General features: G+C 34.2%; 2 protein-coding genes, 1 long non-coding RNA gene and 1 other non-coding gene across 5 annotated transcripts; 3 read left to right on the plus strand and 1 right to left on the minus strand.

Annotated features, from left to right (window-relative positions):
• The first annotated feature begins 8,137 nt into the window (after window positions 1-8,137).
• On the plus strand, window positions 8,138-9,330 carry LOC146734010 (uncharacterized). Of its 2 annotated transcripts, none has more exons than XR_014926571.1 (2): window positions 8,138-8,243; window positions 8,594-8,700. XR_014926571.1 is itself a non-coding variant. In XM_085490491.1 (2 exons), exons 1-2 carry the CDS (start codon window positions 8,379-8,381, stop codon window positions 8,867-8,869), a joined length of 306 nt encoding a protein of 101 aa, XP_085346617.1. In that variant the 5' UTR covers window positions 8,253-8,378; the 3' UTR covers window positions 8,870-9,330. The 2 variants fall into 2 exon arrangements, 1 of the variants encoding a protein (XP_085346617.1); XM_085490491.1 differs by lacking the exon at window positions 8,138-8,243 and adding an exon at window positions 8,253-8,408 and having other exon boundaries at window positions 8,594-9,330.
• A 7,247-nt stretch (window positions 9,331-16,577) lies between these two features.
• Window positions 16,578-17,178, minus strand: LOC144346252 (uncharacterized). Its single transcript, XR_013419489.1, has 2 exons — window positions 17,085-17,178; window positions 16,578-16,980 (listed from the first exon to the last, which is right to left on the minus strand). It is a non-coding gene; the product is annotated as an uncharacterized LOC144346252 (long non-coding RNA).
• Window positions 17,179-49,521: 32,343 nt separating this feature from the next.
• LOC144346250 (uncharacterized) lies at window positions 49,522-110,130 on the plus strand. The gene is made up of 13 exons (XM_085490490.1): window positions 49,522-49,698; window positions 66,207-66,357; window positions 74,617-74,823; window positions 75,870-76,059; window positions 76,481-77,073; window positions 90,110-90,311; window positions 92,098-92,216; window positions 94,486-94,692; window positions 98,677-98,860; window positions 99,978-100,149; window positions 101,509-101,649; window positions 102,428-102,638; window positions 105,040-110,130. Exons 2-13 carry the CDS (start codon window positions 66,231-66,233, stop codon window positions 105,372-105,374), a joined length of 2,688 nt encoding a protein of 895 aa, XP_085346616.1. The 5' UTR covers window positions 49,522-49,698; window positions 66,207-66,230; the 3' UTR covers window positions 105,375-110,130.
• Mir200 (microRNA mir-200) lies at window positions 50,630-50,730 on the plus strand. Its single transcript, NR_037525.1, has one exon. It is a non-coding gene; the product is annotated as a microRNA mir-200 (primary transcript).
• Window positions 110,131-113,951: the final 3,821 nt, after the last annotated feature.

The following is a 113,951-nucleotide window of genomic DNA, read 5'->3' on the forward strand; positions in this document are numbered from 1 at the left end:
TATTTTTATCATTTGCCTGATGGATGATCTCCTTGTCCTGATGGAGGTATTTATTAATAATAGTTTTCAGGATAAACAGATTGTCTGTTGTCCGACAGTCTTTCCTGAATCCAAATTGTTTATTAGAGAGGATATTATTTTTTTCTAGATATGAAACTAATCTTGTGTTTAAAATACTATTAAATAATTTACCTAAACAACTTGAAATTGCTATTCCCCTGTAATTAGAAGGATTCAATTTTGATCCAGATTTGTGCAAGGGTACAATAAGACTAGTATTCCAAGAATTGGGGAATTTGCCAGACATGAACACTATGTTAAAAAGTTTTTGTAGTGCGTCTGACAGGTAATAACCACCACATTTAAAAACCTCATTACTGATTTTGTCTTCTGCTGATGACTTATTATTTTTTAATTGGCTAATTGCTTTTTTAATTTCATTTTTTTGAATAGGACCATTCAAAGATTCTGTATTGACTGCGTCCACATTTTTCTCTAAAGTTTCTAGATGTGTTTTCATATTAGAGTGAACAGTGTTGTTTTTATTTAACAGTTTTTTAAAGTAAATTAACCAGTCCCCAGGTGAAATAGGTTCATTATCTGAATGTGTTATACTGTCATTGTTTAAATCATTCAGTATTTTCCAAAATTTAGATGTATCACTTTTTGATTTTTCAAGCTCATTCAGTTTTAACTGTTTTAGGGCATGTTTCTTTTTCCTGACTAAATATATGATTTACACCAGACCTGATTAGATGCGAGTGTAGTAATTATCCTATCAGTCACTATAAAAGCTCAGCCAAATTCAAGTTTAGTGTGTATTTCTGTGTTAAACTTTCTAGTTTACTATTAATTTTAGGCAACAATGCTTTATTTCACTCATTTAGACAACAAGTCTTTTCGTTATAAATATAATTAATTGTGATTCTTTTTCCCTTTTACAATTATGTCTGAAACAACCACTTTTGTTGACCAAATTTGTAACAAAAGCAGGTTTTCAATAAGACATACATTTATTTACAATTTTGAACTAAGCAACATGTGAGTTTATTGGTTAGTTTTTTCTATAATATTCACGTTATGAAGGCTCCCATTAAAGAAATTAGTCCTACTAAAAACTGTATTCAAGCCTTAGGGTTTGTATGTGTGTTTATCGTGTGCATTGTGAGAGTACAGTTGGTGTGATAAGAGATTTCGTCATTCTTATTACCTAGAACAACACATGTAAACACATGGTGGTCAACATACCCACTCAACAATGTGAAAAGAAACTTACACAAGCCAAGTAAAACAACAACATCATTTAACATATTCAAGTGAAATTAAATCATTACACTGACAACAGTGTGATACGGAGTCAAGTAGTCTTAAACATTACCACATACAGAAGACAAACAATCCCGATGTCGAAAATGTTGTGGTAGGGAAAATACATCGGTCGGGAAAGATGATATCACGAAGAGACGTTCGATTGATGGTTGAAAGAACTCTGGTTTATTCTAGAAATGGTCACGCATTATATAGCGCACATGAAAGGTGCCGCCAAAACAACACATTGCGCTGACCAGGTGTCAGGGATTAATTAAATCAATTAATAGAATTACAATAATTAAGATCAAACATAAACATAGTATATAAAGTAAGTATGAACGTAAACATAAACATACAGAGTGACGCTGTCCGCCCGACGGGAAAAATAAACAAAAACAGTTTCCCACAAATGTAAGATAGATTCTACGAAGTGATCAACACATGATAACACATACATGAAATATATCATTTCAATGCCAGCGTTGTAATACGTGTTGTTCGTTTCATCTTCAACAAAACATGTTATCGCATTAAGAATATAAACCACGTTTTACTGAGTTGAGTTATCTGAAACGGCATTCAGGGTGTTGACAGAACATTTGACAACCATAAATGCAGACATCATGAGTATCTATCCGGGGTATCTATACAACTGAGTTGACAGACCAGGTTTCAAGAGCCAAATGAAGATGTGAACAGGTGGGGGGGGGGGATACATTCGTGGTCGTACAAGAGGATATACGAACCTGGACGCATGATTACAACATCCCCGCAACTTGAACTGTTCTTAGTTGACCCACGCATCCAGTTTATTTCTGCGATTACAAATACAAATCATTCATTGTTTACAATTTACGAACTGAAATGGGTGTAAATAATTGATTTTGATCTTTTGCGTATCTTTATATGCATTCTCGAGTGTTGGTCTCTGGAAGTATTTCCCTATCGCTTTGGGTTCTTGTGCCAAGTGAACATAATGATGTCCCCTTGTGCTGTCAGTGAATGTGACATCACTAAATTAGAATTACGTACTTATTTTCCACTTGGGATAGTATCATTAGGTTAGGTTCCCATTTTCCGACATAACACCATCCGGGTCCATATTTAGGGAACCATCCAGAGTTTGAACAAGGTAGTTTCTTGAAACAACTGCAGTTCGTTCAAGGTAGGTTATAGAGCCACCCGAATTATCTTCTTTTTGTAGAATTAACCTGCACATCGCCAATGATGATTGTGAGGGCAATTTACTCCTCCATTTTAAAATAGTTTGTTTGCCAATAACCAGGAATCGAACGGAAGTTCAATGACAAACAAAACTACTGCTCATAAGATCGAAATTTACCAACTTCTCTATCGTTTCCTGTACCAGTCCAACTGGAAAACTGCAATATCAGAATTTCACCATCATGAAACGTGTTTCTACAACTAGTCAATCTTTCTGTTTTCAACTTCAAAAAATGGGACATGTATATGGCACCAGCTCACTCAACTCACCTGTCCGTTCACAAAACTAGGCAATGGTATATCTCGTATTTCATTGTTTATCTTCTGTCGTTTATGTAAAGTAACATAAACTCTAAATTGACACAATAAACTGTGTGATGTCATGTTCATTTAAATTTGAATAGGGTCGCACGAGGATGTGGTTGTCTGGCGACAAGTATATGTCACTAGTATGAACTGTCGTTTCCCCTCTTGTCCCATGATCGTTGCAGACATGGCATGAGGTTTGGATAAAGTGGCTTGCGTGACATGACAGCTCCGCACAAATTTAGTATAAAGCTATTTCATAAGTTACTATAGTATTTTTCAATTCTGCTCTGTTCATCATTGCAATAACAAATATAGGTATTACAGTTTCAATGTTCTACAAACGATAAAAATGAGGGACACAGCACTTTTTATACTTAAAAACCGACCTTCCACCAGGTAAGGGATGACGTCAAAAGATCGATGTAGGATAAAAAAATTAATTCCTTTAGTCCCCCCCCCCACTGAAACTTAATTGATAAATATTGATCATGGCGTCAGATTACAGTCACCATTAAATACAAATTGACAATCGGACAATAGTATGGCATAGCAGTTGGTTGTCGGGTGGGTGTTAACAGACTTTACAAATGCACCAATAACAAAGAAAAATTAAAGCTGCAAGCAGCGTCACAGGGGCCCAAGTTAGGATTCGTCTTCCTGACTGCAACAGTGTTTGAGATATAACGATTATGCATATTAATGCCATAAATAATGAGGTCAAATGATACACATGATACACAATTGGTCAGTTTGAATAATTAGTACCATGAAGTTGAAATGCAGTTGGTTCCATATATTTATTTGAATTATAAAGGTTATGAATATTAATGAATTCACATGACTAAATATGGTCATCTGTTATTTTAATCAAATCTCTTGTTCAATGTTGTCATAATAACACAGGATTCATCCTCCTAACTGCAACAGTATTTGAGATATGACAGTTATGCATATTAATGAGATCACATGACCATATATGATCAATTGTTATTTTAATCAAATCTCTTGTTCAACGTTGTCATAATAACACAGGATTCATCATCCTAACTACAACAGTGCTTGAGTTATAACAGTTATGCATATTAATGAGGTTAGAAGCCCCCACCCCATGGGTGCCCAGCCACGTGGCCTAGCAGTGTGCTATTGGGGCAAAATGATGTATCTGATGACACAAATGCACTTCTAGACGACTAGACCCTCAGAAAGTGGTCAAACAGCCACTTCCCGTTTTATTTCAATCCAATATGGCTGCCAAACTAATTGGCCAATCAAAATTCTGAAAGCATGTTGCACCAGTTCACATTAGAGACTATCAGTATAGAACATTTTCAGACTATTCGGTTCAGCGGTTTTCTTAAACGGCTTGACGAGCTTTATTTGTACCATTCTTTTAAGAAGTACATTTAATTTACAAAGGGAGGTAGTACAATGAAATTGTCATTACACATTGTATGCATGTTCTCATGTAGTAAATGTCACCATTATCTTTTTTTCTTTTTTAAAACAAATCCAAATTGCATCTGCATAAGTTTTTTTTTAAAAAGTCGTTCAAGAGGAAATAATGGAGGGGAATATGCGCAAACTACTTTTTTGGGTTCTGCGCATTCTCTAAGTCCATGCCCTGAAATTGACCTCATTTGACGCACATATTTACACTCGGACCAAACCATTTTCTCGTCTTGGATGTGTTTTTTTCATTTTCTGTTATTTTTGTCCATGATTGAATAGAAAAAAAAAACGAACGTATTTTTTTGATTTCATTAAAAAATAAAAACGTTTTTGTAGCATGGACACTTTTTGAGGTTAACCCACCACCCCCACCCCACCCCACCCCCAAACTAAAGCAAATAAGTTTTTTATCCGACATCGATCTTTTGATGTCGTCCCTAAACAAGCTGACTCGGGGATTTCATTTTGTTGAATCCTCACAATATAAGTCTTGTCAAGACTTAAAATTGGTAATCACATCGATAGTGACTTAAAACAACTTTGTATGCAACAAATCTATCTGCCCTTCAATAAGCTGAAAGATGTTATGATAAATTTTGCAAATGGGCAAAACATGATATGCCAGAAGTATCTTTATAGATATATATATAAGTATTTATACAAACAAATAAAATAATTGAAGCAAACAGTTTATAAAATATTATAAAACACTTCTTGTTTGATTATTTTTCTGCTCGTTAACTTCTAATCTTTTAGTAGAATGAATGGAATGTTTCACAGTTTTGTATCTGCATATCTTATTAAACAAATTTCGGAATTTGGGTTAATTTTAGGTATTTTTATATTTGTATTTATATTATGCCTTGTATTGAATATGTGACTCATTGAAGCATGAAAGCTATATCCGGTAATATATTACTTATGACGTCACGAACTAAAGGTTCCAGGTTTAATTGATATAGTTCGTAAATGGTGAAGATTTCCAAGTGATTGAACAACAGCTTGGATGGTGCAGCCTCTTCACTAAAAGTTATTATGCGTACAACTTAATTGTGCTCTGTATCAAATATATTTAATTTGAGTGTGTTGCGTACGTACTTCTACATACTTCTAACCCGTATATATGTGGCAAAATCAAAGAAGCGTACAGCATTTGTAAAATTCTTTGTGGGTTGTTTTTTCTTTCTAAAACCATATTGGTGTGTTAAAATATATTGTGCTTATTTATATATTCTAAAATTCGCTTATTATATTTAAATATATTCTAATTACTGAGTCTAGTCTATAATTTCCAAGCTCATCGGACTCTTTTTTAGATTGGAATAACACGCGCTGTTTTCTGGATAAACTGCAGTTGAAAAGTGTAAATTGAAGGCATATATAGCCTATTTATTTAGTTTTTTTCGAATCTGTTATAAAGATAGGTAGCTTTAATTTCACCAGTGTCTGGCGATTTATTTGAATCTAGGTCGTGGGGTGCCGGGAATCTGATTTCTCAAAAGTATGAAAAGACGACGTTGCCCCCCCTCAATCAGAAAACAAAAAAGGCTGATCCCCCCCTTCACATCATCTGAAAATACAGTGATTCCCCAAAATTTTTGATTTAAGTTACTTCTATCTTCGTAGTGATTAGCTTTCGCAGTGAGTATAGGACTTTGTCACAGTAACTGGCCCGTTCATCAAAATTGAGAATTGATGTTTCATGTGTCATTAACAACTGGTGTTAATCTGGGAATACCATCCTTATGAGCAGTTAAATTGTCCTTATGTTTTGTGTACTTCATCTGGCAGGAGTTCCTGAATAAGACCCATGCTCTGATATTATCACCTACTTTTTTACCTAGACCAAGGAACATTTAAACATTTATAGAATAGGCTTTGCATTATGCATTCTTGTTATTACTGCTTTATCGTGACATGTTGGTGTTCCAGTTTTATTCACTCTTGTGTGGGAAATGGCAAGGTGACGACGAAGGTGGAAAAACATCTTTATGTTAATTAGTAGTTCACCACTAGTTTTTTGTTTGTTTGTTTTTTTGAATTTTGTGATGGCTACAGAAATTGCGACTAAATCGGTATCGGTAAGATTCCAGAGACGGCAGTGATGAACCCCAAAACGCAAATGAACACGTGAAGTACACGAAACTGTTTCAAATCATAGTACAAAACGCTCGTTTATCCTTGAGGAAAACTTGAATCACTCGCCTTTGAGGGTGTCATAATAAGCGAAGGTTAAAACCGTATTTATGTTATCAGAAATTGAAGACCTCGAACATACTTTTGCGCAAAGTATTTCTTTTTTTTTGATTGCTCAACGCATTTAGGTCTATGTTCTGTAAGTTCGAGTGCACATACCTAAGCGACCATCCCTCAGCATATGATTTAGCCCAGGCATTTTCTGTGTCAAAATCACGAACTATTCGTTTTTACTCAGTCTGGGAAGTCTGAATTACTAAACGAAATACAGGACAACTAAAATATCCAAGAACCAACACATATCAAAAATCCCAAGTAAATATTCATAGTATCATATATAATATACATAACATATAGTATAGTATATGTTTTATGTTTCACGTAACTCGAAGTTCGAAACTGTTAATTAACATTTGAGTTACTAAATTTGAACGTTAAACAAAGCAACAAATCTATGTTGCTTCTCGATCTTTGCTTAACTGTTAATTAAAGATCGAGTTACTAAGTGTGGACGTTAAACAACAGTAACAATTTATGTTGCCCATAACTCGAAGTTTGGTTAACTGTTATTTGAACATCGAGTTACAATTTGGGCGTGGTTTCGCAAAAGTTGGCATGGTTTCTACAATATTGGCGTGGCCACTTTTGTAACTCGATATCCGTAACTCGAATAATTCAGCATCTCATTTGGGTAGGGGCAAAACAAGCCGTGTTGCTTTCTCGCCCGCAACGGCCTTTATTGAATAAGGTCTATTGAGAAGTGTGGGTGTTGTAGACATCCTGGTTATATTGCCAGTAGTTAGGTGTGAAAATGTTAGGTCTACATCGACATCAAAGAATAGTGAATACAGTTTGATGTAATTTGGCACTTTATAAATATTTTCAATTTACACTTTTTTTTTTGAAACACAGAAAATGACGTTCGTTTTCAATTTAGTTAAAATTACAAAGCTGGCAGATAGTACGTAGGCTTATTTCGATTATGCATCTACGTACTTCAATTCAAAGACAGTGAGCTGAGTCGAAAACTTGACGATAAACTTCTGTGAAAAAAAATACTATAGTTAGATATTCGACGTTTCAAATATATAGCACGTTTATCAGTGCAAAACTACGCACAATTTCACTTACGAAACTCGCCGCTTGCCCACGACGACCCATTAATGAGCGCGCCCTCAATAACTTTACTGATCGTTATTTTTGTAATTGTTTATTGAGGGCGCATTCCTACTTCCACGCCTCTGTTTGTTTGTTTTTGTAACAGCTTTTCCAAGACGCTGGAGTTTACCTGAAGTTATCTTTCAAATATTATCTCATTTATAAAACAATCTACTTTTTACGACCCGCAACGTGAAAATGATAAAAAAAATGATCCAACGTATCAAATACAGCCATGATGATGTTGGGGTGTTACTTCATTGTTTCAAATTCTGATCTAACTATTTGGGTGTATGGTAGTACGATTTGTTCGTTTATATGCGTTTTACAATTCAGTTGGGCAGATAATTTTCACTCATCGGGAGGAAAGCGTCGTCGTTGCCATTGACAACGATCGGAACTCAGATGATCACCTGACTAAGGTCAGGGGGTAGACGCAAGCACGCGGATATTTAGCTTGAATATTTATAACATGGAGCCTGATTGGTTGGTGACGTACTTGATACATGATTATACCCAATCAAAATATGTGTTCCATTTTCAATGTTTTGAAATTCTCCTAGGCGTTCATTCAAAACAACGGCCAAACATTGCAGGTATTAAGATACTTATAATATTGAACAGTTTTACCGGCTCAGTTCTTTACTTCTAACTATCAGCTTTCAGTGAAGGGCTTTCTGAATGCATGCCATATTTACGGGGTCCGGTCTTTTCGTTTGGTGGTGTTAGCGATGGTGGAGTCATCGCGATCATGTTGGCAGGTACATCGTCCCCTGTGTACATTCCATTACTTCCACCATAAAGTGTGGTTTATTGAATGTCGGTTTTGCTGCCTAGGGCAGTAGCCTTGCGTAAGACCATTCATCCATATGTGTCCTGCTGACAATGTTGACCTAAGGTATATTTCCACACCTAAGACTAACTTCCTCGTTCTTTCTTTTTCAAGATGGCGGACGACATGTCGGCACTAAGCGAAAACAACCAAAACACTGACCACCCGGTCCCACAAGAGGTCAAGGCTAATGTCTTTGTAATCGACTTCAAGCCGAAGAAGGGAAAGAAAAACAAGAAAAAAGCAAAAGCTGCAAATTTGCAAGAAGCTTTCTTGAAGTTCAAGAGAGAGCGGCAGGCAAGTTTGAGTACTGTGGACCTATCTGAATGTTTTGTTTGTTGTCTGTCCCCCTCTATCCCCGGCCAGGTCTTCAGCCCACCACGGTTCTAGAAACCGTTAGCCCACCGAACGTTGGTGAAGTATTTATAGCATATACATTCATTCTTCCTGGTCTTGTTTAAATATTTTATACAATGACCTGACCGATCATGTTTTTTTTTATTCAAACCATTTCATCTATTATTTAGCAGGGGGCCCCACCTCCCACGTACTGTCTGTCCTTTGTGTCATAGTGTGTGATGTATTGTGTGCGGTTTGCAGTTTGGGCGTCTGTCCTTAGAGCAGGTTGGCTTGAAAGGGGCTAGTATTTTTCAGTGAATGGATATAAAGTGGACACACCCCGTGAGAGAATCCACAGCTGTCTATCTTGTTCAATGAAGTACAAATAACCGGGGAACGCCTTAAGCTTTACCAAAGCTTTACTTGACAAATAAGGGCATAGTGAAAGTGAATCCTGCCCGCATGCTTCATTAAGCCACACACAAAAAAAATCAACAATAGATGGAAAAGGAACACGTCAAAATGAAAATTAGCTTTGCATGACAGTGTTGCTAAGCATACTGCTGTCACGATGGAATAATGCTCATTAGACGCTGCAAACAAGAAATTCAATACTTTAGGTAATGGAAGGACCTTGTGTGCATGCGTCAGAATTAGCAAGCACTATTTAAACCTGTGTAACAATCTAACTTTGAAATACACAAAAGAGTATGATGTGGCTCAGTGTTTAATGTAAATTGAAATAGATGTGTTAGTAATGAAAAATGGTTGGGAGGTGGCAATATCATGGAACTTGTCATAATTGCGAAGGCAAACAAAGTGCGCTACCAATCATCTAATTGAAAGACACAATTTTCGTAATGAAAAACTGTAATACATTCTCGAAAATTGACTACGACGGAATTACATATTACTGCATATAGATTTCAAATTACAATTTCTGTCTTTTGTGTTTTCCTCTTTTAAGATAGGTGACTATAATTTATTATATAGGCATGTAATTTTAAAATACCAGCATTTATATTTCTCATCAAATATTTACATTTTCATTATTCATAAAATGTGCATGTGATATACTAGTTTGTGTATTGAAAATTGTATTAAAAGCGATAGCACTTGTATTACAGAAAAAGTATAAGTTCTTACATTTAATAAGCTGCTTTCACATTGCACATGCTAAACTGTTAGGATATGGTTTGTAGTCTGTAGTATTGTTTTGCCTCAGAGATTGTTCAACATGAAAGTGATACGTGTTGTCGAGAGAGAACATATGAATTACTAATATACTCTCACACTATTGATTCGATGGGTGGATTTCATTGGCTGGACCATTGTTGGCATAGAAGAATTCTTTATATAAAAATCTAAGGTGCCCTGAATATAAAATATATTAATAGGATTCCCTGTGGCACGATGTTACATACAGGTGGGAAACCAATCAAATTCTGAGAAATGATCTATTTTAGCAATTTTTGATTAAAAATGAATAAATAGAAAACACATTTGGGGGAAAAACCTTAAAAGTAAAAACAACATCATTTTATTTCACAGTGTACAAAGAAGCATTATTTTGGTGAAGGCTGATCAATACAGTTGCATGAAAGTGTTCTGAATTTTAAAATTGTTTTTATACAAAGGTAGAAATCTGCATCTGTAGAGTATCATTGAAAAACAAAGTGGGGTCGCAGACCTGTACTTTTAATCATTTCATGGTATTGGAAAATGTTGCTGTATAGGATTAATGGTAACCCATTAGAAATGTCGCTAACACGTACAACAGAAATTCTGGAAACTGAACCTATTACGAATAAAAATATAATATACTCAAACCTCGGACATGTTACTATATTTTGAATATTCAAGTCTTTCTCAATAAATACTTTACATGGTAGATTGTAATAGGCTGACTATCTCCTGTCTGGGTGAAACACCATATTCACAACCTATTTTCTTTACAAATTTATCAGTATATAATAATTATTACATATATATTTTTATTATCAACGTTTAAGCAGGAATATTATATGCAGGCTTGATCTCTGATTTCTCAGTGTACATAGCACAAAAACATTACATAATGAATAAAAAAAATAGTGATAATAGTTAATATCTGAATATATAATTATACATGCTTTGCAGGTTTCGAGTGTTATTTCTCAATCCTACATGCAACTGAATATTAGTTGATCTCATGATACATTGTAAGATGATGTACATTATACCCTCCCACCCCCCACCCGGTAATACTGACAACAAATGAAGTGAAACTTGCTTCCCATTTCTCTCCAATATACATAGCTGAACAACTTAGGAATGTTACTTGTCTGAAACTGAGTCAAAAGAATCCAGGTATTGTGATTGGTGTATCCAGGGTTTGCTGTGATTCATGGATACAGGATAGGTTGTGATTGGTGGATCCTGGGTGGATTGTAATTGGTTGATCCTGGGTGGATCGTGATTGGTGGATTCTGGGTGGGTTGTGATTGGTAATCCTGAGTTAGCATTGTATCCAGTGTAGTGAATGAACACCAAAAGGGAGCATACCATATCCTGGGTGAGTGTGCCGCAGACTCAAATTACATGATCTAAGCCACAAGATTTACCTGAGGATAAAGATGATGATGAAGATAAAGCAGATGTTGGTTTCCAGCTAGGTCTGGTTGTCCATGACATTTAGTTATCATGTTAGTGCAATTGGCTATGGCTATGTTCTTCCATCTTAAACATTGCCAGTATATTATTTTTCTGGCAACATGATGAGCTTGTATAGTTTTTACTTGCACTTGTCTGGCAAGGTAACAGTAAGATTCAATATCAGCAGAAAGCAAAGTTCTTGTGTCCAAATCAATATAATTGTGTGCTGTCTTTATATTGGATTTATGTATTGAGTTTGTATTAAGGTATTTCTTACACACAAGTTGTAGACTTTGAAATATATTTTCTCCACAGTTTCATCTTTAAACTCAATACTACATGTACATTGTTCAAACATCACAATATGCCATGATTAATGAGACTGAAACATAATGCTACTTATCTATTCTACATAGTATTTCCCATCATGCAGTGTTATTTGTAAATTTAAAAATACTCCTACATGCTATACTGGAACACAACAAGCCTGAAATGCCAAATATAAATTAGCCCAACTTATTACATACACAAAAGCTTATGACAGTTATTGAAATTTATCATTTGTAATCTATGTTTTTGTTCCTTATACTAATTCTCAGTCAGTTATATGTGATTCTAAAAAAATGTTCGGATTACCATTACTCCTTTATCTCAGTGAGTTTTTCTTTTAGCTTTAATTCCAAGTTTAATGACATTTAATGATTTTATATTTCTCTCATGAGCCACTGATGCGGATGATGCAGTGTATGGTAGTCGTTTCTTAATTGACATACCGGTAGTGTCACTATTGAATTAGGATTGGGAGTCAGTTGGAGAAAAATTCACAACTAGTTGTACAAACAAAGATGTATTGCGTCTTTGCATGCAGCAAATATGTGCATACAGAATAAAAAAAAAATATATGGATCATATTTACTCTTTCAGTAGTGCATGTGCTTATGTAAATTAGATAGATGTATCTATGGTCAAAATACATAATATTTTATCACTTTATCTCCTGTTGATGTTGTTTTTTACCCATTTATTTTGACTACCCGTAGTGGACACTCAGCAGGTGATGTGTGTTGTGAATGATTGAATATACAATAAATGCGGTTTATATGCGCTTCTATTGAAGATGCGCCTCTAATAGAAGAAATATGTTTTTTTATTAATTTTTATATCTTCTATTAATTCTTGAACTTTGTTTGCTCTGTATTCATTGCTTTTCTGTACAAATGTTTCATTTAATTACCTCAGCAGTGGACTGATCCCCAATCATAAGAAAAACACAAGTACACACTAGAATTTTTTTCAATTAGAGGGAAAAAATAAGTTCCTGATTGGTATTTAAATGAAATTACTTGTATTGAACGGCAAATTCTGTGTGTCAATTCTGAATATATAAGTATTAATGAAATTACTGCTTTTGTAGTACACTGAACGCGAAAACTGTGTGTCAATTCCTCTTTTATAGATATTTAAGGAGAAGTTTGAAGTCCCCTCCTTCTTGATTTCTAAAACATCTACTAATAGGATTTTTTTTTTTTTTGAGTAAATTGGACCACTGAAGTAATCTTCCATTCATTGTCAAGTGTGCGTCTTGAAACCCTATTGAGAAAATTGTATCTAGTGTGACAGAAAATTGCTATGTGCATGTATTGTTGACATTAACATTTTATGTTCTAATTGGGAAATGTTGTCCTTGCAGGGAAAAGGTCATTCAAATTAAATTTGATATTGAATTATTCTGTGTGGTAGAAATGACTCTTATTCGCTCACGGGGAATCAACTGCACAGTTATTAAAATGCTGTCGATAAAACTGCAAAAATTCCCAATTTAAAGAAATTCTGAGTTTCTCAAAATGAAATTTAAAAGCAGGCCCCCTCCAATTGTTTTTATTGACAGAAATATTTATTGCACAGCTGTGGTACCTCTCAGCAGATGCAATGTATATCTATTCTTATCACCAGAGGGCAGTCTTCTTACATGCTTGGCAGCCATATTTGCAGTACTGTAAAAAAAATTACTGGTCTGTGAATGGAACAATGCATTCTAACTTTGTATTCCCTGGGTGTTCATTTCGAACATTAGCTATCAGCGAAAATAAAACCTAGTCAATAATTTAGCCTGTTACAGTAGTTTTCAATATTTATAGATTGTCCAAATAGAGAGTAAATCATTTTCTCATATAGTGTATAGGTAGCTTTAGAAGGATGAATCTTCATGTATGTATATATATATGTATATGTACATGTATGTGTATCATTGATTGCCTAAGAAGGTGGCTGCAGGCTAATTATCCCTCTACTCTTTAATGGCTCATTAGTTACCTACTTTTCTAAATACTGTGTGCACAAATATATAATTTAGCTGCTTGTTTTATTAGTCTCTGTAGAACAAAGTCTGAAATGGGGACTTATGCTTTGGGTTCTATTCGTATGTCTGTCTGTCATCATTCCTCAGATGTACCTCAAGGGAAAGTAGGTACAAAAGCAAGCTATACTGAGATACACCAATTACATGTAGTGTAGGATGGATATGGCTAGCACAGTGTTGATGCGGATATTTTTTTTAATTTTAGACATTATTTTCTGTGACTGTCGATTTGAGGCATTTATCGGATGCAACTTTTTTGCTCAGCTCTTGATGTATCAGTTTGTTAAACTTTATTTTACTAAGGATGTTACAGCTTCATACTGTAGTTTTCTTCAATTTTTTCTTCTTTCCTTAATTTCGAAGTCAGGCTGATGGCGCTTACAATTGTTTGAGTGTTAATGTTGATGAGATATTCGGTAGAACAGTAATGTGGCAGCTGCCAATAGTTGATTGACATTTGGTAGCACTGCATCATGGAAGGTGTCAATAATCAATCTGCAATGTGTGGAAGGTGTTAACAACTTAGGGCAGTGTAAGGTTACGAATAGGTCAGTGTCTTAAATTTTAATAAAAGATCAACAGTGTGACTTCACCAAAATTAATAAGTGTAGGAATAATGAAATGGCTGGGATATGCCTGCTTATCTTTTTTGTGGCTGTCAGTCAGTGCCGTTTCTTTTTTCAATTATCTTTCATCACCCCTTGAGAGAACAATGTACTGTCTAACAACGTGACATATTTTATTAATATTTAATAAGCGTGAAATTATTCATTACATATGTGATATGGAATTAAAAAAAATGATGAATAGCTATCCACCTGTCTCTATATTGTGCTGATATGTAGCACTTTAAAGCCAGGCTTGTTCGGCTTCTCGGTACTGAGAATCAGAGAAGATTATATTCTTTATGCAATCTTGCATAATTATTTCACAATTTGCATAATTATTCCAAAATTTGCATAATTCAGTTTGGTATCTCATTTATTTAGGGGGGTCAGTGTATTTTCTTATTTCTACAACAACCAGATTAGAAAAGTAAACAATTTAACCCTTTGCACATCATTATGTTTCTCATCTACATTTTCTATAATCACTTTGTAAATTTTTGACAAAATAGACAAATAACATTGGTTACCTGTCTTAATCAGAAATTGTGAAGCAAAATATAGAGACTGTTGTCTTCAGAACGAGGCCTGGGGATGAAGGTAAAATTAAAGTGAAGAAATCATCACCTACACACTCTGGAATCTGGTCCTAAGCGACGATAACGCATGCTAAAAATGCAAAGGCTCATGGGTAGATGCTTATTTGTGAACAGCAAATGCAATGGCTGCCTGCCACATGCATGACGTCATTTCTACTTTGAGCACTTATTCATCTCGCCTACTTTTCCACAATCATGTCAGTGTACATGTATCAAGTTATAACAGATTAAAACAAAACTACCACCTACATTTAAAGCTCACCCTGAAAATGTTAAAAAAAATATGGAGGGTTATTTTTGTAAAAGGTAACTAAGTTTCTGTTCAAAGCTTGATCATTGAGATGATGTACAAGTATATCACATGCTTTGATATTTTTCTGTTTCATCCAAAACTAACATACAGGTAGTGATAAATTTGTGGTGGGAAATTGCATGTCAATGCGTGTACCTGACCAGACAAGTTAAGTAGATGGTATATTTACTATGTCCTAGAAATGATGGATTACATGTCAGATATAACATTCCTACCCTTGTAGTTGAAAAAGACCTTTTTACTTTTGTCAAGATGCACGTAGTCAGACAGTAGGTAAACACATTCTATGATTCTGTTAGTAGTACAATATCAAATTGTTCACCATATATATGTTTTCTTTGCCAAATAACTGCACACGTATGGCAAACACCAGATATATATATATCTTTGCTAGCATTTTCACTTTAACTGTTTTATCTAAAACCATTAACAGTGAAATGTTGTAATAGATACACAAAGTCTTGATTGGTGAAAAGAGCGTCATTCATTGAGTGTAATGCAGTATATGCCATTATAAAGGCTCTATCTCAGAAGTGGCTACCCAAGGACTTTCAAGTCATTTGCCAAATATTAAAGGACTTATTGACTTAGCTGTGTGTTTGTGATGGTTGACCACCTTTAGTGGTGACAAGATATGCTTTTATATTGAGTAATATTGTGTATTCATCATGAATGGTTCTCTGTACTCGAAACAAGGACCTAGCTCTGAATCCATGTATTCTCTACAACTGCTCACAGGCTGAGACTCTTTGAAATGAACAAACTGATTCTCGTTAGGTGAGAGTATAGTGGTGGGTGTCAGCTAGTTGTCTATTTTAACACATTTTGAATTAACAAGAGAACCATCGTATTTCTCAATTTACTAACCTGCCATACTATCTATTTATGGACACAATTTTGGATGTGTGCGAGGAAGTATTTTACTAACATTCTATTTATACTGGTTCTGTTCAGCGTGTCTGACTGTTTATACGTCTAGAAAACAATATTGAGGTGAAATTAGACGCTATTTCATTATTGATTTCAAAATGGCTACTTGTGTAAGATACAAAGGCATGATGATATCGTAAACCTGTTGTTACCATGGAAACAAGTACAGGTAATTTTGCTTTGTGTTTGACGTAACATGTTCAACAAGATATTTAAATCCTTATATCTGGTAGTTGCTCTTTTTTGTGTCTTAGTGAATGCCAGTAGGAAGAAGTTGTCTACCTTCATGTTGCTATAGAAACCAGAATATGATTGACTATTTTTCATAATGAAAGATTTTTATTCGTAATGCCTGTAGAGTTATAAAACCACATGCCTCTTATACGATGTTTTGAAGATACGAGGCGTCAGCATGTCATGCCATAACTGGCTTCTAACAGTTGTGTATGTCCCTGGTGACGTTGGTCGCTTTGCCTCACTGCTGATACTGTTATCAATGAGAATTCCAATAACGACATTGACGTTATGTAAGCCATGCAGATACGCTAACATTCCAACATATTTCCCATAATGCATCATTTTGATGATGATGATGCATGATTGTTCTCTTGCTAAAACCATGAATCACATCATGTGATGAGGACGAGTTAGCCCAATGAATGATTGCTTCATTTATAGTCTTGCTTGACGTCTGAGCAAGTCCTTTGATTCTTTATATTTGACTGTAAATAAGTAAAACTGCAAACAGTAAAACACAGTGACAATGGTAACAGTGCAGCTGTACAATATAGTCTCTGATGCTTTATAACACCCTCAAGTACATCACCTTAAAAGCAGAATTCCCTGTTCAAACCAGCACGTTAAAAACTCTTGAGTGTTGTTTTCACCCCATTCTTGAGTTTAATAATCAAATTTGACATCTGTTTAAAGTCGTACAACGTGTACAGAGATTATCAAGAGAATTGCTGATCAAATTGCATTCAAAGGATTGGCTCTAATGTCATATGATGCTTGGCAGCCAATGAGCAAAGAGTTAAAAGCAAAAATGTCACATGATGCTTTGCAGCCAATAAGCAAAGAGTTAAAGGCAAAAATGTCACATGTGACTTGACAACCAATAAAGCAAAATTTGATTTCAGTTTAATAATAATAATACTACTACTGTACTACTACTAATAATTATAATAATACATCATCATCGTCATCATAAATGAGACAGTCCATTCTAATGGATTTAGACTGGTACAGTATTCTGATAATTTTATTTGTAATGCCTATAAACAGCTGGTGCTTCAAGCAGTTACTCTGTATCCAAAAAATAAAATGCAGTAAAGCTTCCTACATTGTACATGTACATGAATGTTATGTCCATTTACAGATACACACATACATGTATCTATGGATTTTAAGCTGGCACAAATTCTGAACATTTTTCATATTTTGCAAACTTTACGTATGCTAAATGTACCTCTATCTTCAAACACAGCCTAAATCACGAATGCTTACGTTAAAACAAGCAACATGCTTGATACAAATTAGAGCTGATATAGTGAAGAAGTTGCACATGACTATCAAAACTGGTAGCCTAGTAGCTTTTTGAGGAGATTCCTTGAAAATTGTTTATCTTTCAGAGTTAGTAAATTGTCATCTGTGAATTGTAACTCTACATGAGTACCTCAAGGCTAGAGAATCTCCCACACCCACACGACTAGTAGTATTGGATTTTCATAAATCCTTTTTTTATGGAAATTAGTTGTTCAGAAATTGAAATTTGTCTAAACACATACATGAAATGACAGCATTTTGGTATTCAGTATGCATACTGTACCTACATTTGTATCTGTTATTATAAAAGAAATCAGACCTGTTGATAGACTCGCCTAATGACAGACCTTGAAAATTATTTTTTTGACACTGTCAGAGAAAAAATTGACAGCCGGTTCTCTGTTAGATTTAAAAATTAGGCTCACTGTATGGTGTAGTTTAGCGAAAAAAGGTTATATAATTGATACAGGGATTTTGTGAAGCGTTTGTGTCAATAAGAACGAATGAAATACGATGAGTGGAAGCAGATGCTTTGAATGTAAATTATTAGGCAAGAAACAGCTCTGATGGTGAAGCTCTCCAGTCAATTAAGTGATACATAACAAGCGGGCTAATCAAATTAAAGCTGTAGTTGGAGTTAGATAAATTTTTATTCAAATACATGTCGTATGAAGTTGATGAAAATTGCTCTCAATGTTGACGAAGACGATGAGAAAACGCTGGGGCTATTAACTGAACTGTCAATTTATGGATTCGGCGACAGCATCGTGACCTTTTCTTCCCGTTGTTATGTTGTGAGAAGCAAACTAAACAGCTCCCACAGACTTCCTTGGTGATGGAGCCAAGCAAGCTGATGAAGCATTGTTTCCTTAGCAACGGAGACAAGTGAGTTGATGCTGCATTAATACCAATGAAACATTTCATTATTTCATGATTAATATACTAAATGGTTATATTTGGCATTACATAAACTGTAATTCCACAGCACTATATAAGCCTATGATGCCATGTCTGCTATTACCGGTAATTTATTGTAATTATTACAACCTAAAAAAGAATTCTTTATCTTTATTTCTTTGATGTATGTAGATACTAATACATGTATAATATTTTTGGCAGAATTTCTCACACACAAAGCACAGTGTGCTGATTAATTTGCATAATCAATACTGATCCTTACACTGACTGAAAAGCAAACACTTGAACACGGATTTTAAATACTGAACACAAAATTATTGAGAAAAATGATTTTGAAGATTAATAATAAATTATATGCCTTGTTAGTAAGTTTAATTAGAATTAAATCATCTAAAAATTTTACTATTTAGAAATAATTTACCAGGTATCAATGTATTTTATATGACTGTTTATTTCGTGCTTCTTTAATTGGCTTAAGTTGTCCTAGTGTAATATATGAACTATAACCTGGCTCTGAAAAAATAACGTTTGAAAAATAGAATGAAATTTTATATCTTATTAATCTTAATATAAATCTTGATTTTTATTTCATAGGAGCAAAATTTATATTGAATTTTGGCAGGAAACAACTTGAATAATGTATTTGATGGTACTCAACCAGAATTGTCAGTGACTGCTTATCTAGCATAGGAAATCAAGCTTCGCTGCATCCCACTATACCGACCTTTTAAGTCTTGAATACTACTGCATCTTATAGGTAAAGATCACTGCAAATAATTCTGTCATCTATCAAAAAAATGTACAAAAGTGCACATACATTTTTTTTTTCCCATCCAAGAAGGGATTGAAGAGTGCTTGATCAATGTTTCGTTACTATGACTACACAGTAACAATTATCTCATTTTCTTTATTCGTTTTTCCATTTTTATCTGAAAGAAAAAAAAGAGATGAAGATGGTGTTTTTTTCATCACGTTTTGAATAAAGCCAATTCTGTATTTCAATGAATGCGATACCTGTCAGACGTTGTTATTATCTCTTGTAAACCTTCAAATTGACACCATCAGGTGCCAATCAAATGGTAACTATGGTGACCAATGAAAACATTCGCTGAATAAAAGCTTTCCATTTATTCCCAATGCGAAGCAGGTAGAAAGGCTGTTGCCATAGCAACATGTAAACAACCTCCCATTGACTGAAACTAGCGTGGGTTGGTAGCACGTCTGAGTATGAGCAGAAAAAAAAAGAACCTGTTCGCATTCAGTTTATTACAGTGTGTTATTCTCGGTTAAGGATTTGACTTCCAAGATTCACTAATGAGCAATTTCCGTTCGTGTTTCTGCAGTATGAGCAAATGGTGTTCCATTAGGCATCGCCATTGCTATCGGCAAGCATTGCAAACTCTATTCACTGTCTTTTCAATCAATATAACCAGTTGGGTTATGTTGAATCTTGTATTATTGATGATGTTAATTAAAATAAAACAATGCTACAGTATCTAAATGTTCCATTTATATTTCAGTTTATGTTTCTATAGAATATTAAATATACATATTTCAGGTAATATAGTACATGCAATGTGGGAAATAAATTAGTTACCTTATGCAGTTTCTTTCTAACTGCTCATATTATATCAATAATATTATATTTTGATCACGGCTGTCTAGAATTCTAGATTCATGTTTGCTGTATGTTTCAACCATGCCACGCCTAAAGGATGTGAGTAAACTATGCCAGAGACATGCATTTTAAGAGCAAATTGGTTCCATGTCAGGTTCTAGGCATGCCTTGAACATACAAGTTGTAGCCTGGCAGACACATAAATTTTAATGGCAGTTTGGGCTCTGCCTAAGGGTACCTTAACCTTAATTCCTGATCAAGCTAGTAAGATTAAGTTTCCTGGTAGATTTTTCCAACTTTCTACTAAGCACAATAAGAACTGCTTTCACAAACTCTAATCCATATTTTCGGATCAATAATATTTTAATCAACAAATTAAATTTTGATCAATAATTCCTGAACTTCTAATCAATTATTAATCCATGATTTTGTAATTAGTGTCGGATTGAAATATGTATACTTTGCGTGTATTTTTTAATGCAATCACAAAAATCTGTAATTTATGAAATATGGCACAAAATTGATGATTTCTGATCTGTTGTCATGGCAGCATAATGCTGACACCATTTTGTATGCACGTCTACAAATCATTTTGAGTTAGACATGATGTACAAGTAAAAGTAGGGAGATAAATGAGTAGAGCCATCTATGGGTGATCTGCTATGTGGTGAATAGTTTTCTGGTCCTTTATGGACCTCTTAAGTTTTTTAATTGATTAATAACAAAATGACATAATGAGAAACATTTATTCAAAATGTATGTTTCCATGGAAATGAGGATAATGCCATATGTCAAGTATTCAGTGGGTACCATAATGCATTGCAATCATGCAATTCTCTGCTTGGTAACAAGAAAATTAGTTTCTGTAATTCTTGTAATTACTAGTAGTTCTGTGATCAGTGTTAGACAATGAACTGCTTGATACACGGCTCATCATTCATGACACAAACACTCAAGTTACAGTTTAAAATATTTTATTGGCATAAGAGCGTAGATGTTGCATTAACTGGTGCCTTGCACATGTCAAACCCTATGCTGGTACTATTCTTGATCATCACTGCTTTCAAATCAAAATTCATTCTCTGCTGATTTGTTTTTTTCTTGTGATTGTTTAAACACAATGTTTGTTTTGATTATAAAGTCCTTGTGAACAAAACATGTCTTTATTGCCTTGTGCTGACATTGCAGTGTTTAAGCTTCCCGTCGTAATTGGATAAACCGCAAGAATATTGTGCAGGTGATAATCTCCACACCCGCAAGCTTATTGTTATGTTGGTCTTGTGAACAAAGAGAAATACAAAACCGTTTGTAGATAAGAACTATCTTTTGTAGACATTTCCTAATCCGTTGCTAAGTTCCATCAACAATTTAAGAATAATTGACTTGGGATATTCTAAATTCAGAACATTCTGTACTCTATAAAAGATTCCTGTTTTCATCATCTTTCTTGCATTGTAACTGCTCATAATATTACCATCGTGAAATATGAACCTAACTTTTTTTTTTATTGTGATAATGACTAAAATTTAAATTGCACTTTTTAACATCCTGGGTCGGCCACACAATAATACTTTATTATTCTAAGCTTATATATGTGAACGTATTGAAGCGAGAGATGCAGAGTGTGTAATGAGTCTTCTTTAGCCAGTGAAATCTTCTTCTGCTGATTTCAACATGGCTGCGCCGTTTCCTCCAATCAGATTGCAGTACGCCAACCTATAGATTTGTGAGGGAATTAAACAAATTAACCATTCATTTTGAACAGCTTTTGGATTGAATGGAAGCTGAATTCACTCTAATAATAAAAATAACGATATCAGACAAATACCAAAACTAACAAATGCTTGACAAAAGTGTCCCAATGTACGAGGACTGTGATTGCAGCCATTGTTGGAGCTGGCTATAGATCAACATTCTACATGTACAGTGTATGTGTGGTTTTGAGATCACGATGTGGGAGTATAAGTTCTATGACCTAGACTTCTGACAGTTTTCCACAATTTCTCAAAATGTTTCTATATTCAGAAATTATGAAAATCACAAAAATATATGTTTATATGATATTTCCTGATTAAGGTCTTAGGACTGGTTAGCCAATCAGAGGCTTTCTTCTAAATTATTAAATGTTTACTCTTAAGAGTACCCTGTTATTTGAAACTTAACCAGGCTCAATGTACATGTATTAATAGCGGCTTTATAATTTGAGCGCATGAATCAGTTATTTTACAGTACGCTTGTCGTGTGCTTGTAATTTGCTGTAATGAAAGATGAATTTAATAGAAAAGGTCAAAGTGGCATGTCTCAACTGTCATTTGATTTTTTTGAAATTGGTTGCTAGGCGCACTACGTGTGATTGACCTGGTAGATCAAACTCAACTCAGTGACATTTAGGTTTCGTTATGGGTCGTTTTAATCATTTTTGCTGGAGGCCAAAACAAGCAGTTTAATTTTATGAATATATATGGTACACTGTTCTTTTATGATCTTTACATATTTAACTGTTCTGACAAAATATAAGTACAATGTACCTTGTATACCTGCTGACTTTTCAAAAATCTCGGGAGAGTGATATTCTAAAAACTATAAACCCTTGACAAATTATTCATATCAACTAATTTTGCATATTGTAATATATGCAAATTAGCAAAATAGTTTAAAGAAGTATCAAATTTTTTATGGAAACGGATCACATCTCCAATAACCAAGTGATTACGTAATTTTTTTTACTGAATTTATCTAATAAGTAAAATGTGGGTGATTGTAAAATACCATTATCCTAAGGTTGTGCATCTGCAAATACTTGCATTGATGCAATACATGTTATTTTAGATTGACGTTTGCTAGCTTGAAGTTGAAAATGATGGGATAAATTGTGTACATTCAGATGAATTAGCAAAATTTACTGACATATTAGTTAAACGTTGTTCAATTTCTGTGTAACGTGTGATGCAGTAGCTTTTAAAAGCAATCTTTTTTATCTTTGTTTATCAAAGCGACATGACTTCCTGGAAAGTAATTTGAGTTCAATTTGATTTGTAATTTGCCAACCCTGTCAATCTGAATACCAGAATGTATTCCATCTCATGGACTTTTACTGAAAACGTGATAAATTTGGCATTGACCTAATTTGGTAACTTTGGAGGATTGGAATGGTGTATTATGGGAACTTGTATGCATGCTGTGGCGTAAATCAGCTAGAATCATTTCAACAGATAGTTAGTTGTATCCGCTCACTCAATTATGTTATAACAGCCATGCACACTTGATATGATTCTAATGTTATATGATATTCATACATCTAGGTATACTGTATTGTTTTGTAAGATTTTGAAAATGAACAGCATGAAAACAATCTTTGTAAATATTGTAAATAACATTCATTTAGCAATTGACAAATTTACATCAGTCGTTGAAAATTGTAAATTTTGTAGAAATAAACATTGGGGTTCTCATGACAGGAATACAGCAATTTCGTTCCCACATTAAATCGCTTAAATTTGCAAATAGCAGATATTTCTGTGAGTCCAGTAGAATCACAAAATTTTGAATATTTCACTGGGGCAATGCTGTTGTCAGAATGGATCATGCCAGTGTTCACACAACAAAGAATGTTTACATGTTGGTAGTGGCTAGTTTTAAGAGGTCCTCAAAGCCAGTTGCGCATTTAATGGCCAGCTAGTAAATTCGAACAATAGTCAAAATTATGTGTCGTGTTGGGCTTTTTGCGAGGTATTATAGTTATGACTGTGGGAATGTTTTGAACTGTGTATATGTAGTGTAGGTAGTGTAGGTGATGTAGGTGTAGACAAACCAAAGGACATGAAGAACAATGATAGATTAGTTATTAAAATATCTGCATGCACATGTCTGAAAACAACATCGCTTCAAAACAGGGAATTACATATTTCATCTTTCAGAAATCATCAAATCCTGGAAATTTTTTAGTGACGTAATTTATAATCTACAGAATGTTTTATAATTCGACTTAGAAGCACATTGCCAATAGAAGTACACCTAAACGAAAAATGTTATTTATTGGACATAGTTATGATTATATTTTTGACTATAGACGACTACCCGGTAATAGAACTAATACAGTACCAAATACAGCTCATTTTTAACATTTTCAATTCTGATTTATTTTTAATCTTCTCTCTTTGCTGACTAGCACTAGATTAGAAGGGTCATTTCCTTCTCAGTACTCTGGTAAAATGAATACGTTTTATTGATAGCTTTGTATTTCTCTCATAAACATTTCACTCATCAACATTTCCAGTATAATACCAATCAATGTTAGTATGCTGCTCTGTACATTGAAAAGGAATAGAATCTCTTGAACAGGCTTTTTTCGCAAATGAACACAGAGATTTTGTTCAGAGTGAAAGAAATATGCAGGAAAGATGTGATGATTGGATAAAATGGAACAATATCTGAGGAACAAAAACAGGTCTTGTAGCTCTCTCAAAATCTTTGCAGCCATTTGCATCCGAGGTCTATTATAGTCTACATGTATAACACAGATAGTGAGAAATCATCAAATATTGTACGCCAAAATGAAGCTGATATAAATAATGAAGCAAATACTGTAATAGCACTTTCAATGCCAACATTTCAGTGCAACATTTTGGGCATTTTTGTATATCTTCTATATAGGCCTCGTTTTGGCGCAAATGAACATGGTTTCTCATGGTTACATGTCTTGATAAACATTTTTGAAAAAAAAATATGCCAGGTTATTAAAGTTGATATTGGTGTATAAAGGGTTAACATGGTTGAGATAAATCAATGCTGACAATTAGGCTTCCTGCTGATACAGTATTCCCTGATCTGTTCTCTCCAGAGACGCAACAGTAGTTTAAGGCTTAAATTTAATTACATGGTCTTATACAAATGTACTTTAAGAAATAAAATAAAATCGTTGGAGCCAGTCAGCTAGTCTCTCACAAAAATTAGCTGTGATAGTTGATTTCCTTACATGTTAACCCTTTGAACACTGTGCCATTTTTTGTCACCTTTTGCAAAAATAAACCTGTATATCGTTTTCTATTAATATTAATTTCAAAAATTCTGATTAAGATCTGAAGAAAATTGAAAATTAACAAAGAAATAAAAATCTTTAAATACAATGTAAGGTGAAAAATTATAGGGTTCAAAAGGTTAAAGGTCGGTAGATGTCACAGTACATGTAATATGGGTTCCATCGTTGTGTCGTCACAAGAAGTGCTGTCTCAGCACAAACCTGTGTCATTTTGACGCCTTACTACCCGATTTTGGCTAAAATAGCGCTTTGTTGCCTCTTTACACTAGTGTTTATATGCGAAACTTAGTAATATTTTTTCAAATTAAAGTTGCTTTTTAATCACGTATTTTAGTGAAATATTGTTTAGTGAGTAAAATATTAATGTCAAACCAGACACTAGTAGCATAAACTAATTGCAAATTTGCGCAATTTGGGCCCAGTTTGTTCTTACAAGTTTTCTAAACTTCATTTATCAATATTTAGTAAACATGCCTATGACACGATTTAATATTTCCGTAAAATACATGTCAACCGACGATTGCTGGCACACAAACTCCCGGCACACCTTGCGCGATATGTGTCAGATCTGTGTAAAAGACGCCAACCTACAGTGTCAACATTCCATAGCAATGTATACGAACAACTTAAAATACATTGTTTACACTAATTTTGAACGCATACTGTGCGACAACATCAGTTTGTTTCTTTTACAATAAAACGTGCTCAACACATCTCCCGTTGACACTGTTTTACCCCCATTTCATTTTGCTATCAATGGAGGCTTTAAGTTTAACTAAAAACATATTTATGTTACTTAGATGCTGAGCTCAGGTATTTTCTTACCTGAAAATTTAACTTATTCCTACACTTCCAACTTCCCTATTGGTTCATTGGTTTGGTGATAATTTATTCATTTGCAGATGAACGAATCACTGTTGGCGCATTGATTGCGGCTGTGAGTTCAATATTGCTTGGCTCAACAAAACCAGTCTGTATGCATGTATGTCTAATGTAGGGTGAACATAAATACACACCAGATTACATGTTCATGAATGAATGAACTATTCTGACATCATTATTTTCTCCCTGCCTCGTGAAATTACATGCAATAATTACCATCCATCAGGGGACTTGTGATTATTACTTTTTAATCACATTTATGTTTGAGAAATGACAAAAAAGATGACTTTTTAGCTTGTAGGAGAAGAAGTTTTCACAGCCCAGTGGAGCTTGAAGCCTAATGAACTCCTATATAAACTATCATGAGCATTTGCGTGACCCCAGCGAGGCCAGGGAGATTTTAGTACAACCACAATAGTTTTCCTGCCCTGTTGATTCTATATTGAATCATGAATGACATTAGCACAGCTATTGTTGGGGGCTAAATGTCACCTATTCGGTCTGAGAGTGAAAGCAATTCAGTGTTCAATTTCCATGCAGGTTGGACAATAGCTAACTGGCATTAGACGTTGATTTGCTCGTTTATTTTAATTCAATTCAGTGAAGCACCTAATTGGCACATTAAACAATGTAAGTACATACTGCCTAAGTAAATCAACACGTTAGTTGAGAACTAAAGTAGAATCATCTATTGTGTATATGCACTATTCCCTTGGATACAGCTACTCTATAATTGACTCTGCAATTCATTATATAAGTTTATTAAGCTCACTTAAGAAATTATTTTCAGCACTTCAACGTACTTGTATATTTTATATTTTAAAAAAGTTGGTATTTTATTAACTGTTTGAATAAAAATGCAAACCATGATTTTTAAATATTTTTAAGAATAATACATTTTTTACTAAAAAGCAGCAACTGTTTCTCTAACAAATAAGGTTCAGTAAAATTGCTTTGGTACATTTCCTTAGTTAAATTTGTACTTGCACATTAAACAGTTAAATTGAAATATAATTTGCATAACAATACTGAATCAGAATAAAAAAAAATTTTAACCACGAGAAGAGTAAGGGCTTCACACATTCATGACAAAATCAACAGTCATGTGAAATGTGCTAGCAATTCAGTAAACCGCTTACTGCGTTTCCTACAAGCTACTTGTGCTGAGAAATGGAGGGTTTGAGCACTTTATAAATATTCTTTATCAGTGTGTTAAACCTGCGTTCTGTTCATATAGGTTTATATTTAACTCGGTATTCAAGCCTTTATCGCTAATATTATTAACAAAAATGGTGAAACAAGACATTGTGGCACTTGTGTCCCTGTTATTCTATACTTTCGCATTTGGGACAGTTTCAACACTCGTTTAAACAGACAAACATAGCACCCATTATCAATTTTTGGTTCTGTGGATTCAGAATTTGAAGCTAAAAAAGTTCTAATTTTTACTGCTGAAAAAAAACCTTCTCACGTGCCATTGCTGACACTGCTATATTTATCAATGTAATATTTGGTCCATCAAAAATCAAAATGCTCGAGTATTTCCAAATAAAAATTAATAATTTTGTCTTCTGATACCATTCATTGTATTGTTTTCACCCAAGATTATATTCACACATGTCTTAACCCAGAGTTAAATATGAAACTCAAGGTTGAGACCAGCCCTTTGCCTCCAAGCGAAACTAACCTGGGTCGAGGCAATTAATCTGTTCAGACATGTATTTCAACAGTTGGTTAAAAAAAAATTCTTGGTCTAGCTACGTGTTTTACTAAACGTGTGGACACCATGAAATATGCAGTCATGTAAATGTGCTAAAAATTGTCAGTAAAGTACTTAACAGCAGACATCTGTCAACAACTATAGTACAATGTTAGATCAACAGGTGGTGGCTACTCCATTCACTATTTTATTTTGAATGTATACCCCCTAGTATTGAAATCAATCTCTTACATTCACACCACTGTGTATCAGTGTTTTTGACTTCACCTTAAAAGATGTTGATTCAGTGGTACCTTTAACTTTCTCTACTAGTATGTGTAAACCAGCATGTCTGTTAAGATTTATGTTCCACAAAAATAAAATCTTATTTCTGTTATTGTTTGATTAAATTTGAATACACAAACTGGTAGGGTTGATATGCAGATCATAAATAGTGTATTATACAGAAGTGGCAACTCCGAGAACTGGACTTTACAAACTCACAGTGCCTTGACTTACATGCTTAGTATTGTACAGGTTGCTTCATGAATGATTATGCGCATAATTTGTCAAAATTTTGTATATTTTAATTGAGTCAATATTAGCATATTACAAGTTCAGCAATTATTTTTCAAGAAAATGTTTTGTTTTAAATACAGTAATATTAGCTAATTTGTCAGTTTGAGTTCCTATGGTGAATACACAATTTTATACCTCAAATTTTGTATGTGGCATGGGGTGAACATTTTAGGGATTATAGTTGATAGAAAGAGATTGAAAATTAAATTTTACTGTTGTTTTATCAAGCTGTAGCATCCCAAATGAATGGTTATGCTAATTTAAACATTAAATATAGCCAAGCCATTTTCACAGATTTTTCCCAGAATTCTGAGTATACTTCTACCATTATATTTTGAGCATGTTTATTTTTTTTTTTATTATTGCATCTTACTAAAATGTTTTCCTTAAAATATAACCCTTTTTTTGACCTTAAACATAGCAGCATTTGTTTTACCCAATACTGAAAAAAATTCCAATGCGTCTTGGATTTCTCTACGTATACAGATAATTTAAAACTTGTGTTTTCAGTATTTCATGGAACGAGTACTTCTATTTTTGCTACCAACACATTATTTAATTTTGTAAGAATCATATTATAAGATGCATTATAAAAAAAATATAAAATCTACATTCTAATAAAAAATACTGGAAGTGATCCTCCTTGTCTCTGTGTGAGTTTGCAATAAGCTGATTATAGGGTAATTCATGTCTGGTAAAGAATACTAGATAAATAAGAGATTTTAAAATCAATCAAACTTATTCTGTGATCTTGATGCAAATTCTGGATATGATTTATTTGTCAAACTCATAATGCAACATAGTGCGAAATAAAGATGCCATAAAAAAATCGTATTCTAACAACAACAACATGCAATGTAAAGCCGACTGAAACCAATGATTTTTACTTGATTGATCATGGAATAAAAAGATCTATTGCTGCAGTTTGAAAAAGATCATTTCTGTGTGCATGACTGCTGTTAGCGTTTCTTTTCGTGACTGGGGAATTTATTTGCAGAAATTGTAACTTTACTTTTCACTGTTGTTTGATTTGTCTTTTTGCTGCATTCACTCTATTAGAAGCACGTATGTATAAACCGAAAATTAAATTTGTTGAATACTGAATCATTAAGATCTTACTTTTTTGACCATAGAAACATTTCTGTAATTTACTTAACCATTTTACCACCAGACTTTCTTGACCAAATTTTTCTGCACTTTTTCTTTTAATATTCTTCAATGTTCCTGGAAATTCGATTCAAAATTCAGTTTTACTTAAAAAAAAATTGGAATTTTTGTCCCATTATTCTGAAGGAACGTGCAGACTATTCACGAGACTATTTTGTGAATTTGTGATGAATTGAGGGAACTGGTGATGAAAAGGTGTATGCGCTATGAACAGATGAAATACAGTATTTTGCATAATAAATCTACCTGAACTGTAATTTGTATAATATTAGTAGAAAAGGACTGACAGTTCTGCAGCAATTCAGAGGTATGGGTGATTTGTATTTTTGGTGTCAAAAAGGTCTTTTATTTGTCTGTTTTTCAAATCATAATGGCTACTGATAGTGAGGAGTACTAGTATGTCAGGATGAAAGTCATTGTTTCCATGGAAATAAGCATTGAATCTATACTTTCTCTTGCATTCCTCTGCTTCCTGTGTAATATGTTGTGAGCAAAAAATTGTGAAAGTGTAACAGTGATATTTGGAAAATTTACTCATTTCTCAATTTAGTAAAATTCAGTCAAATTATCAAATTGCAAACGTTTTTAATGCCAAATATTAAATGCTATGAAGTGTCACATTTCTTTGTGTCTTTTTTCCCCCAAATTAGGAGCAAGTGGCAGTGAAACCGTCGTCTGGAGTTATTAAATAGTGATTATTATAACTTCCAATATTCCAAGTCAACATTTCACAAATAAAACAAATTTTTTCATATATTTTTAAAAATTTTGACCCAGACCTGTAAACAATAGAATTTATTATGTACTTTTGGTCAAAATTATCAAAAATATGTTAGAAAATAAATAAAAATAGAAAAAATCTTACACCGAAATTTTCGCGTGAAAATTCATGGCACTCAAAGGGGTTAATGGACCCACATTTATGAAACACTTTATCTTCCTGCCAAACCAAAGTGCAGTGAAAAACAAAGCTAAAATGATTGCCTGGAGCAAGTCATATCCTCTACTCATATCTCACAATACTCTTTCTCAGTCACCCGCATTTGTTTTTATCTGTTGCCATGGTAATATTGTCACAGGGAAAATGCTGTGATTTACTGATTGATGAGCCGTGTCACATGTTTTTAGTACCCAAAGGTTATCAGGTGTTTTATTACAGATTTATCAGTATTTGAAATTTGGGCTCAGCAGTCATCTGTTGCATAGTAATCTGGTTCCTTAACTCCTGAGTATATCCTATCAATACATCATTGCCTCAGGATTATTGCTGGCATATTTTCCCTGCCAGTATTTTGTTACAATTTCTGTCATTTTCATAGATTTCAACAATGATTTTGGATCAAGCAGGTGTTTTTTGATCAAAAGTTTTGCATAATTTTAAAAAGATTCTTGATGGAAATGTGACATGTAAATACATGCACTGTAAATCGTTTAGTTTTCACTACCCAGAACTTTCAAGATTTGATGATTTTATAATGATCTAAATTTTGTGAAAGTGACTCGAAATTCCCCAAAAAAATTGTCTTGTGCCGGGACTACAGTAGTTTACACTAATACATTTTCACTACTGAGTGTGTAACATCGTATATAGTTATTTAAAATTGTATAAACAGGGTTGATCAGTAGTAATGAATGCTGTAGATGGATGATGTCACAATAGATGATGTCACAATAGATGATGATGTCAATGAGATGTCAAAATGGATGATGTCAATGAGATGTCAAAAGGAATGATGTCACAATGGATGTCAGAGATGTCAAAATGGATGATGTCAATGAGATATTAAAATGGATGATGTCAATGAGATGTCAAAAGGAATGATGTCACAATGAATGTTCCATTGAAGATGTCAATAAACAATGGCATTGACATGTCAAGATGGATGTCACAATGACTAGTGTAAAAATAAATGTCACAATGGATGTCAATTAATAATGTCATTGACATGTCAAGATGGTTAATGTCACAATGTATGATGTCAAAATTAATGATGTCACAATGCATGTCAGAGATGTCAAAATTAATAATGTCACATTGAAGATGTCAAAAAAGATGTCAATGAGATGTCAAAATGGATGATGTCAATGAGATGTCAAAAGGAATGATGTCACAATGGATGTCAGAGATGTCAAACGGATGATGTCACAATGAATGTTCCATTGAAGATGTCAATAAACAATGTCATTGACATGTCAAGATGGTTAATGTCACAATGTATGATGTCAAAATGAATGATGTCACAATGGATGTCAGAGATGTCAAAATAAATAATGTCACATTGAAGATGTCAAAAAAGATGTCATTGATATGTCAAAATGGATAATGTCACAATGACTAATGTCAAAATGAATGATGTCACAATGGATGTCAATGAGATGTCAAAATGAATGATGTCACATTGAATGTTCCATTGAAGATGTCAATTAATGATGTCATTGACATGTCAAGATGGTTAATGTCACAATGTATGATGTCAAAATGAATGATGTCACAATGGATGTCAGAGATGTCAAAATGAATGTCACATTGAAGATGTCAATAAAGATGTCATTGACATGTCAAAATGGATAATGTTACAATGGATGTCAATGAGATGTCAATATGAATGCTGTCACATTGAATGTTACATTGAAGATGTCAATGACATTGACATGTCACAATAAATGATGTCACGATAAATGATGTCACGATGAATGATGTCACGATGAATGAATTGCATGTTAATTATTCATGAGGTTGTTTGAAAGTCAATACAAAAATGTCAGAAGTGTCAGATTTTGGTCACAGTGGTATAGTGTTGTAATATTCTTTGAAAAAGTATCAAATGAATGTTGTAACTATGACAAAATACTATATATTAAAGTAAACAAGAGCACACACACATAATACAATTGTAACCCATTTCAAAGTTTTATATAAAAAAATTAATTAATTATCATATTAAACCTAAGTGTGCTATTAATACTGGTAGGCAAATATGACAAGTTCATACAGACAATTTGAGCTGACCTAATTGAAAGTCGGTTGTTGAATTAATAAATGAGATTGATCATATGGGGCGAAATATTTTTGTATAGAATTTTTTTTCGATAATAGTGCTCAATAACACTCCAGGTATCATATGCCATGTGCTTTGAGATTTTAGAATGTGGTGTTTTTGTAAGTCGTTTTTTGCCACTATATGTACGTAACACAAATGATAATTATTTGTTTAATAGTGTAATAACCCCAAACACATTCATCAGTTTCTTGTTAAGCATACAACCTTTCCACAATATTTAAATTAAAAACATGATGATTCAAATAGTTTAGCTCTTTTCTGTCTCAACCAAGGCACACAGCATTACTGAAAACTATTCTATAATCAAGGCAATGAACATCTATACACATGGCCATTTTGTTTCAAGATTACATCCAAGATGGCCGACATGCAGCTATTTTTGCTGTTGCAGTATTTGTGTATAAAGCAAAGACATCAACGAACAGTTTGATTACAAATATGATTAAACTTCATGTTTATAGGAAGTATAATTATATTGGAGAAAATCTGCTTCTCTTATTTCTCCTCATTCAACACATACTTGACCTATGTCATTGAACTTGGAATGGAGTATAAGTTACACCTTATTGAGATTAATCGCTTTCTGAAATATGCCTAAAAATATCTCATAACCTTCTCCAATTGTCAACATTTGTATGTTCCACATAGTAGATCGAAGTTTACATCCATTATTTCAATATTTTCATCAGAATTATAATTAAAAATAAATATATATATAAAAATGAGAAAATCCATGAAATTAACATAAAAAATTTTCAAACCAACATTCTCATGTAACCACCATTTAACTTTATATTTAGCAAGTAAAATAAAAACTGTTAAATTGTATTTCTAGGCAGTATTTGAAAAACAATTTGCTAAAGATTAATTGTGAAAATCAATTAATTTATTTCTTTGTACCTGAAAACACATTTGAAAGCTGTGAACCCATTCAGAACAGAATTGTTGCCACCTAGTTTTATATGCAAACAATTGCTGAAATTTACATTCACTAATTTTTTTTTTTCATTGTACCATAATATCAATGAACCCTGACAATAGTTGCACCTCCCATGTGATTTGGTAATAAAGAATGTTAATCTGTCCAATTATGATTACTTTCATTCTTATGTCAATGAGTCCTACAATTTAAATATTATATTATATTGATTATCATTGAGATGATCAATATTTCTTTACTTGGTTTTGTTTCATACATAATCATTATTTTATTACCAGCTTTGAATAATTTGAAGACCAACAAATATTTTAAAAATAATGCTATTCATTTATTTAAATAATTTTATTTAATATTTCCTCATTTAAATAATTTTTTTCCTGGAAAGGCACTAGTTTCTGTACAAATAAGTGTTTTTTTCAGCCTTTTTCCATGTAAATGCCAAGATGTTTGTAACTAAGGTAAAATAAACACTCTGTGTGTTTTGACAACACAGTCGATGACATCATTATGTAAGACATTTCAGCTAAAAGTTGCATCATTGAAATAAAACTATATTGTGCCAATACATTTACTATCTCATGAGCCTACAGGTGGCTGAATGGTAATCCATTTGAATTAATAAAAACAAAAGATTTGTCTATTTGGTTCAATGGCTACTGCAAATATTGTCATAAAAATAAAATATTTCTGGGAATGTTACTATAAAATTGTTCACAGTAATGATTGTCATATCATTCATTTCAAGTACCATGAACCTGTCACCGACGTGCTAATTGGTATCTAACAATGCTTTGAACTATGTGTATGCAAGCTACTAAATTATTAACTAGTTCAGGGGGCTGTTTGCAAATACAATACCACACGTATACAGGGAGTTGACTGCCTTAGGCTTTTTTCAAGCCTGTCATAACAATAGCATGTAGCCCATTCATTTGACAGGTTCATGGTGGATTATTCAATAGGGGGGGATTACTTGTGGTCATTGACCACACGGGTAGTGAAGAAAGGGTCTAACATTCATGATTGCTTGACTCCATTGAACACAGCTTAACATATACATCAACAGACTTGAGGCGACAAAAAGAATGATAAAATCATCCATATGGAAAAAAAAAATACTAATTTAAAAATCCTGAAAAAACAAATAAACCTGTGTTTACATTTTTGTAGATCTTCCTGTTAACAGGTAGTACGGGAGGAAATCATCAGTAGCTAAATATACAGAGATGGATCACATGCCATATACGATATGTACATTTAACAAGAGATTTATATTAAAAAATCAGTAGTGATTTTGTTACTCTTCAAATTTATTTTTGTTTTCATTTTTGTGAGAAAAAGCAAACAAAATTGTAAATTCATATTTTTTTTTTTTTATCAGGGACATTTATGGGTTTGTCATATAGGTTTGTGCTTTGTATTCAAATTCTAGATAACCCCACACTTGAACTGGACAATTTGTAAAACACCGTGCCCCTCCTCCCAATCACAATTGGATTAAACCACAACATGAACACAGCAAAAAATGCTTGTATTCACACACCCAAACATTTGTATTCTTGGGAGAGCCGCAGTTGTTTACACAGGTAACCATAGCAACAAGTTTCTATTCTTAGCACCGTGAAGTAATTGTTTGGGTAAGATGTTTATGGCTGTATTAATCCTTATAAAAAGAGAATACAGTGCAGCGATTTTAACTAATGAGGAACTGAGATATTGAAACCATGGTTGCCGTAATTGCTTTTATTTAATGAAGGCCATGTTTATTGTATTAAGACGACAAATAGGCCTGTCACGCTTACAACACAGCATGAATGGATCAGTCCTCTTCACTGCTTATCCACGCCCATTTAGAGCTGTGCACTGCCTGTTGTCTTGTACAGTCAGATCACTGAATCTTGAGACAAGGTCACATAAATTGAATACGCGGCATTCACCAGACAAAACTGCGAGTGGTCAGGAGTGGTAAAAAGTATTTTAACCTGTGAGGTATGTTATTGAATAGGAACAAAGTGTCCCCACCCTTTGCCGTTACCTCTGCGCTGAACATCTCAACCGACAGACCTGCATTCATGATAACATGAATGGGGCAATGATAACAATGTTAATGATAACTCAGGATGAAATCTATTGGCTGTTATCCACACAAAAGAACTGTGCTGCTATGATACGCAAACAATGTTTATCCGCCCCAACTTTCTGCTGGTATGGCAACTGGGTGTGGTTTGATCGTGAAAGACAGGCATTGGTTCAGTTCAGCTTAATCGGCGCAAAGCGGAGCATGGTCCGTAAGCGGTGTGAAATTGCAGTGTCTCAGCTTGCTGATTCAGATACGGGTATGAGGATCAGGTGTCCAATCCAGCTGGGTGTTTTTCCCCCGTGGTGATGAACCATTTTATGAATTAAGTGTGGGACGTGTCTACGTTGCTTCAGGTAACTGTCAGGATACCATGAATCATTTTGTTCTGTTGGATTCAGGTCTGACCTGTCAGTAGCTAGCAGATTTCTGAATCACGGTATGTTGGGCTATGTCACGCAAATCATTTTATCATTACTTGAACTGTCATGTTTTTTTGTGTTTTTTTCTCTACTGGTTTTTCCCGTTCATCAGGTCCTATTGCTTTCAACACATTTCATTTGTGTTGTGTCTAGCTGTACTACTAACCCCTGTTCAAATTTTTAACCACGTTAGATTTCGATTTATCAAGAAATTTACTAAAATTGATTCAAAAGGCTAGGATTTAATTTGCAAGCTTTTAACAAAACCAGGACAGAGTACACCATCCTATGTTATTTTCATGAATACATTCAGTTTGTCACAGTTTTCATTAGTCAATTTTAGGTTAATTACTTCTTTTGGTGATGAAACAGACGCACAGACAGACTCTCCATTACTGTTCATGTGATTATAGTATAGTTCAGCATGGTTTTCTATATAACCCACATATTTTGTTAATAATTATTTCAGCAATCGGAAGATTGGATAGAAATTTCAGGATCTTTTATGTCATGTGGTAAATTTGTTTGAATTCAGGGGAAAAAAAGGAAGAATAATTAGTTGCTGTGATTGTGCAATCTAAAAGAAGCTGTTGCTATAGTGATAATTACACCTGAAAATTGAATCTCTGTTTATTGAATGGTATAAATTAGTTTGATTATAACTTGAGAAATTACAATAATTTTATTGTGCGAAAACCTCCATCTTAATAACATACTGTAGAATTTATATGCTGAATGAAACTAATGTAATGACGTGTCTTTCAATATTTTGTACATTCTTATAATGAACATTTTCTGCATGTCATGAATAATAACCCTTGTATTTTGTGTATCTTTTTTTGTGTTACTATTTCACTTCTAAATTGGGAGAAAAATATTTTTGCAACTTTCCATAAATCATTTGTGTCTGGTTTATGATAGCTGTTTTACTTGTAACTATGAGTTTTTTCATCTATCTTATTAGGAATATCTTGTGTTATATAAACTTACCACAAATTCACCAAAGATTTGCAAAAATAATTGCCAGCTAATTGAAAGAATTGGACAGTATTCTAGTGAGATTTGATATATAGGATAGATTTGTGCGTAGAAAGCACGTCTCATTGGCATTGGTTTGGTATTTAGTATAGCGTGTCTGCATTCCGAACAAAATGCTCCTCACCCTATTGTGGAATTTTCATTGATAGCATTTAGGGTGGAGTGGCAAATCATTGTCTACATCACTTGTGTATAACTAAAACCATTTCAATACCTTTTTATATGTCAATGCAATGTTTTTTTGGCATTTCTTCTCCCTTAATTGGGCATGGGTCACATCATTCAGAGGCAAAAATCGTTTGCACAATTGATGATTCTTTTTTAAGACTAGATACCACTTTTATGTTATACTTCAACCAAATACTACAGTAAAACTGAAAAACGTTTGCAGTTATTTTTTTCGTTTAGTTTTTATGTAAGCAATTTAAGTACATGTATTAGTCACTCTTCAGCTTCCCTCAGTTACTGTAAATGCATTAATTATTCACTGAGTTTGAATTTCAGTTTTGTTTGCTGAGTGAAGTGAAATCCTCTATATTACCTGTAAATCCATCTGAAAAGTGAAATTGTTCCACATCCAAATCTGTGAATTTGTGAGCACAGTGAATATGATCAAATACCAAAATAGTGAATTATCAGTGAAATTGGATGGTTTTACAAAAAATTATTAATTTAAAAAATATACCACCATTTTATAGCAAATACTCATTCTGTTCGTGACGCAGTGAAAAATGTACTTATTAATGAACAGTCACTCAAAATCAATGACAAATTATGGAAAGCAGGATCAGAAGTATGTGTTTATATGGAAGAGACTGCCCCCAAGCAAAGTTCTTCATTATTCTTTTAATGAACAATTTTTTTTTTTTTTGGGGGGGGGGGGTTATAGTATTACACAAGCTTCCCTTTTTAACTGTCTTATTTGTTTTAAATTTATCACCCACCCACATATATACTAAATATAGTTACAAAATTATATGTCTTTCTTAACGGCATCACTCTAATGTTGATCACTCAAAATTGACTTCAACCACACAAGTGCACCACATGTGTATGTGGGAGATACCACATCAAATCTGATCACACACCAACCAAGAGCACCACTTGACACTGTATGCGGGGTCTACCACATAACCAAGTGTACCATATGATGTGTATGTGGGAGATACCACATCAAATCTGATCACACACCAACCAAGAGCACCACTTGACACTGTATGCGGGATCTACCACATTAACCAAGTGTACCATACGATGCTGTGTGTGGGAGATACCACATCAAATCTGATCACACACCAACCAAAAGCACCACTTGACACTGTATGCGGGGTCTACCACATTAACCAAGTGTACCATATGATGCTGTGTGTGGGAAATCCCACAGAAAGATAAATTACACATCGTCCAAATGCACCATATGATACTGTGTGTTTGAAATACCACATTGAATCCTATCAACTAAGTGTACCATGTAACGTTGTGTGTGGGAATACTATTATCGTATCAAATTATCATATCAACCAAGTTTCAATCGCATGTCAGCCAAGTGCACCATGTGACCTGTGTTGGAAATACCAGATCAGATTCAATTGCATATCAACAAAGTACACCATGTGATGCTATATGTGACAAATACGACATCAAATCTAATTGTACATGTGCATCAATCAAGTGCATCACATGATGCTGTGTGTGGGAATACCACATCAAATCGGCTTAGTGTTTTTATACACAAAGCACTGAATGTAGTGCTGCATTTCTAGCTCTTCTTGCCTTGTATAGATAGCATCTTTTTTGATTGATTTTAACATTAAAAGAAATATTTTCCCTTATTGATAACATCTTTTAAATTATACTCATCCCCATTATTCCGTTAGTCACATAGTCATCTTTGGTGCAATCTAACATCTTTTGGTCGTCATGGCATTTCAAAGCCATAAAACATTGATTAAAAATTGATTTTCCTCGAACGTTATGCTTAAATGTCTGCAGAAGAGAAATTCTGATCAATAATAACAAATATCGCAGACCCTAAATCATATTTTAATTACTTATTAGATTGTTTTTGTTAGAATAACTTATCTCCCCCAATAACATTGTCATGGATACTAATTTTACATTATTTCAATGATAAATTTAAAATTAAAATAAAAAAAAAAAGTGAGCATTGATTGTGGGAAACAAATTGACCATAATTTTTCCTGTTACATATTTGTGCAACATTTTTATTACATGTATTTATCTATAATTTCTTTGTTGACTTTCCACCAAATTTACGTAATTTCCATTTGGATACTTGTCTTGATAAAAAAAAATGGGTTTATTTTGTAAAAGTTGATGAAAGTGGGCTTTGGTGTTAACCTTTTGACATGGTGTGCATTGTTGAAGTGATTAAAAATAATATTTATATGTCATGTCCGGCAATTTCAAGTTCAAGTAAAATAATCAATAATCAATAATCAATATTTGTGCAATTGAATCAAAAGTAGTAGATAGGGGTTGACTAAACCTGCTGATGTGTTAGTAATTGTAGTTCATTTTAAATGATATACTGTTTTTATGCAAATAGCGAATACAGTATTTACTCTATTAGAAGTGCATTTCCAACAAAGTGCATGTATACCTACCATTTGGTTGATACTGAATGATTACAAAACAGTTAATAGCCAACTACTTTTCTGAATACTGTGTGTTAAAAAATAGAATTTACCTGATTGGACCTTCTGATGAAAAACCTTGTTTGTTTTTCTTTGTAATTTGTACCAATGGTATTACAGAGTGTCTGTGTGGAAAGGAGAGTATCTTTATTAGGCTGTTTCGATTCAAATATTTATCCCTGTAGAACGCCTGACAGTAGTCAATTGGTATCTTTTTTTTTTTTGTTAAATGTGAGATGTACATTTTGTATTAATTAATGGTATGTGATGATATAACCTTACTGGTATAGCAACTTACCTTATTAGGAGTTGGAATCTTCTTTTAAGGAGAACATGCTAGAAGTTTCATTTCATATGTTTTGTTGACAATAGATTGTCACATTATATATATAGCTCATTCTCTTATGTCCTTGAATTGTTACTCATAAAAAAAATTATGACCGGAAAGGTGAATAAATAATAAGGTTATCATTATAAAATTGGTTAGAATTATGGTGTAATTTGAAGTTCTTGCTGGAGGCATTATCACGTCATCCATTAAGTCATATTAATCTGTTCTTTCGCCTGTAATCCCTATGACTAAAAAGATGATATTTCATTTTTGCCTTCAGGCTAATGTGTCTATATGCTGGTCATGACATTGCGGGGCACTTTTTATGCATGATTAATGAGTAATAAAAAAAAAATGTCCACTTATGTAAATTAGGTTATGGCTTTACGGAATTTGGAGAGCTGATGCGAGAATACATGTATGTTGTAAATGGTTTTACCATCATGGCATTCAGTGTAGCATGGTTTTTAGTATATGAGCGTGTGAGTGTTGTCGTGTATTGTCGTATTGCTAAAGTCACCGTAGTCTTGTCAGGTTGCCTTCCTGTTTGCGTCATACCCAAGATTGATAATAGAGTTTGCTGATAGTGAGTATTAGTTGTTGTTTTTGGGAACTATTTTTTGTGTGGACTACTTTCATTACTTTATTACCAGACAGTATTCTAGTTGTTTTTTGTTGTTGTTTTTTTCCATTTAACCTTTTGAAAGACATATTGGTGTATCATTTTGTAAATTTTTATGTATTTTTCAACAATTTTCTAGTTAATTTTTAACCAAATGGAAATACTGTAAAGTCTGCATTAGAAGCTACATCCTTAATTAATAGAAACCACACACATTCTTTTTGAACAATTGAGAACCAAAAATTCATTATTTCTCGTATGTGTAGATGCTCTAATAGAAGCCGCATCCCCTCTGTTGCATTGTACCATTTTAATAGAAGTCGCAGATTCTAATACAAATTTTACAGTAATTTGCTCCCTGGCTACAGGTCTTGAAAAAATATAGAAACAATTATCTTGTTTTATTTTTTGAAACAAAAGTTTACATTGATGCCCTGAAGAATAGTCTGATTTATATTTCAATTTAATATTATTTACCGGGTATTACCGGTATATTTATTTAAAAGTTATACCTAATTCAAAATCAAAGCCATTTTATTTGCTTGACATAAATTACTGATCAGAAAAATATTTAAAGTTGAATTAAATGGATGATTTTGAATTTGAATGTAATTACTTTAAAATACTTTATTTTAGCTGGAATTAATTTTCGTTATAAAGACTTTTTTGGATGTTTTGTAGGGAATTTATTATCACTGATTTGTGATGAGTTGAATGCAAAATATAGGAAAAAAGGTATATTTGGTGGATTTTATTTTCACTGAATCATTCCTTCAGCAAAAATAGTGAAGATAAAGTATTTTAAAATATATACTTGGCTGAAAATAAACACATTTATTTTTGTTGATAAGGTTGTTGCCAATTATCAGGAGATAAAGCAACGCACAGATGTAGTTTTGAATAATAACAGTTTGTCACAAAGTCAAGATTATTTCACACGATTTTATCTTTAATAGGTTTAGGGCTGGACACATCTGCAATAGCACCAATGATGAAAAGCTGTCTCTGTACTACGTCCTAATTTATAAGTGGTTTAGTGTTGTAAACAATCACATTTTATGAAGCTGCATGCTACAAATTCGTTTTAATTAGATTAAACCTAAACGTTTATGTGTGGAAAGAAAAAGTGTCACGTCTTTGATGGGTATGGCTATTTTTTTTATTCTGTGCAGAGAGATGCATGTGTAGACGTAATATAGAGATAAAACATGCTCATGTGGGTGGAGGATATATCTGGTTGTGATGGTACAAAAGTTGAGTGTTTTCACGCAGTGTCAGCCGTAATTTCCTGTGTGCTCTGTATGTGGTCACAAGTTTTCCATTTTAGAAAGCATGTATTCATGTTTTTCTTGTCTTGAGGCAGTTCTTGCTGAAAGGATGTGATTCTCTCTCCTGTTTTGATAAGATCTCTTCAGATTCCTCTTGCTTTACCCTTGAAACATCGTTGTCGTTACTCTGCATCATGTCGGTTATGGATACCATGTATACAACGCATGTAAAATGCATTTTAGAATTATGAAAACATGTTAGGCGATGACTAGTGCGATTTAAACTTACAAGTTATTTATTAATAGCATTAAAGATACCATCGATAGTCTTATTTCTTAGGAACAGCATTGCAAATATGTACTTTTAACTTCATTGATCCTCCAAATTCCCAAAATTATCTGGAATTTCGCTGAAATAGCAGTGAAAATAAATTTGAGTAAAAATAAACTGTAATCCATCATCAAGAAATTATGGCTCTCTGATTGGAACAGATTGTAAAATGCTATGATGTTATCTTGGAATGGTTGATTCCATTATTCTCAGAAATAGGTGGAGCAAGCTATACTGTCTACTCTTGATCTTCATAGATTGTGTTCTAACATCTGTTTCCTATTTTGTAGGATTTTGCTGCTATAAATTTTCGCAATTTCATTATTTTATGGTATTCACAAAAACAAAATCAACATAGCGTAATTTTTTCCTTCTGCAAATTTTCATCATTTTCAATGACTCCCAACTTTGTTTCATGCAAAATCAAAGCGTCTCTTTAATCACTAGTTTACGAATTTAACATTTAAGATAACTAGGATGATTTAAAGCTGCCACATTACTTATCAAATATGACTGCTAGAGGGCGCTTTTTAGGGTCTGCTCATAATATTATGTCTGGTTGTAATCGTAATTGTCTTGGGAATGACCATCAGAGTATGTGTATCTAAGTTCTGCATACCAACCTGTGAAGTGTAATGAATCCTTCTAAACAAACAGGGTTATACAAAAAAAATATACTTGTTTAAAGGACTGATCCTATCTAATATTGTGGGGAGGTGAGATAAGTACCAGAGGCAGATATTTATAGACAATTTGTTATGTACAATGTACCGCCAAACCAATAGCTATAACAGGCTTAAGGCTTCCTTTTATAGCAAAATGTCACTCACTGTAGATAGCTATTACTCTCGCGATGATATTAGGTTTAAATATTTTATTATTAAACAGAAACCTACTAGATTGTCTTAATACTATTAGTGCAAAATGTTGACCTTATTATTTCTATAATACCCTCCCCCCTATCCTTTCCGTTGTTAGTTTTTTTAGAATTGAATATCAAGGCTGTTAGGGTGATTGATTACTGTTATGTCTAAACCATCATCAATCAAAAATTGTATTGAGAAACATAGAAAAGGTAAATATTTTTGTGCCAAGATACATAAAATTTGTGGTATCTTTTCTCTTTAATGGTAAATAGTATCTTTCTCTTTAGTGGTATAAACCAAATTGGTGATCCAGTGATAACACTGCACACTGTCATGTAGCCATGTTTGTTTTGTTGAGTGCAATCGGTTTTTATGGGTTAATTGAACTTGAAGCCAGATTTGTATCTCTTTCCCCATTAAAACATTTTTATCTCATCTTTGTGGTACATATCATCCATTAATCATTGAGGAGTTTTTAATTGGGCATAATTACCATGACGATTGTTGTCATAGTTGGACCAGGTGCACATATACTCAAGATGACCACTCTACAGGGAACGCTCATTACCCTAGCTATTATGTAGTACAATTAGTGATGCCTCATTAGCAGTGGTCCAATAATTTATTTATTTTTACATTCTATCAACTTGTGCTTCTTAACCTAAGCTCTGGTCAAGTGCTTTACAAACTGTAAGTTGCATGTCGTGTTATCCACCGTTTATAATGACCTTTCACTTGCTGTATTTGCCTGCTAAGATGTCAGTGTGTCGTGTACTGTAAAAGGATTAATTATTCACTGGGTTTTAATTTTGCTTATTTCGCTGACTGGAAAATGCGCTAAATTAAAACCCAGTGAATATGTCAAATTTAGCATGGAACACATTATCTAATGATAAAACCGTGAATTTAAAACCCACTAAATATGCCTGAAATGATAAATCAGCGAAATTTGAACCCAGTGAAAATTAGTCATTTTATCGTATTTAAATTTATCTGTATTTTGTGATTAATTTGAATATGAGACTTGAAATGGCAATGACAGTAGCTTAATTGCAATCTGCCGAAGCCATTGATGGGGATGTGACTGACATTAATGATTTTGATTACTAATATCTATTTTTATCATAAATTTGCAGACTAATCAGTACTCAATTGAGTCTAAAATTGGGGGAAAAATGCATTAACTGTGCATATTTTGCGCCAGAATTCCATACATGAATACTTCTATATGCAATTTGAAAAAAAAGACGTTCACGCAACACAAATTTTCTTTTGAGTAATTTTTTTTCTGTCTTCCACTTTATTGCGTATATTGTGTTGAGTGTTCACAGATCCACTACTATATAATTAAAATTCATGATCACCCGTCTCAGATTTTTAAAATTACTTCTCTTCTTGGTAAATCTCATCTACAAGTTGCCATGGTAATTTCATTCAAATTCTATTCCTGGTTTCAAGAGGATTTGTTAATTTGTTATTTTTTGAGAAAAATTGTTAATTTGCTTGTGATTTTTTGGTGCCTAGACGATGACTCTCAGCTGAGTTGATCTCCAACCAGGGTTTGTTATCTCTCATTCACAAATACTGTATGATAGACTGCTTTTTTTCATGAGAAAGAAATATTCACAAAATGTGAAAGGCAGACATGTATTAAAAAAAAGTGGAATTTCCCCAAAATTATGCAAGGCAGGCATAAATGTGGAATTTTCACGGATTACACAGATATTTTAAAGAATTGCTCAGACATAGAGTCAAAGCGATGAACATTTAACTGTTTATACGTAGTAAGCAATATTTAAATTTCACAGTAGTTTCAATCATTCATTATCATATTGTTCTTCAGTGGTATTCACTGTGTCAGAATCAAATTCATTCATTCAGTTGTTTGTTCATTTGGCATTCATTCATTCATTCATTCATTCATTCATTCATTCATTCATTCATTCATTCATTCATTCATTCATCCATCCATCCATCCATCCATCCATCCATCCATAATCCATAAATCACTGGAGTTTACATGCTCCCAACCATAAATAGCTGGATATCAAAATGACTGTGATCAGGCGAAATGTATATTTTACCTCACTTGTTTTGCTGTTTACATCACTGACAGTCGTTACGTGATTATGCTCAATATGTGCTCAGAAAGCTCAATAAAGACTAAGACAAGGTGAAAAGTACATACAAGTTACTATGTACACTAAAGCAAAAAATTAAACAGTGTATACTAAGAAGGAGATGAAGAGAACATTTTGCATTTCTCGTCTGTGAGAAATCAACCATGATATTAAAATAATAATTCTAATTTACACAGTACTAAAAAGTACATTAACATTTGACAGCACTTAAAAAGTACATTCATATCTGCTTGTAACACCAGTTCATGGTTACCCATTTTGTGATTTACTTAGCAAAAAATAATGACAAATTAGTTTACAAATACATGCTTCATAGCTTTAAATGCGATTGCAGTCAAGATGAGTAGTTCAAGGCAACACCTAATTACCGCATAGTTTGTTGCTCTCGCTGGAACTACATGTGTATGTCATGATAGTCACTATAGCTCACCTGTTAGGTCTGAAATGGTGATTTTTCAACCCAACATTCATATTGTGTTTTGTTTGTCTCCCTAGCTGAATTGAAAATTATGTCATTTTTGTCATACTTTCATTCTTTATTATGGTTATATGCCATTAAAAATACCAAAATGGGGAAAAAAAAACTGGGGTCATCAGACAATTTTACAAGATACAAGGGTTTGAAATGTCTTATAGGAAATAGTCAATTTTTTTTTACGCTAGCTTCCATGTGAGATTGTTCAAATCTCAAACTTTGCTTGGTGACATGAAAAAATAATTATAATTTAAACATTTCCTAACATAGTTAAACAATTTTGAAAATTTACCTATAATTTTAATAGTTTCTTGGATTATAATAGTTTCTTATTATACACAATTGTAAGTTCTTTCCCATAATGCACTGCATGTATGTGCAGTAACATGCTCAGTAGTGCAAAATTTGATTTTGGCTTTAACTGCCACCGACGAAATTTGTGACTATTGAAATAAATGCAGGTACATAATATTTGTACATTATAATAACTGCATGTTCTTTTAATTCAGGAAGCAAGAGCTTGTCATTTTGTTTATTGTTGGATTTTAAAATTTATCCCTTTGATATGACAACCCAAATTGTTCAATCATCATAAAAAAAAAAAACGCAAGACTGTGCAGGTGCAGTCTGTAACAGTGTTGTAATTTCCACCAATTTTCTTGTCCAATCCCTTTTAATTTTTATCGATTGTAATTTAATGTTTAATAGTAAATCAATGCGTTAATTGCAGTTATTAGTGAGAATATTTCCTGATTTATAAGCGTGATATTTTATGGTAATGTAAACCTGACAGCACTTAACTATATATATGTGCTTCCCAGTTTGCTAGTCAGCTGCTGATTTATTTCTCTAGATAGGATTTTGAGTGTAATGTCAGAAGGCACTTTAACAGTAGTAAAGTTGTCAGTTGTAGTGGAGCTTCAACACGTGCAGTAATCCGTGTCTCTTGCGTACACTATCGTAGCCGAGCAGGGACCGATACTCTCGTGCGACAACTGATCCAGATATCGTTTGTAGATATCGATCATTTTGTGTATCGGCAAAGCTCCATGCTTCTATTGCTAGTATGTAAGTATGCTGTAATTTTAGAGTCGAGATAGGAACACTTGATAACTATCTTTGTCCATTATATTGCATCTGTGTTTGACCCGCATAAATCACTGCGATTTGCAATAATGACTTTTACTAACGATGTAAAAAAAAAGATTCTTATCAGATAACTACCGGTGGTATCAATCCCTGTCAGTTGCTTACATTTGGTGTTTGGATGTGTTGAATTGGGTGTTGTCTCTTTCCTCATCGCTATAGGTTTTAAATTCATAGTACATTGCTTTGTCTTTGTATTTGCAATTATGTTTTGATGTGTCATGTATATGGAGTCTTCACTTTCCCTCCCTGGTTACACATAGCAACATTCAAAGGTAACTATTCACTTATGGTGTGTTTTATATATTCCATTAGATATTTTTTTTTCAACTTCCAATATAATATCAGATAATCGTCTTCTGTCAGTGTTACAAAAGAATTGTTTATTTTTGGTAATCACCATCATTCTGTGGGAGTTGTATAGTATAATGTTTCATATCTCTGTAGAGCAGGTGTCATATACTGTGCTAATATCAAAATCACTGTGACCTATGTAATTCTACCATTTTCTGGGTCAACTGATTATTTTTTAACCTTTGAGCAGTATTGTCTCAGGATTTCAGTTTTTATTGACAATTCTGCTCAGAATTTCTACCTCACTAAGGGGATTAGTTTTTTTTTTTTTTCATTTATTTGTGAATGAAGCTTAAATATTGCTGATCATAGATGTGCATCAAGACAGTTTTTCACTGCTTCTCTGAAATGTAGTACAGCTTAACTGATAATTTAAGTATTTAAGCACAACAAATATTCAATGTTGAATCATTGTTTTATTCAAAATGTCTACTGTTGTTCGCAATGTTTAGTCGCCAATTGGAAGGAGTTGATACTGTTTCTCAAGGCCGCCTAAACGATAGATTATATCAAATGTGTTTGGAAGTCTTCTATTATTGCTGTACAAGAGATTTGAGATAGTGAAACTAAACGTTAAAAGCATCAGGACAAAGAGTATGACTTGTGGTATCATTAGCAGTACCTTAGGAACCCACTTGGGTTCACAACTTGAGGCAAGTGAAACTGATCTCTGATACACCTGACATTTATAGTTCAAAGGTCGATGCTATGGGATCTTTAATTACGGGGCAAAATTGCTTTTGATGGATAGATATTTTATATCTGAGAACGGGACTGACTACAAGATAACACTAATGAGCCTCAGTTTACTAGGGAGTGAACATCTGTTTACTTTGAGAAAATGGAAAGCAAAATAGCCATTAGGTGTGCTATAAAAGTCTGTCAGTGAGTGTGGGCTTAAATCATTTATGATTTGGAAATGTGTACACTCTGGTCAGGGAGTCCACAATTTGAATATTCAAATTTGCGTCAGTTATTTGTATATTTTAGCTTCTTATTGTCAGTTTTCACATATTAGATTAAGCATATCCAGTACTCATGTACATGCATGGAATGCAAGACTACTTCTTTTCTCGACATTGTTTTTTTTTACCAATTGAACTGTAATAGGGCATTATAATTGTATTCACAAAGTATTATGCATTTCAAGTTATTGGTGCACATAAGGTTTTACAGCTTGGAAAATCTCATTGTCTGTCTCAAAATCAAATTTGAGACCTAATCCTTTTTCAACAAGACCAGCATCATTTTGCAGGCAGCTTTTGAATGTGGTCTGTCTACAGGAACATGTAATTTCTGCAACCACCTGTTGCAGGTAAAACCTACTCATCTGGGACAAGGGGCTGTAATAATACAAATTAATGTTTTAGGCTTCACTTTTGAGAATTCCTAGTAAACATATTTCTGCAACTTAGATACAGTTTACCTATTTAGGAGCATCTATAACATGTCTGGGTTCCTCTACATGTCTAGTGTTGCTGTTATAGTTATAGTTGGTTAACACACTATAATGTATGCATGCAAACATGATGGGATCAGAAACAAGAAGGGGATTACCATCAGGAAATAAGTGCGTCAATTGTATGGATATGACGTACGAGTATACGCAGTGTTGGTTCTGACGTTTGTCAGTTTCATTGTTCAGCTATATCTTTTCATAATTACCGTAATTTTGACACTTTTAATTTAAATTGACATCCAAAATGCAGTGTTACAATAAAAATACATTTATTTTTGATTGCCAAATATTTCATAATACAGAGCTTGAACTTGCATCAAGAGGGTGTCAAATTCCAAAGTCGATTGCAATACAGAAAAGTGTCTTGAAATAGAGAATATTTGTAAGGTGTATGATTCTATTTCAGAATTTTAAGCCGTGGGTGTGAGAAAACAACTTTTATATTGCTGTACATTGTATGACATAGTTGACCTGGGAGTGTGTTGACCTTTCCAAAACAGAAAGCAAACCTTCAGATGTGAAAGAGTTGATTGTTTTATCATAACATAATGGTTCTTTGTGTTAGCTTAAATATTTCAGCAAGTTCATTCAGTTTTCTAAAGTGTTCGTTGAAGTGCCATGTTTTGTGCTTCTGTTTTGTGGTTGTACATCTGTGTGCATATATCCAATGCTATGTCTACTCGCAGTGATGATGCTAGTGTTCACCATCAAATTAATAACGTATATGTGACACGCTCTACCTGTGTACGTTGCTGATACTTTGAAATTACCGTTTGGCTGCTGTTTTTCATAATAGCCAGATCAAGTAAGTGGTATAGTACTGTCTCATGCATACTGTGTTTTCATCTTGTAAGGATTGGACGCAGGTCGTATTCAAGTGGTGGCCCCAGTACTCACATTTCTAGGGTTCTATATCGTCAATTCTATATTTCAACGTCTTTTTAATGGACAAGTCGATCTTTGTTACCACATGCCGCAGCTTGTCTGACTTCATAATGCATATGTCAAAACTCCTACTATGAAATCTGCATTTCAATTGTGGTGTACATTTGACATTATTTATACCTGGCGTATTGTCTGTGATTGTGCTTCTTGCATCAACAGAATCGTCTACAATGGGGCGGGATAGGACGCCATATTGGGTGCCTTCGTATCACAATTCAGATCACAAGTATGTCAAAAACACGTACATGTACGTGCTTGTTGACTACACCAGTAAAATTGATTGGATTTCAGTTTGAATTCTCACTCCACTCAAATCGTTAGAGGGTTGTGGTGTGTATAAACACTCGGTTAATACTTTCGTGATTCAGTATTTGCTTTTTTGTGTCAAATGTTCATTAATTCTTGACTTCTATTGGCTATGCAGTGCATGTAAAATTTTGCATTTTGTTTTCCCCTCGTAAATTATGTTGATATCGACTGGTGTATATAAGTCTTGTACCGGTGTACTTGTACGTGTTTACCGAAAGGTACAGTCACCTGGGTATGGCTGTATATCACACATTGGGATAAGCTGTGGCTTGACTCCAGTGAAACCTTCTGACCAGGATGTAAACTATTCTCTCAAATTGCTGTATTGTGGAAGTGATTTGCGCCATGTGGGTGAAGAAAGAGTTGGATGATTCATTATGAAGACTAATCAAGACTAACCACTTCATCAGGTGAGAGAAGCTACTATTTGCTACCTTCACTGTGGAGACGATAACTGTGTGTGAAGTTTTGAAGATTGATTTGATGCGATGTGAATTCAATTGACATCTTACCCGACAGCATTAGACTTGTTATGCATTCTCTAATACTGTCTGGTAATGATGTTAATAGATTTCACCATCTCATCAGCCTAAACCACTACTGACTACCACTACTAACCAGTTGTAACCAGTCGCAACTCATCCTAGCCATCAATCTGAGATGTACAGAGCTTGCATACAAAACAGAACCAGACCTGTTATACTTGATCTTTTGAGCGCCATGGTCAACTTTTGTCAATTTTCTCAAAATAAAACCCACATCAAATTTTAGTTCAAAACTTGTTATTAAGACGTGTTGCCAATGGAAGTATCTCCATTTGGTTCAAAATTAACGATGAAATTATAGAAAAATTAAATAAAAATGTGCAAAATGTTGCACCAAAAAATTGGCGGGAAAAATGATGGCGTTCAAAAGGTTAATATTCAAATACATTTGTTCACAAGAAAATGAAAAACTGCAGTGTCTTGGTCATGTTTGAATTTTACACAAAAATTGCTGTCTAGACGAGTAAACCATCTTTCTCTGCAGTTTTTTCATCACTTATCTGAGTAATGTTGAAAAAATAATATACATATGTAATAATAGTGGTAGATTTCTTTAAGTGTTGTTTCTATGAATTCTGGGTAAAGCCTTTCACTATCATTATCACTTGTGTGACCTTCTATAATTTCTGACAAATCTACTGTTTCTGTTAAAGATCAAATCTAATTGTGATATTAAATCTTAGATTTTTTTATTATTAACATTAAATTTTGAAAAAAATTACAGAAAAATTGCAAAATATTTGCAGTAATATTATAACAGTAAAACATATCTTTGTGAAAGGTCAAACCCTGGAGTGTGCTTGTCAGATGGCAGGGTTAAGATAAATTTGACTACCATTGTTTTATGACTGTCTTCATCCTGATTTCAAATAATGAATGTGAAGTGTCAAATTTCTTCTTCATTGTACGCAGTTAATACAGGTACTTCTTGTGTGGGAAGGATATTATAGACAAAAAATCTTGTTATGTTCATAGAATTGTAAAGCTTTGTATTGATTTCCTGTCTTTGTATTATCGATGAGATTGAATTGAGGATAGATACAGGATCAGTCAGTGAGCCAGGCAAGATTGAATAAGTCTCACTGTAGTGTATCAATGATTCTATTAAACTTGGTTACTGGAAAATACATTATCTTTATAGCTGTGAGTAACCCAGCTGCATGTTCAATGCTATCACACAATTCTGTTCTCTTTTGAAATATTATTAGTAGTCTGTATTCTGTAATTTCAACTCTTTTTAAAAAAAAATATTTTACCCTGTTCACTTCTGATGTATATAATATGTACATGTGATTGGACATTTATTTTATTTTTCTGTTTTATTCTTTTCATAACTCTTACATAGATGAACCACAGACACCATTTTTTTTATATGTGCCTCTATTGGAGATGTCCCTCTATTCCTGAGCAAGCACAATTAGTAAATTTGATAAAAGTTGAAACAAATAAATTAATATGACAGATATAATTGAAATTAATGTAAGCAATTCAATCTACAATATAAACAAATTTTCAAAAAGGATGTTTATTTTGTGTATTTAAATAAGTAAGATTTTTTTCATTTAATATTGGTAATTAATTATTAGAATGTATGTAACATTAGATGGTGATAATAGACACCAGTATGTACGGTTGTCTATCAGTGTGTCGTGGTAATGAAATGAGATGAGGTGTTGGATGTCTGCTGATTATGTAGCCCTACCAACTACAGTGAATCGAATTGATGACTATGTGATGAAAGATGATCCATGTGAGGTGTAGGTATGTGTTTGTGTGTTAACGGATAGCATATTATCTTGTTCCAGTTCAGTGCTGACCATGTGTTGTGATAGGGTATGGGGCGCTAATGAGAATATTCTACAATATACATATAGGACAACAATATTACATGGTAGTTTATTTGGCTGTGAAATGCTGATATAAATATGGCTGCCCAACACATGTCTTTCAATAGCGACTAAAAGCTTTCACAGTATTCTCCTCTGTGCTCTACATTTGTACATGTGCTTGCCACCACTGAACCAACTTCTATCGAAAGAAAACCACTATTATGGCAGCCTCACTCCATATATTCTATTTATTTTAAATAATATCTCTACAGTTTGCTTGCTTAATGGGTTCCTTTCTGACTAGTGCTCACCTGGGTGATTGTAATTTGTTAAATGTCTCGGGAAAAATGGGATGCAAATCACTTAGAGTCTATATAGTAAGCATGAGTCGTAGATACTGAAATATACATTGTCTCTAAGCATCCTTAGAAAAGTTCATTATCTTAATGAAATGATGTCGCTTTCTAAATTTAGCCTAAAAATACATGCTTGAGTACATTCAATGTCTAATTGCAATCGACGCGAGTACGGCATGCCTCTCTCGTAATGTCTGCAGATATGGCTTAAGTAATGAGACACCACGATACATAAGACAAATATCAAGCCCCGTAGATAAGGGCATGGGTATTTACGGTAATAAAAAGACATTATGCCTGACGACTTATTATATGACATGTCCAATTTAGGGTCTTAAGATTACGTGGATGGTAGACTGTCTGTAATCTACATGATAAAGGGAACATAGATGCAGCATATTAGTAAGAAGTAAACCTACATGTAGGTTACTAATTACGACTGATGCTGCCCTCATTATTATTCAATGCACACTCATCCTCCGATACCTGACGCTGCCAAGACAGACAAGAACCATCAGAGACTTTCGATAATAGGCTTCTACAATCAGTGACAGCTGCATACAGTGCGAGATTTGCCACTATTCAATCATATAGATGTATTCTAGCAATTCCGAATTGACTTGGTGTCTTGTTATCGCTTTGATAAGCGATATCCGGTGCTTGGTTGTTAAAAATGTTGTGGTGTTTGTACAGTTGCCTCGGTTGCAATATATTCTTGAAATTTGAGAATTCATTTTTTCATTTAGGTGAAGGGGATATGCTTTGGAAAGCAGTAAAATAGATTAAGAAAAATCTACTGCACTCTTTGGAAATCATTGTATTGTCGTTATAGTAAAGGAGTTTAATAATAGTTTTAGCTTTTAATAGGCTGGGTTTTCAGCTTTTCAGCATTAGTATAGGCACAAGTATTGTATTGTGAACAGCAATGTGTTATAGGGGATTTGTATTGGACGTAAACTTTGTGGGCACATGTTTGTTTGAAATATCCAACAACCATATTTGTTTCTTATGGAAAACTTGTGGCTTGGTAACATAGAATTCTGCTCACCAGAAAAAAAAAGTATAAACCATTGCATTATACTTCATAATATAATTTTTATTCAATGTTGCTGATCCTGTTTAAAGTTTATTCAATAATAAAGATTTTCCAAAACTTCAATATCAGATTCTCATGTTTTTTTGTGTGTATACCTTGTGGACGGGATGTTTGACAGTTGATCACACTCTCATCAACAATATCTGCACTTAAATTTGAATTGTCGGAAAAATTTTCCTTTTTCCAATTGGCAAATAAAATGAAATCTGAAAGTTACAGCAATCACAAGTTATACTGATCAAAATCTGATATATTGAGTCGTTTATTGACTATTGTTTCACTACACTAAATCCCAAAATGCATTGTTTCAAATTCTGCTTCTGACGCATACTAAACAAAAGTAAACCTAAATAGTTTGTGTGTTCAATGTTTGAAGGTCCCTCAGACCCAGTGGCATTTGCTGGTGTTCATCTATTTATATTTTAATTCGCATATTACTAAACATCTCAGAAGCTTCAAAATTGACGACAATACAACTTTAATTGGTGCTGTAGATGGTAATGTGTCAAAATACAATTTAACAAAATACAAGGTTATCACCTATTGGCTCCCAAATCCTGACTTGTGAGCCAATCAGGAAACATCGTTTTTGTCAAGACCTATGAATGTTTGGCTAGTGCATGTAGTTGACTGTACATGTGATGGTTCCCACCCAGTATCAATGTTTATTTACCCAGCAATCAATTTCAAAAGGTTGCTAGAATGCCAGGTGTACATAAACAGGTAAGATGAACAAATTAGACATATCGAACACTTGTGGTGACAGTAAACTAGGTACGACTGTGAGTTATTGACATCACAGTGTGTCTAAGCTGAAAACTAAACTGAGAACTATGATAGAACAGTACAGAACAGTATGTACAATGATAGAACAGTACAGAACAGTATGAACAATGATAGAACAGTACAGAACAGTATGAACAATGATAGAACAGTACAGAACAGTATGAACAATGATAGAACAGTACAGAACAGTATGAACAATGATAGAACAGTACAGAACAGTATGTACAATGATAGAACAGTACAGAACAGTATGAACAATGATAGAACAGTACAGAACAGTATGAACAATGATAGAACAGTACAGAACAGTATGAACAATGATAGAACAGTATGAACAATGATAGAACAGTACAGAACAATGATAGAACAGTACAGAACAGTATGAACAATGATAGAACAGTATGAACAATGATAGAACAGTACAGAACAGTATGAACAATGATAGAACAGTAGAATACACACATGTGAAATTATGACGATAGTGTTGTTTCGTGTTCATTTATGTTAGTGAAGAAACTGATGACAAACTACAATTAAAGAAAAAATATATTTCAGTTACAATTCTGGTTGCAATTTTGAAGAGATGTCACTGCAACCTATCCTGTTCAGATATATAACAATCTCCAAGAACAAAAATTTTGGATAATGTATCTTTATCATTGAGTATCATCCTTTCCTATTAGTGTACTATAGCTATGTCAGGTTTTAAATGCATGTTATAAGACTTTATAGAGCTATTTATTTGATTTACAACTGGCTCATTCTAAACATTACCATGAGCTTGAAACAAAGATGGATTAGATCATTTTCCCTTCACTGCGAGATCTCACGTTATGTGTGAAATCAAACGTAAAAACAGGACAAACAAAGGTAATAGCGTCATAGTGGGTTTCGACAATTTCCATGCTTAGTAATGTGCTGTACACATTCGATGATGGTAAATTTTAATGAAGTAAGGGTATTTCAAACACAATATTACCCTATCAAAGATCGGCTTTTCTATGTGAGCTACGAAATAAAGAAAATTTGAGTTCAAACGGCAAACTTTCGGCACGCATCTTTCACGCAACTCGTGAGATCTCGTAGTTGAATGGAAAATCACCTATTGAGTAAAAAAAAAAAGAAGAAATTGTGTGGTTCCGATAACATGCACTTCCAAAAAGACATTTGAGACAGCATTATTGATGGTACACACTTCATCTTAATGTATTTTAGCCTCTTCTTTTGTTCATCGAAAGTGCGGGCGCTGTATGCTTCCAGTGTATAAATGTCATCCCTCCTGTTTTGTTATCACAAGTTGTCCCATCTGTACCAAATGAACACAATTGACGGCACTCTTTAAACTTCAACTTGATTGTCATGTGGCATAAATCTTACTAAAAGTGAGATTAGAAAATATATTTTTACTTGCATATGATTTCAAGAACAGAGTTTGCCTTGACGTCCTCTGAAAAATACAGATTTTTCCTATTCTATTCATATGCAAAGGCAGGTTTATCAAATTTTTCTTTGAAATGGGTGTCCTTTCAACTCAGAAGTTTAAAGCCCTCGATTTTCTATAAGGTTCAAAGAGTAATCATTTATTTTACAGATGATTGTGTGTTTCATTGAGGTCATTTGGACTTGGCAAAAACCACATAAATGTGATACTTTGGGCATTGGTATGTGACTGTTCTCATTTGAATATTCATATTCACCTGCCTGTCCCTATATCAACTACCGCCATTACCAATCTTGTACTCTGGCCAGGAATAATGATGACAAACCTTATATTGCTAGAATAATTGAAACGCCTCACAAATGTTGGTTCATAATGTGACCAATTAAAAAGACTTGTTTTCCTGGTGGGCATTTCCAACACTGAAAGGATTCATAACAGCTCAACTGTGTAGCATTAATAATTGAGTACATTATTCTCATATTTGGAACGCTGAATTTCCTGTGCCGTATAATCAGTCTTCCTAATATATTTTTTTAGCAGAGGCTGTAATTAAAGAGGTGCATGGCCTGTCAAGCATTTTAATAAAGTTTGGGTGAGCTAGTGGTGTTATTTGGGTGATCTCATCTCATTTCTGCATTATTTCCGTTTTCTTGTAATTTTCCTTCACATTTCTAACAATTGCTAGTGGGCATAGCACTTAGTGAGAACATTGACAGTCTAACTGGAGCGGTGATATGAGGTTGGAAATACTAAGGGGTTTAATTGTTTGTAATTTGGCAACCTGACTATCATTTTGCCGGTTACCTCTTTACTAATGTCTGGAATAGCTACTAAGATCTTACCTTCAGGGTAAGTGGGTGAACGTGACGCTGATAAATATATGAATAAAATGTATGACCACCTCGTTCTTCATGATGATGCAAAACACCAGCAGCTGTGCCTGAGTTGAGAGTGGGTAACTAGTGGAGCAGTAAGGTACCCAGGCTATTTGAAAAATCAAAGATCTTGTAAGAGGAAAAATATAAAAACAAAATTAGTCTCATGATTGCAGGTGTGTCTAAATTATTTGTGAAGAACTATATCTGAAACATATCCTACCCCCTACCCCCCTATCCCCAGTTATCAAAATTGGAAACTCATATTAGGTTTCAAGTGGTTTTCCAGGAGAAAACAGCACAAAGATACCTGAAGCAGGAGTATTTGAAAATGACAAGCTTTTATCAACTGTTGCTGTTGTATTAAAAAACTCAATTCATTTTCACAGTATGGCTTCTCCATACCCTATATTTATCTACAAAAAACTGCACGATTTAATTAATTTTTTGGAATCCACAATACACACATACACATCTAGAAAATTTCAGACCTAATTATTTATAACTCAGACTTTCAATATGCTTCTTCATAAATTTGATTCACAACAAAAATTACATTACTAATGTACATGGTTTGTGCTAATAGAATGTTACAGACCCCATCTGCTTATCATCAAAACGAAAAAAATATTTATTTAACATTTAACCTATTCAGAAGATAATGGTTTGCTCCAAGCTAATTTCATTGATGTGATAATTTATGAATCACCATGGAAATAAAGGAATACTGCCATGAGCAATATGTTTTATAAAGACAACTCAATCTTGTGTGATAGGATATGATAGCCTGCTATCAGCTCGTCACACTTACCGGTACTCAGTTGCATAAAACACATTACTTTTTTTTGAATTTATTATCACTGGCAAAGTTCTTCAACTAAATGCCTAGAAGGTAGCACAGTTTCTAAATTCAGTTGCATCGTGGGATTGTTACATTATGCAAACAGGGTGTCAACTTTATACTGCTAAAAGTCATCTGATTTTACTATTTTACTGATTTAACTATATTGGTTGTTCAACAATAGCCAATCAACAGGTTACATTTCCTTGATACAAAATGTAATGAGGATATATATTCAACATAATGTAACAGTATCAGTTGTTCAACACTAGCCAATCAACAGGTTACATTTCCTTGATACAAAATGTAATGAGGATATATATTCAACATAATGCAACAATATCAGTTGTTCAACACCAGCCAATCAACAGGCTACATTTCCCTGATACAAAATGTAATGAGGATATATATTCAACATAATGTAACAATATCAGTTGTTCAACACTAGCCAATCAACAGGTTATATTTCCCTGATACAAAATGTAATGAGGATATATATTCAACATAATGCAACAATATCAGTTGTTCAACACTAGCCAATCAACAGGCTACATTTCCCTGATACAAAATGTAATGAGGATATATATTCAACATAATGTAACAATATCAGTTGTTCAACACTAGCCAATCAACAGGTTACATTTCCCTGATACAAATGTAATGAGGATATATATTCAACATAATGTAACAATATCAGTTGTTCAACACTAGCCAATCAACAGGTTACATTTCCCTGATACAGAAATGTAAAGAGGATATATATTCAACATAATGCAACAATATAAGTTGTTCAACACTAGCCAATCAACAGGTTACATTTCCTTGATACAAAATGTAATGAGGATATATATTCAACATAATGCAACAATATCAGTTGTTCAACACTAGCCAATCAACAGGTTACATTTCCCTGATACAAAATGTAATGAGGATATATATTCAACATAATATTACGATATAAGTTGTTCAACACTAGCCAATCAACAGGTTACATTTCCCCGATACAAAATGTAATGAGGATATATATTCAACATAATGTAACAATATCAGTTGTTCAACACTAGACAATCAACAGGTTACATTTCCCTGATACAAAATGTAATGAGGATATATATTCAACATAATGCAACAATATCAGTTGTTCAACACTAGCCAATCAACAGGTTACATTTCCCTGATACAAAATGTAATGAGGATATATATTCAACATAATGCAACAATATCAGTTGTTCAACACTAGCCAATCAACAGGTTACATTTCCCTGATACAAAATGTAATGAGGATATATATTCAACATAATGCAACAATATCAGTTGTTCAACACTAGCCAATCAACAGGTTACATTTCCCTGATACAAAATGTAATGAGGATATATATTCAACATAATGCAACAATATCAGTTGTTCAACGCTAGCCAATCAACAGGTTACATTTCCCTGATACAAAATGTAATGAGGATATATATTCAACATAATGCAACAATATCAGTTGTTCAACGCTAGCCAATCAACAGGTTACATTTCCCTGATACAGAAATGTATTCAACATAATGCAACAATATCAGTTGTTCAACACCAGCCAATCAACAGGCTACATTTCCCTGATACAAAATGTAATGAGGATATATATTCAACATAATGCAACAATATCAGTTGTTCAACGCTAGCCAATCAACAGGTTACATTTCCCTGATACAAAATGTAATGAGGATATATATTCAACATAATGCAACAATATCAGTTGTTCAACGCTAGCCAATCAACAGGTTACATTTCCCTGATACAGAAATGTATTCAACATAATGCAACAATATCAGTTGTTCAACACCAGCCAATCAACAGGCTACATTTCCCTGATACAAAATGTAATGAGGATATATATTCAACATAATGCAACAATATCAGTTGTTCAACGCTAGCCAATCAACAGGTTACATTTCCCTGATACAAAATGTAATGAGGATATATAATCAACATAATGCAACAATATCAGTTGTTCAACACTAGCCAATCAACAGGCTACATTTCCCTGATACAAAATGTAATGAGGATATATATTCAACATAAAGCAACAATATAAGTTGTTCAACACTAGCCAATCAACAGGCTACATTTTCCTGATACAAAATGTAATGAGGATATATATTCAACATAATGCAACAATATCAGTTGTTCAACACTAGCCAATCAACAGGCTACATTTCCCTGATACAAAATGTAATGAGGATATATATTCAACATAATATTACGATATAAGTTGTTCAACACTAGCCAATCAACAGGTTACATTTCCCCGATACAAAATGTAATGAGGATATATATTCAACATAATGTAACAATATCAGTTGTTCAACACTAGACAATCAACAGGTTACATTTCCCTGATACAAAATGTAATGAGGATATATATTCAACATAATGCAACAATATCAGTTGTTCAACACTAGCCAATCAACAGGTTACATTTCCCTGATACAAAATGTAATGAGGATATATATTCAACATAATGCAACAATATCAGTTGTTCAACGCTAGCCAATCAACAGGTTACATTTCCCTGATACAAAATGTAATGAGGATATATATTCAACATAATGCAACAATATCAGTTGTTCAACACCAGCCAATCAACAGGTTACATTTCCCTGATACAAAATGTAATGAGGATATATATTCAACATAATGCAACAATATCAGTTGTTCAACACTAGCCAATCAACAGGTTACATTTCCCTGATACAAAATGTAATGAGGATATATATTCAACATAATGCAACAATATCAGTTGTTCAACGCTAGCCAATCAACAGGTTACATTTCCCTGATACAGAAATGTATTCAACATAATGCAACAATATCAGTTGTTCAACACCAGCCAATCAACAGGCTACATTTCCCTGATACAAAATGTAATGAGGATATATATTCAACATAATGCAACAATATCAGTTGTTCAACGCTAGCCAATCAACAGGTTACATTTCCCTGATACAAAATGTAATGAGGATATATAATCAACATAATGCAACAATATCAGTTGTTCAACACTAGCCAATCAACAGGCTACATTTCCCTGATACAAAATGTAATGAGGATATATATTCAACATAAAGCAACAATATAAGTTGTTCAACACTAGCCAATCAACAGGCTACATTTTCCTGATACAAAATGTAATGTAGATATATATTGATATGATTTTCTCTGATAAATGTTTTTTTTTCTGCACAGATTTTTTTTTCAAAATCCAACACCCCCCATAATTTCTAATGGTCAACCCCTTAGACGTCCATGCACCTACTTTGACACATGCTTGTGTAATATAAAATAACAATTCTTTGCTAAAAGTCTCATAATTCTCAGAGCAATTAACTCATAATGTTTGAAAAGTTCAGTCAACTCATAATTATGTCTACCTTGAAGCGAAATGTTATATTCTGAATTTGACTTTTGATACCTTGAGATACGGTAAAAGTATTTTCACTATGCTGGTGATCAATAAAATAAAAGCTGATTGCTGAACTGTTTTTTTATTCACATATTCTGTGCATTCTGAATGTTCATATTCTGAATAATAATATATGTTTTAACAACCTTATTTGCATATTTTGGATGGATGAAATGTGTTTTAATGAGCTCATTTGCATATTTTGTGCTAGATGAATGAAATGTGATTTAATGACCTCTTGCATATTTTGTTTATCTTTAAAATACCTCATCTGCATTCTTTGTGCAAGCATATTTGCATTTTTTGTACAATTTTGGCTCTGAGAAACAACTTTAAGTAATTTTCTTTTCCAGCTTGATTGACAAGGATGAATAATTATGAATGATGAAAATTGAGGCAAAAACAGTCAATTTTGTGACTATCTCATTGATACCTACAGTGAGGCTAATTATGGCTATACAAACCTGACATCATACATGCCACTAGGAATTCACAACCATTAAATATGCTTTTACTAAAATTGAATGAAAACTGCCATTAAGGTATGTCATTTTAACCTATTTTCTCTGGAAAATGAATAAAAGTAGAGCAAAGAGAGTGGTTCATGCTGTTACTGCAAACAAATGAAATATTCACTGGGTATAATTTTAGTGGATTTGATATTCACTGGTTTGTGATGGAAACTGTACATTCTATAATCAACTTTATATATTCACTGGGTTGCAATTTAGCAATTAATGATATAAACGAAAATAAAACTCGGCTAATAATCCATCCTGATACAGCACAATTGAGTAAATTGACTGAATGCGATCAATTTTGACATACAAGGTATAACTATCAATGCTATAAAGCAAGGTTTGAGGCACTGAATTGAGTATGGAAAATAATTGCTTGTAGAAACCCAAAATCAATATACGTATAAGCATAAATCAATGAAGTTTAGTATTACGGCATGAGAAAACACTTTGATAATATTATGAACACTTGGATAAAAGAAAAAAAAACATTGCAAACATCAAGTAGAGGCTTCATACTGAATGAAATGAATTGAGTTTTTAATTATTTAATTTCAAAAAAGAAATTTCCTCGTTATATTCTAAATTTGATGAATTATTAGGCATTCATCTTTTGGAATGATTTTTTACTTTACTTTTACTTTATTTTTTTCTCTCCCGATATTGCTCTATTGTTTGTGATTTAATTGTCATAACCAAATTTAATTGTCATAACCCAGTAGTTGGATTTTATAATCCCAGCACCAGAAATGTTTAAAAGTCAACACATTGTGTACGAGGTATCTAATATTATCATTTGTCATAGACTAACTTGTTGAACACCAAAATATTTCCCGCCAACATTTGAGTGATATCATTTTTAACATGTTAATGTAATTTTCTATTATTTCTTAGTTAATTTTGTAATAGATGGATATACATGTAATTTCTCATTGGCTATAGGGCTTCATCAAAATTGTTTGAAATTATATAGGAAAATGATGCACATTATTTTGTGGGATATGTGACAAAACATGACGTTCAAAGAAAATGAAAATTAAACTGCCATTTCTTTAAAACAACATCGTATATTATTTTGAAGGTCTGAGCTATGAAATGACAAATATGTAAATTAATATGCATTTGTCTTCCTTTGTAATAATAATATCTTAATAAGAATCTTGAAATTTTGCTCATTGACTTAAAAATTGTGCTTAAAAACATTTTTCAATATGATATATTTTTCTTTAATGCATTGTCATATGCTCAGTAACAAGCTCAGTAGATGTAAAACTTGAAAATATATCCCATAATGCATTGCATGTGCTCAGTTACATGCGCAGTACATGCAAAACTTCAATATGTCTCCCATAATGCATTGTCATATGCTCAGTCATGCCCAGGAGAAGCACCACTTGAATTCAGTCCCATATCTCCCTTCAACAAAATATTTTTGCTGTGAGCTTGTATTCCTCATTGAAAACTAAACCACCTGAAAGGTTTGAATATATTCTGCTCTCTATGTGGTCAGTGTGAAGTAAATAAGCAAAGTTGGAGACTCTTTGTTACGATTCTCTTGATTGTGATGAGTGATGGATTCTAGTAAGTGAGAGCATATGCCTGGTATTTGGCAAAGGTGTAAAGATTGAAGATAGAAATGGAATCTTGCTCCTCGCTTGTCAGCATCAGATAATATCTACACGGGTGACAATGAGAATGTTTGCCAGTTATATTAAGAACTCAGTGTGTGATATCACACAGCAACCATGGTTGCTATGGAGGCAAGCAGGCAGCCATCTTTAAATGTCATTTCATAGACCTTCAGTCTCGTTAATGGAAATATATTGTCACACTGTTGTAGGAAGTGATGAATTTTGATTTTTTTTTAAAATTGATGGCCATTAGTGAAGCAAATAGTAAAGTCCACTTTTCTGAACAGCTTCTCACTAAAATGTTGATGTCCGCCCCCGGTTGTCAAATTGCAGTGGAGTTAGAGTTGCGTGTATTTGTGAATACTAAATGAGTTCTTGTGAAAGCTTTTTGTTGTTTCTGTTGAAGAAGTGCTTGTACATATTATTGTCAAACGTAACAAATCTTTCTTTTAAATTAAAGACAACACTATTTGAAAACATCAACCTGCTAGAAGCTGCAGGCAAGCATTTATACTCACTGACATGTGTACTTCTTTATGCATTGTCTAATAAAGCATGTGGCAAAATAAACTAATCAGCAAAACCACTATCTACCCATCAACCTGCCACATTCAAATATTCCCAAGAACATTGCCATCGGTGTTTGTTATGACTATGCCAGCAACCATTGAAAAGTATTAATAACGCTCAATTGCACTTCGCAAGTCCCATGATAAGATGCTCAAATTCAAAATAAAATGGTATGTTTGTAATTAAATAATAATTCACTGTTCAAACAATTCTTCTGTTTGAGATCTGTGAATTTCCTTTGAAAATGGTTTCCTCCACTCTGTGTTTGAGTCTGAGCATTTTTTACTGCACTTAATGTGTAGTTATGCATGTTGGAATTTAACCTTTTCGCTACCAGGTTCCTCTTTTCATCACAAAATAGTCTGGTTTGTGGCCTGTACTTTCCTTCAGAAGATTGAGACAAAAATAGCCAAATCTGCTGAGTAAAAACTGAAAATTCACTCAAATTTTGACTCCAAAATTGGGGTTCATCTCTAGAAATATTGATATTGATAAGAAAGTGCAGTCTGAGCCAGCATGTGCCAAAATGTGTGTGTGAACGGTCGGGCTGAGTCAACACATGCTGAAAAAAACACAATCTTGGTTCCTATTGATGCTTGGGTTTGACACTAAGAATGGCACAAACCAAAATCACGCCCATCGGTGATGAATTTTAGAGAACATACACTGATTCATACATGTACTAGTATGACATGACGATGTAGCTAGATGCTGTAGTAATGAATGAAATGAATGCAGTCATCAGCGATGCATATTTATGTGCTGTGCAACCATTTTTTTTCTTGCAATGCTACATCAATATGAAAAAAAAAATGTTTTTCGAGTCTTCTTTGCCATTCATGTGCACGATGATTCGTAATAAATACCATAACAACAAGTGGATATATTTTTAATGTAGCAATTATAATCTTTATATGCGTATCGTTTCCCATGTTTGAGCCAAATACCAGATGAGGGCGAGATTTTGGCATGTGTCGAGTGGGTTCCAAGTGAGTCCCACCCAACGTGAACACAACTGCAGAAATACATCTGCAAACACAAATGATTAAAATTTTCGGCACGTGCCGAGATCCTATATGTAACATGAATGTAGCATGCTTTGGGTGAGTGGAAGTGGAGTTGAAAGTTAAACAAAGAGATTACATTTGTGGCATGTGTGCATGAATAGCATTGATTTGTGTTGTGTTATGTTATTATCACCTTATGAATATACATGAGTTGATTTGATTCAGACAAATGAATTAGTAATCAATAACTAGTGACAGACGGTTTTTTTTTTACTATTGTTGTGTTGAAATTATTTTGCAGTGTCTTTGTTTAGTTAGTAAACTCCCTTGAATTCATAACAAATCACTGCAAAGCTGTAATGAAGGAATACATATTTGAATAAAGATATCATAATCGTCTATGCACAATGTCCACATTTGTTCAGTTTCACACACCCCAATACTTCCAATTCTATTTTTAGTAAAACGTCGTAATTGTAATCAATGCTATATATTTTGATGTCAAAATAGCTGCAACATGTATATCAAATTTGTAATAAAGCTCTAATACAAGGATATATTATACTAAATATTCATAAATTTCTCCACAAATTCTGTTTGAATTATAATAAATGCGAAATTTGATGGAAGTGAAAACTACCGTAAAATCTGTATTAGAAGCTGCATCTTCAATAGAAGTCGCACTCATTCTTTTTGAACAATTGAGGCCCAAAAATTCATCATTTCTCATATGTGTACATGCTCTAATAGAAGCTGCATCTGTTGCTTTGTACGTACCATTTTAATAGAAGCCACGGTTTCTAATTCAGATTTTACAACTTACTAGTAGTCACTTTGAGTTGCATTGGATTGTGACTATGTGGTTTTGCTAGGTACAAATGTACATATACTGTAGGTGAATGTGTGTACTGTCATAAACTAGCATCTGTAAAATACTGTAGACCTCTGTCATTCCATGAGAGAAAAATTGTAGCAGATTTTGTGAGTCGGGGAAAACTGCAAAATTCTCCAAACAGTGAACTATTGACTGGGTCCTTAAGGAGTCATGTCTATCAAACAGTAATTACTATTAATAATAATTATAATTAATTATATTTATTTCTTTACTTTTACAGCAAGAGTTTCGAGTGGATAAAATTATGAAAGAGAGACAGCTTTCATCTATGTTGGAGCCAGAGCGTATGCTATCATTACGGATGAAGTTTCTTGAAACTGCCAAACGATACTTTGGTGTTCCGTATGCCAGGCGATATCACGAACCTGGAAGTAAGTTTAAATCTTTGTTGCAGTGACTCAATTTTACTCTCGTACTCAGTTCAACAGTTCTATGTTAACTCCACTACTGTTATTCCAATAGTTATTATGTATTTAAAATAATCACAAAATTGCACTTTAGTATGCCTTTGAGCAAGATTACTGTGAGCAATTTTACATGCCAGCCTTCTCTGTGAGTAATATCTCATGCCTGCTTTCACTGAGTAATAAATATCTTGTTCTAGCTTTCACTGTGACTAGCATCCTCATGCCAGCCTTCACTGTAAGTAGTATCTCATGCCTGCCTTCACTGTAAGTAATATCTCATTCCAGCCTTCACTATGAGTAATATTTCATGCCTGCTTTCACTGAGTAATATCTCATGCCTGCTTTCACTGAGTAATATATCATGCCTGTCTTCACTATGAGTAATATCTCAGGCCTGCTTTCACTGAGTAATATCTCATGCCTGCTTTCACTGAGTAATATCTCATGCCTGCCTTCACTGAGTAATATCTCATGCTTGCCTTCACTGAGTAATATCTCATGCCTGCTTTCACTATGAGTAATATCTCATGCCTGCTTTCACTGAGTAATATCACATGCCAGCCTTCACTGAGTAATATCTCATGCCAGCCATCACTGAGTAATATCACATGCCAGCCATCTCTGAGTAATATCTCATGCCAGCCTTCACTGAGTAATATCTCATGCCAGCCATCACTGAGTAATATCTCATGCCTGCCTTCACTGTGAGTAATATTTCATGCCTGCTTTCACTATGAGTAATATCTCATGCCTGTTTTCACTGAGTAGTATCTCATTCCAGCCTTCACCATGAGTAATATCTCATGCCTGCTTTCACTGAGTAATATCTCATGCCTGCCTTCACTATGAGTAATATCTCATGCCTGCTTTCATTGAGTAATATTTCATGTCTGCCTTCACCATGAGTAATATCTCATGCCAGCCTTCACCATGAGTAATATCTCATGCCTGCTTTCACTGAGTAATATCACATGCCAGCCTTCACTGAGTAACATCTCATGCCAGCCATCACTGAGTAATATCACATGCCAGCCATCCCTGAGTAATATCTCATGCCAGCCTTCACTGAGTAATATCTCATGCCAGCCATCACTGAGTAATATCTCATGCCAGCTTTCACTGAGTAATATCTCATGCTTGCCTTCACTGAGTAATATCTCATGCCTGCTTTCACTATGAGTAATATCTCATGCCTGCTTTCACTGAGTAATATCTCATGCCTGCCTTCACCATGAGTAATACATGTATCTCATGCCAGCCATCCCTGAGTAATATCTCATGCCAATCTTCACTGAGTAATATCTCATGCCTGCCTTCACTGAGTAATATCTCATGCCTGCCTTCACTGAGTAACATCTCATGCCAGCCTTCACTGAGTAATATCTCATGCCAGCCTTCACTGAGTAATATCTCATGCCAATCTTCACTGTGAGTAATTATTCTTGCTTAACCTTCTTGACCTCACAGAGATTGTGCATTCTGCTATTGGTGATAACACATAGAGACCCAATCATCCCTGATACAATTTACATGTGCCATATGTTCAGTCTTTTACATGTTATATATTTTCAATTGAGTAGCAATATATATGTAAGAAATTGCACAGTAGAATACTTTAATGTATAGATAGTAGAATTAATTACAAAATGGATAGAGCACCTCCATCGTTCTTGCTGATACATTAGTTTAACCACATGCAAAAAAGTGGTGCATCTTGTCAGAACCAAACCCTATATTTCTCAAGATGTACGTGTTAGAATAGAAAATTGATTGCCGCTTAATTATATCGCACCTTCCCTGGTATGATAATAATAATTAAGACATACAGTGAAATTGAGTACTTTTATTATGAAAGCAATTACATTATAGAATATTCCACCCACATATTAAAATTGATTGCTACTCATTTCTGTCTCCAAGGTACTTTTACTGTTATTAATTCAAATATCACCATCACAATTTCACTTATTTTCCACTTCAATATTATCCCCTTCTTTATTAAGTTCAACACACCTGTGAAGAGTTTAGTTTAATTTCCTGTCACAGATGGTATTATCTTTGTTGTGGACTCTTTCATCTTACACTTTTATTACTAAAAAAAAAAACTAAGGACATTGTTTAAAATTATAAAAATAATTATATATTGTGTATGCAACTCGTGACAATATATGCTGTTGAGAAACGTAGCTGGCCAACCAATTATTTCAACAAATTTAATTCATTTTCATCTTCCAAATTGGACATATGGGAAAACCCTTAGCTCACTTTTTACAAAGCTTTAAGTTGTATTTTGATGAAGTAAGTCTAATATATTTATGTTGAATTATATATGTGAAGAAATCAGCAGTGCAGTGGTTTTCTTTGATAAATTTTTGTGCTAGGACATATCAGAACAGAAGTCACTGTTGTCTCTCCTTACTTCTTTGTATGTGATAATTAAAAGTTTATACCAGTCTATCAAACCTTGTAGTTGGAAGACAGGGAACACTGTACTAGGATTTGTACTGCTTAGTGAACAGTCGGCTCGGGGGAATGAATCCAGAACCTTGAGGCGAACACGATAACCAATGATCCATCATTCAGGTTAAGCTGCAGTGATTTCTCAATAAAATTGGTGAAGATGAACTAAACTATATATCTTCAGGATGTTTCTGTTTCATTTGCCATGATTTAAAGAACTGCTGTAGTTAGTTTAAAATGTTTCCCCTAATATGAACAATATACATAGAATATATTTGCAGCCAGACGGCTATTATACGTCAGTGATTTGATAATCATCACCTGATAATAGTACTGTGATGTCTTTTTTTTCCATTTAGAGCATTTATTGGTTTTCCTTTTATTCTTCTCAGGGGCTCAGTCTCGTATTCCTTTGCATGCTTACTCAACCATAACGGTAGAGTTAATAGTGTGGTCAAACATGTACATGTGTGTGTGTGCGCATTTACTGAGTAATAAATCACAACCCCATAAGATATATCAATGAAGTGAGGAAATGCAGCCAAGCTGAACACATTTCTACAGTGTTGACTTTCAGCTGAACACAATACACCAGTGCTGGCTTTCACCTGAACACATTACACCAGTGCTGACTGTCAGCTGAACACATGACATAGTGTTGACTGTCAGCTGAACACATTACACTAGTGTTGACTGTCAGCTGAACACATTACACCAGTGCTGACTGTCAGCTGAACACATTACACCAGTGTTGACTGTCAGCTGAACACATTACACCAGTGCTGACTGTCAGCTGAACACATTACACCAGTGCTGACTGTCAGCTGAACACATTACACCAGTGCTGACTGTCAGCTGAACACATTACACCAGTGCTGACTGTCAGCTGAACACATTACCCCAGTGTTGACTGTCAGCTGAACACATTACACCAGTGCTGACTGTCAGCTGAACACATTACCCCAGTGTTGACTGTCAGCTGAACACATTACACCAGTGTTGACTGTCAGCTGAACACATTACACCAGTGCTGGCTGTCAGCTGAACACATTACACCAGTGTTGACTGTCAGCTGAACACATTACACCAGTGTTGACTGTCAGCTGAACACATTACACCAGTGTTGATTGTCAGCTGAACACATTACACCAGTGCTGGCTGTCAGCTGAACACATTACACCAGTGCTGACTGTCAGCTGAACACATTACCCCAGTGTTGACTGTCAGCTGAACACATTACACCAGTGTTGACTGTCAGCTGAACACATTACACCAGTGTTGACTGTCAGCTGAACACATTACACCAGTGCTGACTGTCAGCTGAGCACATTACACCAGTGCTGGCTGTCAGCTGAACACATTACACCAGTGTTGACTGTCAGCTGAACACATTACACCAGTGCTGACTGTCAGCTGAACACATTACCCCAGTGTTGACTGTCAGCTGAACACATTACCCCAGTGTTGACTGTCAGCTGAACACATTACACCAGTGTTGACTGTCAGCTGAACACATTGCACCAGTGCTGACTGTCAGCTGAACACATTACCCCAGTGTTGACTCTCAGCTGAACACATTACACCAGTGTTGACTCTCAGCTGAACACATTACACCAGTGTTGACTGTCAGCTGAACACATTACACCAGTGTTGACTGTCAGCTGAACACATTACACCAGTGCTGACTGTCAGCTGAACACATGACATAGTGTTGACTGTCAGCTGAACACATTGCACCAGTGCTGACTGTCAGCTGAACACATTACACCAGTGTTGACTGTCAGCTGAACACATTACACCAGTGTTGACTGTCAGCTGAACACATTACACCAGTTCTGACTGTCAGCTGAACACATTACACCAGTGCTGACTGTCAGCTGAACACATGACATAGTGTTGACTGTCAGCTGAACACATTGCACCAGTGCTGACTGTCAGCTGAACACATTACACCAGTGTTGACTGTCAGCTGAACACATTACACCAGTGTTGACTGTCAGCTGAACACATTACACCAGTTCTGACTGTCAGCTGAACACATTACACCAGTGCTGACTGTCAGCTGAACACATTACACCAGTGCTGACTGTCAGCTGAACACATGACATAGTGTTGACTGTCAGCTGAACACATTACACGAGTGCTGGCTGTCAGCTGAACACATGACATAGTGCTGACTGTCAGCTGAACACATTACACGAGTGCTGGCTTTCAGCTGAACACATGACATAGTGTTGACTGTCAGCTGAACACATTACACCAGTACTGACTGTCAGCTGAACACATTACACCAGTGCTGACTGTCAGCTGAATACATGACATAGTGTTGACTGTCAGCTGAACACATTGCACCAGTGCTGACTGTCAGCTGAACACATTACACCAGTGTTGACTGTCAGCTGAACACATTACACCAGTGTTGACTGTCAGCTGAACACATTACACCAGTTCTGACTGTCAGCTGAACACATTACACCAGTTCTGACTGTCAGCTGAACACATTACACCAGTTCTGACTGTCAGCTGAACACATTACACCAGTGCTGACTGTCAGCTGAACACATTACACCAGTGCTGACTGTCAGCTGAACACATTACACCAGTGCTGACTGTCAGCTGAACACATGACATAGTGTTGACTGTCAGCTGAACACATTACACCAGTGCTGACTGTCAGCTGAACACATGACATAGTGTTGACTGTCAGCTGAACACATTACACCAGTACTGACTGTCAGCTGAACACATTACTTAGTGTTGACTGTCAGCTGAACACATTACACCAGTTCTGACTGTCAGCTGAACACATTATGCTGTCTGTTGACTTTGTTTTAATAGTATTAGACATACTGAACACACTACACCAACTCATGATGACTCTGATTACTAAGTTTAGTATTACCATAATATTACCATAATAGATATTACCATAAAGCCCTTCTGCTCAAACAGAATATAACATTTTAATAATGGTACATTGTATTTCAGTTTCACTGTATCACTGTATCAAATTCTGCACAATATATATATATGGGTATCAATATTCACCCAAAATATCGAAATTGCTCCACAATTTTATTTTTTTGCTGTTAATTTCGAACCAACGTACATGTTACCAGATTTGTTAAGTCTATGAGACTTGGGCATTGCAATCAATGTGTATCTATCTGTCTATCTATCTATCTATTTTGTGAAAACGTTTTGTGAAAAATATTTCCTGAATATTCTAATAAGGCTTTTACTTACACATACACCATACACTACATACTGCTGTTTTTTTATCCTAGAAATGACCTTTTTTCAATTACTTTTAATTAACACTGTTCATTTATGGATTATTTAAAAAGGGTTGCTGAGTTTAGGTGTACAATGCTGTAGGGGAATCTGCATCTAATTTGTTGTCATGGAAACAAGAGACCTCCTCTTGTATTATGTATTACCACATCTATTTCATGTTTTTCCTGCTTATTTAAGGTGCTCATTAATTACCAATACCTTGTATATGACAACATGCAATACTGTATCCGTATTACCATACTCATTATCAATACCTTTTATGACAACATGCAATACTGTATCCGTATTACCATACTCATTACCAATACCTAATATGGCAACATGCAATACTGTATTACCATAATCATTACCAATACCTTTTATGACAACATGCAATACTGTATCCGTATTACCATACTCATTACCAATACCTAATATGGCAACATGCAATACTGTATCCGTATTACCATACTCATTACCAATACCTAATATGGCAACATGCAATACTGTATCCGTATTACCATACTCATTACCAATACCTAATATGGCAACATGCAATACTGTATCCGTATTACCATACTCATTACCAATACATTGTATGGCAACATGCAATACTGTGTCCGTATTACCATACTCATTACCAATACATTGTATGGCAACATGCAATACTGTATCCGTATTACCATACTCATTACCAATACCTAATATGGCAACATGCAATACTGTATCCGTATTACCATACTCATTACCAATACCTAATATGGCAACATGCAATACTGTATCCGTATTACAATACTCATTACCAATACCTAATATGGCAACATGCAATATCGTATTACCATACTCATTACCAATACCTTGTATGACAACATGCAATACTGTATCCGTCTTACAATACTCATTACCAATACCTAATATGGCAACATGCAATACCGTATTACCATAATCATTACCAATACATTGTATGGCAACATGCAATACTGTATCCGTATTACAATACTCATTACCAATACCTTGTATGACAACATGCAATACTGTGTCTGTATTACCATACTCATTACCAATACCTTTTATGACAACATGCAATACTGTGTCCGTATTACAATACTCATTACCAATACATTGTATGGCAACATGCAATACTGTATCCGTATTACCATACTCATTACCAATACCTTGTATGACAACATGCAATACTGTATCCGTATCACCATACTCATTACCAATACCTAATATGGCAACATGCAATACTGTATCCATATTACCATACTCATTACCAATGCCTTGTATGACAACATGCAATACTGTATCCGTATTACCATACTCATTACCAATACCTAATATGGCAACATGCAATACTGTATCCGTATTACCATACTCATTACCAATACGTAATATGGCAACATGCAATACTGTATCCGTATTACCATACTCATTACCAATACCTTATATGGTAACATGCAATACTGTATCCATATTACCATACTCATTACCAATACCTTGTATGACAACATGCAATACTGTATCCATATTACAATACTCATTACCAATACCTAATATGGCAACATGCAATACCGTATTACCATACTCATTACCAATACCTTGTATGACAACATGCAATACTGTATCCGTATTACCATACTCATTACCAATACCTTGTATGACAACATGCAATACTGTATCCGTATTACCATACTCATGACCAATACCTTACATTGTATATTACAACATGCAATGCTGTATTACCATACTCATTACCAATACCTTATATGACAACATGCAATACTGTATCCGTATTACCATACTCATTACCAATACCCTATATATGACAACATGCAATACTGTATCCATATTACCATACTCATTACCAATACCTTGTATGACAACATGTAATACTGTATCCGTATTACCATACTCATTACCAATACCTTTTATGACAACATGCAATACTGTATCCGTATTACCATACTCATTACCAATACCCTATATATGACAACATGCAATACTGTATCCATATTACCATACTCATTACCAATACCTTGTATGACAACATGCAATACTGTATCCGTATTACCATACTCATTACCAATACCTAATATGGCAACATGCAATACTGTATCCGTATTACCATACTCATTACCAATACCTTGTATGACAACATGCAATACTGTATCCGTATTTCCATACTCATGACATATGACAACATGCAATACTGTATCCGTATTACCATACTCATTACCTGATATCTTTATTCCCGAATTGATAGCAATAGTGAATTTACACATTTTTTCAACATAGACGTTAGAAACTCGCACATGTTAAATTGTCTTGCAGTCATTATGTAGTTCATTTCAGAAGAACTGGGACATGCACTTGATCAAAAAGGAACATATAAATGCAGACATTTCATTTGTTATGTATTAATCAATGTACAAGAACAGAGAGCACTGCGACATTCGTGATGACTTTTTTTCGTTTATATTCCAGCTCCAATGTATGATGCTCCTCTTTTTCTTGATTGTTGTGCTCTGACACGCCAAGTACTACGTGACTTAAAAGAAGATTTTGGTTTTAATATCGGTCTGTGGAACCAAGCGTATCAGTACGATACATTGCCAATTACTATCGAGAAAGAAGAAGATATGAAACCTGGAGACTTAGTCTTTATATCAGCTATATTTTATAATCCCAAAGGTATGAATACAGATTTTAATATTTTCTATATTGTATGGTCCCAAAGGTACGAATACACTGTATATACATGAAACCTGTAGACTAAATGTAAATATATCAGTTAGTCAAATGTCAAACAATTGTGAATCTACTGTAATATCTGACATGGAATCTTCCGTGTAAATCAGTTCTGTTTGCTGACTATTAGGAATGATTACATCGTTTCCTACCCTTCCAGGTGTATTTGTCTTGCCATGCGTATCATTTCTTGAATATGCACTGACTGATACCACCCACACTCTGCTCATAATTGCAAACATATGCATATGAAATTCATTATAAGCCAGCCTTAATAACCAACTATTTTTGTAATAAAAGTAGAAATAACCTACCCAACCAGACTCAGACGTGACTGTGTAGATTGGTAGTCTGATGTTTAACAGTAGAGATGTAATCATTATCCTAAATTACTATTCAAAATATTGGATGGGCGTGTGTGTGTTTTTATAATGAATTGATGAGGACTATGGATAATAAAAACACGCCCAGCAATATAATCTCTTCGTTTAACTTTCAACTCCACTACCTACTCTAAGCAAAGTTTGCAAGGGCAGGAAAAATAAAAATAAACTTTAAAAACAGCTTAGTGCAATGTTTTGCTCTCAGTATCAAATTGAGATTGTCTTTAACACCCCCTCCCCAAAATTAACTTGATTTTTCTATGGTCAAAACATGTATTATTTCAATGATTTAGTATATGCATTATTTGGTATTTTGGGTTTATATACACTTCTATCCAACCTACTTGCTGTCTTATATGTTATGTTAACTGAATCAAATGATTCAAACATGTCTAACCAAGGAATTGCGCCCTCTAATGATGAAACGCTTATGTGATGTAGACAGATGTAGAAATATAACTAATCCATACAATATTCTATTCAACATGGCATTCACCCATCTGTGTCACTTAAGCGTTTAATTGGTTATTTCGTTATAAGTAATTATGTATTACAGGTTGAATACATAATTAATTTTTGAATTATTATTTTGTATCCATTTGGCAGCAAAGAAACAAAGGCATGATATGGTACACGTTGAGATTTGGGCAGGTGATGGCATCAAAACAGTTGGTGCTAGGTGGCAGAAAGGAGTGGTACAAGTATTTGATTCATATAAGTTTGTTTCTAAAAGTTACCATTCCATGGTTTATCACTTCAAGTCAATTGACACGTGGTTAAGAGGTGTTTGTAGAAGGTATGTTCCATGATTTCACCCTCTCTCACATGTTGATAATAAACCTCAGATGTAAATAGTCACTGAGATCTTGTTGAGAGCGAGAGAAAGCCACAAGAATTGTTTTTACCCCTTGAATAGTTTTCCATTCTCTCTCGTCATCGCATCAATTGTTCCACTCATCTATGTAACCATGGTATTTGGAGGACGTGATGCAGGGTGGAAAACAAACAAACTCTTTCAATCTCAGCCATTTGCATTTAAGGTCTATGGAACAATCCCTCATGAATATTCATGATTTTTTCTCGTATGCGTTATGAACAAGTTTTATATGATAAATTTATAATATTAAACATATTAAAATTGGTTGCTATGTAAACGATTGACTTTCCATCTTTTCTGTAATTTAAAGCAAAAAATAAAATAAATATTTTGTTTTCAGCTTTTGTCCAGAACATTTATGGAGAAAGTCCAAGTATGAACCAGGAAAGAAATCTATATTCTCACTTCAAAGTGAAGAACCAGAACAAGATGAGGCAGCAGGTGGTGTAGATGATGATGACGATGGGAGTTGTTACCATGACAACAGAGATGCAGAGTTACAGAATGCTTCCTTATCTAGTGAGATGTCTACAATCAAACCCACAGTACAAGACGAGATAACTGAACATAGTGCCGAGATAGAAATTGATGATAGAACTTTAGAGGGACTTACAGAAAATGAATTCCTTGGGGACTCGTGTTCAGAAGTCTCCGCAAACTTAAATGTATATGATAAAAGAACAGAGGAAAATGATACAATAGTATTGTTTGGGGTGGAAGATGGTGAACATTTTGAAGAATCCTACTCCGACACATGTTCAATTTGCGATGAGTTTGACAGTGAGGAAGAAAACTGTTCATGTTGCCATGGTAACGTGGATGAAGAAGTTTGCATAGAAAGAGATTACTATGGTGAAATTTCCTGTGATGAAGATGAACCTTTTGACGGAGACGACAAACAGAAAAGCAAATGTTCAACAACCTCGGGCACAGGTTAGTATCAAAAATAGTCATTAAATTTCACTCTAACGCGTGATCACAGCTGAACCTTAGGGACTTGTTAGTGTCTAATATATCACATCATGCCTCTCACTTGATTGCATTTTCATAATGATTTTACCTTCTTTAGATCAGATGTTACCCCCGGTATATGAAATCGTGGTGATAAACCAATTGATGTTTTTCCCCGATATATCGTAATGTTAAATGATAATGATGTCCCTAAAGTGCTGTCATACTTGATGGCAGAGAGTGTGTGATGTGTACAAGGCACAAGTGAGCACGTGATCAAGTAGTTCTGCTCTGAGGAGATAACGGTTGATTTATTGTTGTTTTGAGATGAGTACGTGACGTATTTGATTGCACGAATATTCGCACATACAGGGAAATAGGTTGCGAAAATGTTGGTACATTTTATTTAGATTGAAACCCTTGAATTGATACGTTGTTGTTTTGAGATGAGTACGTGACGTATTTGATTGCACGAATATTCGCACATACAGGGAAATAGGTTGCGAAAATGTTGATACATTTTATTTAGATTGAAACCTTTGAACTGATATGTTGTTGTTTTGAGATGAGTACGTGACGTACTTGATTGCACGAATATTCACACATACAGGGAAATAGGTTGGGGAAATGTTGGTACCGGTACATTGTATTTAGATTGAAACCTTTGAATTCATACGTTGTTGTTTTGAGATGAGTATGTGACGTATTTGATTGCACGAATATTCACACATACAGGGAAATAGGCTGTGAAAATGTTGGTACATTGTATTTAAATTCAAACCCTTGAATTGATACGTTAAGAGCGTTAACTTGGTGTTTCATCTACGTCAAAGTGCTTTGTTTTTGATATGGGTCTCATGGTGTGAAAAAAAGTTTGTACATCGAGATACAGAAATTTAATTCCTACCACTCTGACACTGTCTCTGAAATCTAAATCTGACATAATTTTAAAACAATATATACATGTGCAAAATAATAAATTACCATTGTATCATAGGCTTGGATAGACAATAGATGACTTGGTGAATATTAAAAATAGCAACACAAAACCCAATAATTCCTGACTTGGTAGATTTGTAAGAATAAACTATATTGGGATGAAATGCAAAGTATGGTGAACCATGCAGAACACATAATGTTTCCTGGTAGTGATTATTAAGCTTATAGTGCTTAGATCCAGTGCAATTATTACATTTTATAATGGATGCTTGAGGCTTAAGAAGCAAGTACAAGTACCATCTATAATTCAACACATGTCATAATTTTATGATATCGACTTGGGTATCTGCAATTATTATAAGTGAAAGTCATGAATAAACAACAATGTCTTATATCCATGATGGGATATTTCAAGAATCATGAAAAAGAGTTCGCAGTTGACATTTTCATTTGGATATTTGGCTTAAGTTTCATTTTTCAATTTATGTGGACAGATTCAAAAATGTTTGCCGCTGTCCCTGATTACTGTGGCCCACAGTTATTATTTGGAAAAAAACGACAAATCCTCAAATATTTCCCAACTATTCATGTATTATATAGTTACATCATAGTCTTTAGACCCCAAGCATCTATGAATGAGTGCAACTGTAGATATTTGTTGTCACAGTGGGTAAAATTGTTAATTATTATAAAATAAAAACAAAAACTAGTGTCTGACTTGCTTGGACTTATTGAAACCTGGAAGAATACAGACTCATAATGATAGAATATAATTTGAAATCATTTAAATCGTGAAATATATTGTTTGGACTTCATATGTTTTGTTTTTGGTTTTCTTTGCACCAGAGAAATATATGTAATATAAAATTTCTAATTCAGTCAGCCTGATACTGAACAGAGAAAATATATTCAATTTTATTGAAAATATGTGAAAACACAAAAATGGACCATGCATCTGTAACTGACATAGGGTGTGTTGCAAGAGACTTAATTATTGAGATGATTTATTTATGGGCATGCATATCACATGACCAGATGAGCCAATCAGTGATTGTGCTCTACATGTCAATCAAATTACAATATATGCTGCAAGGACATTTACTGACTGGATCCCTGGGATAATGCAAGAACACAATAACAGTTCTCATGTTTTCCCTCAAGGATGGATAACCATTTAACTCCTCACTTTGAACAACAGATGTAACAACGACTATCGGGAATTACTTTTTCTATCGCTGAAAATAAACTAATTTAATACAGATCCTCCAACTTCCCTCGTTGGATCCAGGCGGGTTTGATCTAACAAAAATCGTGGCTAAGGAAAGCGTAATAATATAATAAGCGGTATGGTTTTTTCAAAAGGAACAAAATTGAATCCAATTCCCGTGTTGTCAAGATACAGATTTTCTATTTTTCAAAAGATTTTTATGAATATGGTTCATACCTTTTCTGATGTCAATTTTGTCTGTATTTATATATATATATATATATATATATATATATATTTTACCCAATCATAGAATCACGCAAGATTGATGATATAAACATATGTGATTTTAAAATGATTTTCTCATTGACCTTGCAATTTTTGCTATAATTATAGAGAGAATGAAATAATGAAAATTAAAGCGTTTTCTATGGCTCTGCTAGTACTAGTATATTCTAGTCAGAATTAGCACCAAGTGTACCTGTAATGTTTTTTGTCACTCTCCCTTGCAGAGTCTTCTTGACCTAGGGAGCCACAGAGCCACAACTAGACTCTGCCACAAGCGACATTTTACACCAAAATTGTTGGTATTCCGCGTTTTTGACTCCCGTGTGCGAAGCACAAAAGGGAGTCTTTGCAGTTACCCTGTCTGTATGTCTGTCTGTCTGTCTGTATGTCTGTATGTATGTATATTGTTTTATACCTACCTGTACAATTACTTTATATTTCGTTGCATTATCATGTGTAATTAATTTTCATCGTTTTATATTCAAACATATTATATTGTATACTTTTCTGTACTGTATCACTTGTATTCGCCTTTGATTTATACTTACCGCTATATGTCCAATTCTTGTATTTAAACAGTGATTGTTAACTGATTTTTTATTACTCGAGAATAAAAGATTCAAATGTATGTATGTATGTATGTATGTATGTATGTATGTATGTATGTATGTATGTATGTATGTATGTCTGTATGTATGTATGTATGTAAACTGTAAATAATTGTTACTTTTAATACTTGAGTAATAAAAAAGAGAAATGTATGTATGTATGTATGTATGTATGTATGTATGTATGTATGTATGTATGTATGTCTGTATGTATGTATGTATGTAAACTGTAAATAATTGTTACTTTTAATACTTGAGTAATAAAAAAGAGAAATGTATGTATGTATGTATGTATGTATGTATGTATGTATGTATGTATGTATGTATGTATGTATGTCACTTTTTTTGTTCCACCGTTATCTCAAGAACCATTAATCAAATTTTGGTGAAACTTGGTACATAGATGCTCTGGGATAATGCGCAGAGTTGATTAAGTTTTGGTAAAAATCTATGAATATTAATTACCTAATTTGCATGATAATTAGCTGATTTTTAGCTGTTCCAAGACTGTTCCATTGATATCTGAAGAACCACTCATTTGATTTTGATGAAACTTGGCACGTGTATGCTCTGAACTAGTGCGCAGATTTGATTACTTTTAGGTAAAAATCTATGAATATTAATTACCTAATTTGAATGATAATTAACTGATTTCAAGCTGTTCCATGACTGTTCCACTGATTTTTGAAGAACCACTCATTGGATTTCAATGAAACTTGGCACATGGATGCTCTGAACTAATGCGCAGATTTGATTAGTTTCAGGTAAAAATCTGTTAATATTATTAATTATCTAATTTACATAATGATTAATCAATTTTCTGCTTTTCCACTGATATCTCAAGTACTAATCATAACATTTCAATAAAACTTGGTACATAGATGTCATATGACACTACACAGACCTGACAGTTTTTAGGGTAATATCAGTACATATTAATTACCTAATTTGCATAATTAATTAATTTTCAGCTTTTGATATTTCGAGTAGTAATGATCACGTTTCATTGAAACTTGGTACATAGTTACTTGAGGACTGTGCAGACCCCTGTTTAGTTTTTGAGTAAATATGTGTGCATATTAATTACCTTATTAGCATAATTAGTTAATTTTCAGCTTTTCACCTGATATCTCAAGTACTAATCATCACATTTCAATGAGACTTGCGACATAGATATTCTAGGACTATGCAGAGACCTGATTAATTTTGGGATAAATAATTGTGCCTACATGTATTAAATACCTAATTTGCATAATTAGTTAAATTTATGCTGTTCTATGGCTGTTGCACTGATGTCTAAAAACCACTCATTGGATTTCAATGAAACTTTTAAAAGAGTACCCATCACATTTCAATGAACCTAGGACTATACACCATATTAGTTTTTTGGTAAATATTTATGCTTCTTAATCACCTAATTAACATAATTAATTAATACTGATATCTCAAGTATTGATCATCACATTTGAATAAAACTTGGTACATAAATGCTCGAGGACAATAGACAGCCTGATTAATTTTGGGTTAAAATCTGTTCATATTAATTTTCTAATTAGCATAATAGTTACCGGATTCGGCTGATACCCTGCCCTGGGTGATCTTATGGAGGATTCGATTTTTTTTTAGAAAAATGTGGACCAAAAGATCGCCCGAGCGATGTCATGGCAGATATTACAAAGCCCATCTTGTCCGGAAAAATAACCATGCACTGATAAAAAAATAGTCTCAGAAAATGTTTAGAAAAAATAATGTTTCGCGTTGACCAAATATAATTATGCAAAGTATAAATTCAAAGTGTTTTAATACATTCGTGAAAGATCGCATTACGTGAACAAGAATGAAAAGCAAGCCAAAGTGAAAACGGGGTGCATCATGGACATGACACAACACACGCTGCAACAACCGAGTAATCAGCGAAATAATTTTGGGCGCAATTAAACTTCAAGTACTTCTTGACAAACTGTTGCTGCGCGGCGATACTGCTGACATCAAGTGTGTGTTGACCGAAGTTTGACCTCCAGTCAAGCACTGAACTGGCGCGTTGCCAGCCTTTTTCTTTCGTGTTCCGTGCGTCGGCCTAGTAAAATTGTTATTATATCTGACAACACTGTAATCACATAACTTGTCTGCAACTCTGGCTTTGAATATATCAACATCGTTTACTTGGTGCGCTGCTTGTCTAATGACGCAAATTTGTTTACAATATTGTACCGGCTCTGAATATTTCAACTTTGTAATGCTTTCATAATAATTACGCAAATTCAAGTAATTTATATTACCGATTTTATAATGTGTTGCACTCGTAATAATTACGCAAACATAAACATGGGCGCATTTAAATCATAGTAGTCAGGTGTCCTGTGATTCATCGATGTTCCCAATGGTGAATTATTTTATTCGAAATGAAGTGAATATGTAATACAGTGGCCCCTCGCTAAGTCGCGGGTGTTGGGATCCAAGTAAAAACCGTGACTTATCGAGGGCCGCGACTTACCGAGGGACGTCGTGAAAGAGGGAGGTCGTGCATTGAAAAACATATAAAAAGCACATATAAACCCTCGGTTTAGTTAATTGATGTATCATCACATGTGTCAGGCAGTATTCGAATAAAATCATGATTATGTTTGCTGTAAACATTGCGTTGATTATTTTGTTTGTGTCTGATATTATGTGGGCCGCTTGCTGTTGCTTGCGACTTCTACGGTAACAGCTTCCAAAATAAACCAGTTTCATCGCAATTATAAACATGTTCGTCAAAATAACCACCTTCATAGATAATTTCTCTCAGTTTTTCGGGAAAAGTTCTGACAGCGTCAAAACAACAATAGAAATTTTGGGAGCCATCAAAGTACCCGCGACTTAGCCGAATCGCGACTTACCGAGGCGCGACTTAGCGAGGGGCCACTGTATAATAAACTCTGGGCAGCACACTTCGATCGCATTATTCATGTACATTTCGACTGAACTCTACTAACCATGTGTTTGAATTACGTGCGGCATTGGGCAAGGACCTCCAGAATTCACGCACTGAAATTTAAATTTGGGTCACTCAGCTTCACCCAAATTAATATAGTTACCTATCATTTGTTCAAAAAATCTTTCAACTCTCACAAATACCACGAATGCGAAGAGTTTATTGAAAGGGAACGTCTTTTTTGGACAAAAAAAACACGTCAAATACAAGATTATGTGTGCAAGGTTAGATTTCTAGAACGTACAAGACCGCTTAACTCTGTGTTTTTCAATAATCATGTTGCATGTGAAACGCAGGAAACATTTTAGTTTGCCCATTTCCTGTTTACCGATCTTGAACTTTTTGGCAGGAATGCGATACAGACAAAGATTAAACATTAACGATACCTACCGTTGTCAAATCAACCAAGAGGCTCGAATCAGGAAGGCTTGGGTATTTCAAACATTGTAAATAGCATTCATTTCAAGCGCAGACTTTATTTGAGTGTAATAAGCGTAAGTGAAATGTATTCTCGAGCCATAATACTCGTACCTTCTAAAGTTACGACTTTTACTACTTGCATAAAATACAAACATATACCATTTTTTCATGCAACAACAATTCGTATACAGCATTGGATTTATTGGATTTTTACGTGTTTCAACTTCACAGTGAATTATTTTTAGCGTCATATTTGAAGTAGCGCACTCGATGCAAGATGTCGGACGGGAAAATTGGGGTCTGTAAAAATGTTTGTTGGTTCAGTCAGGCAATGTGTGGACCAAAACATCGCCCACTATTTGAAACATCGCCCATGGGCGGGGTTTAGGATGGGCGGGGTATCAGCCGAATCTGAATTTTTGGTTCTAATCACATTTCAATGAAACTTGGTACATTGTGCAGACCTTATTAGTTTTACACTTAAATCTGTTCATATTAGTTACCTTATTTGCATAATTAGTTTTCAGCTATTCCATCAATATCTTAAGTATAAGTAATTTTGAATTAATTTTTAATGTGTCTCCAATACTCTTCTCAGCACACGGGAGTTCTTTCTAAGCTTTCTTTGATTTTAAATTCATTTGTTTCTTATATCCTAAGCTTCTGTTGAAAAAAATGTGTGTTATTTAAAATAAATATATCAAATATTTTTACATTCAGTGCTAAAATCTTTTCAAAATGTTAAAATAATGAAAACGAAGATCCTGCGGTAGGAGACGTAGATATGAATCGTCGGTTCAAATCGTCTGTCCGTTCGCGTTGTTGCCTCTGGGTTTATTCACAAAATAAACTTGTACAATTTGTTCCACATTTTTTCACAAAGATTTTGTTCAAGACATGTAGAAAAATGGTAATTATTTTCATTTGGTTAAAAAATTAAACCAAAAAATAATAGAATTAGAAATCGAAATGTACAATATGCTACACTGAAATTTGGGCTAGAAATATGACATTCGAGGGGTTAAATCATTTTATTTTATTCTTTGTTGCTACATACATTTACTTATAGAAACAAATGATTATAAGCGTTATTGGAGCTAAAAAATGTTAGCTTCATGATCAAACCTTGGTTTAGCTAAGTTACATGTATTATATAAAAACTAAAAGAAGTTGCACATGAAATGGCAAACATATTATTTATAATTGTTATACCCCATGGTGATAAAATTGAAGCTTACATTTATAATTGAAGAGATGTACATTGATTGTTATCTTCCATTTATGGTTATGGGACATCTCAGTTTGTATGCATGTATAATTAATGAGATATATTTTCATATTTTTCACTCACATATGGCAGTTGTATGGAAGTTGCATGCATAAGTAATGAGATGTACATTGGTTGCTACACCCATTTATAGTGATTACACAAAAGCTGTATGCATAATTAGCAACATGTACATTGATTATTGTCTATATATGGTGATCAGGTAGAAGCTTGCATGCATGATTAATTAGATGCAAATTGATTATTGTCTATATATGGTGATCAGGCAGAAGCTTGCATGCATGATTAATGAGATGCAAATTGATTATTGCCTATATATGGTGATCAGGCAGAAGCTTGCATATACATGTGTTTGACATGCCTGGACTGATCAAGTTTAAACTTCACACATAAATCACATACTAGTATTAGATCTTGTATATATCAAACAGGGACTATTTTATTGACAATGACATGTACTTATAGCCACCACCCACCCACTCACACACCCTCAAGTTATCGATACTTCAAACTATATAAATTATATAATATCTGTTCATTGTCTGTTGGCTATAATTAAGGCACTCAAATACTTATTCATGAGTTAAATAATTTACTAGATTGGGAACTCAGCCTCACAGGCCAAAACACTGTTATTGTACCACCTCAGGTCACTAAATTAATTGGGTTCATTACTAATTCTTACTTTACTAATTACTTTCTTGGATATTACTGTGGATATGATATGATATGAAAGGTACCCTTCGGTGGTGTGAAAGATTTTCTCGTGATTCAATTTTAAACCACATCAAGTTTCTATGGTCGATGAATAGCTGGAATAAGCTCCCAGGTTTAGTATTAGTATACATTCTCACTGCAATCCAAATATGGACTTTTATGATGTTGCATGATTTACATACGAGTCAAGCGTTATTGAAGGCATATATATCAGAGACAACCTAGAGGGGGGGCAAAGGTTATTTTCGTTCAACGTAATTGCAATATTTTTTTGTTCGTACAACGTAAATTGAAAAAAATAAATTCCGTAATTCTGTAATCACAGGCTAGACGTACAACGTAATCAATCAAATATTTTTTTCGTACACTGTAAAAATGTGTCATTTTTCTCGGTACGTACAAGAATTTACATTCAAATAAAAAAATCGTAAAGAATAATCCAGGGAAATTACATTTTAGAAACTGTAAAACGACTAGATGACACATTTCACTGCAAAAAGGCCCTCTAACCGAATGAAGAGCATTACGAGGGTACTATGAGCCTGCGTCTCTACACGCGGCGCAGCAATGGCGAAAAATTTGAGGTGGAGAGCTCTTCGGACCAATCAATGTTCCATTTTTTATTACTATAAACTGTAAAAACGTCTTTTTTTCTTTGTAAATTGTAAAAAGCCCTTTTTATTTTCCGTAAAACTGTACCAGCTACCCCCCTTGCCCACCCTCAACCTACACCCCTATCCCCACCCTATAAAGTCACATGTCTACAAGGGTCTATATATGCATCATCTAAAAAGAAATGTCCTGGTAACTGTTCTAGAGAGGAACAGATTTACAAACATACAATGTGCATTCATGCCTGCATGTATGTTTTTTTTGAAAAATAACCATTTTTATCTCAAAAGTCTGTCTTATCTTTTCACCACCAGTTTCCTGTTTTCATCACAAATTCACAAAATAGTCTGTTTATAGTCTACACTCTCCTTTAAACGGTTTTGACAAAAAAAGCCAATTTGTTTTAGTAAAAACTAAAAAATTAACTCACATTTTGTCTTTTGGCTCCAAAATCTTGTTTTTTTCCCTAGAAATATTGAAGAATATTTTAAAAATGTACACAAAAATTTGAAAATGTTAAATGCAATAGATATATGGGCATATTCTAGAGAGTTTAAAGTTTTTAATTGGAGGCTCAATCTTGAATCTTAATACCAACAACTAACTTATTTGAAAGACGTGCCTCTTGTACCATTGTAGTCATATGTGGAACTATGTAAAAGCAATGCTGTAATTATTCTATTAGTAGCACCTATGTAAGTTGTATTTTAATAATATACTGTGGAATACTTTATTTTCGCTGGAATAAATTTTCGCTGAAAAGGCTCTTTAGGCGTTTTGTGTGGAATTTATTTTCACTGATTTTTGATGAGTTTAATATGAAATATAGGAAAAAAAGTATATTCGCTCGATTTTATTTTCACGGAAACATCCCTTCAGCGAAAATAGCGAAAATAAATTCCAAGCGAAAATAAAATATTCTACAGTACTACAATAAATGCAGCTATTGATTTATTTGTGCCTTATGTAGGAGAAGAGCTTGTAATAGAGCATATACAACATTTGCATAATATTTTACATGTGTACTGAGCAGGCTTCTCAAACATTATAAATATTATGTTACAGTCCATCTATGAGATATAGTTGGACTTCACTGGTTGTGCAAATGTCCTATGTGCAGCGTGGAGTGAAGAAGATACCTTGTTTGATTTATACCTGTCACACAAGATCAACAAAAAAATCTTGTTATTTTTGAATCGCCATCCCTCTATCATATCATAGAGAGACTGTGTTTCAGTTAACTCGAAGATATTATAATTATTAAAGTCAGTAAAATAACAAAAAACTGTAATTGTTAAGTGACGCTGGCAGAATTCACGAAACGATGGCAAGACATCCGATGTGAGCCGGAGCATATACAATTGAATTTACAACTGCCAAAGTAGCTTCCAGGATCATTATTTGAAATAGAAATTAAATTTCCGACTCTAAGAGCTTCTTGACAAGGCTTCTTGAAATGTTGGCAGGAAATGATAGCACTACAAGTCTAGCGTCTACGAATTACACTCATTCTGGTGAAAATCGAAACTAAACAGATAAAAGGAAAAATTATTAGGGTGCCTTGCATGGGTCAAAGGTCACAACAGTTAAAACACATTATGGAGATCAAAGGTCATCAAGACAGGGATTTATGCATCAAGGATGGAGCTCAAAACCACTATGCATCAAGGTGGCATATGATTGCAGTTTTGGTTATAATCTTTGCAGATCAGAAGTAATGTAGAATACTTTATATTTGCTTGGAATTAATTTTCGCTAGTTTTGCTAAAGGAATTCAGTGAAAATAAAATCCAGCAAATATACCTTTTTCCCTATATATCACATTCAATTCGTCAAAAATCAATGAAAATAAATTCCATACAAAACACGCAAAAAGTCTACTCAGCGAAAATTACTTCCAGCTAAAATAAAGTAACTTACAGTTAAACCCCTCATGAATAACCATATATTACAAAAATTATTTTTAGTCAAATGTTAGGGGTGAGATTGACAAAATAAGATTGAGATTATAAAACAATTTCTCTGAAATGTTGTGATGGGATTTCTGAAAATAATTGAGCACTGTTGAAAACTAAACAACTTATTGATGCCAACCGTCATTAGTCAGGATTAGTCTAGCTGCCAGATTATGTGCTTCCTGGATTAGATCCATGTCACATAAGAATGGCGCCCTCTAATCAGATTGTACGTAAAGTGAATGTTAATTATTACATATATGTAATATCTATATATAGTAAATTGATTACCTAATGCTATTAAATAAATCTGTACTCTGAGACCATATAAAGCTTCATTGAGGGGATTGGGTGTTAATGTAAAATATTTTGACTGAATCAAGATGTGTGAATTTCTGCGTATTTGAGGCCCAAATTTCTGCTTGTTCTGAATTATTTCGGGCTCCAGTAACTGGCAATAGAGGCAAGTCTTTATGAATCTGCATATTTCAATCAGTACACTATCCCAATTGTGTTTACCAAATAAAAGCAAACAGTCATATGTGAATTTAGCTGAAATGGTCGCTAATATTCAAACACTTTGAAAACCATTGAAAATTGATTGTTTAGTGTAAACTGAAGGCAATCAACAATTTCACACAATTGTGCCAAAGCTTCATGAATGTTCACCGAGAGCAACTTTGTCTAAAAATTGTACCTTGAACAACAGCAATCTAAGTGTCTCTAATCAGCCTACAGACAACACCTGTAGTGATGAGAGATCCAGTAAACCTGCATATTTCACTGTTTCGATATCAAAAACAGGTCTATTTTTTGCAATTTACAACATTACTATGAATATCATAGTACTGATGGTATGTTTTGAACATTGGCAAAGATTTTCTTGAAAACCTAGTTAGACTTGAGAGCAAAGAAGAAACAATTAAGTCCTATGTGAATAAAGTAACTCTAGTCAGTTACTGTTATGTAACAGTGATATTAAATAACTATCTGTTTATGAGAAGGATATCTGTATTTATTACGCTTGAACAGACAGCATGTTAGCAGTCCAAATTTGATAGTCATACCTCCATAATTCTACCCACGGCACTACGTGAAGGGCTTAACAACCAGATATCTCAATTCTCCAGTCGCATTTCTGCTTTTTTAAAAAATCCTCCACTGTGGCCTCCCTACATGTAGCTGTTAACTCTTAATATAGCAAAGTGGGGTTAAAGTTTTTCTGCACCAATCGTTATATAATAATAAATGAATTTAATCAAAGTTATGTGGGCAGTGATTAGAAAAATGAATCTGATTACGCAAAACAGAATTATATAATTGACCTGCATCTTAAAGCTCTGACAGACTGGTTCCTTGCAACTGTGATGTGATATAAGATGACAACGTCATCAAAAAAAAATGCACTTTATCAATTGACTGAGAGAGAACATAATTTACCATGAAATGGATTTTTTTGAAGTGATTTGCTACTACAAGGTCAACAAGGTTGCACTCCCTTCTAAAACTTCATATTTGATGCATATGATGCTTTTATGCATGCACTTCGCCTCGTTTACTGTTGTATGCCAATATTTAACGCCAAATTTAATGACATTCAGTTGCAATGCCTTGCTCTGCACACCAGCAAAGTACATACACTCAAGTGAATACCACTTTGAGTATGTAACTTTTTAGTATACCCCCCTCCTCTCCCCGGTACTAGCAAAGCCACACTGCTGTAAACTCTATAGTAGAACCTGCAAAGGTTTAATTTTTATATTCCTCAGTAAATCTGTATTCCTGAGCATTTATATCTTTGATTATATACCTCCCTACTGTACTTGCAAAATTGTTCTTCTGTAATATCTACATGTATGTACTATTTATACTCCCTAGCACCCAAACAATAGCATTATCCCGAGTATATACAAAAATTGGTATTGGTATTGCTATGCTAATAGAGATTTAGTTTGAGATTTAGTGTATATGTATAACATTCAGCATTTCTCTGTTTGTTTTTTTGTTCAGGTGGCAATAGTGGTTCACGAACATCACCATCTAATCCAAGTGGCAACAACTCAGGTCAACCAAACAAGTCACTGCGTAGTAACCGTGGTTCCAGTGGAGGAGATCAAAACGAACAACCTAACAATACCTCATACTCAAGTCGTACAAATCGAAATAAAGATACTCCACTTTTCTATATTGGAGGGGGAAATGGTGTGTCATTGTAAGTATTATGAACAATTTTATTTTAAATTATTTTGACAAATTTCGTTTTCATACTTCTTGTAGTGGCTGGTATGTTGGCTGTAATGGAACACGACTTATATCAATTCTGGCGCTCGCAATCTTGAAATATCAATACTGTCTTCAACTGCCTAATAAAACTAATCTGGAATTCTTGAATACAGCGTGATTCAGCTAACTGTAATTTTTTCATGCCTCTTCTCTAACTATACATTTCTCATGACTCAACTCTTGCTTTTAAAACTATACATTTCTCATGACTCACCTCTTGCTTAACTATAAATTTCTTATTCCTCAACTATTGCCTAATTATACATTTCTCATGACTCAACTCTTGCTTGACCATAAATTTCTTATTCATCAACTATTGCCTAACTATACATTTCTCATGACTCAACTTGCCTAACTGTAAATTGTTCATGACTCAACTCTTGCTTAACTATACATTTCTCATGACTCAACTCTTGCTTAACCATAAATTTCTTATTCCTCAACTCTTGCTTAACTATACATTTCTCATGACTCAACCCTTGCTTAACCATAAATTTCTTTGCCTCAACTATTGCCTAACTATGCACTTCTCATGACTCAACTCTTGCCTAACTATACATTTCTCATGACTCAACTCTTACCTAACTGTAAATTGTTTATGACTCAACTCTTGAATAACTGAACAATTATAATTTTTTGACCAATTCTTGCTTCAAGTAATCCAATTAATGGTAACACCTCCCAGCAATCATTGCATCACACGTTATGTCTTGTACTGTGGAATACTTTATTTTCGCTTGGAATTAATTTTCACTATTTTCACTGAAGAATGATTCAGTGAAACTAAAATCCAGCGAAATGACCTTGTCAAAAATCAGTGAAAATACCAAAAAAGTCTATTCAGCGAAAATTAATTCCAGCTAAAATAATGTATTTTACAGTACCTGCATTGTTCACCATCTGAGAATCTGTTCTATGATATTACCATATATGCACTATACAATGTATGGTATCTTTAAGATTAGTGGTGTTATGTGACTATTGTTTGACATGTTTTCAAATATTGGAGATTGTTTGGGCTTTCCTTTTTTTGTGCTCAAATGTCATTTTCTAATTGTATCCCAAGGTGCATGAATTCACAAAGAATGGTACTGCTGGCCACAATTATTCAAAACAAGGATACTCACATATTTTCTACATTTTATATTTATCAAAAATGTGTCCCAAAACACCAGTTTAACGTTAAGATCATTGCTTTTGTTAGAAACATGTATTGTCAAGTTAGTAATACAGTTCTGATTGGATAATGCAATTTGTTAATAAGTACTCTGATTGGACAATGTATTTTTTGAATAACCATTCCTGATTGGATAATGTAATTCTTGAATAACCACTCCTGATTTGACAATGCAATTTTTTAATGACTTTTTGCTTGTAGAATATAAATAGCGCTATTATCTCTGTTTTTTTATTACTCTGTGTATGTTAACTATAGAGTTGAAGAATGCCTATTAGCGAGAGGTTGGCAACGCACTCAGGACAGATACTTTCAGGAGTACAAGTTGAAATGGGTGGAGCTTAAGAGCCATATTGATTATTCAGTTTTTCGCGAAGGTATGTCGCAGTGCGTGGCTATTGCTTGCTATCTTCGGAGGGAGGGAGGAATGTTCTGGTGTCAACAAAGATCAGCCAGCCCCAGTTGCCCCTCTCCTTCTAACGGATGTTCCGTGATTGCCCACTAGGGATTTACTTTGATTGACTGTTTGTTTTGATAGAATTGAAAAGCCTTTACTTGACAAGGGATGGATTAGGACACGTGACAAACAAACTGATGACTACAAACTAAAATGGGTGGAGCTACGATCCTCCATAAACTATCATAGATTCCGAGAAGGTTGGTGATTATTTTCTCACACCTATCACGTTATGAACGCCAACTTCTGTAGAAAATACTGTCTCTATCTTGCACTAAAGAATCAATATTGTACTTAATTACAACTGTACTAGTTATAATTTTTTCTGGGACCTAATTTTGATATTTTGGACAGTTTAAAATTCATGGATTTGTCGATGAAACGGTTAAAAAAAAAAGAATTGGCCTTATCAACATGAAGTATTATCAGCAAATTAACGAGGTTGATAATCTTGATATTTTTAGTGTTATTTACAAAATAATTTTAATGAAAAACTATGTACAATTTGTCAAAAATTAGGAAATTATTAAAAAAATATGCAAAATGTTGCATCCAAATTTTGGTAGGAAATATTACCGGAAATATAAAGGAAATGTTATGGTTGAAGAATTAATTTATGAGACTACCCGGTAATTTTTATTTGTCAAGGAAATCATCTGCAATTTTGTTAGTTGTGAAAGTTTCACTGTTTTTTAGACAGTCACAAGAGTAATAGTGGAAATGGTGTCCTGCAACACATTGTGTCAGCGATTGCAAAATATTGTCTTCTTTAATGCAATAAAATTATTAAATCATAAAAATACCTAACATGAAAAATTAAGTAGTTTACAGAATACACCATACTTGTTACATGGCATATTACCATGTGTTCACAAGAAGGATTATTATGGCTCAGTTTTAGATAATTTTAAAAATACAAAGAAAATTTCAGTCAGTTTCCTTTACCATAAACGATTATATGACAATGACAAACTTACATATATTCATCGATTTTGATCTTTCTTATCACAATTTTTATCACGCACATCAATTACGTCTTTCCTGATCTTCTAAGTCATGTGATAAATTAATTCTATAAATAGCCTAATTGTGTGGCTTTTATCAAGCTGAACATAATATTCTAATGATTTTTTTTCAAACCAATTACTGAACCATCTCGGGCTCGTAAAAAGTCTAAACAACAGTAAATCTTGTTTAATTTGACCACTAATGTGTGGATGATAATAACGTTCACAATGTTGACTTTGCGATATTGATGAAATATTCAGCTATGATAATGCATTTGAGATAAAGTATGTCTTATTACATAGATCAGTATGGCGAATACACATATTTCTTCTCCTGGTATTGTTCTTTCTTAAGATATGATGAAAAAATACAATTGTATTTTAATGTCTGAAGGGCACAATCACTTTGCCACCTTGTTTCATTTGGCTTGTAGCTTTAGAGGGGCAGTGTGAACCCTCTGACCTTGATTGCCAAAATCAACTTTTCACATAGTAAACCTCAATAATTTTTTTCATATTTTTCAAGACATGTAGCCAATGGGAAATTATGTCCATTTGTTCCAAATATGACAAAAAATTATACAAAAATGAATAAAAATTTTCCAAATGTTACACCAAATTTTGGCGGGAAAAAATATAAGGGGAATTCACAAAAATCCTGTTGCTAATATCAACATAAAATGATAATATTATAACTATTTGCCCTTTGAGATGAAAAAGTAAATACAGATGTCAATTGATATGAGATTTTGATCCAAATCTTTTTGATTGTTACATATATACAAATATGTTACATTATGATAGTGTCATAGTAATTTCTTGTCTTGTCAATCTTATAGTACCGGTAATCAGAAAAAAACACTGGTCACACCCTATATCTGATTAAGCTGCTCTAAAACAGAAGCACATTTTCTTCTCCCACTAGAGGGCGCTGTCACTATATTTGAAATTCTTGGCTTCTGTTCCCTTTAAAGGCCCAGGTATACTATAAATACGCTCCTAAACAATAGGGATTATTTCCTTGCTTGTTACGCTGTAGTAAACAGCTCCAGCCAAGCTCCAGTAAAAACGCGTTTTCTCGAACTTACATGTCTATTATGTCGTGCCAAAGTGGATGCATGTGACTATGAATATCACAGCAGTGACTGTGTGTAGTATTTATGACAATAAATAGTGTACGAGCTGAGATTTTGGCGGATAAAAGTAAAAAACATGAACCGGGGAAAGGGATGCGCGACTAATCTTGAATAATTACTATTGTCAATCAAAGTCACGTGATGTTGGACCGCTGGAACAGGATGCGTCATAGGCTATGCAAGTGTTTAATACCATGCATTAGAATAGCCACACCTCCAATTCACACTTGCCCGGGGCAAGTGAATTGGGCCTTTAAAAACTTTGATTTATCACTCTTAATTGAAATATAATTAACTAAATAAAGATGTTTGTTTTGTTTTTGTAGGAGATCAGTTGGTTAATCGGATACCAAACAGCAGTCTCCTAGCAACCAAGGTTGGTTTAGTCACCAGTCTTAGGGAGTATGAAAGAGTTATGGACCGAGTTAAAGGCTCTAAACCACCTAGGTTGCTAAGAATGAATGACTTTTTTCCTGAATCCTATATATTGGATTATAGAGCAGATAGGGATGCTTTTTTTGAGACATTCAAAGGTGAGTTGTGCTATTTTTGTTTTTTTACAATTTCTTCATTTCAGCTTCTTTGAAAAGTAAATGTACTTCATCAAATCTCAAAATGTGGCAAATTTACTGTACTGTTACATGTGATGGGTTACATCATGATTATGCCAATACCGTACCGTTACATATAATGGGCTGAAGTAACATCATGATTATGCCAATACAGTATCGTTACATGTAATGGACCAAAGCTACATCGATATCATGATTATGCCCATATGGTACTGTTACATGTAATGGGTTACATCATGATTATGCCAATACGATACTGTTACATGTAAGGGGCTGAAGTTACATCATGATTACGCCAATACGGTACTGTTACATGTAATGGGTTACATCATGATTATGCCAATACGGTACCGTTACATGTAATGGGCTGAAGTTACATCATGATTATGCCAATACGGTACTGTTACATGTAAGGGGCTGAAGTTACATCGTGATTATGCCAATACAGTACCGTTACATGTAATGGGCTGAAGTTACATCATGATTAAGCCAATACGGTACTGTTACATGTAATGGGCCGAAGTTACATCATGATTATGCCAACACTGTACCGCTACATGCAAGGGGCTGAAGTTACATCATGATTATGCCAATACGGTACTGTTACATGTAAGGGGCTGAAGTTACATCATGATTATGCCAATACGGTGCTGTTACATGTAAGGGGCTGAAGTTACATCATGATTATGCCAATACTGTACCGTTACATGTAAGGGGCTGAAGTTACATCATGATTATGCCAATATGGTATCGTTACATGTAATGGGCTGAAGTTACATCATGATTATGCCAACACTGTACCGTTACATGTAAGGGGCTGAAGTTACATCATGATTATGCCAATACGGTATCGTTACATGTAATGGGCTGAAGTTACATCATGATTATGCCAATACGGTACTGTTACATGTAAGGGGCTGAAGTTACATCATGATTATGCCAATACGGTACTGTTACATGTAAGGGGCTGAAGTTACATCATGATTATGCCAATACTGTACCGTTACATGTAAGGGGCTGAAGTTACATCATGATTATGCCAATATGGTATCGTTACATGTAATGGGCTGAAGTTACATCATGATTATGCCAACACTGTACCGTTACATGTAAGGGGCTGAAGTTACATCATGATTATGCCAATACGGTATCGTTACATGTAATGGGCTGAAGTTACATCATGATTATGCCAACACTGTACCGTTACATGTAAGGGGCTGAAGTTACATCATGATTATGCCAATACGGTACTGTTACATGTACAGTGTAAGGGGCTGAAGTTACATCATGATTATGCCAATACGGTACTGTTACATGTAATGGGCTGAAGTTACATCATGATTATGCCAACACTGTACCGTTACATGTAAGGGGCTAAAGTTACATCATGATTATGCCAATACGGTATCGTTACATGTAATGGGCTGAAGTTACATAATGATTATGCCAACACTGTACTGTTACATGTAAGGGGCTGAAGTTACATCATGATTATGCCAATACGGTATTGTTACATGTAATGGGCTGAAGTTACATCATGATTATGCCAACACTGTACCGTTACATGTAAGGGGCTGAAGTTACATCATGATTATGCCAATACAGTACTGTTACATGTAAGGGGCTGAAGTTACATCATGATTATGCCAACACTGTACCGTTACATGTGAGGGGCTGAAGTTACATCATGATTATGCCAATACGGTATCATTACATGTAATGGGCTGAAGTTACATAATGATTATGCCAACACTGTACCGTTACATGTAAGGGGCTGAAGTTACATCATGATTATGCCAATACGGTGCTGTTACATGTAAGGGGCTGAAGTTACATCATGATTATGCCAATACGGTGCTGTTACATGTAAGGGGCTGAAGTTACATCATGATTATGCCAATATGGTATCGTTACATGTAATGGGCTGAAGTTACATCATGATTATGCCAACACTGTACCGATACATGTAAGGGGCTGAAGTTACATCATGATTATGCCAATACGGTATCGTTACATGTAATGGGCTGAAGTTACATCATGATTATGCCAATACGGTACTGTTACATGTAAGGGGCTGAAGTTACATCATGATTATGCCAATACGGTACTGTTACATGTAAGGGGCTGAAGTTACATCATGATTATGCCAATACTGTACCGTTACATGTAAGGGGCTGAAGTTACATCATGATTATGCCAATATGGTATCGTTACATGTAATGGGCTGAAGTTACATCATGATTATGCCAATACTGTACCGTTACATGTAAGGGGCTGAAGTTACATCATGATTATGCCAATATGGTATCGTTACATGTAATGGGCTGAAGTTACATCATGATTATGCCAACACTGTACCGTTACATGTAAGGGGCTGAAGTTACATCATGATTATGCCAATACGGTATCGTTACATGTAATGGGCTGAAGTTACATCATGATTATGCCAACACTGTACCGTTACATGTAAGGGGCTGAAGTTACATCATGATTATGCCAATACGGTACTGTTACATGTACAGTGTAAGGGGCTGAAGTTACATCATGATTATGCCAATACGGTACTGTTACATGTAATGGGCTGAAGTTACATCATGATTATGCCAACACTGTACCGTTACATGTAAGGGGCTAAAGTTACATCATGATTATGCCAATACGGTATCGTTACATGTAATGGGCTGAAGTTACATAATGATTATGCCAACACTGTACTGTTACATGTAAGGGGCTGAAGTTACATCATGATTATGCCAATACGGTATTGTTACATGTAATGGGCTGAAGTTACATCATGATTATGCCAACACTGTACCGTTACATGTAAGGGGCTGAAGTTACATCATGATTATGCCAATACAGTACTGTTACATGTAAGGGGCTGAAGTTACATCATGATTATGCCAACACTGTACCGTTACATGTGAGGGGCTGAAGTTACATCATGATTATGCCAATACGGTATCATTACATGTAATGGGCTGAAGTTACATAATGATTATGCCAACACTGTACCGTTACATGTAAGGGGCTGAAGTTACATCATGATTATGCCAATACGGTATCGTTACATGTAATGGGCTGAAGTTACATCATGATTATGCCAACACTGTACCGTTACATGTAAGGGGCTGAAGTTACATCATGATTATGCTAATACGGTACTGTTACATGTAAGGGGCTGAAGTTACATCATGATTATGCCAACACTGTACCGTTACATGTGAGGGGCTGAAGTTACATCATGATTATGCCAATACGGTATCATTACATGTAAGGGGCTGAAGTTACATCATGATTATGCCAATACGGTATCGTTACATGTAAGGGGCTGAAGTTACATCATGATTATGCCAATACAGTAGTGTTACATGTAAGGGGCTGAAGTTACATCATGATTATGCCAACACTGTACCATTACATGTAATGGGCCGAAGTAACATCATGATTATGCCAATACGGTATCGTTACATGTAATGGGCTGAAGTTACATAATGATTATGCCCATACGGTACTGTTACATGTAATGGACCAAAGTTACATCATGATTATGCCAACACTGTACTGTTACATTTTGTGGTTTGTAGTTACATGATGATAAGCAAACAAAATAAATGAGTTGTTGTCAGCATATGCATCAGTTTACAACTTCAAAATACATCATCTCATTAAAACAAAATAAGGATGAAAATAACGTTTTTGTCTGTAATTGACATTGCACTGACTTAGTCTTGAACGGGGGCTATAAGATGTTAGAACTTTGGGGGGGGGACAAGTTTCAGCCAAAATATTGTAAAAAAGAGCAGAAACAAATTATTTTTCAACCAGAACAAAAGTTTAATAGATATTGCCTTCACTTGTTTTCCGTAATATTTAACATAATTAAAACTGTGTAGGTCTTTTCTTCTATGTTAGATACTTTATATCTCTGATTTATTCTCTCAGAGGGTGAAACTTGGATCTGTAAACCAACTGGCCTAAATCAGGGTAAAGGAATATACCTAGTACAAGACATTACTGAGTTAAAGAAGAAATATGGTGATCCAGAAGAAGATGGTCCTGGCAACCCTCCTCCTCCGGCTCAACAAAGAAGAAAACGAGTCGCACCTATGCAGAGATTAATTCAGAGGTAACGATTATTTTATTTATTTTTTTTTTGTAGAAATTAATTACATTACTACAAGAGTAACAGTAATAGAGGATTTACCTATTGTAATAACAAATTAACAAACCAGTTATAAGAGAAAGGAAAGGAAAATCTATGCAGCGTAGTAGTTTGCCTTTATATCTAAAGTCAAAGAAACACACTCAAGAATGGATGCAGCTCACTAGTTTAAAATGTGAATATTTTAAAAGCACAACAAATTATTGATTTTTGCTTAGTAAAAGACAAACAAGCATAACAAATTTAGGGTTGTCTGACCTTACATGTATTTTTATGGGAACAATGTCTGTTAAACCCTGCATTGAATTAAAAATTGATAAAAATTTGGACACAAACTATATTACCGTACCCCATATTTTCTTCAGAGTTTTAAATAGCCAATCATAGAAACAATCATGGCAAAGCTTCAGGACATTTGTTTCAATAGTGTGTGAGCTGCTACCATATTTAAACAAATATATCATTATAATTCTGTTACTTTTTAGAACTTTTTGGAGATTCCACTATTTTGTTCAGCTACAGTTCAGTGAAGTGATAGAATACTGTAAAATACTATGCTATTTTCACTGAAGGAATGATTCAGTGAAAATAAAATCCAGCAAATATACCTTTTTTCATATATTTTACAGTCAACTTATCAAAAATCAGTGAAAATAAATTCCATACGAAACACCCAAAATGTCTTTTCAGCGAAAATTAATTCCAGCTAAAATAAAGTATTCTACATGAAAACTGCTCTGAAATCATGGGCCTGTTACATCTATTGTTGAATGAATTTCTCTGCGTATGATTTTACTCTTTTTTAAAAGAAAGAAAGGCTACTAATATCCCCAATAATGTTAATATCATTGCAAATAAACGAGAGAACGGGGAAAATCAGTAAGCAGCTTAAAGGAAACATGCTATACAAAGTACAACTCAAGAGGGCGCCAACACACTATACAATTCATCGCTCTTGAGGGCACTGGCTCTTTACTATTTTTTTTTTATCCCCTGTAGAACTACATACGTGGATTTATATGTTTCAATATTATTAAAAACATGTTGCATTCAAGATGTATTTATATATTTTTTTGGTTAGATATGTTCCAAACCCATTGTTGTTAAATGGTAAAAAGTTTGATGTGAGAGTATACATGTTGATTGCCTGTACCAACCCACTGATGGTATTCTATCATAAAGGCTACTGTAGACTAGCATGTCAAGATTACGATCATGAAAGCAAAGATCTTGGCAGACACTTGACCAATCAGGTGAGCAGAATAATTTGCTGCAGTCAAAACAGATTTTCAAAAGCTACAAAAGTCCACATTGGTGTTTAAGGGTTAAGGTTTAGATTATAGACGACTTGCAGTCTTCAGGTATTGCGTGTATGTCATACAGTGTCTTGTTCATGGCCAGTCATGCTATAATCACTAAATGTTTAACTTGAAACACTGTGAAATCATGACAGAAGTTGTTTGCTTTTTTCGTTTGTGTGCACAAGACATGATTACCTTGAGTGTTATGGACCAAAATTGTTGATATCAATCAGAATATCGCATATGACAGAAACCTGCAAATTGTTTTTAGACCTTGGATGTCAATGGCCATCGAGATCTTGTTTTTGTCTCTAAAATAGTTCTCTAAAGTGTTCCTTGTCATTCATTGCTAGTCTTGATTGCTACTTGACGTGGTAAATGTTTATGTATGTTTCTCTGACTCATGAAACACTTTGTTCTGTTGAATAAATTATATTATTATACATCTGTCACCAAAACGCCATAAGTTATAGCGTGCCGTAATTTTCCGTATTGGGTATATGGATCCTACCATATTAGGAAATGTGGAATCGAAATATGGACTAATTATGTGCATTAATAATAAAAACAAACTTGGCTGCCCCTAGAATTTAATTGGACCCCACACAAAGAACTTTGCTAAATCTGTTATAAACTTCGGCATTTCCATAATTTATTATCTGGGAGGACAATATGCGGTCACAACGACCTCCTCTGCACGTCGGTCGATACTCCCGCTGTACTGTCTTCGTGCATACCTTGCGGTATTCTCCTAATAACTTCATATTACATAAGCACTACACATTGCTTTAGTTGGCCTAAGGTATTTTTCCAATTGTGCAAATTATTTTGTTTTTGCAATGTTCATACAGATAAATGAACAAACTAATGCAACATTGTCAGTATTTAGTGGTGTGTCAAATCAAACATTTACCTGCTATACAGTGGCATGATATATTTATATTTGGAGGACGACTAGTGATGTTGGCTTGACTGGCTACAAGATGTATGGTGCTCTGAAAATACGTAATTTGAAAGACCGTGCATTAACAAAACTGGTGTGATGTAATCTTCGTTATTCTGAAATTTGGATCAGAATCGTTATTTTAACACAAAAATGGAAAATTTATGTATAGTATATTCTGCTATATTTTACATCATTATTTGTGGCAATGCAAAGTATCTGATTGGCTACCCTAATCAGAAAGCCAATTTGAGAGTAGCTTGTTTTTTGACAAGTTTTGTTCAACATATTAATGCTTTGTATATTTTGATAACATAGTAGTCAAAAACAGACATCTCTCAAATTTACAATTGTTTTATTTATTTCAGTATGTGCAGAAAAAGGACCCAATGTACGAGGAAATGAAGGAGGAAACCGCCTGGAGTATGGATAAATTTAATGATTATGTGAATGAGAATCTGGCAGAAGAAAAGGGATTGCCCGAAAATTGGATCTATGGATTCTTCACAGTGAGTAAATGCCTTAATTGTTTGTGTGACAATGCACATCATTGGTCTATACATAACACATGACAAATCAGGTGTGTAACGACACACATTATTGTCTATACATAACACATGACCAAACACCTGTGTAACGACACACATTAGTGGTCTACACATAACACATGACCAAACAGCTGTGTAACGACACACATTATTGGTCTGTAACGACACACATTTTTGGTCTACACATAACACATGACCAAACAACTGTGTAACGACACACATTATTGGTCTACACATAACACATGACCAAACAGCTGTGTAACGACACATATTATTGGTCTGTAACGACACACATTGTTGGTATATACATAACACATGACCAAACAGCTGTGTAACGACACACATTATTGGTCTGTAACAACACACATCATTGGTCTGTAACGACACACATTGTTGGTATATACATAACACATGACCAAACAGCTGTGTAACAAAACACATTATTGGTCTATACATAACACTTGACCAAACAATTGTGTAACAACACACATCATTGGTCTATACATAACACTTGACCAAACAACTGTGTAACAACACACATCATTGGTCTGTAACAACACACATCATTGGTCTGTAACAACACACATCATTGGTCTGTAACCATTATGTCAATGGGGTTCTGAATTAATTAACCAAGAAGTTATAGAAAAATGTATCCAGATGATGAAACTAAATTTCAATGTGGAAAATTTATGGCATTCAAAAGGATTAATAACATGTTGTTTTTTTATTTCTCAAGAAACGCATGCAGGCTATAATGTTGAACTGTACGCATGCAGTACGAAATAAATTACAGTGTAAACTGGGATACTTTGATCTGTATGGATTTGATTTCTTATTGGACACTGATATGAAAGTGTGGTTACTGGAAATCAATGTTAATCCAGCATTGCATGTCAACTGTGAGGCCTTACTGGAATGTATTCCTGGTGTTGTATCGGAAACTTTGGGTATGTAGCTTGTATACTTTATTTTCTCTATTGGAAGCACAACTTTAAGCGCATATAAAACAAAAATCCCATTTGTTGTATGCTGAATCGTTAATATTACTTATTTTTGACCATTAACATTTTGTTTTCATTTACGTAAGCATGTACACTACTAATAGAACAAATACGGTATGTGTCTGAATGATGTCTGCTCTTCCTTTCTATTAAAACTTTTTTTAAATAAAATGCAAAGTGCCACAGAATATTTGAATTGTAACTTGAGAATAAGAAGCATTATAAGACCTTATGACATCATTAAAACCATAATACTTATTAGACGCATAAAGGATAAAAGGGTCTTACAAAGAAAAAATTTAAAACTATAACCAAAAAAAAAAGAAAAAATCTTATTCTTGAAATATAAAAAAAATAAAAAAAAAATAAAGACAATTTGCAACCAATGGTGAATACAGAATGAAAGTAATCTCTAATTGTAACCTGATAGTTGTTGCTGTTTTGTTTCATATCTGTTTTTTAAGAAGACAGCTAAGGCTGGTGCTAGTGTATGGTTTCCCATAATCATTATGAATTTATCCTGACTGTTTTCTTTACCAAAATTCAGGTATGTACGACCTAGAAAGAGTGCCGTATGCGAGTACCAAGTTGCGAGTCGCAAGTAGCAAAATATGCCATATGCTAGTGGTAAAAACGGTATATGCGAGTGGTAAAATGTATCGTTTGCTAGTAGCAAAAAAGCCCTATGCGAGGGGTAATACAAAGGATTGTAACGTTTGCTTATAATATAACAACGTACGTTCAATTGTGTTTTATCACAGTAAAATCACAGTAAAAAGTTTGTTCAGTCGTTTGCATAGAATCGATGTTTGCTCTTCACGAAATTGCACAGGAAACGTGAAAGCACAATATTGTTATTATCTTTTCTAAGGTCTATGTTTTAACGAAACATAACACTTTTTCTACTTGTACAAATAAAGTGGTTAGGTCGAAGTATTTGGGGCATTGAGGCTAAGTCTTCTACTAGCATTTACCCATGAAAATTGCCTCTCTATCCTGACCAAGCAACGACAGACGCTTCTTTGTTTCAATTTGTTTCAATTCAAATTTGATCCGGGTTGCGTGTAAATACATTCCATGTGTGAGGGACGTCTCGTGACTTATCACTCTACATGCACTTTATTTCTTTATTATATACTATGTATTATGGAATTGTGTGCTAGTTAACACTTGGGTTGTGGCAAATTTAACACCTCTCCGAGGTGTGACTACTTTTGAAATCTGCCATTGTCTTCATTTAAACGGCGACGCGTGACACAAGAATTCTGTGACCCTTCGGTGAACATGCACCCGTTACTAACTACAATTATAATTCTATGATTCTTTAATCGCTGACCACGGGTTCATACTAATTTTACCGAAAAAAAAAACAATTTTCACATGTTATGCGAAGTGTGCTGGCTGGTCATGACCGTTTATTAAATTATTGTGCTTTCACGTTTCCTGTGCAATTTCGTGAAGAGCAAACATCGATTCTATGCAAACGACTGAACAAACTTTTTGATACAGCATCATGCCAATCTTAACCAACCATGTACACATCATTTCATAACCATGGTAAATATTTGATTTTACTGTGATAAAACACAATTGAACGTACATTGTTATATTATAAGCAAACGTTACAAGCCTTTGTATCACCCCTCGCATAGGGCTTTTTTGCTACTAGCAAACGATACATTTTACCACTCGCATATGCCGTTTTTACCACTAGCATATGGCATATTTTGCTACTTGCGACTCGCAACTTGGTACTCGCATACGGCACTATTTCTAGGTCGTACATACCTCCAAAATTTGAAACTTTATTTTGTGCAGTAAGGAATAATTTGTCCCTATGATGACTGTAAGCTGGACATTTCATTACAAAAATTAACATAAGACATGAACATAAGGCATGTGACAGATATGCTACCCAATATGTTTTTTTTTTTGTCATTTTGGCTGGTTTTGCTCACAAAATTATGACTACAAGCATAATAATATGATTGTCACGAGAATACCACAAAGTTATGCACTTAGGCAGCACAGGATTGCGATGAACTGATCACTGTACTGCTGGTATGCATACTTATATTTATACATATCATATTCTCATTAAAACCTTATAGTGACATGAATTTGTAACATTTGCAAGTGTGTTGCCCTCAGGGACAACCTGAGTGTGTATCCTTAGCCTTGAGTGTTGACTTTCTATAGAGGCAGTCGATCATCATTTATACAGTACCTTGGATTTGTTATTATAATTACACTAATGTTTATTGGTTTATTGAATAACTAAAATAGACTTTTTTTACTTTTAGGGGTGTAGCAGGTTTGATAAGATTGTTTTCTTTTCTTTTCACAGACTTGACTCTTGAAATCTTTGAGAAAAGCAGAAAAGCTAAGCCCATCCTGCCTTTAAAATCCCTGAAAAATTTCAAACTTCTGTACAACGGATCTTCATCTCAGTCATCAGACATGGCACCTGTATCAGCGTACAGCATACGTCCACGGAGTACTGCACAGACACCACGTAGTACAGCTACAACGCCACGTAATAAGACCACGCCCTCCCCTGTAAAACAACAGCCAGCGGTGTCACCTACAAGAAAGAAACCTGTCATTTCACCATATGCTGCTACCGAAGTTGTTATCAAGAAAAGTACATCAGCAACAGCACCACGATCTTCTGCGTCATGAGGTGAAGAGATGAAATCTCTTGCTATTATTCTAATGCTGCATTATTAAATGCAATATCTCCTACTTTGGGCCTAATTTACACAAATAGTACATTCCATTACTTGATTTCAGGCAAACCCGCTGGACTAAACCATTTTATGAAGGGTAGTTTGTAGTGTTGGGAGACGGTATATAATTGAATGTGTGTATTGCATTTTCTTGACTGGTGTCATATTAGCAGTGGACATATATATGGTTTATTGCCAAATTTAGAGTACAGTACTGAAGGATTTGTAAAATTTATTATAAAATATATGCAATTTCAATATGGTTAATTTACATGTTAACCATTTTTATAAACTTAAGATTGTATTATGAGTACATGTAAAAATGGTGATAATTTAACATTCCAGTTGAATTTAGGTGAACAACATCAGTAACAATGACTTTGCAGTTTTTATTTAAATTAGTATACAATTACAATATTTGCTCTATTGGTAGCGCATACGTTTCTGTATATTACAGGTACGTTTTTATGTATTACCCAAGTCACATTTAAATTCCAAATGCAAAACATGCAATTTTTTTTATTTTTATGTTCTTTTATTGGAGATGAATAATGAAGCAAATATGGTAATTGTTCTTTTGAGCCCCAAAGTGGACCAATTATTAAGTAGCAATTGTTATTTTTAATAAGGCAGTTTTTAAAGAACACAATGATAAAGCATTATTTCATTATTGAACTATTTTAAAAAAATAATTCAATGCAAAAAAGTACCATGTCAGTCATGACATTGAAAGTTGCATCCTATGTAACCACGCAAATTATTGATAAAAAGGTCCCAAAACTGACAGATTTTGGTATTTTTAAACAACATTTAATTTATTTCCATCAATTTTCCGATACTGGTTATTAAAGAGTAGAACATGATGAAACTGAGATAAATTCTGGATTGTTGACATGTTTATAAGTAGGCTTCTAGCTTTAGTAAGTGAATGTCTTCCACTGAGGAGAGATTAGTTTCAGCCTAATGTAATTTTTTTAGTCCAGACTCAGGGTGGCCTTCATCAAACCAATCTTTAAATGCTATATCTTGCACTATGTAAACTACTATGCAAGTTTTTAAGCACTCAATAGTTTTCCTGAGAAAGCTTGAATCAATAGGTTATTTTCCATTCACTGCAAGATTAAATTGTGTGAAAGGAGCGAGTCGAACATCAGCTGCAAAAATCAAATTATTTGATTTGGGACATTTAATGCTTTTGTTATAGCACAATATTGAAATGCTGATGTTTCTTTCAGTGGGGAATACGGCATTGAGATACCCCTACCTCATCAAATATGATATTCATCAAATGCGTACATTATTATGCGTGAAAATACTCACAAAAAAATGTTGTGTGTTTGTCGAATCCCACTGCGACACTATGACCTTTGTTTGTCATGTTTTTACGTTAAATTTCACACATAATGCAGTGAACGAAAAATGTCTATTGAAATTCAGATCAAAACAAATGCTAATTTTCTACCCATCTCTGAAAATTGATGGTCATCCCTTGCTCTATAATATATGCACGACATTGATTTCTGATATTTAATAAATTTGAAAAATACTGTGGAATACTTTATTTTCGCTGAAAAGGCTTTATGGACGTTCTTTATGGAATATATTTTCACTGATTTTTGATGAGAGGAATGTGAAATATAGGGAAAAAAGTATATTCGCTGGATTTTATTTTCACGTAATCATCCCTTCAGCGAAAATAGTGAAAATAAATTCCAAGCGAAAATTAAGTATTCTACAGTAGTAAATGTTTGTTTTGAAAAAATTGTTTTTTGAAACTTTAGAATATGCAAACTTTGTTATTCTCTGTACATTGTTGGTTGGTTTATTGCAAAAGTACACATACCAGGTATGTAGTAATTAATACCTGAATGAAATGAATGTAATTTATTCATTTCATCCATCTTTGCCAAAGATTGCAATGTTCCTCATTGTTATTAATGGCATGGTCTGCCATTGTTTGTGTGGGTCAATCCAAATATATATAGGGGTGATAGACATGCCTTTTTTCCAGTACTGTGTGTGTCAGTGTTTTGTGATTGAGTTGGATTGGATTGCATGTGCTATTTGCAGTGATTTTTTAAAATTAAGTGTGAACTGCTGTTGTAATATTTTCTTTTACCCACCCATGTAATCTTTGATTTTTCATCACTTGTAAACTTTCACACTGTAGATACAAGTGCCTTCTTTTTCAATCAAAACAATAACCAACATTTTTTAAAACTTTTGATGAAGGGTGAATGAATGTTGTAACTCAAATTATGACAATGTGAGATAAATATAGTTTTTGTGGGCAAAGTGTTGAAAGAGTTGTTACATTTGTAACTTTGTTGCCATGTTTACAGTGGAAGTTATGTGAGTGTACAACTTTGTTACTATATTTACAGTGAAGTTCATGTGTAACTTTGTTTCCATGTTTACAGTGTGAGTCATGTGAGTGTGTAACTTTGTTACCATGTTTACAGTGGTACTCATGTGAGTGTAAAACTTTGTTACCATGTTTACAGTGTGAGTCATGTGAGTGTGTAACTTTGTTACCATGTTTACAGTGGTACTCATGTGAGTGTAAAACTTTGTTACCATGTTTACAGTGTGAGTCATGCGAGTGTGTAACTTTGTTACCATGTTTACAGTGAAGTTAATGTGTAACTTTTTTGCCATGTTTACAGTGGACCTCATGTGAGTGTACAACTTTGTTACCATGTTTACAGTAAAGACCATGTTTACAGTGAAGTTCATGTGAGTGTACAACTTTGTTACCATGTTTACAGTAAAGACCATGTTTACAGTGAAGTTCATGTGAGTGTGTAACTTTGTTGCAATGTTTACAGTGATACTCATGTGAGTATGTAACTATGTTGCAATGTTTACAGTGATACTCATGTGAGTGTGTAACTATGTTGTATTGTTTACAGTGATACTCATGTGAGTGTGCAACTATGTTGCAATGTTTACAGTGATACTCATGTGAGTATGTAACTATGTTGCAATGTTTACAGTGATACTCATGTGAGTATGTAAATATGTTGCAATGTTTACAGTGATACTCATGTAACTATGTTGCAATGTTTACAGTGATACTCATGTGAGTATGTAACTATGTTGCAATGTTTACAGTGATACTCATGTGAGTGTGCAACTATGTTGCAATGTTTACAGTGATACTCATGTGAGTGTGTAACTATGTTGCAATGTTTACAGTGATACTCATGTGAGTATGTAACTATGTTGCAATGCAGTGGAACTCATTTTATAGTTTGACATAATTACATTGATACATAGATGTTTTCTCCACAATATATGATATCACTTTCACTAGCCTAAGTAGTTAATTTATGCCTCCTTCCGCCAAGAAACAATTGTATGACGCTGTGATAATTATCAGTTATATATAAATTTCATTTTATATTTGAACAGTTATCATGTTCGTAGCTCTTTAAATATTTAGTCCAGGAAAACATTTTGTATTAATTTGTTGAAGCAGCTCCAGCTGTACATATTCATTACCTGTAGTTGAGAAACCCCAGATTAGAAAGTTTTAAACTATATTTGCTTTAACTAATGTAAAGAAAGCCTTCATGTAGATTCCACATACAGTGTACCCAGTACAGCTCAGTATTTTAACTGACTATTGATTATTATGATAATGTGAATTGATATATATTTGTCTTGTACTTTTTCTAGCAATAAATATAACTTCCATGCCTTGCAACATCGTACAAGTGAACGATGATGCCTTGTAAAATTTGCACTTCTTTTAGTATTTTTTTTTTTTCAGATTTATAGATTTTACCATTTACAGATTTCATTTTTTTTTATTTCATTGAAATCTAACATTTGACCTTTACAGTTCTGATGATGAATTTTATTGACTTTTACTTTTTTGTCAGACATGGCTGCTTCGGTAATCGATCTTTAAAGGGCGGTAGTCATCGCGTCATGCATGCGCGAGATATATGGGTTTCATATAAACAAAGATGGCGACTTTGACTGTTGCGCAGATCGAGTACAAATTGAGTCAATACGAAATTTTAATTAGGTATTTTGAAGTGGTTGGAAGGTATCGAAGGAGTGACTGGCGGTAATTAGTGCAAGTAAAACCTCATACTTGTGATTTCCATTTAAAGAGCGCATTGGATTGTGGGAAAATCAATGTTTATCAACACAAATGTTGCACATGTGTAGCAAGATGACTGTCGTGCTTTAAACCTTGTCAAGCATGATGCATTCAGTATTAACTGACCTTTACACCTGTGTTGGTCATGAAGGATTTGATGATTGTCTTTTTCCCTTTTGTCAGCCATGATAGATTCAGTAATTGACCGTCACACCTGTCAGCCATGATGGATTCAGTAATTGACCTTTACTTAGCCATGGTTGATTTTAAAATGCATGTTCACTCTTTTGGTAAAATATTTTTTGCTATGAAATCCTTGCTGTCAGGTTATGGAAGATTCAACCTACTCGGTAAATAAAAGATCAACAAAATTCAATCAATGACTGTACTGAACTATGTTTTTATTTCTGGAAATTTCCAGTTCTGACTTTTATCAGTATTATTAATACTATTTACTCTGAATATGCAAATAGAATGTATATTTTGTACCCGTCCATAATAATGACTTTATTTAATGCAGAGCTTGATCTATGTATTTAATGTTTTATATTCAACTTTTATTGATTGGTTAAATAAATTAATGTTATTAAAAATATTATTACAGTTCAGCTGTTTTGAGATATTACTGTTTCCATGGTAACACTTGTAGTTATTTTGCTTTGTGAATATAGAGATATCAATGATGTAAAAATGGTGATTTTTCATGTTAACACATTGCTGTTGATACTGTACTTTGTAAACTTGAATTTAAAATTGGCCATTCATAGATTGGATCCTATCCTGATAGGCTTTAATAAGTAGAATCTGTGATCAGTTGTGAATCCAGAGATATGCCCACTTATACCCATGTGGATTCCCCAGAAAGTGCCAAAAATACAGCATACAAATCTTCAGTGGTGAATCCAGAGATACGCCCACTTATACCCATGTGGATTCCCCAGAAAGTGCAAAAAATACAGCATACGAATCTTCAGTGGTGAATCCAGAGATACGCCCACTTATACCCATGTGGATTCCCCAGAAAGTGCAAAAAATACAGCATACGAATCTTCAGTGGTGAATCCAGAGATACACCCACTTATACCCATGTGGATTCCCCAGAAAGTGCAAAAAGTACAGCATACGAATCTTGAGTGGTGAATCCAGAGATACACCCACTTATACCCATGTGGGATTCCCCAGAAAGTATCAAAAATACAACATACAAATCTTCAGTGGTGAATCCAAACATACGCCCACTTATACCCATGTTGATGTCAAATTCCCCATAAAGTATCCAATATACAACATACAAATCTTCAGTGGTGAATCCAGAGATACGCCCACTTATACCCATGTTGATGTCAGATTCCCAAGAAAGTATCAAATATACAACATACAAATCTTCAGTGGTGAATCCAGAGATATGCCCACTTATACCCATGTGGATGTCAGATTCCCCAGAAAGTATCAAAAATACAACATACAAATCTTCAGTGGTGAATCCAAACATACGCCCACTTATACCCATGTTGATGTCAGATTCCCCATAAAGTATCCAATATACAACATACAAATCTTCGGTGGTGAATCCAGAGATACGCCCACTTATACCCATGTTGATGTCAGATTCCCCAGAAAGTGTCAAATATACAACATACAAATCTTATGTGGTGAATCTAGAGATACGCCCACTTATACCTATGTGGATGTCAGATTCCCCAGAAAGTATCAAATATACAACATACAACATACAAGTCTTCTGTGGTGAATCTAGAGATACGCCCACTTATACCCATGTGGATGTCAGATTCCCCAGAAAGTATCAAAAATACAAATCTTCAGTGGGGAATCTAGAGATACGCCCACTTATACCCATGTTGATGTCAGATTCCCCAGAAAGTATCAAAAATACAAGTCTTCAGTGGTGAATCTAGAGATACGCCCACTTATACCCATGTGGATGTCAGATTCCCTAGAAAGTATCAAGTATACAACATACAAATCTTCAGTGGTGAATCTAGAGATACGCCCACTTATACCCATGTGGATGTGAGATTCCCCAGAAAGTATCAAAAATACAACATACAAATCTTCAGTGGTGAATCTAGAGATACGCTCACTTATACCCATGTGGATGTCAGATTCCCCAGAAAGTATCAAAAATACAACATACAAATCTTCAGTGGTGAATCCAGAGATACGCCCACTTATACCCATGTGGATTCCCCAGAAAGTGCAAAAAATACAGCATACAAATCTTCAGTGGTGAATCCAGAGATACGCCCACTATACCCATGTGGATGTCAGATTCCCCATAAAGTATCCAATATGCAACATACAAATCTTCGGTGGTGAATCCAGAGATACGCCCACTTATACCCATGTTGATGTTAGATTCCCCAGAAAGTATCAAATATACAACATACAAATCTTTGGTGTTGAATCCAAAGATACACCCACTTATACCCATGTGGATGTCAGATTCCCCAGAAAGTATCAAATATACAACATACAAATCTTTGGTGGTGAATCCGTAGATATGCCCACTTATACCCATGTTGATGTCAGATTCCCCATAAAGTATCCAATATACAACATACAAATCTTCGGTGGTGAATCCAGAGATACGCCCACTTATACCCATGTTGATGTCAGATTCCCCAGAAAGTATCAAATATACAACATACAAATCTTCTGTGGTGAATCTAGAGATACGCCCACTTATACCTATGTGGATGTCAGATTCCCCAGAAAGTATCAAATATACAACAGACAAGTCTTCTGTGGTGAATCTAGAGATACGCCCACTTATACCCATGTGGATGTCAGATTCCCCAGAAAGTATCAAAAATACAACATACAAATCTTCAGTGGTGAATCCAAACATACGCCCACTTATACCCATGTTGATGTCAGATTCCCCATAAAGTATCCAATATACAACATACAAATCTTCGGTGGTGAATCCAGAGATACGCCCACTTATACCCATGTTGATGTCAGATTCCCCAGAAAGTATCAAATATACAACATACAAATCTTATGTGGTGAATCTAGAGATACGCCCACTTATACCTATGTGGATGTCAGATTCCCCAGAAAGTATCAAATATACAACATACAACATACAAGTCTTCTGTGGTGAATCTAGAGATACGCCCACTTATACCCATGTGGATGTCAGATTCCCCAGAAAGTATCAAAAATACAAATCTTCAGTGGGGAATCTAGAGATACGCCCACTTATACCCATGTTGATGTCAGATTCCCCAGAAAGTATCAAAAATACAAGTCTTCAGTGGTGAATCTAGAGATACGCCCACTTATACCCATGTGGATATCAGATTCCCTAGAAAGTATCAAGTATACAACATACAAATCTTCAGTGGTGAATCTAGAGATACGCCCACTTATACCCATGTGGATGTGAGATTCCCCAGAAAGTATCAAAAATACAACATACAAATCTTCAGTGGTGAATCTAGAGATACGCTCACTTATACCCATGTGGATGTCAGATTCCCCAGAAAGTATCAAAAATACAACATACAAATCTTCAGTGGTGAATCCAGAGATACGCCCACTTATATCCATGTGGATTCCCCAGAAAGTGCAAAAAATACAGCATACGAATCTTCAGTGGTGAATCCAGAGATACGCCCACTTATACCCATGTGGATGTCAGATTCCCCATAAAGTATCCAATATACAACATACAAATCTTCGGTGGTGAATCCAGAGATACGCCCACTTATACCCATGTTGATGTTAGATTCCCCAGAAAGTATCAAATATACAACATACAAATCTTTGATGTTGATTCCAAAGATACACCCACTTATACCCGTGTGGATGTCAGATTCCCCAGAAAGTATCAAATATACAACATACAAATGTTCTGTGGTAAATCTAGAGAAACGCCCACTTATACCCATGTGGATGTGAGATTCCCCAGAAAGTATCAAAAATACAACATACAAATCTTCAGCAGTGAATCTAGAGATACGCCCACTTATACCCATGTGGATGTCAGATTCCCCAGAAAGTATCAAAAATACAAATCTTCAGTGGTGAATCTAGAGATACGCCCACTTATATCCATGTGGATGTCAGATTCCCTAGAAAGTATCAAATATACAACATACAAATCTTCAGTGGTGAATCTAGAGATACGCCCACTTATACCCATGTGGATGTGAGATTCCCCAGAAAGTATCAAAAATACAACATACAAATCTTCAGTGGTGAATCTAGGCATATGCCCAGATGGCAGTGAAAAATAGGAACACAAGTTATAAAATGTTGATGAACTGCAGAGAGAACACTGCTCAGTCAGCAGTCTTTGGGTAGCAGTCACAAATGCATGATTTAAGCGTTGACCAATTTAACTGTGACGCTGACAAGAGAAAGTATTATAAACATGCATATACAACA

Source organism: Saccoglossus kowalevskii, chromosome 15, assembly GCF_978046115.1.
Source record: "Saccoglossus kowalevskii chromosome 15, keSacKowa6.1, whole genome shotgun sequence".
NCBI classification, from domain to species: Eukaryota; Metazoa; Hemichordata; class Enteropneusta; family Harrimaniidae; genus Saccoglossus; species Saccoglossus kowalevskii.

Excerpts from the sequence above, each read along its gene's own strand:
- LOC144346250 (XM_085490490.1), top strand. The coding sequence starts at position 66,231 with ATGAAAGAGAGACAGCTTTCATCTATGTTGGAGCCAGAGCGTATGCTA. Across the intron at positions 94,693-98,676 it reads TTTTTTTGAGACATTCAAAG|AGGGTGAAACTTGGATCTGT; the intron begins GTGAGTTGTGCT and ends TTATTCTCTCAG. Across the intron at positions 102,639-105,039 it reads TGTTGTATCGGAAACTTTGG|ACTTGACTCTTGAAATCTTT; the intron begins GTATGTAGCTTG and ends TTCTTTTCACAG.
- LOC146734010 (XM_085490491.1), top strand. The coding sequence starts at position 8,379 with ATGGTGGAGTCATCGCGATCATGTTGGCAG. Across the intron at positions 8,409-8,593 it reads CATCGCGATCATGTTGGCAG|ATGGCGGACGACATGTCGGC; the intron begins GTACATCGTCCC and ends TTCTTTTTCAAG.